Source organism: Electrona antarctica (genome assembly GCF_951216825.1).
Source record: "Electrona antarctica genome assembly, chromosome: 12".
In the NCBI taxonomy this organism is placed as follows: domain Eukaryota; kingdom Metazoa; phylum Chordata; class Actinopteri; order Myctophiformes; family Myctophidae; genus Electrona; species Electrona antarctica.
In genome coordinates this window covers 17,700,169-17,834,324 of record NC_136793.1, presented here as the reverse complement: position 1 = coordinate 17,834,324, position 134,156 = coordinate 17,700,169, and the positions used below count along the sequence as shown (strand labels likewise).

The following is a 134,156-nucleotide window of genomic DNA, read 5'->3' as shown; positions in this document are numbered from 1 at the left end:
GTCCATGGTTCATCAAGTAAGAACACTGTCTTACTGACTAGATAACTCGATGACTTAAATTAACCTTTTTAAATTTGATAACAGTTAGAAAAGAGAACTGGATTAACTTCCTCATTTAGCCTGTTTCAATTCACTAAATTCGAGTTTCTTTGATATTTCTGTCTCATCTGAGTCCCAACAGGACGAGAATGATGCCATTATGTTATGTTATGTTTTATGTCCATAAACATAATGGCATAGTCCTTGGAACATGAACATGAGCCATGTGGAATATCTATAGAATGAGAATCCTTGTCAAGTTAAAGTATTGCATGTGTACTGAATACTTTTATGCTCTTTAGATCATCAATGCTGAACAGTGTCACCAACCAGTGTACTGACAGTTGACCCTGAATACGCTACAGACAGGAAGCTGGCATTGTTTCCGCTTCTTATTTCTGCTGTGCACGCTTCATCTTAGTCCCATCATGGCTTATATCCTGAACGACTGCACTATTGTTTACTCTGACAATGTCACTGCTGGTGTTTCAGTGGATTGTGAACATCGTCAACTTGTTAGCGTACCGGATGACATTCCCAGGGACGTTACATCATTAACACTCCATTTCATGGAACTTAAAGTGCTCCATATGAACGACAACAACCTAACAACACTGACCGACAATATGTTTCAGGGACTGTGCTTGAGTGCACACACACACACACACACACAGTGTTTAAAATGACACTCTTCTACAGAAACAAGCTGTCTGAAGAACAACAACACACCGCACACACTGATTCTAACTTGGACGGAGAGCGCTGCGATTACATACATACACAGTTAAAATAATGCAAACACGACCGCGTCGACACCTGGCGTAGTACAAGCGGGACGAACCGAGGCGCATATATGGATAAGAACAACAACACCAACACTACACGCACACGCGCGCGCTGCAACAACGCGCTGCAACACAAAACAGCTACGTACAGTGTGTATGTGTGTGTGTGTGTGTGTGTGTGTGTGTGTGTGTGTGCGTGCGTGCGCGGGGGGGATTTTGGATCGCCTCGCGATGCAGCGCAAATGGCACAAAACGCTAATAATAATAATACAAAATAAGAACACTACACTAATAACAACAATAATATCAACAGTACAGAGAACAGTACAGTACACATGACTACAGTACAGTACAGAAAGAAAGCTCACATCAGAATATTAATCCATGTAATAATAATAATAATAATAAAAAATAAGAACACAACACTAATAACAACTATAATATCAACAGTACAGAGTACAGTACAGTACATCAGAATATTAATCCATGTAATAATAATAATAATCATCATAATAATAAAAAATAAGAACACAACACTAATAACAACAGTACAGAGAACAGTACAGTACACATGAGTACAGTACAGTACAGTACAAAGACTTACAGTACAGTACAGTAGAGTACAGTACAGTACAGTATACTGTTCCTGCGCCTTGCCATGCTCGCTTTCATACACAAATACACAAAACCAAACAAGGTCACTCAGCCAGCTTGGCAACTTTGCGCTTTCCAAGCAAATGCATAAATGAAAACATCATGGGTTGCCATTGCCTTCTTCCCATTTGCGTATCGCATGGCGCTAGGATGAGCGGGCCGAAGGCCCGCGAAATTCTAGTGCTATACATATGTTCTATGATGTGCTATGACTACATACAATGCAATTATTGTGCTGTCTACATGACATGCTATAAGTCTGTTTCAAATGCTATCTAAGTCTAAAAAGTGCTATCTAAGGGGGTAGGATAAGTGCTATGGGCCATTATGGAGTCTGAAAGGTGGGCTTTTGTGATGGGCCTTCAGCCTTTCACATTGAAATAGACCAATCACTGTTCTCTCAACTGGGTGAGAGGTGTGAGAAAGTGTGGGAGGTGTTTTTCTGGACAAAGACAACACACTGGCCTACATACAATATGTATATATACCGGCCATTACCGTCCTCCTGCTGCCACTCCTGCCAGTGCTGAGTCAGACCACGACAGACACACGCAGACTGCACACCATGGAGTGACCTGTGACCACCACCAAGCAGCTTCAGTTCAACTATCAGACCTTCTGTTGTGAGAAGCCAAGTTATTACAGGTAAGGATGTATGCCTTCTGCCTTCTCCCCATTTCTGATAAACGCATATAGTTGCCTAAGAAGGTTTCTGTACTTTAACGTGACTTTGATTGATGATCGATACTTTATTAGTCAGAAATGTAAAACAGCACAGTACAGTCAAGACATTAAAGCTAAAAGGATATCACAAAAAAAGTCATGGGGACTTGTTTCCCTTGTGGACTTCTATCATGTCTATCCACCAGTTTCCAGTGTCCCAGGAGGCCTTGCGTGAATTATGCAATTAAGGATGTAATCTTTACTTCATTACATCCATTATTATTTGTATTATATTATCTTATGTATTGTTGTGTTTACAGTACTCTGTGGAACAATGTACTATGCACACATGTGTGAGTGAGAGACAAATATCTGCAGTGGTAGATACATAGTACTATGTTTTACTTTAGTATCAATACTGCAATATAGAAATACACTGTTACAAGTAGTCCGTAATTCAACATTTACTGGAGTAAAAGTACAAAAATGGTGAAGGCGAAGATTGAGGGTCTGAACAGAGACATATTAACCCTTTCAAACAACATCAGAGACATAGAGGAGGAGCTGAGAGCTGAACACATCTCATTCCTGCAGAACTACAAGACCACAATGGAAAGAGTCCAGTTCACACTGCAGGCCCCACATCTGGTCTCGGGACCACTGATAGACGAAGCCAAACACCTGGGAAACCTGACCTTCAGAGTCTGGAACAAGATGAAGGACATTGTCTCCTACACTCCCGTCATCCTGGACCCCAACACTGCGGGAAGAAACCTCATCCTATCTGAAGATCTGACCTGCGTGATATTCGGAGAGGCGCCCTGCCTCTCCGAGCTTCCTCCTGACAACCCGGAGAGGTTTGCCCAATGTCCCCTCGTTGTTGGTTCCGAGGGCTTTAACTCAGGGACTCACAGCTGGGACGTTCAGGTTGGGGACAATTTTGGTGCAGACTGGGATGTGGGTTTGTTAGCAGAGTCGTACACAAGGAAGGGAAAAGGAAAGGGTGAACACTATACAATAAGGTTAGAAGAAGGGATCTATACAGCATGGTCCTTACTAAGGAAAACCACTGTTTCATTGAAGCAGGCACCTCAAAGGATCAGAGTCCAGCTGGACTGGAACGAGGGGAAGCTGTCATTCTCTGATCCTGATACTGACACATGCATACACACCTTCACACACACCTTCACTGAAACACTCTTTCCATACATTTTAAGCATTAGTGAAACTGTTCCTTTGGCGATTTTACCAGCGGTGATCAGTGTGACATGATGATGATGATGACGACAGTCTTTAAGGGGGAATATTACTCAGTTTTATAGAATATATGATTGTGTTGTCGCATTAACAGTTTTCAAACCTATGAAATGCCCAGCTTATTTTTTTTGCGCAAGGGACCCCCGTTCCCTAGAAGAGAAGATTAATGGTAAAAAACAATTCAACATAATTTAAAACATGTTTTGTATTTTTCAATCATGTGGATTAAACCTTGATGTGAACTTTGAATTCTTGCCTGGTTTCTGTGTTGTACTGTCTGAGTCACTGAACGTTACATACATAGTTAAATGTTCACAACTAATATATTGTCTATACAGGTTAAAGATGTTTAATTGTAAAATATCATATCATGGGTCAAACTAATTCACTTTGTTATCCTTCTATAAAATCACATTATTATTTTTTTAAATCAAACTAACACTCATTTTCATATAGTGATTGTGCAGGGCATTTCACTTTGATAATATTGGAACATTATGACGTATGCCTACATTTTGGAAATACTATAGCAATTCATAATTCCAGTATATTTTGTATTCAGATATGACTTCATATGACTTCATATGACATTCTGATCTGCCTATAGTGACAGGTAGGACTTTGGTGTCAACTTGACCAAAGGCATAACTTCATAATTTCACCATCAGCCAAATGAATTAATGTGGGCTAGTTGAAAGAGAAAAATCACACCCGTGTGAACTGAGTGGTGTAAGGTCTTATATAGCCTGTCTGACGTAATGAAATCATGTCTGACGTAATGAAATCACACCCGGGTGAACAGGGTGAACATAGCAACCATGCTCATTTTTTCTGCACAGACTAACAAAGCCAGTTGTACGTAATGAAATCACACCCGGGTGAACAGGGTGAACATAGCAACCATGCTCATTTTTTCTGCACTAACAAAGCCAGTTGTAGGAGTGGTTTACACCACTCAAAAAGTGCCTTGATTCAGTGGGATTCAGCACAAAAGCCTCTGCCCGGGCTCTGGACAGGGCCCAAATTAGCCAATATTGATCACACCTGATCACCCCTAGATCTCCATATATGGACAGCTTTTGAATGCTGCTCTCAGGGCAGCTTAAATTATATACATACACCAATGTTAAATTGCTGCCCTGAGCCTGAGGGCAACTTTTGAATTCTGCTCTGAGGGCAGCTTAAATGCTATACATACTGTAAAACCATGTTAATTTGCTGCTCTGAGGGCAGCTTTTGAATGCTGCTCTCAAGGCAGCTCAATTTTAGTGCAGGAACAAAAGCCCCAAAAGTTGACTATACCCCTCCCCGAGGTATAACAAAACGGGACATAGTTTTTTCATATCTTTAGGATGTCCCGTTCATGAAATGGATTGTCCCGAGATTTACTTTTACTGCAAAAGTCTTAAAATGTATCCATGAAGTGACTCACCACATAGGCAATAAAAAACGCCTATCTGAAAGAGAGAGTTCCAAGTAAATCCTCTGTCATTTTTTACCTGCTGTTTGTTTTTACATCATACTTGCACAAATTGTCTACAGGTAGTGTGCCTACATCCCAGAACAATCAGAATGCCAATATTTGGTTCTAATGTGAATCAGCAGCCTTTTATATAAGGCCTTAAATAGGCGGAAATAGCAAAAAGTTTACTTTTCTGACATTCACTTGTAATTTTGGTCCTACTATTTATCAACAAAATGTGACATTGTTTTTTCATATCTTTAAGATGTCCTCTTCATGAAATGGATGGTCAGAAGTTTTACTTTTACTGCAAAAGTCATTAAATCCATCCATGAAGTGATCCCCACTGAAAGAAACGCCTACCCCCCACACACACACACACACACACACACACACACACACACACACACACACACACACACACACACACACACACACACACACACACACACACACACACACACACACACACACACATTATATATTTTTATGTTTACATGGAAATTAGAATGTATTATTTTACTGTCCAATGACACAGGCCAAGTTATTGTGGAACATCCTAGTTGGATATTTCTGATGTGAAATGGCACAAGGGACCCCCACAAAAAGTCCACCCCAAAATGGTGCCCTTTTCTGGGGGTTGGGCACCTTCCCCCTCAGTGCTCTCTGCCCCCAGGATGCCAATATTTGGTTCTATTGTGAATAAGCAACCGTTTATATAAGGCCTTATTGTGACCGCAGGTCGCGTTTACTATGAAATCGTAAATTTTTGTCCGTCAGTCAGTGTAACACTCTAAAGCCCCAATATATGGTGCCCACTGCCCAGGTCTCATAACATCACGTGGCATCGGAGATCCCTGATGTCATAGTAAATACAACCTGATGTCGCAATTAAGCCCATACAGTATATGGAGATCCCTGATGTATCAATATTGGCCAGCAACTCTACATCTGACCTCAAACCGCGCCCGGCAGTCGGGTTAGAGTTCTCAACAGGCCTGAAAATTAAGTCCCAGCTCATGGGCCCTCATCAAACCCTTTACACTCAAGACACTGCCCCCGCTGCCACCCTTAGATCTATATGGAGCTGACCTGTTCTGACATTCCATATGTTGATCTGACCTCATCAAACCCTGTACACTCAAGACATGCTCCATATATGGCCAGTACAGAATTCATTCCATATGTTGATCTTACCCCCCATGCCAAAGCGCCAGCGCTCGCCCAGCAGTCACCCAGGTGGATGCGTGCACGTCACCTCGCCCTTTATGACGCGGTCGCTTCTCACCCTCAGGCGTCTTACTGGTTATAAGTGGATCGATCTATCTATCTATCTATCTATCTATCTATCTATCTATCTATCTATCTATCTATCTAACAGTTTTCTTTTCAAGAGTTACTTCTAAATGTTCTAATCCTGATCTAATACTGTAAAAGGCCTATACAAACTTAATAACAGGAAATATATTTTGATGCCATGTTTTTAGTTTACTCACATTCATGTGGAATCTAAGGATGTTTCTGTCTTGAGCCTATGCCTCAAAACAGCTGGAATGACAAAATATTGTTATATAAGGCAACATTGTTGTATGCTAGATGTATAGGTGTGAGTGAGGCCTAACGTCTTCTATGGTACTACTTATCAATCAGCAGCTTATTCTCAATGTCATCTTGAGCATTGTGGGGGGAACTGACTGACGGGGGCCAAATTGGTTTCCATAAGCTGCTGATTGTTGATTATTCATTAATAATGGCACACACGGGGGCACGGTGGCACAGTTGGTAGTGCTGTCGCCTCACAGCTAGAAGGTCCTGGGTTCGATTCCCGCTCGGGGCGCTGTGGGTGCTGGCGGCGTGTTTCCTCCTCCGCATCATCAGTGCCCATACCCGAGGCGGGGTTGGCGAAAGGGTCTTTCTGTGTGGTGTTTGCATGTTCTCCCCGTGTCCCCTAGGGTAGGTACCCTCACAAAAAACATGCAGTAATCCTGGTCTCTAAACTGCCTCCCCCTGGCCAGCCGGGGTGCCTGATGGAGGGGAAAGGAACTGGTTGGAATAACGTGTTCCTTCCACGCGCTACGTCCAACCAGGGAAACTCCCACTGTCAGGTGTAAAGGAGCAACTTGGACACTCAGGCATGAAGGAAGCATGAGTTCAAGTCCGTTGCTCTCCCCATGTCCCCCATATATGGGGACTAGGTTGGCGGAGAGTGTGTAGAGCCCAGGATCACATTAGATAATTGACACAGAGGTGAAAAATGGGTTACAAAATCGTGGGATAAAACTTATTTAAAAAAAAAAAGAATGGCACACACAAAGCTGTGAATTCTACAGCATTAAACCATACTGCATTTAGGCTATATGGACCTATAGAATACAACATCAATAATGTGTCATTCTTGATGCTTTCAGGTGTAGCGATATTAGGTCCATCTGAGAATAATAGATTCTATATGAATATGAAGTGGCTGGGTAAAAACATATTGTCTCCACCAGGACGAAAGGCATGGCATCTCTATGTTTTTCGCGCTAGGATGAGCGGGCCGAAGGCCCGCGAAATTCTAGTGCTATACATATGTTCTATGATGTGCTATGACTACATACAATGCAATTATTGTGCTGTCTACATGACATGCTATAAGTCTGTTTCAAATGCTATCTAAGTCTAAAAAGTGCTATCTAAGGGGGTAGGATAAGTGCTATGGGCCATTATGGAGTCTGAAAGGTGGGCTTTTGTGATGGGCCTTCAGCCTTTCACATTGAAATAGACCAATCACTGTTCTCTCAACTGGGTGAGAGGTGTGAAAAGTGTGGGAGGTGTTTTTCTGGACAAAGACAACACACTGGCCTACATACAATATGTATATATACCGGCCATTACCGTCCTCCTGCTGCCACTCCTGCCAGTGCTGAGTCAGACCACGACAGACACACGCAGACTGCACACCATGGAGTGACCTGTGACCACCACCAAGCAGCTTCAGTTCAACTATCAGACCTTCTGTTGTGAGAAGCCAAGTTATTACAGGTAAGGATGTATGCCTTCTGCCTTCTCCCCATTTCTGATAAACGCATATAGTTGCCTAAGAAGGTTTCTGTACTTTAACGTGACTTTGATTGATGATCGATACTTTATTAGTCAGAAATGTAAAACAGCACAGTACAGTCAAGACATTAAAGCTAAAAGGATATCACAAAAAAGTCCTGGGGACTTGTTTCCCTTGTGGACTTCTATCATGTCTATCCACCAGTTTCCAGTGTCCCAGGAGGCCTTGCGTGAATTATGCAATTAAGGATGTAATCTTTACTTCATTACATCCATTATTATTTGTATTATATTATCTTATGTATTGTTGTGTTTACAGTACTCTGTGGAACAATGTACTATGCACACATGTGTGAGTGAGAGACAAATATCTGCAGTGGTAGATACATAGTACTATGTTTTACTTTAGTATCAATACTGCAATATAGAAATACACTGTTACAAGTAGTCCGTAATTCAACATTTACTGGAGTAAAAGTACAAAAATGTTGGCTTAAAATTTACTTAAAGCACCAAAAGAAAACGTAGTCATTGGGCAGAATGTCCCATGTTTCAATAGCAGATCTACAAGCTCACAATGCGTTGTTGGCCGAGTTGCACCATGGGAATTATATCATCCCTCCTGACCTAGACTAGACTGTGCTTTATGTGCAAGTCCAGTTTGTGCACCAAAGATCCTCAGAACATGACTAATTTGACTCATGTGTTCAAAGCGCATTTTGCCAATGTATAACATTACAAAACCCCACTCTGCTCTTACTTTTTCAAATTAGAAATGTAAACTTAATGTTGATTTGAATTATGAAGAAGATTTCTCCAACTACTATGTGTATGTGGTTTAGTCTTTCTGCATGGCTCCATCTTGTCTCCATGGTTTGATCTTGTACGAGTCTCCCTCTTTCCCAAAGTGTGGCCTTGGATGGCCGTAGTTTGATAGGTTAGGTTTAGGGATAGTTCTAAATTCAGATGTATCATAACTGATGGGGACTTTACAGATAGTTTAAGGGCCAGTGTTGACTTTCACCTCAATAACATTATTTTGTGTGTGTACACTTTGCAACAGGTCTGTGGTGGTGTGAGCTTCAGATCAAACACAGGAGGACAGATTGTCTTTGCACAGCTACAGGAGGGAATACTGACTCAGACCACTGGAACCTGCTGAATGGACAACAACCACGATTCACAGTGAAAGTAAACTTCAGGGAACATTCTAGAGGAGGTGTTACCACCACTGACTGAATTCCTGTATTAGTTGCTTGTAGCTTCACTCAGAGACTAAATGGCCGCCAAGTCGGATTATTCCTGTTCTGTGTGTCGTGACATCTTTAAAGATCCCGTTCTCCTGTCATGTGGCCACAGCTTCTGTACAGCTTGTTTGCAGCAATGGTGGAGACAGAAGAGAATACAGGAATGTCCAGTTTGTAAGGAAATACATTCAACAGATCATCTACCCCGGAATCTGGCTATGAGGAATCTGTGTGAGGCCTTCACGAGACAGAGAGCTTCAAAACGTAAGAGAACTTCATCAGGGTATGAGGATCTCTGCGGTCTGCATGCTCAACTCAAACTGTTCTGTCTGGAATGTCAAGAGCCAGTGTGTGTTGTGTGTCGAGATTCTGAAGAACACAACAACCACAGTTTCAGACCCATCGATGAAGCTGCTCTGGATCGCAAGGAGGAAGTCCAGAAATCACTGAAGCCTTTACAGGAGAAGCTGGAGGTCTTAGATGAAGTTAAAAAGAAAAGTGAAAGAACAGCAATATACATTAAGGCCCAGTTGCAGTACACAGAGATACAGATTAAGAAACAGTTTAAGAAGCTTCATCAGTTTCTACAAGAGGAAGAGGAGGCTAGGATCACTACACTGAGGGAGGAAGGTCAGCAGAAGAGTCAAATGGTGAAGGCGAAGATTGAGGGTCTGAACAGAGACATATTAACCCTTTCAAACAACATCAGAGACATAGAGGAGGAGCTGAGAGCTGAACACATCTCATTCCTGCAGAACTACAAGACCACAATGGAAAGAGTCCAGTTCACACTGCAGGCCCCACATCTGGTCTCGGGACCACTGATAGACGAAGCCAAACACCTGGGAAACCTGACCTTCAGAGTCTGGAACAAGATGAAGGACATTGTCTCCTACACTCCCGTCATCCTGGACCCCAACACTGCGGGAAGAAACCTCATCCTATCTGAAGATCTGACCTGCGTGATATTCGGAGAGGCGCCCTGCCTCTCCGAGCTTCCTCCTGACAACCCGGAGAGGTTTGCCCAATGTCCCCTCGTTGTTGGTTCCGAGGGCTTTAACTCAGGGACTCACAGCTGGGACGTTCAGGTTGGGGACAATTTTGGTGCAGACTGGGATGTGGGTTTGTTAGCAGAGTCGTACACAAGGAAGGGAAAAGGAAAGGGTGAACACTATACAATAAGGTTAGAAGAAGGGATCTATACAGCATGGTCCTTACTAAGGAAAACCACTGTTTCATTGAAGCAGGCACCTCAAAGGATCAGAGTCCAGCTGGACTGGAACGAGGGGAAGCTGTCATTCTCTGATCCTGATACTGACACATGCATACACACCTTCACACACACCTTCACTGAAACACTCTTTCCATACATTTTAAGCATTAGTGAAACTGTTCCTTTGGCGATTTTACCAGCGGTGATCAGTGTGACATGATGATGATGATGACGACAGTCTTTAAGGGGGAATATTACTCAGTTTTATAGAATATATGATTGTGTTGTCGCATTAACAGTTTTCAAACCTATGAAATGCCCAGCTTATTTTTTTTGCGCAAGGGACCCCCGTTCCCTAGAAGAGAAGATTAATGGTAAAAAACAATTCAACATAATTTAAAACATGTTTTGTATTTTTCAATCATGTGGATTAAACCTTGATGTGAACTTTGAATTCTTGCCTGGTTTCTGTGTTGTACTGTCTGAGTCACTGAACGTTACATAAATAGTTAAATGTTCACAACTAATATATTGTCTATACAGGTTAAAGATGTTTAATTGTAAAATATCATATCATGGGTCAAACTAATTCACTTTGTTATCCTTCTATAAAATCACATTATTATTTTTTTTAAATCAAACTAACACTCATTTTCATATAGTGATTGTGCAGGGCATTTCACTTTGATAATATTGGAACATTATGACGTATGCCTACATTTTGGAAATACTATAGCAATTCATAATTCCAGTATATTTTGTATTCAGATATGACTTCATATGACTTCATATGACATTCTGATCTGCCTATAGTGACAGGTAGGACTTTGGTGTCAACTTGACCAAAGGCATAACTTCATAATTTCACCACCAGCCAAATGAATTAATGTGGGCTAGTTGAAAGAGAAAAATCACACCCGTGTGAACTGAGTGGTGTAATGTCTTATATAGCCTGTCTGACGTAATGAAATCATGTCTGACGTAATGAAATCACACCCGGGTGAACAGGGTGAACATAGCAACCATGCTCATTTTTTCTGCACAGACTAACAAAGCCAGTTGTACGTAATGAAATCACACCCGGGTGAACAGGGTGAACATAGCAACCATGCTCATTTTTTCTGCACTAACAAAGCCAGTTGTAGGAGTGGTTTACACCACTCAAAAAGTGCCTTGATTCAGTGGGATTCAGCACAAAAGCCTCTGCCCGGGCTCTGGACAGGGCCCAAATTAGCCAATATTGATCACACCTGATCACCCCTAGATCTCCATATATGGACAGCTTTTGAATGCTGCTCTCAGGGCAGCTTAAATGATATACATACACCAATGTTAAATTGCTGCCCTGAGCCTGAGGGCAACTTTTGAATTCTGCTCTGAGGGCAGCTTAAATGCTATACATACTGTAAAACCATGTTAATTTGCTGCTCTGAGGGCAGCTTTTGAATGCTGCTCTCATATCAAGGCAGCTCAATTTTAGTGCAGGAACAAAAGCCCCAAAAGTTGACTATACCCCTCCCCGAGGTATAACAAAACGGGACATAGTTTTTTCATATCTTTAGGATGTCCCGTTCATGAAATGGATTGTCCCGAGATTTACTTTTACTGCAAAAGTCTTAAAATGTATCCATGAAGTGACTCACCACATAGGCAATAAAAAACGCCTATCTGAAAGAGAGAGTTCCAAGTAAATCCTCTGTCATTTTTTACCTGCTGTTTGTTTTTACATCATACTTGCACAAATTGTCTACAGGTAGTGTGCCTACATCCCAGAACAATCAGAATGCCAATATTTGGTTCTAATGTGAATCAGCAGCCTTTTATATAAGGCCTTAAATAGGCGGAAATAGCAAAAAGTTTACTTTTCTGACATTCACTTGTAATTTTGGTCCTACTATTTATCAACAAAATGTGACATTGTTTTTTCATATCTTTAAGATGTCCTCTTCATGAAATGGATGGTCAGAAGTTTTACTTTTACTGCAAAAGTCATTAAATCCATCCATGAAGTGATCCCCACTGAAAGAAACGCCTACCCCCCACCACACACACACACACACACACACACACACACACACACACACACACACACACACACACACACACACACACACACACACACACACACACACACACACACATTATATATTTTTATGTTTACATGGAAATTAGAATGTATTATTTTACTGTCCAATGACACAGGCCAAGTTATTGTGGAACATCCTAGTTGGATATTTCTGATGTGAAATGGCACAAGGGACCCCCACAAAAAGTCCACCCCAAAATGGTGCCCTTTTCTGGGGGTTGGGCACCTTCCCCCTCAGTGCTCTCTGCCCCCAGGATGCCAATATTTGGTTCTATTGTGAATAAGCAACCGTTTATATAAGGCCTTATTGTGACCGCAGGTCGCGTTTACTATGAAATCGTACATTTTTGTCCGTCAGTCAGTGTAACACTCTAAAGCCCCAATATATGGTGCCCACTGCCCAGGTCTCATAACATCACGTGGCATCAGAGATCCCTGATGTCATAGTAAATACAACCTGATGTCGCAATTAAGCCCATACAGTATATGGAGATCCCTGATGTATCAATATTGGCCAGCAACTCTACATCTGACCTCAAACCGCGCCCGGCAGTCGGGTTAGAGTTCTCAACAGGCCTGAAAATTAAGTCCCAGCTCATGGGCCCTCATCAAACCCTTTACACTCAAGACACTGCCCCCGCTGCCACCCTTAGATCTATATGGAGCTGACCTGTTCTGACATTCCATATGTTGATCTGACCTCATCAAACCCTGTACACTCAAGACATGCTCCATATATGGCCAGTACAGAATTCATTCCATATGTTGATCTTACCCCCCATGCCAAAGCGCCAGCGCTCGCCCAGCAGTCACCCAGGTGGATGCGTGCACGTCACCTCGCCCTTTATGACGCGGTCGCTTCTCACCCTCAGGCGTCTTACTGGTTATAAGTGGATCGATCTATCTATCTATCTATCTATCTATCTATCTATCTATCTATCTATCTATCTATCTATCTATCTAACAGTTTTCTTTTCAAGAGTTACTTCTAAATGTTCTAATCCTGATCTAATACTGTAAAAGGCCTATACAAACTTAATAACAGGAAATATATTTTGATGCCATGTTTTTAGTTTACTCACATTCATGTGGAATCTAAGGATGTTTCTGTCTTGAGCCTATGCCTCAAAACAGCTGGAATGACAAAATATTGTTATATAAGGCAACATTGTTGTATGCTAGATGTATAGGTGTGAGTGAGGCCTAACGTCTTCTATGGTACTACTTATCAATCAGCAGCTTATTCTCAATGTCATCTTGAGCATTGTGGGGGGAACTGACTGACGGGGGCCAAATTGGTTTCCATAAGCTGCTGATTGTTGATTATTCATTAATAATGGCACACACGGGGGCACGGTGGCACAGTTGGTAGTGCTGTCGCCTCACAGCTAGAAGGTCCTGGGTTCGATTCCCGCTCGGGGCGCTGTGGGTGCTGGCGGCGTGTTTCCTCCTCCGCATCATCAGTGCCCATACCCGAGGCGGGGTTGGCGAAAGGGTCTTTCTGTGTGGTGTTTGCATGTTCTCCCCGTGTCCCCTAGGGTAGGTACCCTCACAAAAAACATGCAGTAATCCTGGTCTCTAAACTGCCTCCCCCTGGCCAGCCGGGGTGCCTGATGGAGGGGAAAGGAACTGGTTGGAATAACGTGTTCCTTCCACGCGCTACGTCCAACCAGGGAAACTCCCACTGTCAGGTGTAAAGGAGCAACTTGGACACTCAGGCATGAAGGAAGCATGAGTTCAAGTCCGTTGCTCTCCCCATGTCCCCCATATATGGGGACTAGGTTGGCGGAGAGTGTGTAGAGCCCAGGATCACATTAGATAATTGACACAGAGGTGAAAAATGGGTTACAAAATCGTGGGATAAAACTTATTTAAAAAAAAAAAGAATGGCACACACAAAGCTGTGAATTCTACAGCATTAAACCATACTGCATTTAGGCTATATGGACCTATAGAATACAACATCAATAATGTGTCATTCTTGATGCTTTCAGGTGTAGCGATATTAGGTCCATCTGAGAATAATAGATTCTATATGAATATGAAGTGGCTGGGTAAAAACATATTGTCTCCACCAGGACGAAAGGCATGGCATCTCTATGTTTTTCGCGCTAGGATGAGCGGGCCGAAGGCCCGCGAAATTCTAGTGCTATACATATGTTCTATGATGTGCTATGACTACATACAATGCAATTATTGTGCTGTCTACATGACATGCTATAAGTCTGTTTCAAATGCTATCTAAGTCTAAAAAGTGCTATCTAAGGGGGTAGGATAAGTGCTATGGGCCATTATGGAGTCTGAAAGGTGGGCTTTTGTGATGGGCCTTCAGCCTTTCACATTGAAATAGACCAATCACTGTTCTCTCAACTGGGTGAGAGGTGTGAAAAGTGTGGGAGGTGTTTTTCTGGACAAAGACAACACACTGGCCTACATACAATATGTATATATACCGGCCATTACCGTCCTCCTGCTGCCACTCCTGCCAGTGCTGAGTCAGACCACGACAGACACACGCAGACTGCACACCATGGAGTGACCTGTGACCACCACCAAGCAGCTTCAGTTCAACTATCAGACCTTCTGTTGTGAGAAGCCAAGTTATTACAGGTAAGGATGTATGCCTTCTGCCTTCTCCCCATTTCTGATAAACGCATATAGTTGCCTAAGAAGGTTTCTGTACTTTAACGTGACTTTGATTGATGATCGATACTTTATTAGTCAGAAATGTAAAACAGCACAGTACAGTCAAGACATTAAAGCTAAAAGGATATCACAAAAAAGTCCTGGGGACTTGTTTCCCTTGTGGACTTCTATCATGTCTATCCACCAGTTTCCAGTGTCCCAGGAGGCCTTGCGTGAATTATGCAATTAAGGATGTAATCTTTACTTCATTACATCCATTATTATTTGTATTATATTATCTTATGTATTGTTGTGTTTACAGTACTCTGTGGAACAATGTACTATGCACACATGTGTGAGTGAGAGACAAATATCTGCAGTGGTAGATACATAGTACTATGTTTTACTTTAGTATCAATACTGCAATATAGAAATACACTGTTACAAGTAGTCCGTAATTCAACATTTACTGGAGTAAAAGTACAAAAATGTTGGCTTAAAATTTACTTAAAGCACCAAAAGAAAACGTAGTCATTGGGCAGAATGTCCCATGTTTCAATAGCAGATCTACAAGCTCACAATGCGTTGTTGGCCGAGTTGCACCATGGGAATTATATCATCCCTCCTGACCTAGACTAGACTGTGCTTTATGTGCAAGTCCAGTTTGTGCACCAAAGATCCTCAGAACATGACTAATTTGACTCATGTGTTCAAAGCGCATTTTGCCAATGTATAACATTACAAAACCCCACTCTGCTCTTACTTTTTCAAATTAGAAATGTAAACTTAATGTTGATTTGAATTATGAAGAAGATTTCTCCAACTACTATGTGTATGTGGTTTAGTCTTTCTGCATGGCTCCATCTTGTCTCCATGGTTTGATCTTGTACGAGTCTCCCTCTTTCCCAAAGTGTGGCCTTGGATGGCCGTAGTTTGATAGGTTAGGTTTAGGGATAGTTCTAAATTCAGATGTATCATAACTGATGGGGACTTTACAGATAGTTTAAGGGCCAGTGTTGACTTTCACCTCAATAACATTATTTTGTGTGTGTACACTTTGCAACAGGTCTGTGGTGGTGTGAGCTTCAGATCAAACACAGGAGGACAGATTGTCTTTGCACAGCTACAGGAGGGAATACTGACTCAGACCACTGGAACCTGCTGAATGGACAACAACCACGATTCACAGTGAAAGTAAACTTCAGGGAACATTCTAGAGGAGGTGTTACCACCACTGACTGAATTCCTGTATTAGTTGCTTGTAGCTTCACTCAGAGACTAAATGGCCGCCAAGTCGGATTATTCCTGTTCTGTGTGTCGTGACATCTTTAAAGATCCCGTTCTCCTGTCATGTGGCCACAGCTTCTGTACAGCTTGTTTGCAGCAATGGTGGAGACAGAAGAGAATACAGGAATGTCCAGTTTGTAAGGAAATACATTCAACAGATCATCTACCCCGGAATCTGGCTATGAGGAATCTGTGTGAGGCCTTCACGAGACAGAGAGCTTCAAAACGTAAGAGAACTTCATCAGGGTATGAGGATCTCTGCGGTCTGCATGCTCAACTCAAACTGTTCTGTCTGGAATGTCAAGAGCCAGTGTGTGTTGTGTGTCGAGATTCTGAAGAACACAACAACCACAGTTTCAGACCCATCGATGAAGCTGCTCTGGATCGCAAGGAGGAAGTCCAGAAATCACTGAAGCCTTTACAGGAGAAGCTGGAGGTCTTAGATGAAGTTAAAAAGAAAAGTGAAAGAACAGCAATATACATTAAGGCCCAGTTGCAGTACACAGAGATACAGATTAAGAAACAGTTTAAGAAGCTTCATCAGTTTCTACAAGAGGAAGAGGAGGCTAGGATCACTACACTGAGGGAGGAAGGTCAGCAGAAGAGTCAAATGGTGAAGGCGAAGATTGAGGGTCTGAACAGAGACATATTAACCCTTTCAAACAACATCAGAGACATAGAGGAGGAGCTGAGAGCTGAACACATCTCATTCCTGCAGAACTACAAGACCACAATGGAAAGAGTCCAGTTCACACTGCAGGCCCCACATCTCGTCTCGGGACCACTGATAGACGAAGCCAAACACCTGGGAAACCTGACCTTCAGAGTCTGGAACAAGATGAAGGACATTGTCTCCTACACTCCCGTCATCCTGGACCCCAACACTGCGGGAAGAAACCTCATCCTATCTGAAGATCTGACCTGCGTGATATTCGGAGAGGCGCCCTGCCTCTCCGAGCTTCCTCCTGACAACCCGGAGAGGTTTGCCCAATGTCCCCTCGTTGTTGGTTCCGAGGGCTTTAACTCAGGGACTCACAGCTGGGACGTTCAGGTTGGGGACAATTTTGGTGCAGACTGGGATGTGGGTTTGTTAGCAGAGTCGTACACAAGGAAGGGAAAAGGAAAGGGTGAACACTATACAATAAGGTTAGAAGAAGGGATCTATACAGCATGGTCCTTACTAAGGAAAACCACTGTTTCATTGAAGCAGGCACCTCAAAGGATCAGAGTCCAGCTGGACTGGAACGAGGGGAAGCTGTCATTCTCTGATCCTGATACTGACACATGCATACACACCTTCACACACACCTTCACTGAAACACTCTTTCCATACATTTTAAGCATTAGTGAAACTGTTCCTTTGGCGATTTTACCAGCGGTGATCAGTGTGACATGATGATGATGATGACGACAGTCTTTAAGGGGGAATATTACTCAGTTTTATAGAATATATGATTGTGTTGTCGCATTAACAGTTTTCAAACCTATGAAATGCCCAGCTTATTTTTTTTGCGCAAGGGACCCCCGTTCCCTAGAAGAGAAGATTAATGGTAAAAAACAATTCAACATAATTTAAAACATGTTTTGTATTTTTCAATCATGTGGATTAAACCTTGATGTGAACTTTGAATTCTTGCCTGGTTTCTGTGTTGTACTGTCTGAGTCACTGAACGTTACATAAATAGTTAAATGTTCACAACTAATATATTGTCTATACAGGTTAAAGATGTTTAATTGTAAAATATCATATCATGGGTCAAACTAATTCACTTTGTTATCCTTCTATAAAATCACATTATTATTTTTTTTAAATCAAACTAACACTCATTTTCATATAGTGATTGTGCAGGGCATTTCACTTTGATAATATTGGAACATTATGACGTATGCCTACATTTTGGAAATACTATAGCAATTCATAATTCCAGTATATTTTGTATTCAGATATGACTTCATATGACTTCATATGACATTCTGATCTGCCTATAGTGACAGGTAGGACTTTGGTGTCAACTTGACCAAAGGCATAACTTCATAATTTCACCACCAGCCAAATGAATTAATGTGGGCTAGTTGAAAGAGAAAAATCACACCCGTGTGAACTGAGTGGTGTAATGTCTTATATAGCCTGTCTGACGTAATGAAATCATGTCTGACGTAATGAAATCACACCCGGGTGAACAGGGTGAACATAGCAACCATGCTCATTTTTTCTGCACAGACTAACAAAGCCAGTTGTACGTAATGAAATCACACCCGGGTGAACAGGGTGAACATAGCAACCATGCTCATTTTTTCTGCACTAACAAAGCCAGTTGTAGGAGTGGTTTACACCACTCAAAAAGTGCCTTGATTCAGTGGGATTCAGCACAAAAGCCTCTGCCCGGGCTCTGGACAGGGCCCAAATTAGCCAATATTGATCACACCTGATCACCCCTAGATCTCCATATATGGACAGCTTTTGAATGCTGCTCTCAGGGCAGCTTAAATGATATACATACACCAATGTTAAATTGCTGCCCTGAGCCTGAGGGCAACTTTTGAATTCTGCTCTGAGGGCAGCTTAAATGCTATACATACTGTAAAACCATGTTAATTTGCTGCTCTGAGGGCAGCTTTTGAATGCTGCTCTCATATCAAGGCAGCTCAATTTTAGTGCAGGAACAAAAGCCCCAAAAGTTGACTATACCCCTCCCCGAGGTATAACAAAACGGGACATAGTTTTTTCATATCTTTAGGATGTCCCGTTCATGAAATGGATTGTCCCGAGATTTACTTTTACTGCAAAAGTCTTAAAATGTATCCATGAAGTGACTCACCACATAGGCAATAAAAAACGCCTATCTGAAAGAGAGAGTTCCAAGTAAATCCTCTGTCATTTTTTACCTGCTGTTTGTTTTTACATCATACTTGCACAAATTGTCTACAGGTAGTGTGCCTACATCCCAGAACAATCAGAATGCCAATATTTGGTTCTAATGTGAATCAGCAGCCTTTTATATAAGGCCTTAAATAGGCGGAAATAGCAAAAAGTTTACTTTTCTGACATTCACTTGTAATTTTGGTCCTACTATTTATCAACAAAATGTGACATTGTTTTTTCATATCTTTAAGATGTCCTCTTCATGAAATGGATGGTCAGAAGTTTTACTTTTACTGCAAAAGTCATTAAATCCATCCATGAAGTGATCCCCACTGAAAGAAACGCCTACCCCCCACCACACACACACACACACACACACACACACACACACACACACACACACACACACACACACACACACACACACACACACACACACACACACACACACACACACACACACACACACACACATTATATATTTTTATGTTTACATGGAAATTAGAATGTATTATTTTACTGTCCAATGACACAGGCCAAGTTATTGTGGAACATCCTAGTTGGATATTTCTGATGTGAAATGGCACAAGGGACCCCCACAAAAAGTCCACCCCAAAATGGTGCCCTTTTCTGGGGGTTGGGCACCTTCCCCCTCAGTGCTCTCTGCCCCCAGGATGCCAATATTTGGTTCTATTGTGAATAAGCAACCGTTTATATAAGGCCTTATTGTGACCGCAGGTCGCGTTTACTATGAAATCGTACATTTTTGTCCGTCAGTCAGTGTAACACTCTAAAGCCCCAATATATGGTGCCCACTGCCCAGGTCTCATAACATCACGTGGCATCGGAGATCCCTGATGTCATAGTAAATACAACCTGATGTCGCAATTAAGCCCATACAGTATATGGAGATCCCTGATGTATCAATATTGGCCAGCAACTCTACATCTGACCTCAAACCGCGCCCGGCAGTCGGGTTAGAGTTCTCAACAGGCCTGAAAATTAAGTCCCAGCTCATGGGCCCTCATCAAACCCTTTACACTCAAGACACTGCCCCCGCTGCCACCCTTAGATCTATATGGAGCTGACCTGTTCTGACATTCCATATGTTGATCTGACCTCATCAAACCCTGTACACTCAAGACATGCTCCATATATGGCCAGTACAGAATTCATTCCATATGTTGATCTTACCCCCCATGCCAAAGCGCCAGCGCTCGCCCAGCAGTCACCCAGGTGGATGCGTGCACGTCACCTCGCCCTTTATGACGCGGTCGCTTCTCACCCTCAGGCGTCTTACTGGTTATAAGTGGATCGATCTATCTATCTATCTATCTATCTATCTATCTATCTATCTATCTATCTATCTATCTATCTATCTATCTATCTAACAGTTTTCTTTTCAAGAGTTACTTCTAAATGTTCTAATCCTGATCTAATACTGTAAAAGGCCTATACAAACTTAATAACAGGAAATATATTTTGATGCCATGTTTTTAGTTTACTCACATTCATGTGGATCTAAGGATGTTTCTGTCTTGAGCCTATGCCTCAAAACAGCTGGAATGACAAAATATTGTTATATAAGGCAACATTGTTGTATGCTAGATGTATAGGTGTGAGTGAGGCCTAACGTCTTCTATGGTACTACTTATCAATCAGCAGCTTATTCTCAATGTCATCTTGAGCATTGTGGGGGGAACTGACTGACGGGGGCCAAATTGGTTTCCATAAGCTGCTGATTGTTGATTATTCATTAATAATGGCACACACGGGGGCACGGTGGCACAGTTGGTAGTGCTGTCGCCTCACAGCTAGAAGGTCCTGGGTTCGATTCCCGCTCGGGGCGCTGTGGGTGCTGGCGGCGTGTTTCCTCCTCCGCATCATCAGTGCCCATACCCGAGGCGGGGTTGGCGAAAGGGTCTTTCTGTGTGGTGTTTGCATGTTCTCCCCGTGTCCCCTAGGGTAGGTACCCTCACAAAAAACATGCAGTAATCCTGGTCTCTAAACTGCCTCCCCCTGGCCAGCCGGGGTGCCTGATGGAGGGGAAAGGAACTGGTTGGAATTACGTGTTCCTTCCACGCGCTACGTCCAACCAGGGAAACTCCCACTGTCAGGTGTAAAGGAGCAACTTGGACACTCAGGCATGAAGGAAGCATGAGTTCAAGTCCGTTGCTCTCCCCATGTCCCCCATATATGGGGACTAGGTTGGCGGAGAGTGTGTAGAGCCCAGGATCACATTAGATAATTGACACAGGGGTGAAAAATGGGTTACAAAATCGTGGGATAAAACTTATTTAAAAAAAAAAAGAATGGCACACACAAAGCTGTGAATTCTACAGCATTAAACCATACTGCATTTAGGCTATATGGACCTATAGAATACAACATCAATAATGTGTCATTCTTGATGCTTTCAGGTGTAGCGATATTAGGTCCACCTGAGAATAATAGATTCTATATGAATATGAAGTGGCTGGGTAAAAACATATTGTCTCCACCAGGACGAAAGGCATGGCATCTCTATGTTTTTCGCGCTAGGATGAGCGGGCCGAAGGCCCGCGAAATTCTAGTGCTATACATATGTTCTATGATGTGCTATGACTACATACAATGCAATTATTGTGCTGTCTACATGACATGCTATAAGTCTGTTTCAAATGCTATCTAAGTCTAAAAAGTGCTATCTAAGGGGGTAGGATAAGTGCTATGGGCCATTATGGAGTCTGAAAGGTGGGCTTTTGTGATGGGCCTTCAGCCTTTCACATTGAAATAGACCAATCACTGTTCTCTCAACTGGGTGAGAGGTGTGAAAAGTGTGGGAGGTGTTTTTCTGGACAAAGACAACACACTGGCCTACATACAATATGTATATATACCGGCCATTACCGTCCTCCTGCTGCCACTCCTGCCAGTGCTGAGTCAGACCACGACAGACACACGCAGACTGCACACCATGGAGTGACCTGTGACCACCACCAAGCAGCTTCAGTTCAACTATCAGACCTTCTGTTGTGAGAAGCCAAGTTATTACAGGTAAGGATGTATGCCTTCTGCCTTCTCCCCATTTCTGATAAACGCATAGAGTTGCCTAAGAAGGTTTCTGTACTTTAACGTGACTTTGATTGATGATCGATACTTTATTAGTCAGAAATGTAAAACAGCACAGTACAGTCAAGACATTAAAGCTAAAAGGATATCACAAAAAAGTCCTGGGGACTTGTTTCCCTTGTGGACTTCTATCATGTCTATCCACCAGTTTCCAGTGTCCCAGGAGGCCTTGCGTGAATTATGCAATTAAGGATGTAATCTTTACTTCATTACATCCATTATTATTTGTATTATATTATCTTATGTATTGTTGTGTTTACAGTACTCTGTGGAACAATGTACTATGCACACATGTGTGAGTGAGAGACAAATATCTGCAGTGGTAGATACATAGTACTATGTTTTACTTTAGTATCAATACTGCAATATAGAAATACACTGTTACAAGTAGTCCGTAATTCAACATTTACTGGAGTAAAAGTACAAAAATGTTGGCTTAAAATTTACTTAAAGCACCAAAAGAAAACGTAGTCATTGGGCAGAATGTCCCATGTTTCAATAGCAGATCTACAAGCTCACAATGCGTTGTTGGCCGAGTTGCACCATGGGAATTATATCATCCCTCCTGACCTAGACTAGACTGTGCTTTATGTGCAAGTCCAGTTTGTGCACCAAAGATCCTCAGAACATGACTAATTTGACTCATGTGTTCAAAGCGCATTTTGCCAATGTATAACATTACAAAACCCCACTCTGCTCTTACTTTTTCAAATTAGAAATGTAAACTTAATGTTGATTTGAATTATGAAGAAGATTTCTCCAACTACTATGTGTATGTGGTTTAGTCTTTCTGCATGGCTCCATCTTGTCTCCATGGTTTGATCTTGTACGAGTCTCCCTCTTTCCCAAAGTGTGGCCTTGGATGGCCGTAGTTTGATAGGTTAGGTTTAGGGATAGTTCTAAATTCAGATGTATCATAACTGATGGGGACTTTACAGATAGTTTAAGGGCCAGTGTTGACTTTCACCTCAATAACATTATTTTGTGTGTGTACACTTTGCAACAGGTCTGTGGTGGTGTGAGCTTCAGATCAAACACAGGAGGACAGATTGTCTTTGCACAGCTACAGGAGGGAATACTGACTCAGACCACTGGAACCTGCTGAATGGACAACAACCACGATTCACAGTGAAAGTAAACTTCAGGGAACATTCTAGAGGAGGTGTTACCACCACTGACTGAATTCCTGTATTAGTTGCTTGTAGCTTCACTCAGAGACTAAATGGCCGCCAAGTCGGATTATTCCTGTTCTGTGTGTCGTGACATCTTTAAAGATCCCGTTCTCCTGTCATGTGGCCACAGCTTCTGTACAGCTTGTTTGCAGCAATGGTGGAGACAGAAGAGAATACAGGAATGTCCAGTTTGTAAGGAAATACATTCAACAGATCATCTACCCCGGAATCTGGCTATGAGGAATCTGTGTGAGGCCTTCACGAGACAGAGAGCTTCAAAACGTAAGAGAACTTCATCAGGGTATGAGGATCTCTGCGGTCTGCATGCTCAACTCAAACTGTTCTGTCTGGAATGTCAAGAGCCAGTGTGTGTTGTGTGTCGAGATTCTGAAGAACACAACAACCACAGTTTCAGACCCATCGATGAAGCTGCTCTGGATCGCAAGGAGGAAGTCCAGAAATCACTGAAGCCTTTACAGGAGAAGCTGGAGGTCTTAGATGAAGTTAAAAAGAAAAGTGAAAGAACAGCAATATACATTAAGGCCCAGTTGCAGTACACAGAGATACAGATTAAGAAACAGTTTAAGAAGCTTCATCAGTTTCTACAAGAGGAAGAGGAGGCTAGGATCACTACACTGAGGGAGGAAGGTCAGCAGAAGAGTCAAATGGTGAAGGCGAAGATTGAGGGTCTGAACAGAGACATATTAACCCTTTCAAACAACATCAGAGACATAGAGGAGGAGCTGAGAGCTGAACACATCTCATTCCTGCAGAACTACAAGACCACAATGGAAAGAGTCCAGTTCACACTGCAGGCCCCACATCTGGTCTCGGGACCACTGATAGACGAAGCCAAACACCTGGGAAACCTGACCTTCAGAGTCTGGAACAAGATGAAGGACATTGTCTCCTACACTCCCGTCATCCTGGACCCCAACACTGCGGGAAGAAACCTCATCCTATCTGAAGATCTGACCTGCGTGATATTCGGAGAGGCGCCCTGCCTCTCCGAGCTTCCTCCTGACAACCCGGAGAGGTTTGCCCAATGTCCCCTCGTTGTTGGTTCCGAGGGCTTTAACTCAGGGACTCACAGCTGGGACGTTCAGGTTGGGGACAATTTTGGTGCAGACTGGGATGTGGGTTTGTTAGCAGAGTCGTACACAAGGAAGGGAAAAGGAAAGGGTGAACACTATACAATAAGGTTAGAAGAAGGGATCTATACAGCATGGTCCTTACTAAGGAAAACCACTGTTTCATTGAAGCAGGCACCTCAAAGGATCAGAGTCCAGCTGGACTGGAACGAGGGGAAGCTGTCATTCTCTGATCCTGATACTGACACATGCATACACACCTTCACACACACCTTCACTGAAACACTCTTTCCATACATTTTAAGCATTAGTGAAACTGTTCCTTTGGCGATTTTACCAGCGGTGATCAGTGTGACATGATGATGATGATGACGACAGTCTTTAAGGGGGAATATTACTCAGTTTTATAGAATATATGATTGTGTTGTCGCATTAACAGTTTTCAAACCTATGAAATGCCCAGCTTATTTTTTTTGCGCAAGGGACCCCCGTTCCCTAGAAGAGAAGATTAATGGTAAAAAACAATTCAACATAATTTAAAACATGTTTTGTATTTTTCAATCATGTGGATTAAACCTTGATGTGAACTTTGAATTCTTGCCTGGTTTCTGTGTTGTACTGTCTGAGTCACTGAACGTTACATAAATAGTTAAATGTTCACAACTAATATATTGTCTATACAGGTTAATTGTAAAATATCATATCATGGGTCAAACTAATTCACTTTGTTATCCTTCTATAAAATCACATTATTATTTGTTTTAAATCAAACTAACACTCATTTTCATATAGTGATTGTGCAGGGCATTTCACTTTGATAATATTGGAACATTATGACGTATGCCTACATTTTGGAAATACTATAGCAATTCATAATTCCAGTATATTTTGTATTCAGATATGACTTCATATGACTTCATATGACATTCTGATCTGCCTATAGTGACAGGTAGGACTTTGGTGTCAACTTGACCAAAGGCATAACTTCATAATTTCACCACCAGCCAAATGAATTAATGTGGGCTAGTTGAAAGAGAAAAATCACACCCGTGTGAACTGAGTGGTGTAAGGTCTTATATAGCCTGTCTGACGTAATGAAATCATGTCTGACGTAATGAAATCACACCCGGGTGAACAGGGTGAACATAGCAACCATGCTCATTTTTTCTGCACAGACTAACAAAGCCAGTTGTACGTAATGAAATCACACCCGGGTGAACAGGGTGAACATAGCAACCATGCTCATTTTTTCTGCACTAACAAAGCCAGTTGTAGGAGTGGTTTACACCACTCAAAAAGTGCCTTGATTCAGTGGGATTCAGCACAAAAGCCTCTGCCCGGGCTCTGGACAGGGCCCAAATTAGCCAATATTGATCACACCTGATCACCCCTAGATCTCCATATATGGACAGCTTTTGAATGCTGCTCTCAGGGCAGCTTAAATGATATACATACACCAATGTTAAATTGCTGCCCTGAGCCTGAGGGCAACTTTTGAATTCTGCTCTGAGGGCAGCTTAAATGCTATACATACTGTAAAACCATGTTAATTTGCTGCTCTGAGGGCAGCTTTTGAATGCTGCTCTCAAGGCAGCTCAATTTTAGTGCAGGAACAAAAGCCCCAAAAGTTGACTATACCCCTCCCCGAGGTATAACAAAACGGGACATAGTTTTTTCATATCTTTAGGATGTCCCGTTCATGAAATGGATTGTCCCGAGATTTACTTTTACTGCAAAAGTCTTAAAATGTATCCATGAAGTGACTCACCACATAGGCAATAAAAAACGCCTATCTGAAAGAGAGAGTTCCAAGTAAATCCTCTGTCATTTTTTACCTGCTGTTTGTTTTTACATCATACTTGCACAAATTGTCTACAGGTAGTGTGCCTACATCCCAGAACAATCAGAATGCCAATATTTGGTTCTAATGTGAATCAGCAGCCTTTTATATAAGGCCTTAAATAGGCGGAAATAGCAAAAAGTTTACTTTTCTGACATTCACTTGTAATTTTGGTCCTACTATTTATCAACAAAATGTGACATTGTTTTTTCATATCTTTAAGATGTCCTCTTCATGAAATGGATGGTCAGAAGTTTTACTTTTACTGCAAAAGTCATTAAATCCATCCATGAAGTGATCCCCACTGAAAGAAACGCCTACCCCCCACCACACACACACACACACACACACACACACACACACACACACACACACACACACACACACACACACACACACACACACACACACACACACACACACACACACATTATATATTTTTATGTTTACATGGAAATTAGAATGTATTATTTTACTGTCCAATGACACAGGCCAAGTTATTGTGGAACATCCTAGTTGGATATTTCTGATGTGAAATGGCACAAGGGACCCCCACAAAAAGTCCACCCCAAAATGGTGCCCTTTTCTGGGGTTTGGGCACCTTCCCCCTCAGTGCTCTCTGCCCCCAGGATGCCAATATTTGGTTCTATTGTGAATAAGCAACCGTTTATATAAGGCCTTATTGTGACCGCAGGTCGCGTTTACTATGAAATCGTACATTTTTGTCCGTCAGTCAGTGTAACACTCTAAAGCCCCAATATATGGTGCCCACTGCCCAGGTCTCATAACATCACGTGGCATCGGAGATCCCTGATGTCATAGTAAATACAACCTGATGTCGCAATTAAGCCCATACAGTATATGGAGATCCCTGATGTATCAATATTGGCCAGCAACTCTACATCTGACCTCAAACCGCGCCCGGCAGTCGGGTTAGAGTTCTCAACAGGCCTGAAAATTAAGTCCCAGCTCATGGGCCCTCATCAAACCCTTTACACTCAAGACACTGCCCCCGCTGCCACCCTTAGATCTATATGGAGCTGACCTGTTCTGACATTCCATATGTTGATCTGACCTCATCAAACCCTGTACACTCAAGACATGCTCCATATATGGCCAGTACAGAATTCATTCCATATGTTGATCTTACCCCCCATGCCAAAGCGCCAGCGCTCGCCCAGCAGTCACCCAGGTGGATGCGTGCACGTCACCTCGCCCTTTATGACGCGGTCGCTTCTCACCCTCAGGCGTCTTACTGGTTATAAGTGGATCGATCTATCTATCTATCTATCTATCTATCTATCTATCTATCTATCTATCTATCTATCTATCTATCTATCTATCTAACAGTTTTCTTTTCAAGAGTTACTTCTAAATGTTCTAATCCTGATCTAATACTGTAAAAGGCCTATACAAACTTAATAACAGGAAATATATTTTGATGCCATGTTTTTAGTTTACTCACATTCATGTGGAATCTAAGGATGTTTCTGTCTTGAGCCTATGCCTCAAAACAGCTGGAATGACAAAATATTGTTATATAAGGCAACATTGTTGTATGCTAGATGTATAGGTGTGAGTGAGGCCTAACGTCTTCTATGGTACTACTTATCAATCAGCAGCTTATTCTCAATGTCATCTTGAGCATTGTGGGGGGAACTGACTGACGGGGGCCAAATTGGTTTCCATAAGCTGCTGATTGTTGATTATTCATTAATAATGGCACACACGGGGGCACGGTGGCACAGTTGGTAGTGCTGTCGCCTCACAGCTAGAAGGTCCTGGGTTCGATTCCCGCTCGGGGCGCTGTGGGTGCTGGCGGCGTGTTTCCTCCTCCGCATCATCAGTGCCCATACCCGAGGCGGGGTTGGCGAAAGGGTCTTTCTGTGTGGTGTTTGCATGTTCTCCCCGTGTCCCCTAGGGTAGGTACCCTCACAAAAAACATGCAGTAATCCTGGTCTCTAAACTGCCTCCCCCTGGCCAGCCGGGGTGCCTGATGGAGGGGAAAGGAACTGGTTGGAATAACGTGTTCCTTCCACGCGCTACGTCCAACCAGGGAAACTCCCACTGTCAGGTGTAAAGGAGCAACTTGGACACTCAGGCATGAAGGAAGCATGAGTTCAAGTCCGTTGCTCTCCCCATGTCCCCCATATATGGGGACTAGGTTGGCGGAGAGTGTGTAGAGCCCAGGATCACATTAGATAATTGACACAGGGGTGAAAAATGGGTTACAAAATCGTGGGATAAAACTTATTTAAAAAAAAAAAGAATGGCACACACAAAGCTGTGAATTCTACAGCATTAAACCATACTGCATTTAGGCTATATGGACCTATAGAATACAACATCAATAATGTGTCATTCTTGATGCTTTCAGGTGTAGCGATATTAGGTCCACCTGAGAATAATAGATTCTATATGAATATGAAGTGGCTGGGTAAAAACATATTGTCTCCACCAGGACGAAAGGCATGGCATCTCTATGTTTTTCGCGCTAGGATGAGCGGGCCGAAGGCCCGCGAAATTCTAGTGCTATACATATGTTCTATGATGTGCTATGACTACATACAATGCAATTATTGTGCTGTCTACATGACATGCTATAAGTCTGTTTCAAATGCTATCTAAGTCTAAAAAGTGCTATCTAAGGGGGTAGGATAAGTGCTATGGGCCATTATGGAGTCTGAAAGGTGGGCTTTTGTGATGGGCCTTCAGCCTTTCACATTGAAATAGACCAATCACTGTTCTCTCAACTGGGTGAGAGGTGTGAAAAGTGTGGGAGGTGTTTTTCTGGACAAAGACAACACACTGGCCTACATACAATATGTATATATACCGGCCATTACCGTCCTCCTGCTGCCACTCCTGCCAGTGCTGAGTCAGACCACGACAGACACACGCAGACTGCACACCATGGAGTGACCTGTGACCACCACCAAGCAGCTTCAGTTCAACTATCAGACCGTCTGTTGTGAGAAGCCAAGTTATTACAGGTAAGGATGTATGCCTTCTGCCTTCTCCCCATTTCTGATAAACGCATATAGTTGCCTAAGAAGGTTTCTGTACTTTAACGTGACTTTGATTGATGATCGATACTTTATTAGTCAGAAATGTAAAACAGCACAGTACAGTCAAGACATTAAAGCTAAAAGGATATCACAAAAAAGTCCTGGGGACTTGTTTCCCTTGTGGACTTCTATCATGTCTATCCACCAGTTTCCAGTGTCCCAGGAGGCCTTGCGTGAATTATGCAATTAAGGATGTAATCTTTACTTCATTACATCCATTATTATTTGTATTATATTATCTTATGTATTGTTGTGTTTACAGTACTCTGTGGAACAATGTACTATGCACACATGTGTGAGTGAGAGACAAATATCTGCAGTGGTAGATACATAGTACTATGTTTTACTTTAGTATCAATACTGCAATATAGAAATACACTGTTACAAGTAGTCCGTAATTCAACATTTACTGGAGTAAAAGTACAAAAATGTTGGCTTAAAATGTACTTAAAGCACCAAAAGAAAACGTAGTCATTGGGCAGAATGTCCCATGTTTCAATAGCAGATCTACAAGCTCACAATGCGTTGTTGGCCGAGTTGCACCATGGGAATTATATCATCCCTCCTGACCTAGACTAGACTGTGCTTTATGTGCAAGTCCAGTTTGTGCACCAAAGATCCTCAGAACATGACTAATTTGACTCATGTGTTCAAAGCGCATTTTGCCAATGTATAACATTACAAAACCCCACTCTGCTCTTACTTTTTCAAATTAGAAATGTAAACTTAATGTTGATTTGAATTATGAAGAAGATTTCTCCAACTACTATGTGTATGTGGTTTAGTCTTTCTGCATGGCTCCATCTTGTCTCCATGGTTTGATCTTGTACGAGTCTCCCTCTTTCCCAAAGTGTGGCCTTGGATGGCCGTAGTTTGATAGGTTAGGTTTAGGGATAGTTCTAAATTCAGATGTATCATAACTGATGGGGACTTTACAGATAGTTTAAGGGCCAGTGTTGACTTTCACCTCAATAACATTATTTTGTGTGTGTACACTTTGCAACAGGTCTGTGGTGGTGTGAGCTTCAGATCAAACACAGGAGGACAGATTGTCTTTGCACAGCTACAGGAGGGAATACTGACTCAGACCACTGGAACCTGCTGAATGGACAACAACCACGATTCACAGTGAAAGTAAACTTCAGGGAACATTCTAGAGGAGGTGTTACCACCACTGACTGAATTCCTGTATTAGTTGCTTGTAGCTTCACTCAGAGACTAAATGGCCGCCAAGTCGGATTATTCCTGTTCTGTGTGTCGTGACATCTTTAAAGATCCCGTTCTCCTGTCATGTGGCCACAGCTTCTGTACAGCTTGTTTGCAGCAATGGTGGAGACAGAAGAGAATACAGGAATGTCCAGTTTGTAAGGAAATACATTCAACAGATCATCTACCCCGGAATCTGGCTATGAGGAATCTGTGTGAGGCCTTCACGAGACAGAGAGCTTCAAAACGTAAGAGAACTTCATCAGGGTATGAGGATCTCTGCGGTCTGCATGCTCAACTCAAACTGTTCTGTCTGGAATGTCAAGAGCCAGTGTGTGTTGTGTGTCGAGATTCTGAAGAACACAACAACCACAGTTTCAGACCCATCGATGAAGCTGCTCTGGATCGCAAGGAGGAAGTCCAGAAATCACTGAAGCCTTTACAGGAGAAGCTGGAGGTCTTAGATGAAGTTAAAAAGAAAAGTGAAAGAACAGCAATATACATTAAGGCCCAGTTGCAGTACACAGAGATACAGATTAAGAAACAGTTTAAGAAGCTTCATCAGTTTCTACAAGAGGAAGAGGAGGCTAGGATCACTACACTGAGGGAGGAAGGTCAGCAGAAGAGTCAAATGGTGAAGGCGAAGATTGAGGGTCTGAACAGAGACATATTAACCCTTTCAAACAACATCAGAGACATAGAGGAGGAGCTGAGAGCTGAACACATCTCATTCCTGCAGAACTACAAGACCACAATGGAAAGAGTCCAGTTCACACTGCAGGCCCCACATCTGGTCTCGGGACCACTGATAGACGAAGCCAAACACCTGGGAAACCTGACCTTCAGAGTCTGGAACAAGATGAAGGACATTGTCTCCTACACTCCCGTCATCCTGGACCCCAACACTGCGGGAAGAAACCTCATCCTATCTGAAGATCTGACCTGCGTGATATTCGGAGAGGCGCCCTGCCTCTCCGAGCTTCCTCCTGACAACCCGGAGAGGTTTGCCCAATGTCCCCTCGTTGTTGGTTCCGAGGGCTTTAACTCAGGGACTCACAGCTGGGACGTTCAGGTTGGGGACAATTTTGGTGCAGACTGGGATGTGGGTTTGTTAGCAGAGTCGTACACAAGGAAGGGAAAAGGAAAGGGTGAACACTATACAATAAGGTTAGAAGAAGGGATCTATACAGCATGGTCCTTACTAAGGAAAACCACTGTTTCATTGAAGCAGGCACCTCAAAGGATCAGAGTCCAGCTGGACTGGAACGAGGGGAAGCTGTCATTCTCTGATCCTGATACTGACACATGCATACACACCTTCACACACACCTTCACTGAAACACTCTTTCCATACATTTTAAGCATTAGTGAAACTGTTCCTTTGGCGATTTTACCAGCGGTGATCAGTGTGACATGATGATGATGATGACGACAGTCTTTAAGGGGGAATATTACTCAGTTTTATAGAATATATGATTGTGTTGTCGCATTAACAGTTTTCAAACCTATGAAATGCCCAGCTTATTTTTTTTGCGCAAGGGACCCCCGTTCCCTAGAAGAGAAGATTAATGGTAAAAAACAATTCAACATAATTTAAAACATGTTTTGTATTTTTCAATCATGTGGATTAAACCTTGATGTGAACTTTGAATTCTTGCCTGGTTTCTGTGTTGTACTGTCTGAGTCACTGAACGTTACATAAATAGTTAAATGTTCACAACTAATATATTGTCTATACAGGTTAAAGATGTTTAATTGTAAAATATCATATCATGGGTCAAACTAATTCACTTTGTTATCCTTCTATAAAATCACATTATTATTATTTTTAAATCAAACTAACACTCATTTTCATATAGTGATTGTGCAGGGCATTTCACTTTGATAATATTGGAACATTATGACGTATGCCTACATTTTGGAAATACTATAGCAATTCATAATTCCAGTATATTTTGTATTCAGATATGACTTCATATGACTTCATATGACATTCTGATCTGCCTATAGTGACAGGTAGGACTTTGGTGTCAACTTGACCAAAGGCATAACTTCATAATTTCACCACCAGCCAAATGAATTAATGTGGGCTAGTTGAAAGAGAAAAATCACACCCGTGTGAACTGAGTGGTGTAAGGTCTTATATAGCCTGTCTGACGTAATGAAATCATGTCTGACGTAATGAAATCACACCCGGGTGAACAGGGTGAACATAGCAACCATGCTCATTTTTTCTGCACAGACTAACAAAGCCAGTTGTACGTAATGAAATCACACCCGGGTGAACAGGGTGAACATAGCAACCATGCTCATTTTTTCTGCACTAACAAAGCCAGTTGTAGGAGTGGTTTACACCACTCAAAAAGTGCCTTGATTCAGTGGGATTCAGCACAAAAGCCTCTGCCCGGGCTCTGGACAGGGCCCAAATTAGCCAATATTGATCACACCTGATCACCCCTAGATCTCCATATATGGACAGCTTTTGAATGCTGCTCTCAGGGCAGCTTAAATGATATACATACACCAATGTTAAATTGCTGCCCTGAGCCTGAGGGCAACTTTTGAATTCTGCTCTGAGGGCAGCTTAAATGCTATACATACTGTAAAACCATGTTAATTTGCTGCTCTGAGGGCAGTTTTTGAATGCTGCTCTCAAGGCAGCTCAATTTTAGTGCAGGAACAAAAGCCCCAAAAGTTGACTATACCCCTCCCCGAGGTATAACAAAACGGGACATCGTTTTTTCATATCTTTAGGATGTCCCGTTCATGAAATGGATTGTCCCGAGATTTACTTTTACTGCAAAAGTCTTAAAATGTATCCATGAAGTGACTCACCACATAGGCAATAAAAAACGCCTATCTGAAAGAGAGAGTTCCAAGTAAATCCTCTGTCATTTTTTACCTGCTGTTTGTTTTTACATCATACTTGCACAAATTGTCTACAGGTAGTGTGCCTACATCCCAGAACAATCAGAATGCCAATATTTGGTTCTAATGTGAATCAGCAGCCTTTTATATAAGGCCTTAAATAGGCGGAAATAGCAAAAAGTTTACTTTTCTGACATTCACTTGTAATTTTGGTCCTACTATTTATCAACAAAATGTGACATTGTTTTTTCATATCTTTAAGATGTCCTCTTCATGAAATGGATGGTCAGAAGTTTTACTTTTACTGCAAAAGTCATTAAATCCATCCATGAAGTGATCCCCACTGAAAGAAACGCCTACCCCCCACCACACACACACACACACACACACACACACACACACACACACACACACACACACACACACACACACACACACACACACACACACACACACACACACACACACATTATATATTTTTATGTTTACATGGAAATTAGAATGTATTATTTTACTGTCCAATGACACAGGCCAAGTTATTGTGGAACATCCTAGTTGGATATTTCTGATGTGAAATGGCACAAGGGACCCCCACAAAAAGTCCACCCCAAAATGGTGCCCTTTTCTGGGGGTTGGGCACCTTCCCCCTCAGTGCTCTCTGCCCCCAGGATGCCAATATTTGGTTCTATTGTGAATAAGCAACCGTTTATATAAGGCCTTATTGTGACCGCAGGTCGCGTTTACTATGAAATCGTACATTTTTGTCCGTCAGTCAGTGTAACACTCTAAAGCCCCAATATATGGTGCCCACTGCCCAGGTCTCATAACATCACGTGGCATCGGAGATCCCTGATGTCATAGTAAATACAACCTGATGTCGCAATTAAGCCCATACAGTATATGGAGATCCCTGATGTATCAATATTGGCCAGCAACTCTACATCTGACCTCAAACCGCGCCCGGCAGTCGGGTTAGAGTTCTCAACAGGCCTGAAAATTAAGTCCCAGCTCATGGGCCCTCATCAAACCCTTTACACTCAAGACACTGCCCCCGCTTCACCCTTAGATCTATATGGAGCTGACCTGTTCTGACATTCCATATGTTGATCTGACCTCATCAAACCCTGTACACTCAAGACATGCTCCATATATGGCCAGTACAGAATTCATTCCATATGTTGATCTTACCCCCCATGCCAAAGCGCCAGCGCTCGCCCAGCAGTCACCCAGGTGGATGCGTGCACGTCACCTCGCCCTTTATGACGCGGTCGCTTCTCACCCTCAGGCGTCTTACTGGTTATAAGTGGATCGATCTATCTATCTATCTATCTATCTATCTAACAGTTTTCTTTTCAAGAGTTACTTCTAAATGTTCTAATCCTGATCTAATACTGTAAAAGGCCTATACAAACTTAATAACAGGAAATATATTTTGATGCCATGTTTTTAGTTTACTCACATTCATGTGGAATCTAAGGATGTTTCTGTCTTGAGCCTATGCCTCAAAACAGCTGGAATGACAAAATATTGTTATATAAGGCAACATTGTTGTATGCTAGATGTATAGGTGTGAGTGAGGCCTAACGTCTTCTATGGTACTACTTATCAATCAGCAGCTTATTCTCAATGTCATCTTGAGCATTGTGGGGGGAACTGACTGACGGGGGCCAAATTGGTTTCCATAAGCTGCTGATTGTTGATTATTCATTAATAATGGCACACACGGGGGCACGGTGGCACAGTTGGTAGTGCTGTCGCCTCACAGCTAGAAGGTCCTGGGTTCGATTCCCGCTCGGGGCGCTGTGGGTGCTGGCGGCGTGTTTCCTCCTCCGCATCATCAGTGCCCATACCCGAGGCGGGGTTGGCGAAAGGGTCTTTCTGTGTGGTGTTTGCATGTTCTCCCCGTGTCCCCTAGGGTAGGTACCCTCACAAAAAACATGCAGTAATCCTGGTCTCTAAACTGCCTCCCCCTGGCCAGCCGGGGTGCCTGATGGAGGGGAAAGGAACTGGTTGGAATAACGTGTTCCTTCCACGCGCTACGTCCAACCAGGGAAACTCCCACTGTCAGGTGTAAAGGAGCAACTTGGACACTCAGGCATGAAGGAAGCATGAGTTCAAGTCCGTTGCTCTCCCCATGTCCCCCATATATGGGGACTAGGTTGGCGGAGAGTGTGTAGAGCCCAGGATCACATTAGATAATTGACACAGGGGTGAAAAATGGGTTACAAAATCGTGGGATAAAACTTATTTAAAAAAAAAAAGAATGGCACACACAAAGCTGTGAATTCTACAGCATTAAACCATACTGCATTTAGGCTATATGGACCTATAGAATACAACATCAATAATGTGTCATTCTTGATGCTTTCAGGTGTAGCGATATTAGGTCCATCTGAGAATAATAGATTCTATATGAATATGAAGTGGCTGGGTAAAAACATATTGTCTCCACCAGGACGAAAGGCATGGCATCTCTATGTTTTTCGCGCTAGGATGAGCGGGCCGAAGGCCCGCGAAATTCTAGTGCTATACATATGTTCTATGATGTGCTATGACTACATACAATGCAATTATTGTGCTGTCTACATGACATGCTATAAGTCTGTTTCAAATGCTATCTAAGTCTAAAAAGTGCTATCTAAGGGGGTAGGATAAGTGCTATGGGCCATTATGGAGTCTGAAAGGTGGGCTTTTGTGATGGGCCTTCAGCCTTTCACATTGAAATAGACCAATCACTGTTCTCTCAACTGGGTGAGAGGTGTGAAAAGTGTGGGAGGTGTTTTTCTGGACAAAGACAACACACTGGCCTACATACAATATGTATATATACCGGCCATTACCGTCCTCCTGCTGCCACTCCTGCCAGTGCTGAGTCAGACCACGACAGACACACGCAGACTGCACACCATGGAGTGACCTGTGACCACCACCAAGCAGCTTCAGTTCAACTATCAGACCTTCTGTTGTGAGAAGCCAAGTTATTACAGGTAAGGATGTATGCCTTCTGCCTTCTCCCCATTTCTGATAAACGCATATAGTTGCCTAAGAAGGTTTCTGTACTTTAACGTGACTTTGATTGATGATCGATACTTTATTAGTCAGAAATGTAAAACAGCACAGTACAGTCAAGACATTAAAGCTAAAAGGATATCACAAAAAAGTCCTGGGGACTTGTTTCCCTTGTGGACTTCTATCATGTCTATCCACCAGTTTCCAGTGTCCCAGGAGGCCTTGCGTGAATTATACAATTAAGGATGTAATCTTTACTTCATTACATCCATTATTATTTGTATTATATTATCTTATGTATTGTTGTGTTTACAGTACTCTGTGGAACAATGTACTATGCACACATGTGTGAGTGAGAGACAAATATCTGCAGTGGTAGATACATAGTACTATGTTTTACTTTAGTATCAATACTGCAATATAGAAATACACTGTTACAAGTAGTCCGTAATTCAACATTTACTGGAGTAAAAGTACAAAAATGTTGGCTTAAAATGTACTTAAAGCACCAAAAGAAAACGTAGTCATTGGGCAGAATGTCCCATGTTTCAATAGCAGATCTACAAGCTCACAATGCGTTGTTGGCCGAGTTGCACCATGGGAATTATATCATCCCTCCTGACCTAGACTAGACTGTGCTTTATGTGCAAGTCCAGTTTGTGCACCAAAGATCCTCAGAACATGACTAATTTGACTCATGTGTTCAAAGCGCATTTTGCCAATGTATAACATTACAAAACCCCACTCTGCTCTTACTTTTTCAAATTAGAAATGTAAACTTAATGTTGATTTGAATTATGAAGAAGATTTCTCCAACTACTATGTGTATGTGGTTTAGTCTTTCTGCATGGCTCCATCTTGTCTCCATGGTTTGATCTTGTACGAGTCTCCCTCTTTCCCAAAGTGTGGCCTTGGATGGCCGTAGTTTGATAGGTTAGGTTTAGGGATAGTTCTAAATTCAGATGTATCATAACTGATGGGGACTTTACAGATAGTTTAAGGGCCAGTGTTGACTTTCACCTCAATAACATTATTTTGTGTGTGTACACTTTGCAACAGGTCTGTGGTGGTGTCTTGGGGGACAGATTGTCTTTGCACAGCTACAGGAGGGAATACTGACTCAGACCACTGGAACCTGCTGAATGGACAACAACCACGATTCACAGTGAAAGTAAACTTCAGGGAACATTCTAGAGGAGGTGTTACCACCACTGACTGAATTCCTGTATTAGTTGCTTGTAGCTTCACTCAGAGACTAAATGGCCGCCAAGTCTGATTATTCCTGTTCTGTGTGTCGTGACATCTTTAAAGATCCCGTTCTCCTGTCATGTGGCCACAGCTTCTGTACAGCTTGTTTGCAGCAATGGTGGAGACAGAAGAGAATACAGGAATGTCCAGTTTGTAAGGAAATACATTCAACAGATCATCTACCCCGGAATCTGGCTATGAGGAATCTGTGTGAGGCCTTCACGAGACAGAGAGCTTCAAAACGTAAGAGAACTTCATCAGGGTATGAGGATCTCTGCGGTCTGCATGCTCAACTCAAACTGTTCTGTCTGGAATGTCAAGAGCCAGTGTGTGTTGTGTGTCGAGATTCTGAAGAACACAACAACCACAGTTTCAGACCCATCGATGAAGCTGCTCTGGATCGCAAGGAGGAAGTCCAGAAATCACTGAAGCCTTTACAGGAGAAGCTGGAGGTCTTAGATGAAGTTAAAAAGAAAAGTGAAAGAACAGCAATATACATTAAGGCCCAGTTGCAGTACACAGAGATACAGATTAAGAAACAGTTTAAGAAGCTTCATCAGTTTCTACAAGAGGAAGAGGAGGCTAGGATCACTACACTGAGGGAGGAAGGTCAGCAGAAGAGTCAAATGGTGAAGGCGAAGATTGAGGGTCTGAACAGAGACATATTAACCCTTTCAAACAACATCAGAGACATAGAGGAGGAGCTGAGAGCTGAACACATCTCATTCCTGCAGAACTACAAGACCACAATGGAAAGAGTCCAGTTCACACTGCAGGCCCCACATCTGGTCTCGGGACCACTGATAGACGAAGCCAAACACCTGGGAAACCTGACCTTCAGAGTCTGGAACAAGATGAAGGACATTGTCTCCTACACTCCCGTCATCCTGGACCCCAACACTGCGGGAAGAAACCTCATCCTATCTGAAGATCTGACCTGCGTGATATTCGGAGAGGCGCCCTGCCTCTCCGAGCTTCCTCCTGACAACCCGGAGAGGTTTGCCCAATGTCCCCTCGTTGTTGGTTCCGAGGGCTTTAACTCAGGGACTCACAGCTGGGACGTTCAGGTTGGGGACAATTTTGGTGCAGACTGGGATGTGGGTTTGTTAGCAGAGTCGTACACAAGGAAGGGAAAAGGAAAGGGTGAACACTATACAATAAGGTTAGAAGAAGGGATCTATACAGCATGGTCCTTACTAAGGAAAACCACTGTTTCATTGAAGCAGGCACCTCAAAGGATCAGAGTCCAGCTGGACTGGAACGAGGGGAAGCTGTCATTCTCTGATCCTGATACTGACACATGCATACACACCTTCACACACACCTTCACTGAAACACTCTTTCCATACATTTTAAGCATTAGTGAAACTGTTCCTTTGGCGATTTTACCAGCGGTGATCAGTGTGACATGATGATGATGATGACGACAGTCTTTAAGGGGGAATATTACTCAGTTTTATAGAATATATGATTGTGTTGTCGCATTAACAGTTTTCAAACCTATGAAATGCCCAGCTTATTTTTTTTGCGCAAGGGACCCCCGTTCCCTAGAAGAGAAGATTAATGGTAAAAAACAATTCAACATAATTTAAAACATGTTTTGTATTTTTCAATCATGTGGATTAAACCTTGATGTGAACTTTGAATTCTTGCCTGGTTTCTGTGTTGTACTGTCTGAGTCACTGAACGTTACATAAATAGTTAAATGTTCACAACTAATATATTGTCTATACAGGTTAAAGATGTTTAATTGTAAAATATCATATCATGGGTCAAACTAATTCACTTTGTTATCCTTCTATAAAATCACATTATTTATTTTTTTAAATCAAACTAACACTCATTTTCATATAGTGATTGTGCAGGGCATTTCACTTTGATAATATTGGAACATTATGACGTATGCCTACATTTTGGAAATACTATAGCAATTCATAATTCCAGTATATTTTGTATTCAGATATGACTTCATATGACTTCATATGACATTCTGATCTGCCTATAGTGACAGGTAGGACTTTGGTGTCAACTTGACCAAAGGCATAACTTCATAATTTCACCACCAGCCAAATGAATTAATGTGGGCTAGTTGAAAGAGAAAAATCACACCCGTGTGAACTGAGTGGTGTAATGTCTTATATAGCCTGTCTGACGTAATGAAATCATGTCTGACGTAATGAAATCACACCCGGGTGAACAGGGTGAACATAGCAACCATGCTCATTTTTTCTGCACAGACTAACAAAGCCAGTTGTACGTAATGAAATCACACCCGGGTGAACAGGGTGAACATAGCAACCATGCTCATTTTTTCTGCACTAACAAAGCCAGTTGTAGGAGTGGTTTACACCACTCAAAAAGTGCCTTGATTCAGTGGGATTCAGCACAAAAGCCTCTGCCCGGGCTCTGGACAGGGCCCAAATTAGCCAATATTGATCACACCTGATCACCCCTAGATCTCCATATATGGACAGCTTTTGAATGCTGCTCTCAGGGCAGCTTAAATGATATACATACACCAATGTTAAATTGCTGCCCTGAGCCTGAGGGCAACTTTTGAATTCTGCTCTGAGGGCAGCTTAAATGCTATACATACTGTAAAACCATGTTAATTTGCTGCTCTGAGGGCAGCTTTTGAATGCTGCTCTCATATCAAGGCAGCTCAATTTTAGTGCAGGAACAAAAGCCCCAAAAGTTGACTATACCCCTCCCCGAGGTATAACAAAACGGGACATAGTTTTTTCATATCTTTAGGATGTCCCGTTCATGAAATGGATTGTCCCGAGATTTACTTTTACTGCAAAAGTCTTAAAATGTATCCATGAAGTGACTCACCACATAGGCAATAAAAAACGCCTATCTGAAAGAGAGAGTTCCAAGTAAATCCTCTGTCATTTTTTACCTGCTGTTTGTTTTTACATCATACTTGCACAAATTGTCTACAGGTAGTGTGCCTACATCCCAGAACAATCAGAATGCCAATATTTGGTTCTAATGTGAATCAGCAGCCTTTTATATAAGGCCTTAAATAGGCGGAAATAGCAAAAAGTTTACTTTTCTGACATTCACTTGTAATTTTGGTCCTACTATTTATCAACAAAATGTGACATTGTTTTTTCATATCTTTAAGATGTCCTCTTCATGAAATGGATGGTCAGAAGTTTTACTTTTACTGCAAAAGTCATTAAATCCATCCATGAAGTGATCCCCACTGAAAGAAACGCCTACCCCCCACCACACACACACACACACACACACACACACACACACACACACACACACACACACACACACACACACACACACACACACACACACACACACACACACACACACACACACACACATTATATATTTTTATGTTTACATGGAAATTAGAATGTATTATTTTACTGTCCAATGACACAGGCCAAGTTATTGTGGAACATCCTAGTTGGATATTTCTGATGTGAAATGGCACAAGGGACCCCCACAAAAAGTCCACCCCAAAATGGTGCCCTTTTCTGGGGGTTGGGCACCTTCCCCCTCAGTGCTCTCTGCCCCCAGGATGCCAATATTTGGTTCTATTGTGAATAAGCAACCGTTTATATAAGGCCTTATTGTGACCGCAGGTCGCGTTTACTATGAAATCGTACATTTTTGTCCGTCAGTCAGTGTAACACTCTAAAGCCCCAATATATGGTGCCCACTGCCCAGGTCTCATAACATCACGTGGCATCGGAGATCCCTGATGTCATAGTAAATACAACCTGATGTCGCAATTAAGCCCATACAGTATATGGAGATCCCTGATGTATCAATATTGGCCAGCAACTCTACATCTGACCTCAAACCGCGCCCGGCAGTCGGGTTAGAGTTCTCAACAGGCCTGAAAATTAAGTCCCAGCTCATGGGCCCTCATCAAACCCTTTACACTCAAGACACTGCCCCCGCTGCCACCCTTAGATCTATATGGAGCTGACCTGTTCTGACATTCCATATGTTGATCTGACCTCATCAAACCCTGTACACTCAAGACATGCTCCATATATGGCCAGTACAGAATTCATTCCATATGTTGATCTTACCCCCCATGCCAAAGCGCCAGCGCTCGCCCAGCAGTCACCCAGGTGGATGCGTGCACGTCACCTCGCCCTTTATGACGCGGTCGCTTCTCACCCTCAGGCGTCTTACTGGTTATAAGTGGATCGATCTATCTATCTATCTATCTATCTATCTATCTATCTATCTATCTATCTATCTATCTAACAGTTTTCTTTTCAAGAGTTACTTCTAAATGTTCTAATCCTGATCTAATACTGTAAAAGGCCTATACAAACTTAATAACAGGAAATATATTTTGATGCCATGTTTTTAGTTTACTCACATTCATGTGGAATCTAAGGATGTTTCTGTCTTGAGCCTATGCCTCAAAACAGCTGGAATGACAAAATATTGTTATATAAGGCAACATTGTTGTATGCTAGATGTATAGGTGTGAGTGAGGCCTAACGTCTTCTATGGTACTACTTATCAATCAGCAGCTTATTCTCAATGTCATCTTGAGCATTGTGGGGGGAACTGACTGACGGGGGCCAAATTGGTTTCCATAAGCTGCTGATTGTTGATTATTCATTAATAATGGCACACACAGGGGCACGGTGGCACAGTTGGTAGTGCTGTCGCCTCACAGCTAGAAGGTCCTGGGTTCGATTCCCGCTCGGGGCGCTGTGGGTGCTGGCGGCGTGTTTCCTCCTCCGCATCATCAGTGCCCATACCCGAGGCGGGGTTGGCGAAAGGGTCTTTCTGTGTGGTGTTTGCATGTTCTCCCCGTGTCCCCTAGGGTAGGTACCCTCACAAAAAACATGCAGTAATCCTGGTCTCTAAACTGCCTCCCCCTGGCCAGCCGGGGTGCCTGATGGAGGGGAAAGGAACTGGTTGGAATTACGTGTTCCTTCCACGCGCTACGTCCAACCAGGGAAACTCCCACTGTCAGGTGTAAAGGAGCAACTTGGACACTCAGGCATGAAGGAAGCATGAGTTCAAGTCCGTTGCTCTCCCCATGTCCCCCATATATGGGGACTAGGTTGGCGGAGAGTGTGTAGAGCCCAGGATCACATTAGATAATTGACACAGGGGTGAAAAATGGGTTACAAAATCGTGGGATAAAACTTATTTAAAAAAAAAAAGAATGGCACACACAAAGCTGTGAATTCTACAGCATTAAACCATACTGCATTTAGGCTATATGGACCTATAGAATACAACATCAATAATGTGTCATTCTTGATGCTTTCAGGTGTAGCGATATTAGGTCCACCTGAGAATAATAGATTCTATATGAATATGAAGTGGCTGGGTAAAAACATATTGTCTCCACCAGGACGAAAGGCATGGCATCTCTATGTTTTTCGCGCTAGGATGAGCGGGCCGAAGGCCCGCGAAATTCTAGTGCTATACATATGTTCTATGATGTGCTATGACTACATACAATGCAATTATTGTGCTGTCTACATGACATGCTATAAGTCTGTTTCAAATGCTATCTAAGTCTAAAAAGTGCTATCTAAGGGGGTAGGATAAGTGCTATGGGCCATTATGGAGTCTGAAAGGTGGGCTTTTGTGATGGGCCTTCAGCCTTTCACATTGAAATAGACCAATCACTGTTCTCTCAACTGGGTGAGAGGTGTGAAAAGTGTGGGAGGTGTTTTTCTGGACAAAGACAACACACTGGCCTACATACAATATGTATATATACCGGCCATTACCGTCCTCCTGCTGCCACTCCTGCCAGTGCTGAGTCAGACCACGACAGACACACGCAGACTGCACACCATGGAGTGACCTGTGACCACCACCAAGCAGCTTCAGTTCAACTATCAGACCTTCTGTTGTGAGAAGCCAAGTTATTACAGGTAAGGATGTATGCCTTCTGCCTTCTCCCCATTTCTGATAAACGCATAGAGTTGCCTAAGAAGGTTTCTGTACTTTAACGTGACTTTGATTGATGATCGATACTTTATTAGTCAGAAATGTAAAACAGCACAGTACAGTCAAGACATTAAAGCTAAAAGGATATCACAAAAAAGTCCTGGGGACTTGTTTCCCTTGTGGACTTCTATCATGTCTATCCACCAGTTTCCAGTGTCCCAGGAGGCCTTGCGTGAATTATGCAATTAAGGATGTAATCTTTACTTCATTACATCCATTATTATTTGTATTATATTATCTTATGTATTGTTGTGTTTACAGTACTCTGTGGAACAATGTACTATGCACACATGTGTGAGTGAGAGACAAATATCTGCAGTGGTAGATACATAGTACTATGTTTTACTTTAGTATCAATACTGCAATATAGAAATACACTGTTACAAGTAGTCCGTAATTCAACATTTACTGGAGTAAAAGTACAAAAATGTTGGCTTAAAATTTACTTAAAGCACCAAAAGAAAACGTAGTCATTGGGCAGAATGTCCCATGTTTCAATAGCAGATCTACAAGCTCACAATGCGTTGTTGGCCGAGTTGCACCATGGGAATTATATCATCCCTCCTGACCTAGACTAGACTGTGCTTTATGTGCAAGTCCAGTTTGTGCACCAAAGATCCTCAGAACATGACTAATTTGACTCATGTGTTCAAAGCGCATTTTGCCAATGTATAACATTACAAAACCCCACTCTGCTCTTACTTTTTCAAATTAGAAATGTAAACTTAATGTTGATTTGAATTATGAAGAAGATTTCTCCAACTACTATGTGTATGTGGTTTAGTCTTTCTGCATGGCTCCATCTTGTCTCCATGGTTTGATCTTGTACGAGTCTCCCTCTTTCCCAAAGTGTGGCCTTGGATGGCCGTAGTTTGATAGGTTAGGTTTAGGGATAGTTCTAAATTCAGATGTATCATAACTGATGGGGACTTTACAGATAGTTTAAGGGCCAGTGTTGACTTTCACCTCAATAACATTATTTTGTGTGTGTACACTTTGCAACAGGTCTGTGGTGGTGTGAGCTTCAGATCAAACACAGGAGGACAGATTGTCTTTGCACAGCTACAGGAGGGAATACTGACTCAGACCACTGGAACCTGCTGAATGGACAACAACCACGATTCACAGTGAAAGTAAACTTCAGGGAACATTCTAGAGGAGGTGTTACCACCACTGACTGAATTCCTGTATTAGTTGCTTGTAGCTTCACTCAGAGACTAAATGGCCGCCAAGTCGGATTATTCCTGTTCTGTGTGTCGTGACATCTTTAAAGATCCCGTTCTCCTGTCATGTGGCCACAGCTTCTGTACAGCTTGTTTGCAGCAATGGTGGAGACAGAAGAGAATACAGGAATGTCCAGTTTGTAAGGAAATACATTCAACAGATCATCTACCCCGGAATCTGGCTATGAGGAATCTGTGTGAGGCCTTCACGAGACAGAGAGCTTCAAAACGTAAGAGAACTTCATCAGGGTATGAGGATCTCTGCGGTCTGCATGCTCAACTCAAACTGTTCTGTCTGGAATGTCAAGAGCCAGTGTGTGTTGTGTGTCGAGATTCTGAAGAACACAACAACCACAGTTTCAGACCCATCGATGAAGCTGCTCTGGATCGCAAGGAGGAAGTCCAGAAATCACTGAAGCCTTTACAGGAGAAGCTGGAGGTCTTAGATGAAGTTAAAAAGAAAAGTGAAAGAACAGCAATATACATTAAGGCCCAGTTGCAGTACACAGAGATACAGATTAAGAAACAGTTTAAGAAGCTTCATCAGTTTCTACAAGAGGAAGAGGAGGCTAGGATCACTACACTGAGGGAGGAAGGTCAGCAGAAGAGTCAAATGGTGAAGGCGAAGATTGAGGGTCTGAACAGAGACATATTAACCCTTTCAAACAACATCAGAGACATAGAGGAGGAGCTGAGAGCTGAACACATCTCATTCCTGCAGAACTACAAGACCACAATGGAAAGAGTCCAGTTCACACTGCAGGCCCCACATCTGGTCTCGGGACCACTGATAGACGAAGCCAAACACCTGGGAAACCTGACCTTCAGAGTCTGGAACAAGATGAAGGACATTGTCTCCTACACTCCCGTCATCCTGGACCCCAACACTGCGGGAAGAAACCTCATCCTATCTGAAGATCTGACCTGCGTGATATTCGGAGAGGCGCCCTGCCTCTCCGAGCTTCCTCCTGACAACCCGGAGAGGTTTGCCCAATGTCCCCTCGTTGTTGGTTCCGAGGGCTTTAACTCAGGGACTCACAGCTGGGACGTTCAGGTTGGGGACAATTTTGGTGCAGACTGGGATGTGGGTTTGTTAGCAGAGTCGTACACAAGGAAGGGAAAAGGAAAGGGTGAACACTATACAATAAGGTTAGAAGAAGGGATCTATACAGCATGGTCCTTACTAAGGAAAACCACTGTTTCATTGAAGCAGGCACCTCAAAGGATCAGAGTCCAGCTGGACTGGAACGAGGGGAAGCTGTCATTCTCTGATCCTGATACTGACACATGCATACACACCTTCACACACACCTTCACTGAAACACTCTTTCCATACATTTTAAGCATTAGTGAAACTGTTCCTTTGGCGATTTTACCAGCGGTGATCAGTGTGACATGATGATGATGATGACGACAGTCTTTAAGGGGGAATATTACTCAGTTTTATAGAATATATGATTGTGTTGTCGCATTAACAGTTTTCAAACCTATGAAATGCCCAGCTTATTTTTTTTGCGCAAGGGACCCCCGTTCCCTAGAAGAGAAGATTAATGGTAAAAAACAATTCAACATAATTTAAAACATGTTTTGTATTTTTCAATCATGTGGATTAAACCTTGATGTGAACTTTGAATTCTTGCCTGGTTTCTGTGTTGTACTGTCTGAGTCACTGAACGTTACATAAATAGTTAAATGTTCACAACTAATATATTGTCTATACAGGTTAATTGTAAAATATCATATCATGGGTCAAACTAATTCACTTTGTTATCCTTCTATAAAATCACATTATTATTTGTTTTAAATCAAACTAACACTCATTTTCATATAGTGATTGTGCAGGGCATTTCACTTTGATAATATTGGAACATTATGACGTATGCCTACATTTTGGAAATACTATAGCAATTCATAATTCCAGTATATTTTGTATTCAGATATGACTTCATATGACTTCATATGACATTCTGATCTGCCTATAGTGACAGGTAGGACTTTGGTGTCAACTTGACCAAAGGCATAACTTCATAATTTCACCACCAGCCAAATGAATTAATGTGGGCTAGTTGAAAGAGAAAAATCACACCCGTGTGAACTGAGTGGTGTAAGGTCTTATATAGCCTGTCTGACGTAATGAAATCATGTCTGACGTAATGAAATCACACCCGGGTGAACAGGGTGAACATAGCAACCATGCTCATTTTTTCTGCACAGACTAACAAAGCCAGTTGTACGTAATGAAATCACACCCGGGTGAACAGGGTGAACATAGCAACCATGCTCATTTTTTCTGCACTAACAAAGCCAGTTGTAGGAGTGGTTTACACCACTCAAAAAGTGCCTTGATTCAGTGGGATTCAGCACAAAAGCCTCTGCCCGGGCTCTGGACAGGGCCCAAATTAGCCAATATTGATCACACCTGATCACCCCTAGATCTCCATATATGGACAGCTTTTGAATGCTGCTCTCAGGGCAGCTTAAATGATATACATACACCAATGTTAAATTGCTGCCCTGAGCCTGAGGGCAACTTTTGAATTCTGCTCTGAGGGCAGCTTAAATGCTATACATACTGTAAAACCATGTTAATTTGCTGCTCTGAGGGCAGCTTTTGAATGCTGCTCTCAAGGCAGCTCAATTTTAGTGCAGGAACAAAAGCCCCAAAAGTTGACTATACCCCTCCCCGAGGTATAACAAAACGGGACATAGTTTTTTCATATCTTTAGGATGTCCCGTTCATGAAATGGATTGTCCCGAGATTTACTTTTACTGCAAAAGTCTTAAAATGTATCCATGAAGTGACTCACCACATAGGCAATAAAAAACGCCTATCTGAAAGAGAGAGTTCCAAGTAAATCCTCTGTCATTTTTTACCTGCTGTTTGTTTTTACATCATACTTGCACAAATTGTCTACAGGTAGTGTGCCTACATCCCAGAACAATCAGAATGCCAATATTTGGTTCTAATGTGAATCAGCAGCCTTTTATATAAGGCCTTAAATAGGCGGAAATAGCAAAAAGTTTACTTTTCTGACATTCACTTGTAATTTTGGTCCTACTATTTATCAACAAAATGTGACATTGTTTTTTCATATCTTTAAGATGTCCTCTTCATGAAATGGATGGTCAGAAGTTTTACTTTTACTGCAAAAGTCATTAAATCCATCCATGAAGTGATCCCCACTGAAAGAAACGCCTACCCCCCACCACACACACACACACACACACACACACACACACACACACACACACACACACACACACACACACACACACACACACACACACACACACACACACACACACACACACACACACACATTATATATTTTTATGTTTACATGGAAATTAGAATGTATTATTTTACTGTCCAATGACACAGGCCAAGTTATTGTGGAACATCCTAGTTGGATATTTCTGATGTGAAATGGCACAAGGGACCCCCACAAAAAGTCCACCCCAAAATGGTGCCCTTTTCTGGGGTTTGGGCACCTTCCCCCTCAGTGCTCTCTGCCCCCAGGATGCCAATATTTGGTTCTATTGTGAATAAGCAACCGTTTATATAAGGCCTTATTGTGACCGCAGGTCGCGTTTACTATGAAATCGTACATTTTTGTCCGTCAGTCAGTGTAACACTCTAAAGCCCCAATATATGGTGCCCACTGCCCAGGTCTCATAACATCACGTGGCATCGGAGATCCCTGATGTCATAGTAAATACAACCTGATGTCGCAATTAAGCCCATACAGTATATGGAGATCCCTGATGTATCAATATTGGCCAGCAACTCTACATCTGACCTCAAACCGCGCCCGGCAGTCGGGTTAGAGTTCTCAACAGGCCTGAAAATTAAGTCCCAGCTCATGGGCCCTCATCAAACCCTTTACACTCAAGACACTGCCCCCGCTGCCACCCTTAGATCTATATGGAGCTGACCTGTTCTGACATTCCATATGTTGATCTGACCTCATCAAACCCTGTACACTCAAGACATGCTCCATATATGGCCAGTACAGAATTCATTCCATATGTTGATCTTACCCCCCATGCCAAAGCGCCAGCGCTCGCCCAGCAGTCACCCAGGTGGATGCGTGCACGTCACCTCGCCCTTTATGACGCGGTCGCTTCTCACCCTCAGGCGTCTTACTGGTTATAAGTGGATCGATCTATCTATCTATCTATCTATCTATCTATCTATCTATCTATCTATCTATCTATCTATCTATCTATCTATCTATCTAACAGTTTTCTTTTCAAGAGTTACTTCTAAATGTTCTAATCCTGATCTAATACTGTAAAAGGCCTATACAAACTTAATAACAGGAAATATATTTTGATGCCATGTTTTTAGTTTACTCACATTCATGTGGAATCTAAGGATGTTTCTGTCTTGAGCCTATGCCTCAAAACAGCTGGAATGACAAAATATTGTTATATAAGGCAACATTGTTGTATGCTAGATGTATAGGTGTGAGTGAGGCCTAACGTCTTCTATGGTACTACTTATCAATCAGCAGCTTATTCTCAATGTCATCTTGAGCATTGTGGGGGGAACTGACTGACGGGGGCCAAATTGGTTTCCATAAGCTGCTGATTGTTGATTATTCATTAATAATGGCACACACGGGGGCACGGTGGCACAGTTGGTAGTGCTGTCGCCTCACAGCTAGAAGGTCCTGGGTTCGATTCCCGCTCGGGGCGCTGTGGGTGCTGGCGGCGTGTTTCCTCCTCCGCATCATCAGTGCCCATACCCGAGGCGGGGTTGGCGAAAGGGTCTTTCTGTGTGGTGTTTGCATGTTCTCCCCGTGTCCCCTAGGGTAGGTACCCTCACAAAAAACATGCAGTAATCCTGGTCTCTAAACTGCCTCCCCCTGGCCAGCCGGGGTGCCTGATGGAGGGGAAAGGAACTGGTTGGAATAACGTGTTCCTTCCACGCGCTACGTCCAACCAGGGAAACTCCCACTGTCAGGTGTAAAGGAGCAACTTGGACACTCAGGCATGAAGGAAGCATGAGTTCAAGTCCGTTGCTCTCCCCATGTCCCCCATATATGGGGACTAGGTTGGCGGAGAGTGTGTAGAGCCCAGGATCACATTAGATAATTGACACAGGGGTGAAAAATGGGTTACAAAATCGTGGGATAAAACTTATTTAAAAAAAAAAAGAATGGCACACACAAAGCTGTGAATTCTACAGCATTAAACCATACTGCATTTAGGCTATATGGACCTATAGAATACAACATCAATAATGTGTCATTCTTGATGCTTTCAGGTGTAGCGATATTAGGTCCACCTGAGAATAATAGATTCTATATGAATATGAAGTGGCTGGGTAAAAACATATTGTCTCCACCAGGACGAAAGGCATGGCATCTCTATGTTTTTCGCGCTAGGATGAGCGGGCCGAAGGCCCGCGAAATTCTAGTGCTATACATATGTTCTATGATGTGCTATGACTACATACAATGCAATTATTGTGCTGTCTACATGACATGCTATAAGTCTGTTTCAAATGCTATCTAAGTCTAAAAAGTGCTATCTAAGGGGGTAGGATAAGTGCTATGGGCCATTATGGAGTCTGAAAGGTGGGCTTTTGTGATGGGCCTTCAGCCTTTCACATTGAAATAGACCAATCACTGTTCTCTCAACTGGGTGAGAGGTGTGAAAAGTGTGGGAGGTGTTTTTCTGGACAAAGACAACACACTGGCCTACATACAATATGTATATATACCGGCCATTACCGTCCTCCTGCTGCCACTCCTGCCAGTGCTGAGTCAGACCACGACAGACACACGCAGACTGCACACCATGGAGTGACCTGTGACCACCACCAAGCAGCTTCAGTTCAACTATCAGACCTTCTGTTGTGAGAAGCCAAGTTATTACAGGTAAGGATGTATGCCTTCTGCCTTCTCCCCATTTCTGATAAACGCATATAGTTGCCTAAGAAGGTTTCTGTACTTTAACGTGACTTTGATTGATGATCGATACTTTATTAGTCAGAAATGTAAAACAGCACAGTACAGTCAAGACATTAAAGCTAAAAGGATATCACAAAAAAGTCCTGGGGACTTGTTTCCCTTGTGGACTTCTATCATGTCTATCCACCAGTTTCCAGTGTCCCAGGAGGCCTTGCGTGAATTATGCAATTAAGGATGTAATCTTTACTTCATTACATCCATTATTATTTGTATTATATTATCTTATGTATTGTTGTGTTTACAGTACTCTGTGGAACAATGTACTATGCACACATGTGTGAGTGAGAGACAAATATCTGCAGTGGTAGATACATAGTACTATGTTTTACTTTAGTATCAATACTGCAATATAGAAATACACTGTTACAAGTAGTCCGTAATTCAACATTTACTGGAGTAAAAGTACAAAAATGTTGGCTTAAAATGTACTTAAAGCACCAAAAGAAAACGTAGTCATTGGGCAGAATGTCCCATGTTTCAATAGCAGATCTACAAGCTCACAATGCGTTGTTGGCCGAGTTGCACCATGGGAATTATATCATCCCTCCTGACCTAGACTAGACTGTGCTTTATGTGCAAGTCCAGTTTGTGCACCAAAGATCCTCAGAACATGACTAATTTGACTCATGTGTTCAAAGCGCATTTTGCCAATGTATAACATTACAAAACCCCACTCTGCTCTTACTTTTTCAAATTAGAAATGTAAACTTAATGTTGATTTGAATTATGAAGAAGATTTCTCCAACTACTATGTGTATGTGGTTTAGTCTTTCTGCATGGCTCCATCTTGTCTCCATGGTTTGATCTTGTACGAGTCTCCCTCTTTCCCAAAGTGTGGCCTTGGATGGCCGTAGTTTGATAGGTTAGGTTTAGGGATAGTTCTAAATTCAGATGTATCATAACTGATGGGGACTTTACAGATAGTTTAAGGGCCAGTGTTGACTTTCACCTCAATAACATTATTTTGTGTGTGTACACTTTGCAACAGGTCTGTGGTGGTGTGAGCTTCAGATCAAACACAGGAGGACAGATTGTCTTTGCACAGCTACAGGAGGGAATACTGACTCAGACCACTGGAACCTGCTGAATGGACAACAACCACGATTCACAGTGAAAGTAAACTTCAGGGAACATTCTAGAGGAGGTGTTACCACCACTGACTGAATTCCTGTATTAGTTGCTTGTAGCTTCACTCAGAGACTAAATGGCCGCCAAGTCGGATTATTCCTGTTCTGTGTGTCGTGACATCTTTAAAGATCCCGTTCTCCTGTCATGTGGCCACAGCTTCTGTACAGCTTGTTTGCAGCAATGGTGGAGACAGAAGAGAATACAGGAATGTCCAGTTTGTAAGGAAATACATTCAACAGATCATCTACCCCGGAATCTGGCTATGAGGAATCTGTGTGAGGCCTTCACGAGACAGAGAGCTTCAAAACGTAAGAGAACTTCATCAGGGTATGAGGATCTCTGCGGTCTGCATGCTCAACTCAAACTGTTCTGTCTGGAATGTCAAGAGCCAGTGTGTGTTGTGTGTCGAGATTCTGAAGAACACAACAACCACAGTTTCAGACCCATCGATGAAGCTGCTCTGGATCGCAAGGAGGAAGTCCAGAAATCACTGAAGCCTTTACAGGAGAAGCTGGAGGTCTTAGATGAAGTTAAAAAGAAAAGTGAAAGAACAGCAATATACATTAAGGCCCAGTTGCAGTACACAGAGATACAGATTAAGAAACAGTTTAAGAAGCTTCATCAGTTTCTACAAGAGGAAGAGGAGGCTAGGATCACTACACTGAGGGAGGAAGGTCAGCAGAAGAGTCAAATGGTGAAGGCGAAGATTGAGGGTCTGAACAGAGACATATTAACCCTTTCAAACAACATCAGAGACATAGAGGAGGAGCTGAGAGCTGAACACATCTCATTCCTGCAGAACTACAAGACCACAATGGAAAGAGTCCAGTTCACACTGCAGGCCCCACATCTGGTCTCGGGACCACTGATAGACGAAGCCAAACACCTGGGAAACCTGACCTTCAGAGTCTGGAACAAGATGAAGGACATTGTCTCCTACACTCCCGTCATCCTGGACCCCAACACTGCGGGAAGAAACCTCATCCTATCTGAAGATCTGACCTGCGTGATATTCGGAGAGGCGCCCTGCCTCTCCGAGCTTCCTCCTGACAACCCGGAGAGGTTTGCCCAATGTCCCCTCGTTGTTGGTTCCGAGGGCTTTAACTCAGGGACTCACAGCTGGGACGTTCAGGTTGGGGACAATTTTGGTGCAGACTGGGATGTGGGTTTGTTAGCAGAGTCGTACACAAGGAAGGGAAAAGGAAAGGGTGAACACTATACAATAAGGTTAGAAGAAGGGATCTATACAGCATGGTCCTTACTAAGGAAAACCACTGTTTCATTGAAGCAGGCACCTCAAAGGATCAGAGTCCAGCTGGACTGGAACGAGGGGAAGCTGTCATTCTCTGATCCTGATACTGACACATGCATACACACCTTCACACACACCTTCACTGAAACACTCTTTCCATACATTTTAAGCATTAGTGAAACTGTTCCTTTGGCGATTTTACCAGCGGTGATCAGTGTGACATGATGATGATGATGACGACAGTCTTTAAGGGGGAATATTACTCAGTTTTATAGAATATATGATTGTGTTGTCGCATTAACAGTTTTCAAACCTATGAAATGCCCAGCTTATTTTTTTTGCGCAAGGGACCCCCGTTCCCTAGAAGAGAAGATTAATGGTAAAAAACAATTCAACATAATTTAAAACATGTTTTGTATTTTTCAATCATGTGGATTAAACCTTGATGTGAACTTTGAATTCTTGCCTGGTTTCTGTGTTGTACTGTCTGAGTCACTGAACGTTACATAAATAGTTAAATGTTCACAACTAATATATTGTCTATACAGGTTAAAGATGTTTAATTGTAAAATATCATATCATGGGTCAAACTAATTCACTTTGTTATCCTTCTATAAAATCACATTATTATTATTTTTAAATCAAACTAACACTCATTTTCATATAGTGATTGTGCAGGGCATTTCACTTTGATAATATTGGAACATTATGACGTATGCCTACATTTTGGAAATACTATAGCAATTCATAATTCCAGTATATTTTGTATTCAGATATGACTTCATATGACTTCATATGACATTCTGATCTGCCTATAGTGACAGGTAGGACTTTGGTGTCAACTTGACCAAAGGCATAACTTCATAATTTCACCACCAGCCAAATGAATTAATGTGGGCTAGTTGAAAGAGAAAAATCACACCCGTGTGAACTGAGTGGTGTAAGGTCTTATATAGCCTGTCTGACGTAATGAAATCATGTCTGACGTAATGAAATCACACCCGGGTGAACAGGGTGAACATAGCAACCATGCTCATTTTTTCTGCACAGACTAACAAAGCCAGTTGTACGTAATGAAATCACACCCGGGTGAACAGGGTGAACATAGCAACCATGCTCATTTTTTCTGCACTAACAAAGCCAGTTGTAGGAGTGGTTTACACCACTCAAAAAGTGCCTTGATTCAGTGGGATTCAGCACAAAAGCCTCTGCCCGGGCTCTGGACAGGGCCCAAATTAGCCAATATTGATCACACCTGATCACCCCTAGATCTCCATATATGGACAGCTTTTGAATGCTGCTCTCAGGGCAGCTTAAATGATATACATACACCAATGTTAAATTGCTGCCCTGAGCCTGAGGGCAACTTTTGAATTCTGCTCTGAGGGCAGCTTAAATGCTATACATACTGTAAAACCATGTTAATTTGCTGCTCTGAGGGCAGCTTTTGAATGCTGCTCTCAAGGCAGCTCAATTTTAGTGCAGGAACAAAAGCCCCAAAAGTTGACTATACCCCTCCCCGAGGTATAACAAAACGGGACATCGTTTTTTCATATCTTTAGGATGTCCCGTTCATGAAATGGATTGTCCCGAGATTTACTTTTACTGCAAAAGTCTTAAAATGTATCCATGAAGTGACTCACCACATAGGCAATAAAAAACGCCTATCTGAAAGAGAGAGTTCCAAGTAAATCCTCTGTCATTTTTTACCTGCTGTTTGTTTTTACATCATACTTGCACAAATTGTCTACAGGTAGTGTGCCTACATCCCAGAACAATCAGAATGCCAATATTTGGTTCTAATGTGAATCAGCAGCCTTTTATATAAGGCCTTAAATAGGCGGAAATAGCAAAAAGTTTACTTTTCTGACATTCACTTGTAATTTTGGTCCTACTATTTATCAACAAAATGTGACATTGTTTTTTCATATCTTTAAGATGTCCTCTTCATGAAATGGATGGTCAGAAGTTTTACTTTTACTGCAAAAGTCATTAAATCCATCCATGAAGTGATCCCCACTGAAAGAAACGCCTACCCCCCACCACACACACACACACACACACACACACACACACACACACACACACACACACACACACACACACACACACACACACACACACACACACACACACACATTATATATTTTTATGTTTACATGGAAATTAGAATGTATTATTTTACTGTCCAATGACACAGGCCAAGTTATTGTGGAACATCCTAGTTGGATATTTCTGATGTGAAATGGCACAAGGGACCCCCACAAAAAGTCCACCCCAAAATGGTGCCCTTTTCTGGGGGTTGGGCACCTTCCCCCTCAGTGCTCTCTGCCCCCAGGATGCCAATATTTGGTTCTATTGTGAATAAGCAACCGTTTATATAAGGCCTTATTGTGACCGCAGGTCGCGTTTACTATGAAATCGTACATTTTTGTCCGTCAGTCAGTGTAACACTCTAAAGCCCCAATATATGGTGCCCACTGCCCAGGTCTCATAACATCACGTGGCATCGGAGATCCCTGATGTCATAGTAAATACAACCTGATGTCGCAATTAAGCCCATACAGTATATGGAGATCCCTGATGTATCAATATTGGCCAGCAACTCTACATCTGACCTCAAACCGCGCCCGGCAGTCGGGTTAGAGTTCTCAACAGGCCTGAAAATTAAGTCCCAGCTCATGGGCCCTCATCAAACCCTTTACACTCAAGACACTGCCCCCGCTTCACCCTTAGATCTATATGGAGCTGACCTGTTCTGACATTCCATATGTTGATCTGACCTCATCAAACCCTGTACACTCAAGACATGCTCCATATATGGCCAGTACAGAATTCATTCCATATGTTGATCTTACCCCCCATGCCAAAGCGCCAGCGCTCGCCCAGCAGTCACCCAGGTGGATGCGTGCACGTCACCTCGCCCTTTATGACGCGGTCGCTTCTCACCCTCAGGCGTCTTACTGGTTATAAGTGGATCGATCTATCTATCTATCTATCTATCTATCTAACAGTTTTCTTTTCAAGAGTTACTTCTAAATGTTCTAATCCTGATCTAATACTGTAAAAGGCCTATACAAACTTAATAACAGGAAATATATTTTGATGCCATGTTTTTAGTTTACTCACATTCATGTGGAATCTAAGGATGTTTCTGTCTTGAGCCTATGCCTCAAAACAGCTGGAATGACAAAATATTGTTATATAAGGCAACATTGTTGTATGCTAGATGTATAGGTGTGAGTGAGGCCTAACGTCTTCTATGGTACTACTTATCAATCAGCAGCTTATTCTCAATGTCATCTTGAGCATTGTGGGGGGAACTGACTGACGGGGGCCAAATTGGTTTCCATAAGCTGCTGATTGTTGATTATTCATTAATAATGGCACACACGGGGGCACGGTGGCACAGTTGGTAGTGCTGTCGCCTCACAGCTAGAAGGTCCTGGGTTCGATTCCCGCTCGGGGCGCTGTGGGTGCTGGCGGCGTGTTTCCTCCTCCGCATCATCAGTGCCCATACCCGAGGCGGGGTTGGCGAAAGGGTCTTTCTGTGTGGTGTTTGCATGTTCTCCCCGTGTCCCCTAGGGTAGGTACCCTCACAAAAAACATGCAGTAATCCTGGTCTCTAAACTGCCTCCCCCTGGCCAGCCGGGGTGCCTGATGGAGGGGAAAGGAACTGGTTGGAATAACGTGTTCCTTCCACGCGCTACGTCCAACCAGGGAAACTCCCACTGTCAGGTGTAAAGGAGCAACTTGGACACTCAGGCATGAAGGAAGCATGAGTTCAAGTCCGTTGCTCTCCCCATGTCCCCCATATATGGGGACTAGGTTGGCGGAGAGTGTGTAGAGCCCAGGATCACATTAGATAATTGACACAGGGGTGAAAAATGGGTTACAAAATCGTGGGATAAAACTTATTTAAAAAAAAAAAGAATGGCACACACAAAGCTGTGAATTCTACAGCATTAAACCATACTGCATTTAGGCTATATGGACCTATAGAATACAACATCAATAATGTGTCATTCTTGATGCTTTCAGGTGTAGCGATATTAGGTCCATCTGAGAATAATAGATTCTATATGAATATGAAGTGGCTGGGTAAAAACATATTGTCTCCACCAGGACGAAAGGCATGGCATCTCTATGTTTTTCGCGCTAGGATGAGCGGGCCGAAGGCCCGCGAAATTCTAGTGCTATACATATGTTCTATGATGTGCTATGACTACATACAATGCAATTATTGTGCTGTCTACATGACATGCTATAAGTCTGTTTCAAATGCTATCTAAGTCTAAAAAGTGCTATCTAAGGGGGTAGGATAAGTGCTATGGGCCATTATGGAGTCTGAAAGGTGGGCTTTTGTGATGGGCCTTCAGCCTTTCACATTGAAATAGACCAATCACTGTTCTCTCAACTGGGTGAGAGGTGTGAAAAGTGTGGGAGGTGTTTTTCTGGACAAAGACAACACACTGGCCTACATACAATATGTATATATACCGGCCATTACCGTCCTCCTGCTGCCACTCCTGCCAGTGCTGAGTCAGACCACGACAGACACACGCAGACTGCACACCATGGAGTGACCTGTGACCACCACCAAGCAGCTTCAGTTCAACTATCAGACCTTCTGTTGTGAGAAGCCAAGTTATTACAGGTAAGGATGTATGCCTTCTGCCTTCTCCCCATTTCTGATAAACGCATATAGTTGCCTAAGAAGGTTTCTGTACTTTAACGTGACTTTGATTGATGATCGATACTTTATTAGTCAGAAATGTAAAACAGCACAGTACAGTCAAGACATTAAAGCTAAAAGGATATCACAAAAAAGTCCTGGGGACTTGTTTCCCTTGTGGACTTCTATCATGTCTATCCACCAGTTTCCAGTGTCCCAGGAGGCCTTGCGTGAATTATGCAATTAAGGATGTAATCTTTACTTCATTACATCCATTATTATTTGTATTATATTATCTTATGTATTGTTGTGTTTACAGTACTCTGTGGAACAATGTACTATGCAGTATGCACACATGTGTGAGTGAGAGACAAATATCTGCAGTGGTAGATACATAGTACTATGTTTTACTTTAGTATCAATACTGCAATATAGAAATACACTGTTACAAGTAGTCCGTAATTCAACATTTACTGGAGTAAAAGTACAAAAATGTTGGCTTAAAATGTACTTAAAGCACCAAAAGAAAACGTAGTCATTGGGCAGAATGTCCCATGTTTCAATAGCAGATCTACAAGCTCACAATGCGTTGTTGGCCGAGTTGCACCATGGGAATTATATCATCCCTCCTGACCTAGACTAGACTGTGCTTTATGTGCAAGTCCAGTTTGTGCACCAAAGATCCTCAGAACATGACTAATTTGACTCATGTGTTCAAAGCGCATTTTGCCAATGTATAACATTACAAAACCCCACTCTGCTCTTACTTTTTCAAATTAGAAATGTAAACTTAATGTTGATTTGAATTATGAAGAAGATTTCTCCAACTACTATGTGTATGTGGTTTAGTCTTTCTGCATGGCTCCATCTTGTCTCCATGGTTTGATCTTGTACGAGTCTCCCTCTTTCCCAAAGTGTGGCCTTGGATGGCCGTAGTTTGATAGGTTAGGTTTAGGGATAGTTCTAAATTCAGATGTATCATAACTGATGGGGACTTTACAGATAGTTTAAGGGCCAGTGTTGACTTTCACCTCAATAACATTATTTTGTGTGTGTACACTTTGCAACAGGTCTGTGGTGGTGTGAGCTTCAGATCAAACACAGGAGGACAGATTGTCTTTGCACAGCTACAGGAGGGAATACTGACTCAGACCACTGGAACCTGCTGAATGGACAACAACCACGATTCACAGTGAAAGTAAACTTCAGGGAACATTCTAGAGGAGGTGTTACCACCACTGACTGAATTCCTGTATTAGTTGCTTGTAGCTTCACTCAGAGACTAAATGGCCGCCAAGTCGGATTATTCCTGTTCTGTGTGTCGTGACATCTTTAAAGATCCCGTTCTCCTGTCATGTGGCCACAGCTTCTGTACAGCTTGTTTGCAGCAATGGTGGAGACAGAAGAGAATACAGGAATGTCCAGTTTGTAAGGAAATACATTCAACAGATCATCTACCCCGGAATCTGGCTATGAGGAATCTGTGTGAGGCCTTCACGAGACAGAGAGCTTCAAAACGTAAGAGAACTTCATCAGGGTATGAGGATCTCTGCGGTCTGCATGCTCAACTCAAACTGTTCTGTCTGGAATGTCAAGAGCCAGTGTGTGTTGTGTGTCGAGATTCTGAAGAACACAACAACCACAGTTTCAGACCCATCGATGAAGCTGCTCTGGATCGCAAGGAGGAAGTCCAGAAATCACTGAAGCCTTTACAGGAGAAGCTGGAGGTCTTAGATGAAGTTAAAAAGAAAAGTGAAAGAACAGCAATATACATTAAGGCCCAGTTGCAGTACACAGAGATACAGATTAAGAAACAGTTTAAGAAGCTTCATCAGTTTCTACAAGAGGAAGAGGAGGCTAGGATCACTACACTGAGGGAGGAAGGTCAGCAGAAGAGTCAAATGGTGAAGGCGAAGATTGAGGGTCTGAACAGAGACATATTAACCCTTTCAAACAACATCAGAGACATAGAGGAGGAGCTGAGAGCTGAACACATCTCATTCCTGCAGAACTACAAGACCACAATGGAAAGAGTCCAGTTCACACTGCAGGCCCCACATCTGGTCTCGGGACCACTGATAGACGAAGCCAAACACCTGGGAAACCTGACCTTCAGAGTCTGGAACAAGATGAAGGACATTGTCTCCTACACTCCCGTCATCCTGGACCCCAACACTGCGGGAAGAAACCTCATCCTATCTGAAGATCTGACCTGCGTGATATTCGGAGAGGCGCCCTGCCTCTCCGAGCTTCCTCCTGACAACCCGGAGAGGTTTGCCCAATGTCCCCTCGTTGTTGGTTCCGAGGGCTTTAACTCAGGGACTCACAGCTGGGACGTTCAGGTTGGGGACAATTTTGGTGCAGACTGGGATGTGGGTTTGTTAGCAGAGTCGTACACAAGGAAGGGAAAAGGAAAGGGTGAACACTATACAATAAGGTTAGAAGAAGGGATCTATACAGCATGGTCCTTACTAAGGAAAACCACTGTTTCATTGAAGCAGGCACCTCAAAGGATCAGAGTCCAGCTGGACTGGAACGAGGGGAAGCTGTCATTCTCTGATCCTGATACTGACACATGCATACACACCTTCACACACACCTTCACTGAAACACTCTTTCCATACATTTTAAGCATTAGTGAAACTGTTCCTTTGGCGATTTTACCAGCGGTGATCAGTGTGACATGATGATGATGATGACGACAGTCTTTAAGGGGGAATATTACTCAGTTTTATAGAATATATGATTGTGTTGTCGCATTAACAGTTTTCAAACCTATGAAATGCCCAGCTTATTTTTTTTGCGCAAGGGACCCCCGTTCCCTAGAAGAGAAGATTAATGGTAAAAAACAATTCAACATAATTTAAAACATGTTTTGTATTTTTCAATCATGTGGATTAAACCTTGATGTGAACTTTGAATTCTTGCCTGGTTTCTGTGTTGTACTGTCTGAGTCACTGAACGTTACATAAATAGTTAAATATTCACAACTAATATATTGTCTATACAGGTTAAAGATGTTTAATTGTAAAATATTATATCATGGGTCAAACTAATTCACTTTGTTATCCTTCTATAAAATCACATTATTATTTTTTTTAAATCAAACTAACACTCATTTTCATATAGTGATTGTGCAGGGCATTTCACTTTGATAATATTGGAACATTATGACGTATGCCTACATTTTGGAAATACTATAGCAATTCATAATTCCAGTATATTTTGTATTCAGATATGACTTCATATGACTTCATATGACATTCTGATCTGCCTATAGTGACAGGTAGGACTTTGGTGTCAACTTGACCAAAGGCATAACTTCATAATTTCACCACCAGCCAAATGAATTAATGTGGGCTAGTTGAAAGAGAAAAATCACACCCGTGTGAACTGAGTGGTGTAAGGTCTTATATAGCCTGTCTGACGTAATGAAATCATGTCTGACGTAATGAAATCACACCCGGGTGAACAGGGTGAACATAGCAACCATGCTCATTTTTTCTGCACAGACTAACAAAGCCAGTTGTACGTAATGAAATCACACCCGGGTGAACAGGGTGAACATAGCAACCATGCTCATTTTTTCTGCACTAACAAAGCCAGTTGTAGGAGTGGTTTACACCACTCAAAAAGTGCCTTGATTCAGTGGGATTCAGCACAAAAGCCTCTGCCCGGGCTCTGGACAGGGCCCAAATTAGCCAATATTGATCACACCTGATCACCCCTAGATCTCCATATATGGACAGCTTTTGAATGCTGCTCTCAGGGCAGCTTAAATGATATACATACACCAATGTTAAATTGCTGCCCTGAGCCTGAGGGCAACTTTTGAATTCTGCTCTGAGGGCAGCTTAAATGCTATACATACTGTAAAACCATGTTAATTTGCTGCTCTGAGGGCAGCTTTTGAATGCTGCTCTCAAGGCAGCTCAATTTTAGTGCAGGAACAAAAGCCCCAAAAGTTGACTATACCCCTCCCCGAGGTATAACAAAACGGGACATAGTTTTTTCATATCTTTAGGATGTCCCGTTCATGAAATGGATTGTCCCGAGATTTACTTTTACTGCAAAAGTCTTAAAATGTATCCATGAAGTGACTCACCACATAGGCAATAAAAAACGCCTATCTGAAAGAGAGAGTTCCAAGTAAATCCTCTGTCATTTTTTACCTGCTGTTTGTTTTTACATCATACTTGCACAAATTGTCTACAGGTAGTGTGCCTACATCCCAGAACAATCAGAATGCCAATATTTGGTTCTAATGTGAATCAGCAGCCTTTTATATAAGGCCTTAAATAGGCGGAAATAGCAAAAAGTTTACTTTTCTGACATTCACTTGTAATTTTGGTCCTACTATTTATCAACAAAATGTGACATTGTTTTTTCATATCTTTAAGATGTCCTCTTCATGAAATGGATGGTCAGAAGTTTTACTTTTACTGCAAAAGTCATTAAATCCATCCATGAAGTGATCCCCACTGAAAGAAACGCCTACCCCCCACCACACACACACACACACACACACACACACACACACACACACACACACACACACACACACACACACACACACACACACACACACACACACACACACACATTATATATTTTTATGTTTACATGGAAATTAGAATGTATTATTTTACTGTCCAATGACACAGGCCAAGTTATTGTGGAACATCCTAGTTGGATATTTCTGATGTGAAATGGCACAAGGGACCCCCACAAAAAGTCCACCCCAAAATGGTGCCCTTTTCTGGGGGTTGGGCACCTTCCCCCTCAGTGCTCTCTGCCCCCAGGATGCCAATATTTGGTTCTATTGTGAATAAGCAACCGTTTATATAAGGCCTTATTGTGACCGCAGGTCGCGTTTACTATGAAATCGTAAATTTTTGTCCGTCAGTCAGTGTAACACTCTAAAGCCCCAATATATGGTGCCCACTGCCCAGGTCTCATAACATCACGTGGCATCGGAGATCCCTGATGTCATAGTAAATACAACCTGATGTCGCAATTAAGCCCATACAGTATATGGAGATCCCTGATGTATCAATATTGGCCAGCAACTCTACATCTGACCTCAAACCGCGCCCGGCAGTCGGGTTAGAGTTCTCAACAGGCCTGAAAATTAAGTCCCAGCTCATGGGCCCTCATCAAACCCTTTACACTCAAGACACTGCCCCCGCTGCCACCCTTAGATCTATATGGAGCTGACCTGTTCTGACATTCCATATGTTGATCTGACCTCATCAAACCCTGTACACTCAAGACATGCTCCATATATGGCCAGTACAGAATTCATTCCATATGTTGATCTTACCCCCCATGCCAAAGCGCCAGCGCTCGCCCAGCAGTCACCCAGGTGGATGCGTGCACGACACCTCGCCCTTTATGACGCGGTCGCTTCTCACCCTCAGGCGTCTTACTGGTTATAAGTGGATCTATCTATCTATCTATCTATCTATCTATCTATCTATCTATCTATCTATCTAACAGTTTTCTTTTCAAGAGTTACTTCTAAATGTTCTAATCCTGATCTAATACTGTAAAAGGCCTATACAAACTTAATAACAGGAAATATATTTTGATGCCATGTTTTTAGTTTACTCACATTCATGTGGAATCTAAGGATGTTTCTGTCTTGAGCCTATGCCTCAAAACAGCTGGAATGACAAAATATTGTTATATAAGGCAACATTGTTGTATGCTAGATGTATAGGTGTGAGTGAGGCCTAACGTCTTCTATGGTACTACTTATCAATCAGCAGCTTATTCTCAATGTCATCTTGAGCATTGTGGGGGGAACTGACTGACGGGGGCCAAATTGGTTTCCATAAGCTGCTGATTGTTGATTATTCATTAATAATGGCACACACGGGGGCACGGTGGCACAGTTGGTAGTGCTGTCGCCTCACAGCTAGAAGGTCCTGGGTTCGATTCCCGCTCGGGGCGCTGTGGGTGCTGGCGGCGTGTTTCCTCCTCCGCATCATCAGTGCCCATACCCGAGGCGGGGTTGGCGAAAGGGTCTTTCTGTGTGGTGTTTGCATGTTCTCCCCGTGTCCCCTAGGGTAGGTACCCTCACAAAAAACATGCAGTAATCCTGGTCTCTAAACTGCCTCCCCCTGGCCAGCCGGGGTGCCTGATGGAGGGGAAAGGAACTGGTTGGAATAACGTGTTCCTTCCACGCGCTACGTCCAACCAGGGAAACTCCCACTGTCAGGTGTAAAGGAGCAACTTGGACACTCAGGCATGAAGGAAGCATGAGTTCAAGTCCGTTGCTCTCCCCATGTCCCCCATATATGGGGACTAGGTTGGCGGAGAGTGTGTAGAGCCCAGGATCACATTAGATAATTGACACAGGGGTGAAAAATGGGTTACAAAATCGTGGGATAAAACTTATTTAAAAAAAAAAAGAATGGCACACACAAAGCTGTGAATTCTACAGCATTAAACCATACTGCATTTAGGCTATATGGACCTATAGAATACAACATCAATAATGTGTCATTCTTGATGCTTTCAGGTATAGCGATATTAGGTCCATCTGAGAATAATAGATTCTATTATGAATATGAAGTGGCTGGGTAAAAACATATTGTCTCCACCAGGACGAAAGGCATGGCATCTCTATGTTTTTCGCGCTAGGATGAGCGGGCCGAAGGCCCGCGAAATTCTAGTGCTATACATATGTTCTATGATGTGCTATGACTACATACAATGCAATTATTGTGCTGTCTACATGACATGCTATAAGTCTGTTTCAAATGCTATCTAAGTCTAAAAAAGTGCTATCTAAGGGGGTAGGATAAGTGCTATGGGCCATTATGGAGTCTGAAAGGTGGGCTTTTGTGATGGGCCTTCAGCCTTTCACATTGAAATAGACCAATCACTGTTCTCTCAACTGGGTGAGAGGTGTGAAAAGTGTGGGAGGTGTTTTTCTGGACAAAGACAACACACTGGCCTACATACAATATGTATATATACCGGCCATTACCGTCCTCCTGCTGCCACTCCTGCCAGTGCTGAGTCAGACCACGACAGACACACGCAGACTGCACACCATGGAGTGACCTGTGACCACCACCAAGCAGCTTCAGTTCAACTATCAGACCTTCTGTTGTGAGAAGCCAAGTTATTACAGGTAAGGATGTATGCCTTCTGCCTTCTCCCCATTTCTGATAAACGCATATAGTTGCCTAAGAAGGTTTCTGTACTTTAACGTGACTTTGATTGATGATCGATACTTTATTAGTCAGAAATGTAAAACAGCACAGTACAGTCAAGACATTAAAGCTAAAAGGATATCACAAAAAAGTCCTGGGGACTTGTTTCCCTTGTGGACTTCTATCATGTCTATCCACCAGTTTCCAGTGTCCCAGGAGGCCTTGCGTGAATTATGCAATTAAGGATGTAATCTTTACTTCATTACATCCATTATTATTTGTATTATATTATCTTATGTATTGTTGTGTTTACAGTACTCTGTGGAACAATGTACTATGCAGTATGCACACATGTGTGAGTGAGAGACAAATATCTGCAGTGGTAGATACATAGTACTATGTTTTACTTTAGTATCAATACTGCAATATAGAAATACACTGTTACAAGTAGTCCGTAATTCAACATTTACTGGAGTAAAAGTACAAAAATGTTGGCTTAAAATGTACTTAAAGCACCAAAAGAAAACGTAGTCATTGGGCAGAATGTCCCATGTTTCAATAGCAGATCTACAAGCTCACAATGCGTTGTTGGCCGAGTTGCACCATGGGAATTATATCATCCCTCCTGACCTAGACTAGACTGTGCTTTATGTGCAAGTCCAGTTTGTGCACCAAAGATCCTCAGAACATGACTAATTTGACTCATGTGTTCAAAGCGCATTTTGCCAATGTATAACATTACAAAACCCCACTCTGCTCTTACTTTTTCAAATTAGAAATGTAAACTTAATGTTGATTTGAATTATGAAGAAGATTTCTCCAACTACTATGTGTATGTGGTTTAGTCTTTCTGCATGGCTCCATCTTGTCTCCATGGTTTGATCTTGTACGAGTCTCCCTCTTTCCCAAAGTGTGGCCTTGGATGGCCGTAGTTTGATAGGTTAGGTTTAGGGATAGTTCTAAATTCAGATGTATCATAACTGATGGGGACTTTACAGATAGTTTAAGGGCCAGTGTTGACTTTCACCTCAATAACATTATTTTGTGTGTGTACACTTTGCAACAGGTCTGTGGTGGTGTGAGCTTCAGATCAAACACAGGAGGACAGATTGTCTTTGCACAGCTACAGGAGGGAATACTGACTCAGACCACTGGAACCTGCTGAATGGACAACAACCACGATTCACAGTGAAAGTAAACTTCAGGGAACATTCTAGAGGAGGTGTTACCACCACTGACTGAATTCCTGTATTAGTTGCTTGTAGCTTCACTCAGAGACTAAATGGCCGCCAAGTCGGATTATTCCTGTTCTGTGTGTCGTGACATCTTTAAAGATCCCGTTCTCCTGTCATGTGGCCACAGCTTCTGTACAGCTTGTTTGCAGCAATGGTGGAGACAGAAGAGAATACAGGAATGTCCAGTTTGTAAGGAAATACATTCAACAGATCATCTACCCCGGAATCTGGCTATGAGGAATCTGTGTGAGGCCTTCACGAGACAGAGAGCTTCAAAACGTAAGAGAACTTCATCAGGGTATGAGGATCTCTGCGGTCTGCATGCTCAACTCAAACTGTTCTGTCTGGAATGTCAAGAGCCAGTGTGTGTTGTGTGTCGAGATTCTGAAGAACACAACAACCACAGTTTCAGACCCATCGATGAAGCTGCTCTGGATCGCAAGGAGGAAGTCCAGAAATCACTGAAGCCTTTACAGGAGAAGCTGGAGGTCTTAGATGAAGTTAAAAAGAAAAGTGAAAGAACAGCAATATACATTAAGGCCCAGTTGCAGTACACAGAGATACAGATTAAGAAACAGTTTAAGAAGCTTCATCAGTTTCTACAAGAGGAAGAGGAGGCTAGGATCACTACACTGAGGGAGGAAGGTCAGCAGAAGAGTCAAATGGTGAAGGCGAAGATTGAGGGTCTGAACAGAGACATATTAACCCTTTCAAACAACATCAGAGACATAGAGGAGGAGCTGAGAGCTGAACACATCTCATTCCTGCAGAACTACAAGACCACAATGGAAAGAGTCCAGTTCACACTGCAGGCCCCACATCTGGTCTCGGGACCACTGATAGACGAAGCCAAACACCTGGGAAACCTGACCTTCAGAGTCTGGAACAAGATGAAGGACATTGTCTCCTACACTCCCGTCATCCTGGACCCCAACACTGCGGGAAGAAACCTCATCCTATCTGAAGATCTGACCTGCGTGATATTCGGAGAGGCGCCCTGCCTCTCCGAGCTTCCTCCTGACAACCCGGAGAGGTTTGCCCAATGTCCCCTCGTTGTTGGTTCCGAGGGCTTTAACTCAGGGACTCACAGCTGGGACGTTCAGGTTGGGGACAATTTTGGTGCAGACTGGGATGTGGGTTTGTTAGCAGAGTCGTACACAAGGAAGGGAAAAGGAAAGGGTGAACACTATACAATAAGGTTAGAAGAAGGGATCTATACAGCATGGTCCTTACTAAGGAAAACCACTGTTTCATTGAAGCAGGCACCTCAAAGGATCAGAGTCCAGCTGGACTGGAACGAGGGGAAGCTGTCATTCTCTGATCCTGATACTGACACATGCATACACACCTTCACACACACCTTCACTGAAACACTCTTTCCATACATTTTAAGCATTAGTGAAACTGTTCCTTTGGCGATTTTACCAGCGGTGATCAGTGTGACATGATGATGATGATGACGACAGTCTTTAAGGGGGAATATTACTCAGTTTTATAGAATATATGATTGTGTTGTCGCATTAACAGTTTTCAAACCTATGAAATGCCCAGCTTATTTTTTTTGCGCAAGGGACCCCCGTTCCCTAGAAGAGAAGATTAATGGTAAAAAACAATTCAACATAATTTAAAACATGTTTTGTATTTTTCAATCATGTGGATTAAACCTTGATGTGAACTTTGAATTCTTGCCTGGTTTCTGTGTTGTACTGTCTGAGTCACTGAACGTTACATAAATAGTTAAATATTCACAACTAATATATTGTCTATACAGGTTAAAGATGTTTAATTGTAAAATATTATATCATGGGTCAAACTAATTCACTTTGTTATCCTTCTATAAAATCACATTATTATTTTTTTTAAATCAAACTAACACTCATTTTCATATAGTGATTGTGCAGGGCATTTCACTTTGATAATATTGGAACATTATGACGTATGCCTACATTTTGGAAATACTATAGCAATTCATAATTCCAGTATATTTTGTATTCAGATATGACTTCATATGACTTCATATGACATTCTGATCTGCCTATAGTGACAGGTAGGACTTTGGTGTCAACTTGACCAAAGGCATAACTTCATAATTTCACCACCAGCCAAATGAATTAATGTGGGCTAGTTGAAAGAGAAAAATCACACCCGTGTGAACTGAGTGGTGTAAGGTCTTATATAGCCTGTCTGACGTAATGAAATCATGTCTGACGTAATGAAATCACACCCGGGTGAACAGGGTGAACATAGCAACCATGCTCATTTTTTCTGCACAGACTAACAAAGCAAATTCTGCTCTGAGGGCAGCTTAAATGCTATACATACTGTAAAACCATGTTAATTTGCTGCTCTGAGGGCAGCTTTTGAATGCTGCTCTCAAGGCAGCTCAATTTTAGTGCAGGAACAAAAGCCCCAAAAGTTGACTATACCCCTCCCCGAGGTATAACAAAACGAGACATAGTTTTTTCATATCTTTAGGATGTCCCGTTCATGAAATGGATTGTCCCGAGATTTACTTTTACTGCAAAAGTCTTAAAATGTATTCATGAAGTGACTCACCACATAGGCAATAAAAAACGCCTATCTGAAAGAGAGAGTTCCAAGTAAATCCTCTGTCATTTTTTACCTGCTGTTTGTTTTTACATCATACTTGCACAAATTGTCTACAGGTAGTGTGCCTACATCCCAGAACAATCAGAATGCCAATATTTGGTTCTAATGTGAATCAGCAGCCTTTTATATAAGGCCTTAAATAGGCGGAAATAGCAAAAAGTTTACTTTTCTGACATTCACTTGTAATTTTGGTCCTACTATTTCCCCACTGAAAGAAACGCCTACCCCCCACCACACACACACACACACACACACACACACACACACACACACACACACACACACACACACACACACACACACACACACACACACACACACACACACACACACACACACACACACATTATATATTTTTATGTTTACATGGAAATTAGAATGTATTATTTTACTGTCCAATGACACAGGCCAAGTTATTGTGGAACATCCTAGTTGGATATTTCTGATGTGAAATGGCACAAGGGACCCCCACAAAAAGTCCACCCCAAAATGGTGCCCTTTTCTGGGGGTTGGGCACCTTCCCCCTCAGTGCTCTCTGCCCCCAGGATGCCAATATTTGGTTCTATTGTGAATAAGCAACCGTTTATATAAGGCCTTATTGTGACCGCAGGTCGCGTTTACTATGAAATCGTACATTTTTGTCCGTCAGTCAGTGTAACACTCTAAAGCCCCAATATATGGTGCCCACTGCCCAGGTCTCATAACATCACGTGGCATCGGAGATCCCTGATGTCATAGTAAATACAACCTGATGTCGCAATTAAGCCCATACAGTATATGGAGATCCCTGATGTATCAATATTGGCCAGCAACTCTACATCTGACCTCAAACCGCGCCCGGCAGTCGGGTTAGAGTTCTCAACAGGCCTGAAAATTAAGTCCCAGCTCATGGGCCCTCATCAAACCCTTTACACTCAAGACACTGCCCCCGCTGCCACCCTTAGATCTATATGGAGCTGACCTGTTCTGACATTCCATATGTTGATCTGACCTCATCAAACCCTGTACACTCAAGACATGCTCCATATATGGCCAGTACAGAATTCATTCCATATGTTGATCTTACCCCCCATGCCAAAGCGCCAGCGCTCGCCCAGCAGTCACCCAGGTGGATGCGTGCACGTCACCTCGCCCTTTATGACGCGGTCGCTTCTCACCCTCAGGCGTCTTACTGGTTATAAGTGGATCGATCTATCTATCTATCTATCTATCTATCTATCTATCTATCTAACAGTTTTCTTTTCAAGAGTTACTTCTAAATGTTCTAATCCTGATCTAATACTGTAAAAGGCCTATACAAACTTAATAACAGGAAATATATTTTGATGCCATGTTTTTAGTTTACTCACATTCATGTGGAATCTAAGGATGTTTCTGTCTTGAGCCTATGCCTCAAAACAGCTGGAATGACAAAATATTGTTATATAAGGCAACATTGTTGTATGCTAGATGTATAGGTGTGAGTGAGGCCTAACGTCTTCTATGGTACTACTTATCAATCAGCAGCTTATTCTCAATGTCATCTTGAGCATTGTGGGGGGAACTGACTGACGGGGGCCAAATTGGTTTCCATAAGCTGCTGATTGTTGATTATTCATTAATAATGGCACACACGGGGGCACGGTGGCACAGTTGGTAGTGCTGTCGCCTCACAGCTAGAAGGTCCTGGGTTCGATTCCCGCTCGGGGCGCTGTGGGTGCTGGCGGCGTGTTTCCTCCTCCGCATCATCAGTGCCCATACCCGAGGCGGGGTTGGCGAAAGGGTCTTTCTGTGTGGTGTTTGCATGTTCTCCCCGTGTCCCCTAGGGTAGGTACCCTCACAAAAAACATGCAGTAATCCTGGTCTCTAAACTGCCTCCCCCTGGCCAGCCGGGGTGCCTGATGGAGGGGAAAGGAACTGGTTGGAATAACGTGTTCCTTCCACGCGCTACGTCCAACCAGGGAAACTCCCACTGTCAGGTGTAAAGGAGCAACTTGGACACTCAGGCATGAAGGAAGCATGAGTTCAAGTCCGTTGCTCTCCCCATGTCCCCCATATATGGGGACTAGGTTGGTGGAGAGTGTGTAGAGCCCAGGATCACATTAGATAATTGACACAGGGGTGAAAAATGGGTTACAAAATCGTGGGATAAAACTTATTTAAAAAAAAAAAAGAATGGCACACACAAAGCTGTGAATTCTACAGCATTAAACCATACTGCATTTAGGCTATATGGACCTATAGAATACAACATCAATAATGTGTCATTCTTGATGCTTTCAGGTGTAGCGATATTAGGTCCATCTGAGAATAATAGATTCTATATGAATATGAAGTGGCTGGGTAAAAACATATTGTCTCCACCAGGACGAAAGGCATGGCATCTCTATGTTTTTCGCGCTAGGATGAGCGGGCCGAAGGCCCGCAAAATTCTAGTGCTATACATATGTTCTATGATGTGCTATGACTACATACAATGCAATTATTGTGCTGTCTACATGACATGCTATAAGTCTGTTTCAAATGCTATCTAAGTCTAAAAAGTGCTATCTAAGGGGGTAGGATAAGTGCTATGGGCCATTATGGAGTCTGAAAGGTGGGCTTTTGTGATGGGCCTTCAGCCTTTCACATTGAAATAGACCAATCACTGTTCTCTCAACTGGGTGAGAGGTGTGAAAAGTGTGGGAGGTGTTTTTCTGGACAAAGACAACACACTGGCCTACATACAATATGTATATATACCGGCCATTACCGTCCTCCTGCTGCCACTCCTGCCAGTGCTGAGTCAGACCACGACAGACACACGCAGACTGCACACCATGGAGTGACCTGTGACCACCACCAAGCAGCTTCAGTTCAACTATCAGACCTTCTGTTGTGAGAAGCCAAGTTATTACAGGTAAGGATGTATGCCTTCTGCCTTCTCCCCATTTCTGATAAACGCATATAGTTGCCTAAGAAGGTTTCTGTACTTTAACGTGACTTTGATTGATGATCGATACTTTATTAGTCAGAAATGTAAAACAGCACAGTACAGTCAAGACATTAAAGCTAAAAGGATATCACAAAAAAGTCCTGGGGACTTGTTTCCCTTGTGGACTTCTATCATGTCTATCCACCAGTTTCCAGTGTCCCAGGAGGCCTTGCGTGAATTATGCAATTAAGGATGTAATCTTTACTTCATTACATCCATTATTATTTGTATTATATTATCTTATGTATTGTTGTGTTTACAGTACTCTGTGGAACAATGTACTATGCACACATGTGTGAGTGAGAGACAAATATCTGCAGTGGTAGATAGATAGTACTATGTTTTACTTCAGTATCAATACTGCAATATAGAAATACACTGTTACAAGTAGTCCGTAATTCAACATTTACTGGAGTAAAAGTACAAAAATGTTGGCTTAAAATGTACTTAAAGCACCAAAAGAAAACGTAGTCATTGGGCAGAATGTCCCATGTTTCAATAGCAGATCTACAAGCTCACAATGTGTTGTTGGCCGAGTTGCACCATGGGAATTATATCATCCCTCCTGACCTAGACTAGACTGTGCTTTATGTGCAAGTCCAGTTTGTGCACCAAAGATCCTCAGAACATGACTAATTTGACTCATGTGTTCAAAGCGCATTTTGCCAATGTATAACATTACAAAACCCCACTCTGCTCTTACTTTTTCAAATTAGAAATGTAAACTTAATGTTGATTTGAAATATGAAGAAGATTTCTCCAACTACTATGTGTATGTGGTTTAGTCTTTCTGCATGGCTCCATCTTGTCTCCATGGTTTGATCTTGTACGAGTTCTAAATTCAGATGTATCATAACTGATGGGGACTTTACAGATAGTTTAAGGGCCAGTGTTGACTTTCACCTCAATAACATTCTTTTGTGTGTGTACACTTTGCAACAGGTCTGTGGTGGTGTGAGCTTCAGATCAAACACAGGAGTACAGATTGTCTTTGCACGGCTACAGGAGGGAATACTGACTCAGACCACTGGAACCTGCTGAATGGACAACAACCACGATTCACAGTGAAAGTAAACTTCAGGGAACATTCTAGAGGAGGTGTTACCACCACTGACTGAATTCCTGTATTAGTTGCTTGTAGATTCACTCAGAGACTAAATGGCCGCCAAGTCGTCTTTTTCAGAAGAGGATTTTTCCTGTTCTGTGTGTCGTGACTCGTGACATCTTTAAAGATCCCGTTCTCCTGTCATGTGGCCACAGCTTCTGTACAGCTTGTTTGCAGCAATGGTGGAGACAGAAGAGAATACAGGAATGTCCAGTTTGTAAGGAAATACATTCAACAGATCATCTACCCCGGAATCTGGCTATGAGGAATCTGTGTGAGGCCTTCACGAGACAGAGAGCTTCAAAACGTAAGAGAACTTCATCAGGGGATCTCTGCGGTCTGCATGCTCAACTCAAACTGTTCTGTCTGGAATGTCAAGAGCCAGTGTGTGTTGTGTGTCGAGATTCTGAAGAACACAACAACCACAGTTTCAGACCCATCGATGAAGCTGCTCTGGATCGCAAGGAGGAAGTCCAGAAATCACTGAAGCCTTTACAGGAGAAGCTGGAGGTCTTAGATAAAGTTAAAAAGAAAAGTGAAAGATATCAAAGCTATATTCGAATATACAATGTGGGGACAAAGCTATATTCGAATATAAAATTGTGGGACACGGGAAGCAGGCAACTGTTGGAGAAAATGTAATAGTGCAATGGCTGACCACTTCCACGTATTCTGGGACTGCCCAATAATACAACGATTCTGGCTAGAAATAGTATCGGACATTAACACAATAATGGGTTTTGAGATTGAATTTGAATTTACAAAGGTTTACCTGTGTAACATACCAGATGACCTTAATACCCCAGATAAATACCTTCTTAAAATATTGCTAGTGGCAGCAAAAAAGGCAATAACCAAGAAGTGGCTGGATAGAAGCCCGCCTAAGAAAGGAGAGTGGACAGCCATTGTACGAAACATATACGAAATGGAAGAACTTACTTTCGCAGTTAGGATATGTACAGAAAAGTTTCACAGATACTGGTTGAAATGGATATTATACATGGGAATAGACATTTTGTAAAGGATCTGTATGAATGAATAAGAGGTGAACACTGTCATTAATCTGTCATTAATAATGTCATTATTGTATCTGTTGTGCTCAAGTTTTTGTTTTATTTGTTTTGTCCACTGTTTACCCTTCGTTTCGTATTTTATTTTATTTTTAGGATTCTCTGTTTTCCCTCTGTTTTCTTTTTCACCTTCCGTCATTGTTTTTCATAATCTTGTACATTGATTTAATTTAAACAACAAAAAGAATGGAATGCCGATGTATAATTATCATGAAACCTGTAACTGGGAGCGAACTGACTAAAACAAACTGAAACTACTCAAAGAGGGTTCCCCTACCCACCTGGAACTGTATGACCCGTAACACAATGAAAGTTAATAATAATTAATGTAACAAATGACTTGTAACAATTACAAAATGTACTGTGATGCCCAATGTGACCCACCTGTTCACCGAAAATTCTAAATAAAAACAAAGTTTCAAAAAAAAGTGAAAGAACAGCAATATACATTAAGGCCCAGTTCCAGTACACAGAGATACAGATTAAGAAACAGTTTAAGAAGCTTCATCAGTTTCTACAAGAGGAAGAGGAGGCTAGGATCACTACACTGAGGGAGGAAGGTCAGCAGAAGAGTCAAATGGTGAAGGCGAAGATTGAGGGTCTGAACAGAGACATATTAACCCTTTCAATCAGAGACATAGAGGAGGAGCTGAGAGCTGAACACATCTCATTCCTGCAGAACTACAAGACCACAATGGAAAGAGTCCAGTTCACACTGCAGGCCCCACATCTGGTCTCGGGACCACTGATAGACGAAGCCAAACACCTGGGAAACCTGACCTTCAGAGTCTGGAACAAGATGAAGGACATTGTCTCCTACACTCCCGTCATCCTGGACCCCAACACTGCGGGAACAAACCTCATCCTATCTGAAGATCTGACCGGCGTGATATTCGCAGAGGCAGGGCAGCTTCCTCCTGACAACCCGGAGAGGTTTGCCCAATGTCCCCTCGTTGTTGGTTCCGAGGGCTTTAACTCAGGGACTCACAGCTGGGACATTCAGGTTGGGGACAATTTTGGTGCAGACTGGGATGTGGGTTTGTTAGCAGAGTCGTACACAAGGAAGGGAAAAGGAAAGGGTGAACACTATACAATAAGGTTAGAAGAAGGGATCTATAAAGCAGGCTCCTTACTAAGGAAAACCACTGTTTCATTGAAGCAGGCACCTCAAAGGATCAGAGTCCAGCTGGACTGGAACGAGGGGAAGCTGTCATTCTCTGATCCTGATACTGACACATGCATACACACCTTCACACACACCTTCACTGAAACACTCTTTCCATACATTTTAAGCATTAGTGAAACTGTTCCTTTGGCGATTTTACCAGCGGTGATCAGTGTGACATGATGATGATGATGACGACAGTCTTTAAGGGGGAATATTACTCAGTTTTATAGAATATATGATTGTGTTGTCGCATTAACAGTTTTCAAACCTATGAAATGCCCAGCTTATTTTTTTTTTGCGCAAGGGACCCCCGTTCCCTAGAAGAGAAGATTAATGGTAAACAACAATTCAACATCATTTAAAACATGTTTTGTATTTTTCAGTCATGTGGATTAAACCTTGATGTGAACTTTGAATTCTTGCCTGGTTTCTGTGTTGTACTGTCTGAGTCACTGAACGTTACATAAATAGTTAAATATTCACAACTAATATATTGACTATACAGGTTAAAGATGTTTAATTGTAAAATATTATATCATGGGTCAAACTAATTCACTTTGTTAATATTGGAACATTATGACGTATGCCTACATTTTGGAAATACTATAGCAATTCATAATTCCAGTATATTTTGTATTCAGATATGACTTCATATGACATTCTGATCTGCCTATAGTGACAGGTAGGACTTTGGTGTCAACTTGACCAAAGGCATAACTTCATAATTTCACCACCAGCCAAATGAATTATTGTGGGCTAGTTGAAAGAGAAAAATCACACCCGTGTGAACTGAGTGGTGTAAGGTCTTATATAGCCTGTCTGACGTAATGAAATCATGTCTGACGTAATGAAATCACACCCGGGTGAACAGGGTGAACATAGCAACCATGCTCATTTTTTCTGCACAGACTAACAAAGCCAGTTGTACGTAATGAAATCACACCCGGGTGAACAGGGTGAACATAGCAACCATGCTCATTTTTTCTGCACTAACAAAGCCAGTTGTAGGAGTGGTTTACACCACTCAAAAAGTGCCTTGATTCAGTGGGATTCAGCACAAAAGCCTCTGCCCGGGCTCTGGACAGGGCCCAAATTAGCCAATATTGATCACACCTGATCACCCCTAGATCTCCATATATGGACAGCTTTTGAATGCTGCTCTCAGGGCAGCTTAAATGATATACATACACCAATGTTAAATTGCTGCCCTGAGCCTGAGGGCAACTTTTGAATTCTGCTCTGAGGGCAGCTTAAATGCTATACATACTGTAAAACCATGTTCATTTGCTGCTCTGAGGGCAGCTTTTGAATGCTGCTCTCAAGGCAGCTCAATTTGTCTGGTGTCCAGGCTAATCTCTATATCTCAAATAAGGGACCTATAGCTTAATGGAAATGCTAAAAGCTTTGTGTTGTTTCAAACAAACACACATACAGTAGACACACGTATGTGACTCAAATACAAAGTACAAAGAAATACACAGAAGTACAGATCTATACATTTATTTGTATTTGTTTAACTTAAGTCCAGAACTCAAGTACTGTAAATGTACTTCATTACTGTCCAACCACTGTTTTTTGTGTGTGTGTGTGTGTGTGTGTGTGTGTGTGTGTGTGTGTGTGTGTGTGTGTGTGTGTGTGTGTGTGTGTGTGTGTGTGTGTGTGTGTGTGTGTGTGTGTGTGTGTGTTCCGTTCCATTGAGTGTGGCTGCGCTCCATGTGTGTGTGTTCCGTTCCATTGAGTGTGGCTGCGCTCCATGTGTGCTGCAGGTTTTGTCTCATTGCCTATGAGGGGGAGACCTCAGCAGTGTAATTATTATTATTATTTAATCACAAGCTGTCAATACTTTTCGTTGGTTCAATATTCACAAAACCCACAGAGTAAAAAAAGGTAAGACGTATAAGCTGCTATTTACACTACTTTTGTGTGATACCATTGTACAAAGTAGGGTATTAAATTATGATTTATAATACATAACATGTAGAAATATGGCGATACGATATCTCTGCCCGACAGCCACGTCGTTAAAAGATGAAGCCATGATGCACTCAGAGCTATTTGACATGACAGTCATGACATAGTGACATCACAGGTCAGTGGTCGATGCTCTCATAGACTTCAAAACTATACTGGACGCCGTGCTCCTCCTGCACGCCTTCTGCTACACCTGCAACCCTGCAACACAAAACACATGACGGACACAGTGTTACTTTTGTCCACTAAAACTATGGCGAAAAATGTTTGTCGACTACCTGTTTTCACTGAGGAAAACAATATAAAAACTAAGCCATGATGACTAAAAGGGTTATAGTGGTTAAAGTGATTTATTAAGACATTTTGTGATTTATTAAGACTTTTTTGGGGGGGAAGAGCCGCAAGGAACCCACTTTGAGAACCGCCGTACGTTTTCTTCCACCAAGTCTCTTCAAAACAGCCGATTGGCTATTTTGGCTGAATGTTCGTCTCCACAATAGGTTCTCAAAGTGGGGTCCTGGGAAATTTGTTTAATACAGCATCACAATCATTTTAACACCTTGATCCATTTTTTTTATACGTTGACCATTCAAAAATAGCAGATATACAAGCTCACTGCGCGTCACTGCGAGCTTGTACATCCATCTGCTATTTCTGAACATTTTGGAAAATTCTTTGGGGAAAAAAATAATATTTTTGATTTATTTTTTTGACAAGGGGGTCCACAGCCAAATACATATCAATTCGGGGGTCCTTGACTCCTTGAGCACTACTGACCCCTTGAGCACTACTGCTCTAGGGGTCATGTGTAAAACTCACCCAGACAGGAGGCGGTATTTGTCCATGCTGATCTCAGGCAGGAAAGTGTCACAGTCAAACTGTTTGTGGACCCGGGTGACAAACAGCCTCCTGGTCCCCGGGCTCTCCATCACTTCCTGGCGGGTGGGCACACATGGCACACACACACACACACACACACACACACACACACACACACACACACACACACACACACACACACACACACACACACACACACACACACACACACACACACACACACACACACACACACACACACACACACACACACACACACACACACACACACACACACAGTTCAACACAGCATGTCTGTCTGTCTGTCTGTCTGTCTGTCTGTCTGTCTGTCTGTCTGTCTGTCTGTCTGTCTGTCTGTCGGTCTGTCTGTCTGTCTGTAGGATTGACTCACACCATATTGTCACTGTCGGGGTTTAAAACTTGTATGTCCAAAACTATTAAACAGAAAAATAAATTGAAAGGTGTCGTGAGCTTGTGGATCGGATATTATTTTGCTACAGTCGGACAACAGTATCGCTACTCTTGTCCGACGAAGTAGGGCATTCATTTACTAAAAAACATAGTAGAAATATTATACATACAAGGTTTCTGCCCGACAAATACATTATGCTCTCACACTCATCCTTGAGCTGGTCTCCATGACAACTGAACTGACAACAAAGGGAAGTGTGTGACAAAGGTTCAAACTTAGTCATCACAGGTGTCCGAGATTCACCGTCATTTATATTTGATAACGTGCAGAAACCTTGTGTATGTCAATTTCTCAACTTTTTTGTAAGTTAATACCGGCGTACTTCATCGGACAAAAATGTCCCGCAAAAATAGACGATCTACAAGCTCAGAATGCGTCACGATGTAGAGCAATGTTTTGCTATTACTGAAAGTCAAAGTGAAAGTGTGTCTGTGGGTTGTATAATCCAGTGTTTCCCAACCTTTTTTGTCCCAGGGCACACTTTTCATAGCCTAAAAATATCAGGGCACACCTAGATATACGGTGTATAGGCCTATCTATATACATATACATACATGTATATAATATATACAGTATATATATAAATTATATATATATATATATATATATATATATTCATGGTTCCAAAAAAATAACTATTTTAGTTATTTTTCGTTAGTACCACAGCCCATAGCCATATAGAACCTCAGACTTTATTGAATAAAAAAACTTTGGGGGATTTAACACTTTGATTGCTACAAGATCTCGACAGGCCTATTTGGATGTTGCTACCGTTTAACATTGCACAAAGGCCTTGTTCGGGGGCCCACAGCAAAATGTTCTCTTATAGCGAGAATCACACGCATACATCAAAAGAAAGCTGAACTTGTCATTTTGATTTTACCATGTTCCATTCTGGAGATATTGACCTTTTTGCAACACCTGCATTTGCCTGGAAGTGGTTATCTTGAACAGCGAGCAGAGTTATGGATGGTTTAAAGTCAGAGACATTGACAGGCAGATATAAAATTGAACCCAATAAATATCCTATACATCCTATACACCGAATGAAAGCCCTGAATGTGTACTTTTACGAGGAAAAGAGTAAACATTGATCCCATGTACAGTTAGACAGTAATTGGTTATTGAATGCAGCTTGTGCCCACCAGATAACTTCAGAGAAGACATGGACGTGAACTCCTCAATATTCACAAAATAAGGCCTATAGCGACATATAAATACTATATACCGTATGAAACAGAAGACTCTCTGCTTTCATAAGAAAAAAACTTCTACTGTAGTAATAATAAAAATCACACCCATGTGAAGTGAGTGGTGCAACTCTGTCCCATATTCTGTTCTCTGCTTATTCAATACAGCTCGCTATATACGGACTGAGGCAGAAAGTCATGTAAACCTTTTATTTACAGTTTGGTCTGTAAACTTCTACTGTAATAATAAAAATCACAACCCTGTGAAGTGAGCATTGCAACTGTTCTGTACTTATTCACTACAGCTCGCTATATACGGACTGAGACAGAAAGTCATGTAAACCTGTTCTCTACAGTTGCACCCAACTGTAGAGAACAGTTGCACCGCTCACTTCACAGGGGTGTGATTTTTATTATTACAGTAGAAGTTTACAGACCAAACTGTAAATAAAAGGTTTACATGACTTTCTGTCTCAGTCCGTATATAGCGAGCTGTAGTGAATAAGTACAGAACAGTTGCAACGCTCACTTCACAGGGGTGTGATTTTTATTATTACAGTAGAAGTTTACAGACCAAACTGTAAATAAAAGGTTTACATGACTTTCTGCCTCAGTCCGTATATAGCGAGCTGTATTGAATAAGCAGAGAACAGAATATGGGACAGAGTTGCACCACTCACTTCACATGGGTGTGATTTTTATTATTACTACAGTAGAAGTTTTTTTCTTATGAAAGCAGAGAGTCTTCTGTTTCATACGGTATATAGTATTTATATGTCGCTATAGGCCTTATTTTGTGAATATTGAGTACGGGTCCATGTCTTCTCTGCAGTTATATCTGGTGGGCGCAATGTGCATCCACCCAGTAACCAATTTATGACAGACTGTACATGGGATCAATGTTTACTCTTTTCCTCGTAAAAGTACACATTCAGGGCTTTCATTCGGTGTATAGGATGTATAGCATATTTATTGTGTTTATTGTTATATCTGCCTGTCAATGTCTGACTATAAACCTTCATAACTCTGCATCCTTTAGATGATGATGATGATTCACTGCTTTCATTGTTTTGATCGCAGTAACATTGGGGGGGGGGGGGGGGGGGTCATGGGCACATTGGGCAGCAAAAGTCTTGATCGTACGGCTATAAAAAGTCCCATTCCACCGTTCGGTTCGAGAACTATAGTATAACGGTGAGACGCGTTGTCATCATGAGCTGATTTTGTTTTTCAAGCTAGTATAGGGAACATGCCTGGGCATGCACGGTTTAGGACGCGGAAAAGTTCGTTATACATTACACCCGGGTCGATTACGTCCCCGACGCGTTCATTGCGGTCTTATCACTACAATTATAATGAATAAAAAAGCGTTACAATCACACGTCTGAGCGATCTCCGATTATGACGGCTCTGCATGGCGATACGTGATCCACCAACGGTAGACTGTCTAATGTCATGGCGGCCCCTCTCGATACTGTAGTTCGTTTGTTAGTTCGTAGTATTGTAGGCTCGGGGATCGTTTGGTCGCTACAGTATGAAGAAGTAAACATGCATCTGTCCATGTGTGTTGCCGATCTGGTGCAGAATCTGCAGATCATGTGTTAGGCAGCGTAACAGCGTTCCGTATGTTTTTTTCCGAGACATGAGCCCCCATCTCGCAAGGCCCTCCTCCTGCAGGAGAAACAGGAGGGGAGGGGGGAATCGAGTATAAAAGCCAATAGGTGGAGGAAAGCCTGGTGAGGCGAGGTTAGGTGAAATTTGATTCTTTTCACACACGGGCTACATCGGCATGGGCGCATCCATTCTACACTGGTTTATACACGTAAAGCGGCCCGCCCTCCTGTTTTCAGGAGGGGAGGGGTTTTTTTTTTTTTGGTTTTTTTTTCTGATCACGTGAGCGGGACTAAGCAGCAATGATAGGGCGATGGTTCTTCATTGTCCGGGTGGGTAAAAAGATGAATGAAAGTGATTGAAACGTATTGATACGTGATCCGCACCCGACGTTTGATTAATTGATAACGTATTGATACGCGATTCGCGTCGGCTGTGTTAATAATACAAAATTAATTCCTTTAAAAAAAATACATTTTGGAGAAAAAATAGCTCATATGCAATGTGAAATGCCACCTAATTCTTAATCTTTTTCCTTGTCTTTATTATGGGCCAACTTGTGAAAGCTGCATGCTTTTATTGTGAAGGGTCTCAGTTCTCACAGCCTGCATATTTCCACGTGCTGAAAATAGCTGATCGACAAGCTCACAACGCGTTGTGAGCTTGTAAATCAGCCATTTTCAGCATGGAACACGTGTACGACGAAGAATAAATCAGGCATCACTGCGCTTCTGTGGAGGGAGGGAGATATATTGTGTTGGCCGAACGAGGCGATCATGTATGGACACTTGGACAGCTATTTTTGGTGGCACATTATGTTTAATCACAACAACGTCACGTTTACTTTACCTCCTCAGTGTTTGGGTCGGGACATGTAGGACTGTATGTGTCTGCTGTCTACGTGCATATGCGCGAAATGTAGCGTCTTCTGGATGCATCTCTTTTGCATTAACATTTCAATGGCCGAGGGTCGTTAGAGTCTATTGTTCCGTCGTTATCGCACGTCTAATGGTTAGACGTGTGACAACAACGACGCAACAATAGGAAGCCTGCAGCCCAGTAGCTATAATATTGCTTTCGGGGGAGGCTTAGTGTTATTTTCGGTAAAATCAGGCGGCACACCTAGACACATCAAACGGCACAGTAAAGTGCCGCGGCACACAGGTTGGGAAACACTGGATAATCAATGGAATGCATCAAGACCTTGTGACTAAATAATAACTCCATTGAATCTGATTGTGACTAAAATAATAACTACATTGGATCCATTGGAACTCCTGAAATTAACAGTTTTGGACATAGAAGGTTTCCAACCAACAGCAACGGACCAACAGTATTCCAATGTCCTTGAAACTGAATCAATAGATCATATTAGCAGATCTTCCTCGTCTAAGGAGCTGTTTCATAGCCAGTGGGACAGAACATACTGTCAGTGAGTTTGTATGTTAATAAACAACGAAGCCCCTTGTAGCGCCTAAACCCCATTATTAGGCGGTACTGGTTGCCAACAGCCAGGATTGAAGTTATGACGGGTGCTCCAGGAAAGTGATGTCCAAACATGTCCATTCAGTTGAAGTATATTTATTAGCTGCCAAAGCCCTATACTTTTACATATAAATAAACAAGTCAAAAGAATATACCGGTAGACAATGAGCCCTCCAAACAGTCTAAAAACTGTTTGCCTTTGCATGTCAGCAACACCTGCACCTGATTAGGGCCAGGGTTAAATACCCCTCCCTGTAACCAAGGCAACCAAGGCCTTGATTGGCAAGTCCTTCAATGACAGCACAGAATAGATGCATGACTCAAATGGCTCTTACACACCCACCCCTAATTGCTACTGGTGTGAAAACAGAGAAATTCAAAACATAAAAAAAACAAAGAGCCATTAAATAACAAAATGACATGAAAACAAAATGCAACATTTTTAAGGCAATAACTCAGACAATATTCATGATTGCAATAACCAAACTCAAATGTTAATCTGTAGGACAAAAGGCATTTTTATTCAAGTCTTTCTGCTTTTATCCTTTTCTTTCTCGAGCTCTGCCACCTTCCTTCCCTCCTCTTTCTTGAGCTGTGCCATTTTCCTTTCTTCCTCTTTCTTTGGCTCTGCCATTTTTCTTTCTTCCTCCTCCTTGAGCTTTTAGCTGGTACCTTCTTGGTGGCAGGCTTGACTTTCTTCTGCACTTCCTTGACAACTGCAGGCTTCTTTGGTGCCACCTTCTTTGGCCTTTTAGCTGCACCAGGTTTCTTTGCTTTCACAGCTTTCTTAGCAGCAGGCTTCTTCGCCTCTTGTGTCCTCCTCGGAGCCTCAGCCTGGTGAGCCTGCTCCTCCTGTGTCTTCAGAGACTCACCACTGTCTCTGACATAATCATGACCAGCAACACAACTCTCAATATCCGAAATCATATCATCATCACCAGGGCAACTTGAACTTTGACCATAGAGCCATCTGTACATTCCATCCTCAATCCATCTGTCCATTTCATCCATAAAACAGTCAAAACTCTGCGTTTTTACTTTGTGCCATTTTGGAAGAGCATTTTCGGCTTCATCATAAGTACTCATGAAGTTGCAATATATATCTTTAGCCTCATTTAAATATTGCTCATCGTTCCACCAGGCAACATCTTTTGGGTTAGACAGCTTGAGCTTGTACCGCTTTGCCCTACTGTCCCTTTGCAAAGTGTCAATATTTTCAATCAAATCTTTGTGAGTCATTTTGACCACAGCCCCATCACCAGACTCAAGTTCAACACCATTGTCATTTGTTGGCTGCTTGTAAGCGCAAGTTTGCGCCTCACCTTTCTCCATGAGGAAAAGGTCAATGGTTCATGTTCAATATGGTTTGTCACAACACATTATTTGCATCGGCGGCCCTGCACCGCTGAAACGTACCACACTTTCTCTTGGTGAAGCGTGCCGTGGATGATCTCTATCTCCACCGTATGGCCGCCCGTTACAGTCAGACTCCGGTCCCGATCCGCTGCTGTGACTGCGGTCCCGTGACCGGTTCGGTCCTATGGTCTGGTGCCGATGATCTGCTGCAGAGCTGGCTGCTGTGCTGTGGCAGCAGTACTGCTAATGCCGAAGTCCCGACTCCCTAAAGCGCCCCTGTAGCTCCGAGTCGATCACCTCCAAACAGCAGAACTTGCTTGCAGCCGATTCTTGCAACACACGCTGAGGCCCGGTCCTGTGCCGTGCTTGCAGCGTGTCCACTCCAAAACTGGCCCCGCTGGTTCTTCGACTTCCCTATCAGTCTACATGGAACCGAGGCAAAGTTTTTAGACTTAAATGTAGCGCCTAAACCCCATTATTAGGCGGTACTGGTTGCCAACAGCCAGGATTGAAGTTATGACGGGTGCTCCAGGAAAGTGATGTCCAAACATGTCCATTCAGTTGAAGTATATTTATTAGCTGCCAAAGCCCTATACTTTTACATATAAATAAACAAGTCAAAAGAATATACCGGTAGACAATGAGCCCTCCAAACACAGTCTAAAAACTGTTTGCCTTTGCATGTCAGCAACACCTGCACCTGATTAGGGCCAGGGTTAAATACCCCTCCCTGTAACCAAGGCAACCAAGGCCTTGATTGGCAAGTCCTTCAATGACAGCACAGAATAGATGCATGACTCAAATGGCTCTTACACCCCTAATTCATCATAAGATGTGACCCGCTAATAGGTTTATATATATCAGTGCTTCTCAACATTATTTTTTAAATGATTATTATTTCTGGGGTCACCTTCTTAACACACCGCAGTTACACGCAAATAATGTTTCTACATCCGGTTCCAGCGGAACCTTCAAAATAAGGGTTTCAGCCTTCATCCACGGCATTTTCCTACCAGAACTGTTCAAGGCAAAGCAGTCACGCAGCTCTGACTTCCTTGTCAACTCAGCGTCATCTCTACACATTAACATTGATAATGTAACAGTACCTTGTAGAGAGAACTGCCTCCTATGACCCAGACCTGGTCGGCTGTGTCTGCCATCTCAGCCGTGTCCAGCAGGCGGAGCGCTGAGCTGAAGTCTGAGGCCAGGTGGTGCGCACCTGGAGGCGCTTCTCTGTGGGGGTTGATTGACAGCTGGTCAGTGCATGAGCCAGTAATGTACTCAAGTACTGCACTCAATTTGAAAATAGTTACTTTGTAGATTTTGATTAATATTACACACTAACCACTTCAAAATAGCAGACCTACAAGTTCACAATGTGTGTAGATCTGCTATTTTCAAAGGATTTCTTTTTATACATTTTGAACTTGTGAAATGGGACATTCTGCACAATGTGTACTTTTACTTTTGGTACTTAAAAGTATATTTTGACGCCAAAATACTTTTGTAATACGGGACTTCTACTACATTGCACTGCAGTAGAGATACTTTCACTTAAGTAAAGAAATGTAGTACTTTTTCCACCACTGGCATGAGTTACAGCTATGTTTAGCTTTGGCCTAATGCAAACCCATCTAGAAATAATGTCAGGTATTTGCTGTGTTCACTGAGGCGTTTTTTAAGGTGCTTAAAGGATAACTTTGTTTTTTAGTTATTTTTCATCTGTACTTTTCAATTGTTGTCCGGGAAGTTCAGCCGGTCCTCGGTAGAGCTCTCGCCTTTGGACCAAGGTTGGTCATAGGTTCGGTCCCGGGCAACTCAGTGTATGAGTAGCACGGCTTGGGTGCAGAAAGTTGTGTGGTCAAGTACTGGGACCTAGGCATGCATGATATAATCTGTAGCATAATCGGAATCGGCCATAAAAATGCCATATTGGTATCGGAACAGTCTCAAAATAATCCTGATTAATTAATCAGTTTTCACCAGCACGAAAAATGTATACATTTATCAAGGAGTTCAATATAAATCAAAAGTTTCTAGTACCCCTAGTCTTGAACAAAAGTCAAATCGAATATGATGTAAAATCTTAAGTAAAAATGATTTTTACTAAAAAATCATTCAGTTGTGAGAACAGACACTTGGAAAAGAGTATATGCTATTTATTGTTTGATTGAATACTTTATTGACAGGCTTTGGGCCAAGCCCCTAGGGCCTAGGCTTGTTTCCATTGTGGTCCTCTGTATAATTTCGGAATCTGTCAGAATCCGTATCGGCAGATATGACCCTGCAAATAATCGGAGATCGGATATCGGTCAGAATTCCATAATCGTGCACCCCTATACTGGGAGATGGAGCCCCACACCTACCATCAGCTCTAGCACATTGTAATAGGGATAGACTACAGATTTATCGGCTGATACCGACAATAATCCCCTCCGACCTACTTACTTATTGTTAATCGCAATAATTTGTATGACAATAAATCGTCAAGTAAAATGTAATGATGGTGATTCGTGACTGCCCCATTCATACAGTACATACTTGAGTTCTCTGCTGAGGACGATGTTGATCCTTCCGCTGAGAGGTCTGTTCTTCTCCGGGATGGAGAACCACGTCTTTCTGCCCATTATCACCACGTTCTGTTTACCTAGAACAGTGGTTCCCAAACATTTTAGCCCGTGACCCAAAAGAGAAATTAGACATTCCCCGTGACCCAAATTAGTGAAAATAGCAAATTGGCTACAAAAAAAAGGGAAAAAAAGAGTGAGCGGCACCCACAGCCAGAATACTAGAGGAAGTGACAACAACGATCTGGTAACACCCACCTATAGAACAAACATGGGTAAATTCTCCTTCTATAATACAGCACCGCCACCCAAATGTGGATCACTGGCTTCTTTTAAAACAGGCCTCACTTCTCCATTGGAAAGGTGGTCACCCATTCATATAGTGTTTTATATTTGTGATGATATTGTACAGTATTTTAAATACATAGGACCTCAATGGAAACATGCCCACAGGGCTTTTGGGGGTTATCCTTTTAGAGTAGACCAAGTGTTTGACCGTACTTGAACTATTTGCATTTCTATTTAATACAGTATTCAATCAATGAAAAATACACACTTAACCACTTCAAACGTGGCCTCCCTATTTTCGACATGTCAGTATAATACCTCAGTAATGAACAATGTCGCTGTCGGGTGGACAAAACCATTCCTTTTTTTAAAAACAGTGAAAATCTTGTAGATTGTACATGAAGTGAACCAAAAACGTCAGTTACCTTCAGCAGATGGGGTTGATGTCATCTTCCGGAAATGTTTGAATTCATTACTGTAATAAAATAAAGAACAACAAAAAAAGTTAATTCAAGACTTGGTCAGTAACAAGGTGACACATTATTTACTAATGTTTCTTTTTTATTTTAATTGATTTCACTAGACATATTATATTACATCTTTTAGACGACTATAGCAAATTAAAAGACTGCACATTTCAAAATGTACACAATACGTTGTGTAGTGTGTGTGTGTGTGTGTGTGTTTTTTTTTTCCAGGGGTCCTTGAGGGGGCTCCCCAGCAGCATTTTTACTCGAGTCGTGACCCATAAAAATTGGTCCGTGACGCGTGACACACATGGGAAAATTCTGTCTTTCAAGGGACGGCAGGCAATATAATAGCCTGTCTCTTTAATTCTCTCATTGCACCATCTTGTGCAACAAACATAATGGACTGTGGACTCTGAACACAACCCAGCAGACATGGCTTTAGTTTTTGTTGCTGTCAGATGGAAAGTTAAAACATGTGTGAAAATCTACAACTGACAACGTGTCACAATGCTTGTACATCGTCTATGTTCAATACTTTTGTATGACGAAGAATGGCATTTCATTTATGAAAAACATTAAAAGTTGAAATATGAAGTAATTAGGTTTCTGCCCAACAGCAATGATAGTTTAGTCACTTTAGTGCATGGTTAATGTATGCTGTCTAATCCTACCAGTTTCTCAAAGTGTGGCCCAGGGACCCCAGGGGCCCTTGGAGGCGCCTTCATGACTGATAGTTCATCTTGTTGTTACACATGTAGGCTACTACAAGTAAATGCAACTACAGAACATACAAGAATGTCTATTTGGGTCAGTTCCATCTTATATTAACAATGGTAGACAGACAGCAATACCCACAGTATGCTAGACAAGACAGACAGACAGACAGACAGACAGACAGACATGCAGTGTTGAAATGTGTGTGTGTGTGTGTGTGTGTGTGTGTGTGTGTGTGTGTGTGTGTGTGTGTGTGTGTGTGTGTGTGTGTGTGTGTGTGTGTGTGTGTGTGTGTATGTGTGTGTGTGTGTGTCTCATGTGTGCCCACCCGACAGACAGGCAGACAGACAGACAGACAGACAGACAGACAGACAGACAGACAGACAGACAGACAGACAGACAGACAGACAGACAGACAGACAGACAGACAGACAGACAGACAGACAGACAGCATTCTGGACCAAATGACAGATTTGATATGAGATCAAATCATGCCACAAAATAAAAAGGTTCTTTAGATATGAGTTAATCACTGCTTTAAATAAAAACATAATTTGAGAATCGCTATCTATCCCTTACTTCCTGTGTGTGTGTGTGTGTGTGTGTGTGTGTGTGTGTGTGTGTGTGTGTGTGTGTGTGTGTGTGTGTGTGTGTGTGTGTGTGTGTGTGTGTGTGTGCGTTGATAGCTTGTAGATCTGTTCTCTTTTGTTGCTGTTGTCGCGAGATGCCGACGTACCTGAGTCGTATGGGATGCCAGGGTAAATTACCGTTGTTTCCGATGCCCATGTTAGGACACACGGCCACAATGGCGTTCAGGACACGAGACATTATTTTATAACTTATAATTAAACTCAATTAAATGTCATCAAAATAATAAAATGTGCCAGATTTGTTACTTGGCGAAAATAAACACCAGGCTGGTTCAATGCTGCCGCCAAATAAGCCGACGAGAGGAAGTGAGTAGTGACACAACCAAGGGGCCAGCGAGGCTATTCAACGTTGAAGCTCTGGGTCCTAGTGGTAGGAGGAGGGACTACAGGCGGACCCGTGGATTCATGACCGGGAAACCCCGTGCAGCTGGGCTTTAACGTTGAGCGCTCGGTTGCCCTACGTCACTCAGGACCTCAAAGTTGAGGTCCTGGGAGGGACTTCCAGCAGTCTTCCGGGTGCTTCAAAACACAACCCAGCAGACATGGCTTTAGTTTTTGTTGCTGTCAGATGGAAAGTTAAAACATGTGTGAAAATCTACAACTGACAACGTGTCACAATGCTTGTACATCGTCTATGTTCAATACTTTTGTATGACGAAGAATGGCATTTAATTTATGAAAAACATTAAAAGTTGAAATATGAAGTAATTAGGTTTCTGCCCAACAGCAATGATAGTTTAGTCACTTTAGTGCATGGTTAATGTATGCTGTCTAATCCTACCAGTTTCTCAAAGTGTGGCCCAGGGACCCCAGGGGCCCTTGGAGGCGCCTTCATGACTGATAGTTCATCTTGTTGTTACACATGTAGGCTACTACAAGTAAATGCAACTACAGAACATACAAGAATGTCTATTTGGGTCAGTTCCATCTTATATTAACAATGGTAGACAGACAGCAATACCCACAGTATGCTAGACAGACAGACAGACAGACAGACAGACAGACAGACAGACAGACAGACAGACAGACAGACAGACAGACAGACAGACAGACATGCAGTGTTGAAATGTGTGTGTGTGTGTGTGTGTGTGTGTGTGTGTGTGTGTGTGTGTGTGTGTGTGTGTGTGTGTGTGTCTCATGTGTGCCCACCCGACAGACAGACAGGCAGACAGACAGACAGACAGACAGACAGACAGACAGACAGACAGACAGCATTCTGGACCAAATGACAGATTTGATATGAGATCAAATCATGCCCCAAAATAAAAAGGTTCTTTAGATATGAGTTAATCACTGCTTTAAATAAAAACATAATTTGAGAATCGCTATCTATCCCTTACTTCCTGTGTGTGTGTGTGTGTGTGTGTGTGTGTGTGTGTGTGTGTGTGTGTGTGTGTGTGTGTGTGTGTGTGTGTGTGTGTGTGTGTGTGTGCGTTGATAGCTTGTAGATCTGTTCTCTTTTGTTGCTGTTGTCGCGAGATGCCGACGTACCTGAGTCGTATGGGATGCCAGGGTAAATTACCGTTGTTTCCGATGCCCATGTTAGGACACACGGCCACAATGGCGTTCAGGACACGAGACATTATTTTATAACTTATAATTAAACTCAATTAAATGTCATCAAAATAATAAAATGTGCCAGATTTGTTACTTGGCGAAAATAAACACCAGGCTGGTTCAATGCTGCCGCCAAATAAGCCGACGAGAGGAAGTGAGTAGTGACACAACCAAGGGGCCAGCGAGGCTATTCAACGTTGAAGCTCTGGGTCCTAGTGGTAGGAGGAGGGACTACAGGCGGACCCGTGGATTCATGACCGGGAAACCCCGTGCAGCTGGGCTTTAACGTTGAGCGCTCGGTTGCCCTACGTCACTCAGGACCTCAAAGTTGAGGTCCGGGGAGGGACTTCCGGCAGTCTTCCGGGTGCTTCAAAACGCCACTGAGCAACTTCCACTCAAGGGGCCAGTGAGGCTATTCAACGTTGAAGCTCTGGGTCCTAGTGGTAGGAGGAGGGACTACAGGCGGACCCGTGGATTCATGACCGGGAAACCCCGTGCAGCTGGGCTTTAACGTTGAGCGCTCGGTTGCCCTACGTCACTCAGGACCTCAAAGTTGAGGTCCGGGGAGGGACTTCCGGCAGTCTTCCGGGTGCTTCAAAACGCCACTGAGCAACTTCCACTGACATGAATAGCTGGGGGGGCGGAGCTTCGCGCCAGTTCAGTCTCTATTATATATATACTCTATGCTTCCACTGACATGAATAGCTGGGGGGGCGGAGCTTCGCGCCAGTTCAGTCTCTATTATATATATAATCTATGGACACAACGGAACTCTACTGGAGGAAAGTCTATGCATCCCATGGCCCGAACGATTGATTGATACAATGCTAAATTTTAAATGTGACATGGCTCTCTATAATGTGACAATGCTGTAGCCTACAGTACCCCTCCCATTTTCCTAAATTGTTTTTTATTATATTCTGACACTTGCTTTGGCAATGTAAACGTTTTAGCATGCCAATAAAGCTCCTTTGAATTGGAAAACCGAATTGAGTAGAGTATAGCCTACAGCCTACTACTTCAATGTTTTTTTTCAGGCCAAGGACCCCAGCTAAATAAATGGTAAATGGTGCATTTATATAGCGCCTTTATCCAAGGCGCTTTACATAGATTGTGCATTACATTCACACACACATTCATACACCGATGGCGACGGAAACCATGCAAGGCACCAACCAGCACATCATAGGAGCAATTAGGGCTTCAGTGTCTTGCTCAAGGACACTTCGACACTAACTCTGGGAGAGCCCGGGTTCGACATCCGGCCACTCTATCCCTGAGCCACCACCGCTGAGAGACAGATGAAGCAAGGCCCCCCACTACATATTGTTTATACAATTGTGTTGCATTGCATTAAAAAAGAAAGAAAAAAGAAAACCATTTTTTTCTTTTTTCCTCTGGCACATTATCTTTCTTATTGATTTTGTTGTTACTGCATGTATCCTACACTTGTTAAGAATTTGTCTCATCCTCACTTTCTCTCATGTGTTTTTAACTGTGTAAATAAAATAAAGTGAAATAACTCAAATTTGAAATGTGTTCACTATTTCCAATATTAACTATCCAGTCAGCATGATATGTCTGGTTGATGACGATGTTCGGAAATCAGGCTCAAATAGAAGTCTGCCAGACTGAGAAGTCTAGTGAAAATCCTCAGTACAGGTCATTGAACTCAAGTGACGACCTGGGAAAATAAAAGTCAAACAATGGACTTTGTGTCCATTTGCTTTATGATACTCGTCAAATAAGTGTCCATCAACTCTCAATGACGATATTAATTTCCCTCAACACACTAGGAGGATGATCGTCACTGGGTTTTAGGAGTCCGGGTAGGTTTCAATATTTTAATTATTTTGGCACAGAAATATTTCCATGGTGCTCTGAAATTAATCTCAGAAACGGCTATTCTTTGATTTTTTTGAATGACATTGATGTCAGATATGCAGAGGATTCAGTGGGGTAAAAAAAAAAGACAACTGAAATTTACACCACAGAGAGATTAATCTTTTCTCTCTATATATATACTGTATGTATATATGTAAGGATCAAGCAGATTTGTTCAAGGTGGATTAATTATGCAGCCTCAGTATAGTATAGTATACATCATGTGTGTCTGAAGATAAAGATAAACCAACTGTGTTGGTTGGTAGCTGTATGTAGTTGTGTAGAAAAAATAAGCATGCATGTATATATATATATATATATATATACATGCATATATATATATATTATCAAAAAAGAGAAAAGCCTTCCAAGGAAGGGACTGCACACTCCGTGAGCTTCGTCAGGTGCTCATAGCACCTGCCGGAGTGTGCAGTCCCTTCCTTGGAAGGTTTTTCTCTTTTTTGATGTCTATGCCTGCTACTGTAACTAGACTTGCACCTCGCACGGGTCTTTTTGGATGTGCAGGAGTCCTCTTTTTTGTCTATATATATATATATATATACATATACATACATACTAGGAGGTACAGTACCAACCATTGATTGATTGATTGATAAATGTAAACATCCTTTTAGTCTTAATGTCTGACCGTAACTTGCTGTTTACATGTATCACTAATTCAATCAATCAATCAATCAATCAATCAATCAATCAATCAATCAATCAATCAATCAATCAATCAAAGGTTGGTACTGTACCTAGTAAGTAAATCCATGGTCCATGGTTCATCAAGTAAGAACACTGTCTTACTGACTGGATAACTCGATGACTTAAATTAACCTTTTTAAATTTGATAACAGTTAGAAAAGAGAACTGGATTAACTTCCTCATTTAGCCTGTTTCAATTCACTAAATTCGAGTTTCTTTGATATTTCTGTCTCATCTGAGTCCCAACAGGACGAGAATGAGGCCATTATGTTATGTTATGTTTTATGTCCATAAACATAATGGCATAGTCCTTGGAACATGAACATGAGCCATGTGGAATATCTATAGAATGAGAATCCTTGTCAAGTTAAAGTATTGCATGTGTACTGAATACTTTTATGCTCTTTAGATCATCAATGCTGAACAGTGTCACCAACCAGTGTACTGACAGTTGACCCTGAATACGCTACAGACAGGAAGCTGGCATTGTTTCCGCTTCTTATTTCTGCTGTGCACGCTTCATCTTAGTCCCATCATGGCTTATATCCTGAACGACTGCACTATTGTTTACTCTGACAATGTCACTGCTGGTGTTTCAGTGGATTGTGAACATCGTCAACTTGTTAGCGTACCGGATGACATTCCCAGGGACGTTACATCATTAACACTCCAGAGAAATGTAATTCGAAAAATAAACAGATTTTTACCATCTGTCAAATCTCAGAGATTTGGAACTGGGTTTTAATTATATAACCCATATAGATGACGGGGCTTTTGTCCATTTCATGGAACTTAAAGTGCTCCATATGAACGACAACAACCTAACAACACTGACCGACAATATGTTTCAGGGACTGTGCTTGGATAAAAAAAACATCCAATTCATCAACCCTGCTGCCTTCCAGTTACTCCCCAGTTTAGAGGCACTAAATCTGGAGTTTAACCATATACATCAAATGACTCAATTCATGAGTTAGTGTCTTTTCAGTCAAAATAACTGCCATCAAACATGTCGTGTGAGCTCAGGGAGTTGAAACTTAATTCAGAGTCAAAAGTTTAGCAATTCAACGGCTGCATTACCACATCTTGAGACAATTGAGCTTTCAGACGGTGAAGGATGGGAGTGGGACATAACAGACAAGTATTTTCTCAGAAATATAAGTAGGCTACTGTGTATTGACAGTGATCAATGTCTCTGTGTTCCGTTCTATGCCTGCTCTCAGGTATGTGTTAACATGGCCGACAACCCTTTCGATTGTGATTGCTCGAATTATGACTTCCAGCAGTGGATGCAGAACAACCGAATGCAGGTGCGTGCAGTTGATGTTCACCGCTACATTTGTGCTTATCCACTGGCTATAAAGGGTACCAGGTTTCTGGACATTGACTATCATTCTTGTTGGGTGGAGGCTATTCATCTGCTACATTTCCTCCACTTTGTGATTGTGCTGCTGACTCTGCTCACATCCTTCACTTATCACTTCCTGAGGTTGCATCCTCTATGCCTACTACCTCTTCCTGGCCGTCCTTCACGACGCCAAGGAAAGAAAGAGGGATCTCCTCTGCGCTACGATGCCTTCATCTCCTACAATGTCCACGATGAGCTCTGGGTTTGCAGAGAAATGCTTCCAGTGCTGGAGGGAGAGCAGTGCTGGAGACTCGATAAAAAAGTTTAGCATCACAACGGCTGCATTACCACATCTTGAGACAATCGACCTGTCAGACTGTTGTGGTGAAGGATGGGAGTGTAGGCTATTTTCTCAGAAATATAAGTACGGTGTATTTTAGTATTTATTCGCAACATTCTACATCTTTTTACTCTATCAGAAAGTCTCTTCAGAGCCTTGATTCAGTACCTGGATCTGGAGTACGTGGATGAGTGGATAAACGGAGGTCTCTTAAACATCGCCTGCAAAACACCTACACTGAGGACACAAAAAGTAACCTATAGCAATATTGGCAACGTAAGTGAACAACTGGCACATTGCACTCAGCTAACCAACCTAGATTTACCATTCAACTACCTGACTGAACTGTCTAAGGATTCAATAAAACAAATGAAGCAACTGAGTCATCTGAACCTCGCCAGTAACCATCTTTCCCAAGTGCCAGATGATGTTAAGAATCTCTCAACGCTTCAAATACTAAACCTTATTGACAATGAATTGAATGACTTAGACTGCTTAGACTTACATTTAATCAGACTCACACACCTTCATCTAGAATAGCGTCACCAAGATGCCAAAAGCCGCGAGCGGCAGGCGTCTCTTCCGGAGGCATTGTCCTGGGCCGTGGGCACGTCTGCCGTCGTTTGCCTCGCAAGCGGAGGCATTGTCCTGGGCCGTGGGCACGTCTGCCGTCGTTTGCCTCGCAAGCGGAGGCATTGTCCTGTGCTGTGGGCACGTCTGCCCAATATGTGTGTTTGAATCGTTTAACAGAGGTAAGGCAGTTCTGCTACTAGACTGTAGTTTGATCTCAGTTAATCATGTCCAGGTATTAATGGTATCCTTTTGTTTGTATCAGGAGAACTCAATCCAGTCTGCCTTGCCTCTGCTGTTTTTGGCCTCTTTATTTTGGTTATGATTTCGTTTCGTTTTGTTTTATTTTGTTTGGTGCAAACCTAGCTCTCATGAATTGATGCCATAAGGCTTGAACATAACGTTATATTGGGCTCTGCCTCAGTTTATAGTAGTGCCAGTAGCTAAGGGTGCTGTAGTTGTAGTCCCGACAGGTGGTGGGTCACGTGGTCCTGTAGGCTGTCTTGGGGTAATAGCTATAGTGCATGATTGTTTAATGTGAGACCAGTGATGTGTGTATAATTGTATTCTCTTCTCTTGCAGTGCTTTATGTGAAGTGTGCGATATTTTGGTGGCGGTGACCTTCCCCCTCACTCCCTCACTCCCTGCCTTCCTCCTGTCAGCAAGGACACCTTGGCACCCCCTGACTACTGGTAGTTTTACGATATTAGGCTCTGCCTTTTTTAGATCCTTTTGATAATGACCTGTGATAATAAAGTCACTTTTAAATAGCATTTTGTATTAAATTACAACATAATTAAATAAATACATTGTCTAAACCTACCCTCTTCTTACAGTCATCTCAAGTCATTTCTCATTTCATTCTGCTATAACTTATCAATAAAACCATATATATTACTTTAAACTGGAACTGCACGTCTCTGCTCCCATTCTTATATCTGCCCAGTGGGCTGTATTGTGTATTATATTCTCTGGGTGAAATTCCCATTGTGGCGTAGTCTGGCTCTGTTTCCGGGCCTTAGTGCCCAGGTTACACATGCTTTCTATGGCATAGGCAGCTCCCGGCTGGATCCGCCGGGAGAATCTACGCAGCTGCGCCACATGAGAAAAATAATTAGAGCGAAAGAGAGAGAGAGGAGTGTGTGACGATCAGAAATCAGCAGAGAGTGATCAACGTTTGCTATACTCTATGACATAGAGTATAGCAAACTCATTTTGGGGCAAGGGCCACATTGCCCACACACACACACACACACACACACACACACACACACACACACACACACACACACACATTCCTGGTACTCAGCTGTTCATTGTTAAGCAATGAATGAAGCTAATTTGAATTAGCCTACCCAGGCTACATTTGAATTGAAATAAGTGGCCATTAACAAAGGTGACACCCCATAGCATGGCCACAGGGTAATCCAATGTATCTGATGTCCATTGTTTCTTTTTTCACGCCTCCCTTTTCAGCAGCTAGACTGGGCAAAATGTGTGTTTGGGTGGGGGGGGGGGGTGCATGATGTGTGTTTGGGGTCGGGGGACTGGGAGAATGGTTGGGATGTGTGTGTTCATGTGTTGAACAAAAGGCCTTTTAGTCGATTCCTGAAAAATGGAAGAGTAGTGTTTAAAATGACACTCTTCTACAGAAACAAGCTGTCTGAAGAACAACAACACACCGCACACACTGATTCTAACTTGGACGGAGAGCGCTGCGATTACATACATACACAGTTAAAATAATGCAAACACGACCGCGTCGACACCTGGCGTGGTACAAGCGGGACGAACCGAGGCGCATATATGGATAAGAACAACAACACCAACACTACACGCACACGCGCGCGCTGCAACAACGCGCTGCAACACAAAACAGCTACGTACAGTGTGTGTGTGTGTGTGTGTGTGTGTGTGTGTGTGTGTGTGTGCGTCCGTGCGTGCGCGGGGGGGATTTTGTATCGCCTCGCGATGCAAAGCAAATGGCACAAAACGCTAATAATAATAATACAAAATAAGAACATTACACTAATAACAACAATAATATCAACAGTACAGAGAACAGTACAGTACACATGACTACAGTACAGTACAGAAAGAAGGCTCACATCAGAATATTAATCCATGTAATAATAATAATAATAATAACAAATAAGAACACAACACTAATAACAACTATAATATCAACAGTACAGAGTACAGTACAGTACATCAGAATATTAATCCATGTAATAATAATAATCATCATAATAATAAAAAATAAGAACACAACACTAATAACAACAGTACAGAGAACAGTACAGTACACATGAGTACAGTACAGTACAAAGACTTACAGTACAGTACAGTACAGTACAGTACAGTACAGTACAGTACAGTACAGTACAGTACAGTACAGTACAGTACAGTACAGTACAGTATACTGTTCCTGCGCCTTGCCATGCTCGCTTTCATACACAAATACACAAAACCAAACAAGGTCACTCAGCCAGCTTTGCAACTTTGCGCTTTCCAAGCAAATGCATAAATGAAAACATCATGGGTTGCCATTGCCTTCTTCCCATTTGCGTATCGCATGGCGCTAGGATGAGCGGGCCGAAGGCCCGCGAAATTCTAGTGCTATACATATGTTCTATGATGTGCTATGACTACATACAATGCAATTATTGTGCTGTCTACATGACATGCTATAAGTCTGTTTCAAATGCTATCTAAGTCTAAAAAGTGCTATCTAAGGGGGTAGGATAAGTGCTATGGGCCATTATGGAGTCTGAAAGGTGGGCTTTTGTGATGGGCCTTCAGCCTTTCACATTGAAATAGACCAATCACTGTTCTCTCAACTGGGTGAGAGGTGTGAGAAAGTGTGGGAGGTGTTTTTCTGGACAAAGACAACACACTGGCCTACATACAATATGTATATATACCGGCCATTACCGTCCTCCTGCTGCCACTCCTGCCAGTGCTGAGTCAGACCACGACAGACACACGCAGACTGCACACCATGGAGTGACCTGTGACCACCACCAAGCAGCTTCAGTTCAACTATCAGACCTTCTGTTGTGAGAAGCCAAGTTATTACAGGTAAGGATGTATGCCTTCTGCCTTCTCCCCATTTCTGATAAACGCATATAGTTGCCTAAGAAGGTTTCTGTACTTTAACTTGACTTTGATTGATGATCGATACTTTATTAGTCAGAAATGTAAAACAGCACAGTACAGTCAAGACATTAAAGCTAAAAGGATATCACAAAAAAGTCCTGGGGACTTGTTTCCCTTGTGGACTTCTATCATGTCTATCCACCAGTTTCCAGTGTCCCAGGAGGCCTTGCGTGAATTATGCAATTAAGGATGTAATCTTTACTTCATTACATCCATTATTATTTGTATTATATTATCTTATGTATTGTTGTGTTTACAGTACTCTGTGGAACAATGTACTATGCACACATGTGTGAGTGAGAGACAAATATCTGCAGTGGTAGATACATAGTACTATGTTTTACTTTAGTATCAATACTGCAATATAGAAATACACTGTTACAAGTAGTCCGTAATTCAACATTTACTGGAGTAAAAGTACAAAAATGTTGGCTTAAAATGTACTTAAAGCACCAAAAGAAAACGTAGTCATTGGGCAGAATGTCCCATGTTTCAATAGCAGATCTACAAGCTCACAATGTGTTGTTGGCCGAGTTGCACCATGGGAATTATATCATCCCTCCTGACCTAGACTAGACTGTGCTTTATGTGCAAGTCCAGTTTGTGCACCAAAGATCCTCAGAACATGACTAATTTGACTCATGTGTTCAAAGCGCATTTTGCCAATGTATAACATTACAAAACCCCACTCTGCTCTTACTTTTTCAAATTAGAAATGTAAACTTAATGTTGATTTGAAATATGAAGAAGATTTCTCCAACTACTATGTGTATGTGGTTTAGTCTTTCTGCATGGCTCCATCTTGTCTCCATGGTTTGATCTTGTACGAGTTCTAAATTCAGATGTATCATAACTGATGGGGACTTTACAGATAGTTTAAGGGCCAGTGTTGACTTTCACCTCAATAACATTCTTTTGTGTGTGTACACTTTGCAACAGGTCTGTGGTGGTGTGAGCTTCAGATCAAACACAGGAGGACAGATTGTCTTTGCACGGCTACAGGAGGGAATACTGACTCAGACCACTGGAACCTGCTGAATGGACAACAACCACGATTCACAGTGAAAGTAAACTTCAGGGAACATTCTAGAGGAGGTGTTACCACCACTGACTGAATTCCTGTATTAGTTGCTTGTAGCTTCACTCAGAGACTAAATGGCCGCCAAGTCGTCTTTTTCAGAAGAGGATTTTTCCTGTTCTGTGTGTCGTGACATCTTTAAAGATCCCGTTCTCCTGTCATGTGGCCACAGCTTCTGTACAGCTTGTTTGCAGCAATGGTGGAGACAGAAGAGAATACAGGAATGTCCAGTTTGTAAGGAAATACATTCAACAGATCATCTACCCCGGAATCTGGCTATGAGGAATCTGTGTGAGGCCTTCACGAGACAGAGAGCTTCAAAACGTAAGAGAACTTCATCAGGGGATCTCTGCGGTCTGCATGCTCAACTCAAACTGTTCTGTCTGGAATGTCAAGAGCCAGTGTGTGTTGTGTGTCGAGATTCTGAAGAACACAACAACCACAGTTTCAGACCCATCGATGAAGCTGCTCTGGATCGCAAGGAGGAAGTCCAGAAATCACTGAAGCCTTTACAGGAGAAGCTGGAGGTCTTAGATAAAGTTAAAAAGAAAAGTGAAAGATATCAAAGCTATATTCGAATATACAATGTGGGGACAAAGCTATATTCGAATATAAAATTGTGGGACACCGGAAGCAGGCAACTGTTGGAGAAAATGTAATAGTGCAATGGCTGACCACTTCCACATATTCTGGGACTGCCCAATAATACAACGATTCTGGCTAGAAATAGTATCGGACATTAACACAATAATGGGTTTTGAGATTGAATTTGAATTTACAAAGGTTTACCTGTGTAACATACCAGATGACCTTAATACCCCAGATAAATACCTTCTTAAAATATTGCTAGTGGCAGCAAAAAAGGCAATAACCAAGAAGTGGCTGGATAGAAGCCCGCCTAAGAAAGGAGAGTGGACAGCCATTGTACGAAACATATACGAAATGGAGGAACTTACTTTCGCAGTTAGGATATGTACAGAAAAGTTTCACAGATACTGGTTGAAATGGATATTATACATGGGAATAGACATTTTGTAAAGGATCTGTATGAATGAATAAGAGGTGAACACTGTCATTAATCTGTCATTAATGATGTCATTATTGTATCTGTTGTGCTCACGTTTTTGTTTTATTTGTTTTGTCCACTGTTTACCCTTCGTTTCGTATTTTATTTTATTTTTAGGATTCTCTGTTTTCCCTCTGTTTTATTTTTCACCTTCCGTCATTGTTTTTCATAATCTTGTACATTGATTTAATTTAAACAACAAAAAGAATGGAATGCCGATGTATAATTATCATGAAACCTGTAACTGGGAGCGAACTGACTAAAACGAACTGAAACTACTCAAAGAGGGTTCCCCTACCCACCTGGAACTGTATGACCCGTAACACAATGAAAGTTAATAATAATTAATGTAACAAATGACTTGTAACAATTACAAAATGTACTGTGATGCCCAATGTGACCCACCTGTTCACCGAAAATTCTAAATAAAAACAAAGTTTCAAAAAAAAGTGAAAGAACAGCAATATACATTAAGGCCCAGTTCCAGTACACAGAGATACAGATTAAGAAACAGTTTAAGAAGCTTCATCAGTTTCTACAAGAGGAAGAGGAGGCTAGGATCACTACACTGAGGGAGGAAGGTCAGCAGAAGAGTCAAATGGTGAAGGCGAAGATTGAGGGTCTGAACAGAGACATATTAACCCTTTCAATCAGAGACATAGAGGAGGAGCTGAGAGCTGAACACATCTCATTCCTGCAGAACTACAAGACCACAATGGAAAGAGTCCAGTTCACACTGCAGGCCCCACATCTGGTCTCGGGACCACTGATAGACGAAGCCAAACACCTGGGAAACCTGACCTTCAGAGTCTGGAACAAGATGAAGGACATTGTCTCCTACACTCCCGTCATCCTGGACCCCAACACTGCGGGAACAAACCTCATCCTATCTGAAGATCTGACCGGCGTGATATTCGCAGAGGCAGGGCAGCTTCCTCCTGACAACCCGGAGAGGTTTGCCCAATGTCCCCTCGTTGTTGGTTCCGAGGGCTTTAACTCAGGGACTCACAGCTGGGACATTCAGGTTGGGGACAATTTTGGTGCAGACTGGGATGTGGGTTTGTTAGCAGAGTCGTACACAAGGAAGGGAAAAGGAAAGGGTGAACACTATACAATAAGGTTAGAAGAAGGGATCTATAAAGCAGGCTCCTTACTAAGGAAAACCACTGTTTCATTGAAGCAGGCACCTCAAAGGATCAGAGTCCAGCTGGACTGGAACGAGGGGAAGCTGTCATTCTCTGATCCTGATACTGACACATGCATACACACCTTCACACACACCTTCACTGAAACACTCTTTCCATACATTTTAAGCATTAGTGAAACTGTTCCTTTGGCGATTTTACCAGCGGTGATCAGTGTGACATGATGATGATGATGACGACAGTCTTTAAGGGGGAATATTACTCAGTTTTATAGAATATATGATTGTGTTGTCGCATTAACAGTTTTCAAACCTATGAAATGCCCAGCTTATTTTTTTTTGCGCAAGGGACCCCCGTTCCCTAGAAGAGAAGATTAATGGTAAAAAACAATTCAACATCATTTAAAACATGTTTTGTATTTTTCAGTCATGTGGATTAAACCTTGATGTGAACTTTGAATTCTTGCCTGGTTTCTGTGTTGTACTGTCTGAGTCACTGAACGTTACATAAATAGTTAAATATTCACAACTAATATATTGACTATACAGGTTAAAGATGTTTAATTGTAAAATATTATATCATGGGTCAAACTAATTCACTTTGTTAATATTGGAACATTATGACGTATGCCTACATTTTGGAAATACTATAGCAATTCATAATTCCAGTATATTTTGTATTCAGATATGACTTCATATGACATTCTGATCTGCCTATAGTGACAGGTAGGACTTTGGTGTCAACTTGACCAAAGGCATAACTTCATAATTTCACCACCAGCCAAATGAATTAATGTGGGCTAGTTGAAAGAGAAAAATCACACCCGTGTGAACTGAGTGGTGTAAGGTCTTATATAGCCTGTCTGACGTAATGAAATCATGTCTGACGTAATGAAATCACACCCGGGTGAACAGGGTGAACATAGCAACCATGCTCATTTTTTCTGCACAGACTAACAAAGCCAGTTGTACGTAATGAAATCACACCCGGGTGAACAGGGTGAACATAGCAACCATGCTCATTTTTTCTGCACAGACTAACAAAGCCAGTTGTACGTAATGAAATCACACCCGGGTGAACAGGGTGAACATAGCAACCATGCTCATTTTTTCTGCACTAACAAAGCCAGTTGTAGGAGTGGTTTACACCACTCAAAAAGTGCCTTGATTCAGTGGGATTCAGCACAAAAGCCTCTGCCCGGGCTCTGGACAGGGCCCAAATTAGCCAATATTGATCACACCTGATCACCCCTAGATCTCCATATATGGACAGCTTTTGAATGCTGCTCTCAGGGCAGCTTAAATGATATACATACACCAATGTTAAATTGCTGCCCTGAGCCTGAGGGCAACTTTTGAATTCTGCTCTGAGGGCAGCTTAAATGCTATACATACTGTAAAACCATGTTCATTTGCTGCTCTGAGGGCAGCTTTTGAATGCTGCTCTCAAGGCAGCTCAATTTGTCTGGTGTCCAGGCTAATCTCTATATCTCAAATAAGGGACCTATAGCTTAATGGAAATGCTAAAAGCTTTGTGTTGTTTCAAACAAACACACATACAGTAGACACACGTATGTGACTCAAATACAAAGTACAAAGAAATACACAGAAGTACAGATCTATACATTTATTTGTATTTGTTTAACTTAAGTCCAGAACTCAAGTACTGTAAATGTACTTCATTACTGTCCAACCACTGTTTTGTGTGTGTGTGTGTGTGTGTGTGTGTGTGTGTGTGTGTGTGTGTGTGTGTGTGTGTGTGTGTTCCGTTCCATTGAGTGTGGCTGCGCTCCATGTGTGTGTGTTCCGTTCCATTGAGTGTGGCTGCGCTCCATGTGTGCTGCAGGTGTTGTCTCATTGCCTATGAGGGGGAGACCTCAGCAGTGTAATTATTATTATTATTTAATCACAAGCTGTCAATACTTTTCGTTGGTTCAATATTCACAAAACCCACAGAGTAAAAAAAGGTAAGACGTATAAGCTGCTATTTACACTACTTTTGTGTGATACCATTGTACAAAGTAGGGCATTAAATTATGATTTATAATACATAACATGTAGAAATATGGCGATACGATATCTCTGCCCGACAGCCACGTCGTTAAAAGATGAAGCCATGATGCACTCAGAGCTATTTGACATGACAGTCATGACATAGTGACATCACAGGTCAGTGGTCGATGCTCTCATAGACTTCAAAACTATACTGGACGCCGTGCTCCTCCTGCACGCCTTCTGCTACACCTGCAACCCTGCAACACAAAACACATGACGGACACAGTGTTACTTTTGTCCACTAAAACTATGGCGAAAAATGTTTGTCGACTACCTGTTTTCACTGAGGAAAACAATATAAAAACTAAGCCATGATGACTAAAAGGGTTATAGTGGTTAAAGTGATTTATTAAGACATTTTGCGATTTATTAAGACTTTTTTTGGGGGGAAGAGCCGCAAGGAACCCACTTTGAGAACCGCCGTACGTTTTCTTCCACCAAGTCTCTTCAAAACAGCCGATTGGCTATTTTGGCTGAATGTTCGTCTCCACAATAGGTTCTCAAAGTGGGGTCCTGGGAAATTTGTTTAATACAGCATCACAATCATTTTAACACCTTGATCCATTTTTTTTATACGTTGACCATTCAAAAATAGCAGATATACAAGCTCACTGCGCGTCACTGCGAGCTTGTACATCCATCTGCTATTTCTGAACATTTTGGAAAATTCTTTGGGGAAAAAAATAATATTTTTGATTTATTTTTTTTACACATAATTTTCAGAAGGGGGTCCACAGCCAAATACATATCAATTCGGGGGTCCTTGACTCCTTGAGCACTACTGACCCCTTGAGCACTACTGCTCTAGGGGTCATGTGTAAAACTCACCCAGACAGGAGGCGGTATTTGTCCATGCTGATCTCAGGCAGGAAAGTGTCACAGTCAAACTGTTTGTGGACCCGGGTGACAAACAGCCTCCTGGTCCCCGGGCTCTCCATCACTTCCTGGAGGGTGGGCGGGTGGGCACACACACACACACACACACACACACACACACACACACACACACACACACACACACACACACACACACACACACACACACACACACACACACACACACACACACACACACACACACACACACACACACACACACACACACACACACACACACACACACACACACACTTCAACACAGCATGTCTGTCTGTCTGTCTGTCTGTCTGTCTGTCTGTCTGTCTGTAGGATTGACTCACACCATATTGTCACTGTCGGGGTTTAAAACTTGTATGTCCAAAACTATTAAACAGAAAAATAAATTGAAAGGTGTCGTGAGCTTGTGGATCGGATATTATTTTGCTACAGTCGGACAACAGTATCGCTACTCTTGTCCGACGAAGTAGGGCATTCATTTACTAAAAAACATAGTAGAAATATTATACATACAAGGTTTCTGCCCGACAAATACATTATGCTCTCACACTCATCCTTGAGCTGGTCTCCATGACGACTGAACTGACAACAAAGGGAAGTGTGTGACAAAGGTTCAAACTTAGTCATCACAGGTGTCCGAGATTCACCGTCATTTATATTTGATAACGTGCAGAAACCTTGTGTATGTCAATTTCTCAACTTTTGTGTAAGTTAATACCGGCGTACTTCATCGGACAAAAATGTCCCGCAAAAATAGACGATCTACAAGCTCAGAATGCGTCGCGATGTAGAGCAATGTTTTGCTATTACTGAAAGTCAAAGTGAAAGTGTGTCTGTGGGTTGTATAATCCAGTGTTTCCCAACCTTTTTTGTCCCAGGGCACACTTTTCATAGCCTAAAAATCTCAGGGCACACCTAGATATACGGTGTATAGGCCTATCTATATACATATACATACATATGTGTATGTATGTGTATATAATATATACAGTATATATATAAATTATATACAGTATATATATATATATATATATATATATATATATATTCATGGTTCCAAAAAATTAACTATTTTAGTTATTTTTCGTTAGTACCACAGCCCATAGCCATATAGAACCTCAGACTTTATTGAATAAAAAAACTTTGGGGGATTTAATAATAAAAAAATAATTCCTTGAGAAAAAATAGCTCATATGCAATGTGAAATGCCACCTAATTCTTAATCTTTTTCCTTGTCTTTATTATGGGCCAACTTGTGAAAGCTGCATGCTTTTATTGTGAAGGGTCTCAGTTCTCACAGCCTGCATATTTCCAAGCTCACAACGCGTTGTGAGCTTGTCGATCAGCTATTTTCAGCATGGAACACGTGTACGACGAAGAATAAATCAGGCATCACTGCGCTTCTGTGGAGGGAGGGAGATATATTGTGTTGGCCGAACGAGGCGATCATGTATGGACACTTGGACAGCTATTTTTGGTGGCACATTATGTTTAATCACAACAACGTCACGTTTACTTTACCTCCTCAGTGTTTGGGTCGGGACATGTAGGACTGTATGTGTCTGCTGTCTACGTGCATATGCGCGAAATGTAGCGTCTTCTGGATGCATCTCTTTTGCATTAACATTTCAATGGCCGAGGGTCGTTACGCCAGGGCTCCACCGGACGCGTTGCGTCTCCGTCGCGTCGCGTCAAAAAACGCACCGCTTCAATTTTAATGCACGCGTCGCGTCTCCGTCAACGCGGGCAGTGGAGCCACCCTTCATTGATTAAAAAGGGAACATTCCCTGACGGTGACGGAGACGCGACGCTGACGCGCCCGGTGGAGCCCGGCCGTTAAAGTCTATTGTTCCGTCGTTATCGCACGTCTAATGGTTAGACGTGTGACAACAACAACGACGCAACAATAGGAAGCCTGCAGCCCAGTAGCTATAATATTGCTTTCGGGGGAGGCTTAGTGTTATTTTCGGTAAAATCAGGCGGCACACCTGGACACATCAAACGGCACAGTAAAGTGCCGCGGCACACAGGTTGGGAAACACTGGATAATCAATGGAATGCATCAAGACCTTGTGACTAAATAATAACTCCATTGAATCTGATTGTGACTAAAATAATAACTACATTGGATCCATTGGAACTCCTGAAATTAACAGTTTTGGACATAGAAGGTTTCCAACCAACAGCAACGGACCAACGGTATTCAAATGTCCTTGAAACTGAATCAATAGATCATATTAGCAGATCTTCCTCGTCTAAGGAGCTGTTTCATAGCCAGTGGGACAGAACATACTGTCAGTGAGTTTGTATGTTAATAAACAATGAAGCCCCTAATTCATCATAAGATGTGACCCGCTAATAGGTTTATATTATATCAGTGCTTCTCAACATTATTTTTTAAATGATTATTATTTCTGGGGTCACCTTCTTAACACACCGCAGTTACACGCAAATAATGTTTCTACATCCGGTTCCAGCGGAACCTTCAAAATAAGGGTTTCAGCCTTCATCCACGGCATTTTCCTACCAGAACTGTTCAAGGCAAAGCAGTCACGCAGCTCTGACTTCCTTGTCAACTCAGCGTCATCTCTACACATTAACATTGATAATGTAACAGTACCTTGTAGAGAGAACTGCCTCCTATGACCCAGACCTGGTCGGCTGTGTCTGCCATCTCAGCCGTGTCCAGCAGGCGGAGCGCTGAGCTGAAGTCTGAGGCCAGGTGGTGCGCACCTGGAGGCGCTTCTCTGTGGGGGTTGATTGACAGCTGGTCAGTGCATGAGCCAGTAATGTACTCAAGTACTGCACTCAATTTGAAAATAGTTACTTTGTAGATTTTGATTAATATTACACACTAACCACTTCAAAATAGCAGACCTACAAGTTCACAATGTGTCAGCATGCAACGCATTGTGATCTTGTAGATCTGCTATTTTCAAAGGATTTCTTTTTATACATTTTGAACTTGTGAAATGGGACATTCTGCACAATGTGTACTTTTACTTTTGGTACTTAAAAGTATATTTTGACGCCAAAATACTTTTGTAATACGGGACTTCTACTACATTGCACTGCAGTAGAGATACTTTCACTTAAGTAAAGAAATGTAGTACTTTTTCCACCACTGGCATGAGTTACAGCTATGTTTAGCTTTGGCCTAATGCAAACCAATCTAGAAATAATGTCAGGTATTTGCTGTGTTCACTGAGGCGTTTTTTAAGGTGCTTAAAGGATAACTTTGTTTTTTAGTTATTTTTCATCTGTACTTTTTCAATTGTTGTCCGGGAAGTTCAGCCGGTCCTCGGTAGAGCTCTCGCCTTTGGACCAAGGTTGGTCATAGGTTCGGTCCCGGGCAACTCAGTGTATGAGTAGCACGGCTTGGGTGCAGAAAGTTGTGTGGTCAAGTACTGGGACCTAGGCATGCATGATATAATCTGTAGCATAATCGGAATCGGCCATATCGGCCATAAAAATGCCATATTGGTATCGGAACAGTCTCAAAATAATCCTGATTAATTAATCAGTTTTCACCAGCACGAAAAATGTATACATTTATCAAGGAGTTCAATATAAATCAAAAGTTTCTAGTACCCCTAGTCTTGAACAAAAGTCAAATCGAATATGATGTAAAATCTTAAGTAAAAATGATTTTTACTAAAAAATCATTCAGTTGTGAGAACAGACACTTGGAAAAGAGTATAGGCTATTTATTGTTTGATTGAATACTTTATTGACAGGCTTTGGGCCAAGCCCCTAGGGCCTAGGCTTGTTTCCATTGTGGTCCTCTGTATAATTTCGGAATCTGTCAGAATCCGTATCGGCAGATATGACCCTGCAAATAATCGGAGATCGGATATCGGTCAGAATTCCATAATCGTGCACCCCTATACTGGGAGATGGAGCCCCACACCTACCATCAGCTCTAGCACATTGTAATAGGGATAGACTACAGCTTTATCGGCTGATACCGACAATAATCCCCTCTGACCTACTTACTTATTGTTAATCGCAATAATTTGTATGACAATAAATCGTCAAGTAAAATGTAATGATGGTGATTCGTGACTGCCCCATTCATACAGTACATACTTGAGTTCTCTGCTGAGGACGATGTTGATCCTTCCGCTGAGAGGTCTGTTCTTCTCCGGGATGGAGAACCACGTCTTTCTGCCCATTATCACCACGTTCTGTTTACCTAGAACAGTGGTTCCCAAACATTTTAGCCCGTGACCCAAAAGAGAAATTAGACATTCCCCCGTGACCCAAATTAGTGAAAATAGCAAATTGGCTACAAAAAAAAGGAAAAAAAAGAGTGAGCGGCACCCACAGCCAGAATACTAGAGGAAGTGACAACAACGATCTGGTAACACCCACCTATAGAACAAACATGGGTAAATTCTCCTTCTATAATACAGCACCGCCACCCAAATGTGGATCACTGGCTTCTTTTAAAACAGGCCTCACTTCTCCATTGGAAAGGTGGTCACCCATTCATATAGTGTTTTATATTTGTGATGATATTGTACAGTATTTTAAATACATAGGACCTCAATGGAAACATGCCCACAGGGCTTTTGGGGGTTATCCTTTTAGAGTAGACCAAGTGTTTGACCGTACTTGAACTATTTGCATTTCTATTTAATACAGTATTCAATCAATGAAAAATACACACTTAACCACTTCAAACGTGGCCTCCCTATTTTCGACATGTCAGTATAATACCTCAGTAATGAACAATGTCGCTGTCGGGTGGACAAAACCATTCCTTTTTTTTAAAAACAGTGAAAATCTTGTAGATTGTACATGAAGTGAACCAAAAACGTCAGTTACCTTCAGCAGATGGGGTTGATGTCATCTTCCGGAAATGTTTGAATTCATTACTGTAATAAAATAAAGAACAACAAAAAAAGTTAATTCAAGACTTGGTCAGTAACAAGGTGACACATTATTTACTAATGTTTCTTTTTTATTTTAATTGATTTCACTAGACATATTATATTACATCTTTTAGACGACTATAGCAAATTAAAAGACTGCACATTTCAAAATGTACACAATACGTTGTGTAGTGTGTGTGTGTGTGTTTTTTTTCCAGGGGTCCTTGAGGGGGCTCCCCAGCAGCATTTTTACTCGAGTCGTGACCCATAAAAATTGGTCCGTGACGCGTGACACACATGGGAAAATTCTGTCTTTCAAGGGACGGCAGGCAATATAATAGCCTGTCTCTTTAATTCTCTCATTGCACCATCTTGTGCAACAAACATAATGGACTGTGGACTCTGAACACAACCCAGCAGACATGGCTTTAGTTTTTGTTGCTGTCAGATGGAAAGTTAAAACATGTGTGAAGATCAACGTGTCACAATGCTTGTACATCGTCTATGTTCAATACTTTTGTATGACGAAGAATGGCATTTCATTTATGAAAAACATTAAAAGTTGAAATATTAAGTAATTAGGTTTCTGCCCAACAGCAATGATAGTTTAGTCACTTTAGTGCATGGTTAATGTATGCTGTCTAATCCTACCGGTTTCTCAAAGTGTGGCCCAGGGACCCCAGGGGCCCTTGGAGGCGCCTTCATGACTGATAGTTCATCTTGTTGTTACACATGTAGGCTACTACAAGTAAATGCAACTACAGAACATACAAGAATGTCTATTTGGGTCAGTTCCATCTTATATTAACAATGGTAGACAGACAGCAATACCCACAGTATGCTAGACAAGACAGACAGACAGACAGACAGACAGACAGACATGCAGTGTTGAAATGTGTGTGTGTGTGTGTGTGTGTGTGTGTGTGTGTGTGTGTGTGTGTGTGTGTGTGTGTGTGTGTGTGTGTGTGTGTGTGTGTGTGTGTGTGTGTGTGTGTGTCATGTGTGCCCACCCGACAGACAGACAGACAGACAGACAGCATTCTGGACCAAATGACAGATTTGATATGAGATCAAATCATGCCCCAAAATAAAAAGGTTCTTTAGATATGAGTTAATCACTGCTTTAAATAAAAAAATAATTTTAGAATCGCTATCTATCCCTTACTTCCTGTGTGTGTGTGTGTGTGTGTGTGTGTGTGTGTGTGTGTGTGTGTGTGTGTGTGTGTGTGTGTGTGTGTGTGTGTGTGTGTGTGTGTGTGTGTGTGTGTGTGTGTGTGTGTGTGTGTGTGTGTGTGTGTGTGTGTGTGTGTGTGTGTGTGTGTGTGTGTGTGTGTGTGTGTGTGCGCGCGCGTTGATAGCTTGTAGATCTGTTCTCTTTTGTTGCTGTTGTCGCGAGATGCCGACGTACCTGAGTCGTATGGGATGCCAGGGTAAATTACCGTTGTTTCCGATGCCCATGTTAGGACACACGGCCACAATGGCGTTCAGGACACGAGACATTATTTTATAACTTACAATTAAACTCAATTAAATGTCATCAAAATAATAAAATGTGCCAGATGTGTTACTTGGCGAAAATAAACACCAGGCTGGTTCAATGCTGCCGCCAAATAAGCCGACGTGAGGAAGTGAGTAGTGACACAACGGAACTCTACTGGAGGAAAGTCTATGCACCCCATGGCCCGAACGGACGACGCGCTGTAATTGGCTAGTTGGTTGTTAGGCGACCGTTGACGTAATGATGCCTGAGTGGAGACGGTTAAACAAAAAAAAAACATATTAACCACTAGAGGGAGATAGAGAGTTTCTATTCTGTACATATAACTTTGTGTTGACCTGACCTCTCTAAAGCTGCTACCTTTAAACACATTTAAAATTCTGAGGCGTTTGTATATTACACTATTTAAATAGCTTTGAGAAGAATGCTGCTATTTGTCCCAAACGTGACTGCAAAAGATTTGCTATTTGTTTCAAAAAGCTTTTGGTTGAATGCTTGCTTGCTTGCTTGATTGATTGATACAATGCTAAAAGGATTGAATCCAAGAATGCACTGTCTTTGTTTCCATTGCCTATGCCGTGTATTTTAAATGTGACATGGCTCTCTATAATGTGACAATGCTGTAGCCTACAGTACCCCTCCAATTGTAGCCTATACATACTTTCCCCATTTTCCTAAATTGTTTTTTATTATATTCTGACACTTGCTTTGGCAATGTAAACGTTTTAGCATGCCAATAAAGCTCCTTTGAATTGGAAAACCGAATTGAGTAGAGTAGCCTACAGCCTACTACTTCAATGTTTTTTTCAGGCCAAGGACCCCTTAGCTAAATAAATGGTAAATGGTGCATTTATATAGCGCCTTTATCCAAGGCACTTTACATAGATTGTGCATTACATTCACACACACATTCATACACCGATGGCGACGGAAACCATGCAAGGCACCAACCAGCACATCATAGGAGCAATTAGGGGTTCAGTGTCTTGCTCAAGGACACTTCGACACTAACTCTGGGAGAGCCCGGGTTCGACATCCGGCCACTCTATCCCTGAGCCACCACCGCTGAGAGACAGATGAAGCAAGGCCCCCCACTACATATTGTTTATACAATTGTGTTGCATTGCATTAAAAAAGAAAGAAAAAAGAAAACCATTTTTTTCTTTTTTCCTCTGGCACATTATCTTTCTTATTGATTTTGTTGTTACTGCATGTATCCTACCCTTGTTAAGAATTTGTCTCATCCTCACTTTCTCTCATGTGTTTTTAACTGTGTAAATAAAATAAACTGAAATAACTCAAATTTGAAATGTGTTCACTATTTCCAATATTAACTATCCAGTCAGCATGATATGTCTGGATGATGACGATGTTCGGAAATCAGGCTCAAATAGAAGTCTGCCAGACTGAGAAGTCTAGTGAAAATCCTCAGTACAGGTCATTGAACTCAAGTGACGACCTGGGAAAATAAAAGTCAAACAATGGACTTTGTGTCCATTTGCTTTATGATACTCGTCAAATAAGTGTCCATCAACTCTCAATGACCCTTATTAATTTCCCTCAACACACTAGGAGGATGATCGTCACTGGGTTTTAGGAGTCCGGGTAGGTTTCAATATTTTAATTATTTTGGCACAGAAATATTTCCATGGTGCTCTGAAATTAATCTCAGAAACGGCTATTCTTTGATTTTTTTGAATGACATTGATGTCAGATATGCAGAGGATTCAGTGGGGTAAAAAAAAAAAGACAACTGAAATTTACACCACAAAGAGATTAATCTTTTCTCTCTATATATATATACTGTATGTATATATGTAAGTATCAAGCAGATTTGTTCAAGGTGGATTAATTATGCAGCCCCACTATAGTATAGTATACATCATGTGTGTCTGAAGATAAAGAAACATCTCTAACAACTGTGTTGGTTGGTAGCTGTATGTAGTTGTGTAGAAAAAATAAGCATGCATGTATATATATATATATATATATATATATATATATATATATATATATATATATATATATACATACATGCATATATATATATATTATCAAAAAAGAGAAAAACCTTCCAAGGAAGGGACTGCACACTCCAGGGAACAGAGACGGACAACTTACTGCATCAACTTATTTATTAGCACGACACGTTTCGCCTTGAGCTTCGTCAGGTGCTCATAGCACCTGCCGGAGTGTGCAGTCCCTTCCTTGGAAGGTTTTTCTCTTTTTTGATGTCTATGGCCTGTTTCGCACGGGTCTTTTTGGATGTGCAGGAGTCCCTTTTTTGTCTCTCTCTATATATATATATATATATATATATATATATATATATATATATATATATACATACATACATACTAGGAGGTACAGTACCAACCATTGATTGATTGATTGATAAATGTAAACATCCTTTTAGTCTTAATGTCTGACCGTAACTTGCTGTTTACATGTATCACTAATTCAATCAATCAATCAATCAATCAATCAATCAATCAATCAATCAATCAATCAATCAATCAAAGGTTGGTACTGTACCTAGTAAGTAAATCCATGGTTCATCAAGTAAGAACACTGTCTTACTGACTGGATAACTCGATGACTTAAATTAACCTTTTTAAATTTGATAACAGTTAGAAAAGAGAACTGGATTAACTTCCGTCCGTCCGTCCGTGTGTCCGTCTGTGAACAGCTAATCTCTGGCACTGTTAACCCGGTCAATGCCACATTTTGCACACACACTCCCTGGATGCCAACGATGAACCTCTGCCCCAGAATTTCCAGAACGGCCTGTTATAGCGCCACCAGGAGGCCGCTTTGTGCAAAACAAGTTTTTGGACAGTACACCTACAGATTTTGTCCAAACATCACACAAATTGGTACACAGTCTCTCTAGAGCCATTCAACAAAACAGGTCTTTCAGATTTCTCAGACTCCATCCTGATTGGCTAAGATTGCCTTCCAAAGTTCGCAGGAGTTCTCAGTTTCAAACAAAATGCTGCAAATCATGAACACATCGTGTGATTTCCGTGCAATTGTGCACGCACATTCCCACTAGGCAGAGGAAGAAATGCCACATGAACATTTTCAACTCAGCCTCATGGTGGCGCTATCACTGGCCGAAAAGTGTTTTTACCTCTAACTGCATGGATCTGTGGATAACTTTGTATGCCAACTCCCTAGAGGCCAAGGAAAAACCTTTGCCCGGAATTTTTCACATCTGCTCTTTATAGCGCCACCAGGAGGCCGACATATGTAAAACACATTTTCTAATATTACTCCTTCAGATTTTATCCACATTTCACGCAAATCAGTACACATGCTCTCCATAGTCATGTGATCAAGACGGGTTTGTTTGATTTCTCATAATCCACCCTCATTGGCTACGATTGGCTTCTAAACTTTTCAGGAGTAGCCCGTGTTGTACAAATCGCCACAACTACTCAACGCAGCGTCCGATTGCGGTGAAACTGTGCATGCATATTCCTACTAGGCTGAGGAAGAAATGCCACTTGACAGTTTTCAAATCAGCCTCATGGTGGCGCTACAACAGACCAAGCCGCGTCTCACACACACACACACACACACACACACACACACACACACACACACACACACACACACACACACACACACACACACACACACACACACGTTTATATATTACTCCTAAACATTTTGCCAAACATCACACACACTGGTGGAGACCTGTGCCCAGAACTTCACTAAATTCGAGTTTCTTTGATATTTCTGTCTCATCTGAGTCCCAACAGGACGAGAATGATGCCATTATGTTATGTTATGTTTTATGTCCATAAACATAATGGCATAGTCCTTGGAACATGAACATGATTCATGTGGAATATCTATAGAATGAGAATCCTTGTCAAGTTAAAGATTAAATAAAGTATTGCATGTGTATCGAATACTTTTATGCTCTTTAGATCATCAATGCTGAACAGTGTCACCAACCAGTGTACTGACAGTTGACCCTGAAGACGCTACAGACAGGAAGCTGGCATTGTTTCCGCTTCTTATTTCTGCTGTGCACGCTTCATCTTAGTCCCATCATGGCTTATATCCTGAACGACTGCACTATTGTTTACTCTGACAATGTCACTGCTGGTGTTTCAGTGGATCGTCAACTTGTTAGCGTACCGGATGACATTCCCAGGGACGTTACATCATTAACACTCCAGAGAAATGTAATTCGAAAAATAAACAGGACAGATTTTTACCATCTGTCAAATCTCAGAGATTTGGAACTGGGTTTTAATTATATAACCCATATAGATGACGGGGCTTTTGTCCATTTCATGGAACTTAAAGTGCTCCATATGAACGACAACAACCTAACAACACTGACCGACAATATGTTTCAGGGACTGTGCTTGGATAAAAAAAACATCCAATTCATCAACCCTGCTGCCTTCCAGTTACTCCCCAGTTTAGAGGCACTAAATCTGGAGTTTAACCATATACATCAAATTACTCAATTCATGAGTTAGTGTCTTTTCAGTCAAAATAACTGCCATCAAACATGTCGTGTGAGCTCAGGGAGTTGTAAGTTAATTCAGAGTCGATAAAAAAGTTTAGCATTACAACGGCTGCATTACCACATCTTGAGACAATCGAGCTTTCAAACGGTGAAGGATGGGAGTGGGACATACCAGACAAGTATTTTCTCAGAAATATAAGTACGGTGTATTGACGGTGATCAATGTCTCTGTGTTCCGTTCTATGCCTGCTCTCAGGTATGTGTTAACATGGCCGACAACCCTTTCGCTTGCGATTGCTCGAATTATGACTTCCAGCAGTGGATGCAGAACAACCGAATGCAGGTGCGTGCAGTTGATGTTCACCGCTACATTTGTGCTTATCCACTGGCTATAAAGGGTACCAGGTTTCTGGACATTGACTATCATTCTTGTTGGGTGGAGGCTATTCATCTGCTACATTTCCTCCACTTTGTGATTGTGCTGCTGACTCTGCTCACATCCTTCACTTATCACTTCCTGAGGTTGCATCCTCTATGCCTACTACCTCTTCCTGGCCGTCCTTCACGACGCCAAGGAAAGAAAGAGGGATCTCCTCTGCGCTACGATGCCTTCATCTCCTACAATGTCCACGATGAGCTCTGGGTTTGCAGAGAAATGCTTCCAGTGCTGGAGGGAGAGCAGTGCTGGAGACTCGATAAAAAAGTTTAGCATCACAACGGCTGCATTACCACATCTTGAGACAATCGACCTGTCAGACTGTTGTGGTGAAGGATGGGAGTGTAGGCTATTTTCTCAGAAATATAAGTACGGTGTATTTTAGTATTTATTCGCAACATTCTACATCTTTTTACTCTATCAGAAAGTCTCTTCATAGTGTAATCAGTGTGACTGACACTGCCTGTGTTTCGTTAGCACCACCCCCTCAGCTCAGCATATTACGTAGCTAGTCAGGCATAGGGTGAAGCTGTGTATTGCCCAGGTTGCCCACTTCCGGCGTCGGTTCAAACGGTCTGGCGTCGCGTCAAGTTTGTGCTCACTTACAGCGTCGAGGTAAGCCGTAGTTTTAATTAATATAGTGCTGTCTAGTTTCTAGGTTGACTTATGTAAACAACCTCTTACTTACGTTTATCTCTTCTCTTGTTAGACGTTGGTGGAGCTCTGACTTAGAGCGGACAGCCGTCATTGTATGCATGTTGGTATACAGGCTGCTAGAAACAAAGGTAGGCTTGCCTCGTACGGCGATAGCACAAACAACCCGTTGAATCTAAGAAATGGTGCGCCAGTTATTTATGTCAATGCTTATCTCGTTGGTAGACGCTGTGAACGAGAGCCCTGCTAGAGTGTGTGTGCGTGGTACACACACGAGCTGGAACGAGAGGCTGCTAGTGTGTGTGTGACATGAGTCTAGAGGTAGGCTTAGCGTCTGTATTGCGACAGCATTACGTCTTTTTATAATGTGTAAAATGTGAGTTCTCATAATGTGTTTATATTACACAGATCATGGTGTGCTGAACGAGCAAACGCACTGTTAAACAACCTGGGATGCCCTGACACCTGTTAACAGGGTATGTGCTAACCTGCATACTAAAACAATACTTTGAATGCACTTTATAGTACTAGTGTAATGCTAATGAGGGCTACGCCCAAATTGTATTCTAAGTACTATGGCAAGCACTTTAGACCCAGGATAAATTGTGAGGCTAATTCAATGTTTGCTCTATTACAGGATCGTGTACTGTCGAACCGCTGTTCTTTTTTACCTTTTATTTTGGTTTTAAATTCTATGCTGCTACATTTTTATTGTTTTAGACTGTACCTGAAATAGCCCATGTGGCTTTAAACGAGTCCTTAATTGTCGTCGTTACCAAACTTGCTTTAATAGGCATCAAAGACAGACATATACTTGGTTAATGGTTATGCTGCAGACTGGCGCTTGATTACTGCCCCTTTTGCTGTGTTTATGGCTTTTAGCCTTTTGATATTGTTTTGCAGTGATCTTTGCTGTGTTTAAAGCGTTTAATGCCTTTTACCTTTGGCTCTGAGTGGTTTCGATTTGCTCATTTGCAGTGTTACCTGTGTGTATGGAACTAATCAAATAAGACATCTCAGTACAGCTATTTACCCAAGTTATGATCTGACTAATTAAGCCTTTTGCAATCTATATTGGTGACATTTGGAAATGTGTTTTGATTAAATGCCAATACTGTGTACGTTTCTAAATAAAGTTCTATGTACATGAGCAACCGACCATCATTATTCACCATTGTTCACTCAACTGAACACTTACCTTTCGGGTCTCCCACCCTGTAATTGGGAGTGGCGTAGTAACTGTGATACTAGGAGTACTGTGTGACTCCATTTGGTTACGATTGGCGTAGCCGGCAGGACCTTTAAATGTTGGTCGGTTGTTGAATGGTACATGGTATTGGTTTAGTAGCAGCATAGTTGGGTTTTTATTTTTTTGAGTTTTAAAGAACAGCGGTTGGCAGTTGAGGCTGCTCCCACGTGAAGTAATCCCCTGGTGGCTCTCCCTGGGACTGCAGTCGCTATGGAGGAAGAGCTCCGGAGACTACGGGAGGAGATGGCTCAGCTTCGAGCTGAAAATCAAAGACTTTCTGTGTCAGAACAACCATCTGACACTGTAAACAATGCACCTACACCCCCACCCCCACAGAGAAGAGAACAGACCGTTTACCTCCCTAGGGAGCGCAAATGCCCCAAATTCTCAGGGTCTTCACTTTCTGGGGCTTTAACTGTGGATGAGTGGGTGGAGGAGGTGGAGGGTTGTTTGAGGGCAAGGCACATGTCCACAATTGACAAAGCATTGTTTGTGTACGACCATTTGGAAGGTACTGCTCGCACTGAAATTAAATTTAGAGATCAAGGGGTAAGGGAGGATTCTGAGCAGATTATTACAATACTACAGGAGGTCTATGGGTGCTCAAAATCCTATGTATCTTTGCAACAAAAATTCTTTGAGAGAAAACAGAAAGAGGGAGAATCATTGCAGGATTTCTCCCACGCTCTTATGACTTTAATGGAAAAAGTGCAATTGTGTAACGCTATGTCCAATTCACAGATTTTGCTGCGAGACCAGTTCTGTGAAAATGTGAGAGACCATATGCTGCGCAGACAACTAAAGACATTGGTGAGGCAAAATGGAGAACTGTCTCTACTTGACATTCGCAAAGAGGCGATCCGATGGGTCGAGGAGGGTCAGCCTTCCAGGGAAAAGTATGTACGCCCCATTCCACAAACTTGTGAAGCTCAGGCCACTGCAACTAGTGAAGCAGTTGGAGTAGGTAAATCGGAATATGAAGAGTTGAAAAACATGTTTGTTAAGCAACAAGCTCAACTGGATTTGATCACACAGACTCTAAATTCTAATGGGGGTGCAGGTAGAGACAGATCGTTCTCCAGGGTTAATAGATACCAGCGTGCCCCTGATGGCCGACCCATATGTCTTAAGTGTGCGCAGCCAGGCCACATCGCTCGTTATTGTACTCAAGACACCCCGCCCTCACAGGCTAGCACTACTGCTGCACAGATTACACCGGCGGGAAACTAGAACCTTCCAGTGTGCAGAGTCAAACGCTGGGAGGGGGGTTTTCCGACTCACATATTGAACACCAAGAGTTAATCCGCAAGTTAATTGGGCCTTGCTCGGTAGTGGTGGTGCCCATGGGCGGAGTGGAGGTTCCTTGTCTGTTGGACACTGGCTCCATGGTTACCACTATTACAGAAAGCTGTTTTCATGAACATTTTGCACACTTGTCTAAACATGAACTGCGCGATTGTAAGTGGCTTGGTCTCAAGGCAGCTAATGGGTTGGACATACCGTATTTGGGCTATATTGAGCTTGATGTAAAAGTGCTTGGCACCTGTCTGCCTAGTATGGGTATATTAATTGTGAAAGACCCACCTGATGGTGTTCTAACCAGTCGAAAGAAAGCCACCCCTGGTATCCTTGGCATGAATATCATTATTGACTGTTACCGTGAACTATTTACACAACATGGCACCAACTTATTCCAGAGCTCTGCTGTACAGTCTGCTGCGGTGGCGTGGAAGCTGGCCTTTCGCCACTGTGAGAAAATAGAGGCTATAGTAAGTTCATCTTCTGCCTTTAAAGTCAGGGTACAAGGCAAACGCCCCATATGTGTTACAGCTGGAACACTGTCAATGGTCCCTGTTACTTGTCCCCAGGTTCCACCTATGGCGTTTTTGCTCGAACCCCTTGGGCCATTGGATGTTGGTCTCCCTGAAGGCTTGCTTGTCTCTCCTGCCCTAGTCCATGCTGAGAAAGGTACCCTCTATGCCCCTGTCACTAATGTAGGTCAGTCTGATGTATGGCTAGTGCCCCGTAGAGTGATAGGAACTGTGCAGGTTGTAGAGGGTAGAGATATTGTAGCGGGTAATACGCCTTGCATAGACCTATCCATCGATGCATCCACCCAAGAATGTACGGCTTATGTTTCAGTACAGTCTGTAGAGATGGACAGTAATGCTTCCATTGACCTTGAACAGCTTGACTTTCCTGGCCTCCTGCCTGAAGATAAGATTGATGCTAAGCGCCTATTGACTAAATACAAGCATGTATTTGCTAAAAGTGAGGGCGATTTAGGATGTACCAACCTCATTACACATGAGATCCCACTCTTAGAGGACGCACCCGTGCGTCAACCTTATCGCCGCATTCCCCCCTCGCAGTATGAGGCAGTCAGGGCACACATTAAACAGTTACTTGAAAGTCAAGTGATCAGAGAGAGTTGCAGCCCGTATTCATCCCCTATTGTGCTGGTGGCTAAGAAGGGAGGGGGCCTACGCATGTGCGTTGACTACAGGCAGCTGAACGCGAAGACCCGGAAAGATGCATATCCACTTCCAAGGATCGAGGAGTCCCTTGATGCCTTAACGGGAGCCAAGTGGTTCTCCACACTAGATCTAGCCAGTGGCTACAACCAAGTGCCGATGGCTGAAGCAGATCGGGCTAAAACTGCATTCTGTACCCCCTTTGGCTTATTTGAGTTTAACCGAATGCCTTTTGGCTTATGTAATGCACCCGGGACTTTTCAGCGCTTAATGGAGCGCATGTTTGGCAACCAGCGTTTCCAATCAGTCTTGCTATATCTTGATGACATCATTGTGTACTCCTCTACTGTACAACAACACTTGGAACGTCTAGAAGTGGTCTTTTCCCGTCTCGATCAACAAGGCCTGAAGGCAAAGCTATCCAAATGCCATTTCTTCCAAAAGAAAGTCAAGTATCTCGGCCATGTTGTCTCTGAACAGGGGGTAGCCACAGACCCAGACAAGTTAGCTGCAGTGCGTGAGTGGAGGCGGCCTTCGCATTTGGCTGAACTAAGATCCTTCCTGGGCTTTGCCTCCTATTATAGAAGGTTTGTGGAAAATTTTGCCAAGCTAGCAGCCCCTCTCCATCACCTGGTGGCGCGGTTGAGTGGACCCAACAAGAAGGGTAAGACGCCTAAAACCCCCTTGGCCACCTTCTGGGACGAACACTGTGAACAGGCATTCATGGCGCTAAGAGAAGGCTTGACTACAGCCCCAGTCCTTGCTTACGCCGACTTTCAGAAGCCCTTCATTCTTGAGACCGACGCCAGCCATGGTGGTTTGGGTGCAGTTCTTTCTCAAGACCATGACGGGAAGCGCAGGCCGATAGCCTTTGCTAGTCGAGGCCTTAAACCAACCGAGAGAAACATGGATAATTACAGCTCCATGAAGCTTGAGTTCCTTGCCCTTAAATGGGCCGTTACAGAAAAATTTAGAGAATACCTATTGGGCAATAAAGTAACTATCTACACAGACAACAACCCCCTCCGACACCTCCAAACCGCTAAGCTGGGAGCACTGGAGCAGCGATGGGCTTCCCAATTGGCTTCCTTTGACTACACCTTGGAATATCGTCCAGGTCGTAGTAATGGCAATGCTGATGCTTTATCGAGACAGTATCTGGACCGGTTCACCCCTGGGGTAGAAGTTCCGGCGGCTTTACACCACTCTCAGCCTGCCTCGCCTGTCTCCCATGAAACTCACATTCGTGAGATGGCTGCCTTGCCTAGTTTGTCACTGCTGGAATTGTCATCACTACAGAAACAAGATCCAGTTATTGGCCCTGTGGAGAAATACTGGCGCGAAGGGCGGAACCCTGGCCGGGAAGAGCGTGAACAGCTGAGCCAAGAGTGCAGAGAGCTGCTTCGCCAGAGGGAAGGGGTGCTGTACAGAAAGATCTACCCTCCAGGTGGGGGTAAAGAACTTCTCCAAATACTATTACCCCAGTGTCTCAGGGAAAAGGTTTTCCAGAGTGTGCACGATGGCCATGGACACCAGGGTGTAGACCGCACCTTACAATTGACACGGGATCGGGGGTACTGGCCAGGTATGTCAAAGGACATTGAAAATTGGTGCCGTAACTGCGGGAGATGCATCCTAGCAAAAGAAGGCCCTAGAGTAAGGGCATACAGGGGAAGCCTCCAGGCATCTCGACCTAATGAGCTACTAGCTATGGATTTCACTCTATTAGAACCAGCCAGTGATGGACGAGAAAATGTCCTAGTGATTACAGATGTTTTTTCCAAGTTCACACAAGCGATCCCAACAAGAGACCAGCGGGCGAGCACGGTGGCAGACATCTTGGTGAAACACTGGTTCCACCTGTTCGGGCCCCCCAGCCGCATTCATTCCGACCAAGGCCGAAACTTTGAAAGCAAGATAATAAGGCAGCTGTGTGACACCTACGGCATCAAAAAAACCAGGACGACCCCATACCATCCTGAGGGAAATGGCCAGTGCGAGCGGTTCAATAGGACGCTCCATGACCTCCTCCGTACTCTACCACCAGAGCAAAAAAGACGCTGGCCTCAGCACCTGTCCCAACTAACCTACTCTTACAATACTACTGCGCATCACACTACTGGTTTGGCTCCCCACTATATCATGTTTGGCCGTGAACCCCAGCTCCCTGTCGATTTTCTCCTTGGAGGTGACGAAGACCCAGGTGAGGAGGCCCCAGAGGAATGGGTACAAAAACATCAAGAGTCCCTAAGGACGGTGTACGACCACGTATGGAAACAACTCCATGCCAAAGCAGAGCAACGGAACAGACAACATAACCAGCAGGTGACTAGTCCTGGTCTAGAAGTGGGCCAGTTCGTGTACAAGAGGAATCACCAGGTGAGAGGGAGGAACAAGATCCAAGACCGTTGGCTATCCTGCCTTTATCGGGTGGTGAACAGACCCCATGAACAGGGAATGGTATATACCGTCGCCCCTGTCCACCAGGAAGGCCCTGCCTTGCGACTACACCGAACAGAGCTGCGGCGTGCACCAGAGAGGTAGGGACCTGATGTCCAACCAGTAAATCTAGTGCCTGTCACTCGGGACCGTACACCTCCAGGTCATGCCATAAGTGACTCGGAGGAATCAATCGTTCTGGTCCTGGAAGATGATGTGAGAAGAGATCCAGGAATACGAACACCAGAACCTGAGGATCAAGGGAGCCCACTGCATCCGGGACAAGACCAGGGAAGTAGCCCGGGATCCTTTGAAGGCTCAGAAGAACATCTATCGCCACCTTCCCCTGGTCTGCGCCGTAGCAGCCGAAGTAATGCTGGTTGCCACCCCAACCCTCACCGGCTGCCATATCGTCAAACAGTATGTCACCAGCACAATGGGGGAGAATAGGGGCCTGCTTCTCAGGGGGCATATCGTCGGGACGCCGATTCAATTTGGGGGGGGCGAATGTAATCAGTGTGACTGACACTGCCTGTGTTTCGTTAGCACCACCCCCTCAGCTCAGCATATTACGTAGCTAGTCAGGCATAGGGTGAAGCTGTGTATTGCCCAGGTTGCCCACTTCCGGCGTCGGTTCAAACGGGACATACCAGACAAGTATTTTCTCAGAAATATAAGTACGGTGTATTGACGGTGATCAATGTCTCTGTGTTCCGTTCTATGCCTGCTCTCAGGTATGTGTTAACATGGCCGACAACCCTTTCGCTTGCGATTGCTCGAATTATGACTTCCAGCAGTGGATGCAGAACAACCGAATGCAGGTGTGTGCAGTTGATGTTCACCGCTACATTTGTGCTTATCCACTGGCTATAAAGGGTACCAGGTTTCTGGACATTGACTATCATTCTTGTTGGGTGGAGGCTATTCATCTGCTACATTTCCTCCACTTTGTGATTGTGCTGCTGACTCTGCTCACATCCTTCACTTATCACTTCCTGAGGTTGCATCCTCTATGCCTACTACCTCTTCCTGGCCGTCCTTCACGACGCCAAGGAAAGAAAGAGGGATCTCCTCTGCGCTACGATGCCTTCATCTCCTACAATGTCCACGATGAGCTCTGGGTTTGCAGAGAAATGCTTCCAGTGCTGGAGGGAGAGCAGTGCTGGAGACTCGATAAAAAAGTTTAGCATCACAACGGCTGCATTACCACATCTTGAGACAATCGACCTGTCAGACTGTTGTGGTGAAGGATGGGAGTGTAGGCTATTTTCTCAGAAATATAAGTACGGTGTATTTTAGTATTTATTCGCAACATTCTACATCTTTTTACTCTATCAGAAAGTCTCTTCATAGTGTAATCAGTGTGACTGACACTGCCTGTGTTTCGTTAGCACCACCCCCTCAGCTCAGCATATTACGTAGCTAGTCAGGCATAGGGTGAAGCTGTGTATTGCCCAGGTTGCCCACTTCCGGCGTCGGTTCAAACGGTCTGGCGTCGCGTCAAGTTTGTGCTCACTTACAGCGTCGAGGTAAGCCGTAGTTTTAATTAATATAGTGCTGTCTAGTTTCTAGGTTGACTTATGTAAACAACCTCTTACTTACGTTTATCTCTTCTCTTGTTAGACGTTGGTGGAGCTCTGACTTAGAGCGGACAGCCGTCATTGTATGCATGTTGGTATACAGGCTGCTAGAAACAAAGGTAGGCTTGCCTCGTACGGCGATAGCACAAACAACCCGTTGAATCTAAGAAATGGTGCGCCAGTTATTTATGTCAATGCTTATCTCGTTGGTAGACGCTGTGAACGAGAGCCCTGCTAGAGTGTGTGTGCGTGGTACACACACGAGCTGGAACGAGAGGCTGCTAGTGTGTGTGTGACATGAGTCTAGAGGTAGGCTTAGCGTCTGTATTGCGACAGCATTACGTCTTTTTATAATGTGTAAAATGTGAGTTCTCATAATGTGTTTATATTACACAGATCATGGTGTGCTGAACGAGCAAACGCACTGTTAAACAACCTGGGATGCCCTGACACCTGTTAACAGGGTATGTGCTAACCTGCATACTAAAACAATACTTTGAATGCACTTTATAGTACTAGTGTAATGCTAATGAGGGCTACGCCCAAATTGTATTCTAAGTACTATGGCAAGCACTTTAGACCCAGGATAAATTGTGAGGCTAATTCAATGTTTGCTCTATTACAGGATCGTGTACTGTCGAACCGCTGTTCTTTTTTACCTTTTATTTTGGTTTTAAATTCTATGCTGCTACATTTTTATTGTTTTAGACTGTACCTGAAATAGCCCATGTGGCTTTAAACGAGTCCTTAATTGTCGTCGTTACCAAACTTGCTTTAATAGGCATCAAAGACAGACATATACTTGGTTAATGGTTATGCTGCAGACTGGCGCTTGATTACTGCCCCTTTTGCTGTGTTTATGGCTTTTAGCCTTTTGATATTGTTTTGCAGTGATCTTTGCTGTGTTTAAAGCGTTTAATGCCTTTTACCTTTGGCTCTGAGTGGTTTCGATTTGCTCATTTGCAGTGTTACCTGTGTGTATGGAACTAATCAAATAAGACATCTCAGTACAGCTATTTACCCAAGTTATGATCTGACTAATTAAGCCTTTTGCAATCTATATTGGTGACATTTGGAAATGTGTTTTGATTAAATGCCAATACTGTGTACGTTTCTAAATAAAGTTCTATGTACATGAGCAACCGACCATCATTATTCACCATTGTTCACTCAACTGAACACTTACCTTTCGGGTCTCCCACCCTGTAATTGGGAGTGGCGTAGTAACTGTGATACTAGGAGTACTGTGTGACTCCATTTGGTTACAATAGCCTTGATTCAGTACCTGGATCTGGAGTACGTGGATGAGTGGATAAACGGAGGTCTCTTAAACATTGCCTGCAAAACACCTACACCGAGGACACAAAAAGTAACCTATAGCAATATTGGCAACGTAAGTGAACAACTGGCACATTGCACTCAGCTAACCAACCTAGATTTACCATTCAACTACCTGACTGAACTGTCTAAGGATTCAATAAAACAAATGAAGCAACTGAGTCATCTGAACCTCGCCAGTAACCATCTTTCCCAAGTGCCAGATGATGTTAAGAATCTCTCAACGCTTCAAATACTAAACCTTATTGACAATGAATTGAATGACTTAGACTGCTTAGACTTACATTTAATCAGACTCACACACCTTCATCTAGAATAGCGTCACCAAGATGACAAAAGCCGCGAGCGGCAGGCGTCTCTTACGGAGGCATTGTCCTGGGCCGTGGGCACGTCTGCCGTCGTTTGCCTCGCAAGCGGAGGCATTGTCCTGTGCTGTGGGCACGTCTGCCCAATATGTGTGTTTGAATCGTTTAACAGAGGTAAGGCAGTTCTGCTACTAGACTGTAGTTTGATCTCAGTTAATCATGTCCAGGTATTAATGGTATCCTTTTGTTTGTATCAGGAGAACTCAATCCAGTCTGCCTTGCCTCTGCTGTTTTTGTCCTCTTTATTTTGGTTATGATTTCGTTTTGTTTTGGTTTATTTTGTTTGGTGCAAACCTAGCTCTCATGAATTGATGCCATAAGGCTTGAACATAACGTTATATTGGGCTCTGCCTCAGTTTATAGTAGTGCCAGTAGCTAAGGGTGCTGTAGTTGTAGTCCCGACAGGTGGTGGGTCACGTGGTCCTGTAGGCTGTCTTGGGGTAATAGCTATAGTGCATGATTGTTTAATGTGAGACCAGTGATGTGTGTATAATTGTATTCTCTTCTCTTGCAGTGCTTTATGTGAAGTGTGCACTCCCTGCCTTCCTCCTGTCAGTAAGGACACCTTGGCACCCCCTGACTACTGGTAGTTTTACGATATTAGGCTCTGCCTTTTTTAGATCCTTTTGATAATGACCTGTGATAATAAAGTCACTTTTAAATAGCATTTTGTATTAAATTACAACATAATTAAATAAATACATTGTCTAAACCTACCCTCTTCTTACAGTCATCTCAAGTCATTTCTCATTTCATTCTGCTATAACTTATCAATAAAACCATATATATTACTTTAAACTGGAACTGCACGTCTCTGCTCCCATTCTTATATCTGCCCAGTGGGCTGTATTGTGTATTATATTCTCTGGGTGAAATTCCCATTGTGGCGTAGTCTGGCTCTGTTTCCGGGCCTTAGTGCCCAGGTTACACATGCTTTCTATGGCATAGGCAGCTCCCGGCTGGATCCGCCGGGAGAATCTACGCAGCTGCGCCACATGAGAAAAATAATTAGAGCGAAAGAGAGAGAGAGGAGTGTGTGTGTGTGTGTGTGACGATCAGAAATCAGCAGAGAGTGATCAACGTTTGCTATACTCTATGACATAGAGTATAGCAAACTCATTTTGGGGCAAGGGCCACATTGCCCACACACACACACACACACACACACACACACACACACACACACACACACACACACACACACACACACACACACACACACACACACACACACACACACACACACATTCCTGGTACTCAGCTGTTCATTGTTAAGCAATGAATGAAGCTAATTTGAATTAGCCTACCCAGGCTACATTTGAATTGAAATAAGTGGTCATTAACAAAGGTGACACCCCATAGCATGGCCACAGGGTAATCCAATGTATCTGATGTCCATTGTTTCTTTTTTCACGCCTCCCTTTTCAGCAGCTAGACTGGGCAAAATGTGTGTTTGGTTGGGGGGGGGGGGGGGGGGGGGGTGCATGATGTGTGTTTGGGGTCGGGGGACTGGGAGAATGGTTGGGATGTGTGTGTTCATGTGTTGAACAAAAGGCCTTTTAGTCGATTCCTGAAAAATGGAAGAGTAGTGTTTAAAATGACACTCTTCTACAGAAACAAGCTGTCTGAAGAACAACAACACACCGCACACACTGATTCTAACTTGGACGGAGAGCGCTGCGATTACATACATACACAGTTAAAATAATGCAAACACGACCGCGTCGACACCTGGCGTGGTACAAGCGGGACGAACCGAGGCGCATATATGGATAAGAACAACAACACCAACACTACACGCACACGCGCGCGCTGCAACAACGCGCTGCAACACAAAACAGCTACGTACAGTGTGTGTGTGTGTGTGTGTGTGTGTGTGTGTGTGTGTGTGTGTGTGTGTGTGCGTGCGTGCGTGCGTGCGTGCGCGGGGGGGATTTTGTATCGCCTCGCGATGCAAAGCAAATGGCACAAAACGCTAATAATAATAATACAAAATAAGAACACTACACTAATAACAACAATAATATCAACAGTACAGAGAACAGTACAGTACACATGACTACAGTACAGTACAGAAAGAAGGCTCACATCAGAATATTAATCCATGTAATAATAATAATAATAATACAAAATAAGAACACAACACTAATAACAACTATAATATCAACAGTACAGAGTACAGTACAGTACATCAGAATATTAATCCATGTAATAATAATAATCATCATAATAATAAAAAATAAGAACACAACACTAATAACAACAGTACAGAGAACAGTACAGTACACATGAGTACAGTACAGTACAGTACAAAGACTTACAGTACAGCACAGTACAGTACAGTACAGTACAGTACAGTACAGTACAGTACAGTACAGTATACTGTTCCTGCGCCTTGCCATGCTCGCTTTCATACACAAATACACAAAACCAAACAAGGTCACTCAGCCAGCTTTGCAACTTTGCGCTTTCCAAGCAAATGCATAAATGAAAACATCATGGGTTGCCATTGCCTTCTTCCCATTTGCGTATCGCATGGCGCTAGGATGAGCGCCATGTGCTATGACTACATATGACTACATACAATGCAATTATTGTGCTGTCTACATGACATGCTATAAGTCTGTTTCAAATGCTATCTAAGTCTAAAAAGTGCTATCTAAGGGGGTAGGATAAGTGCTATGGGCCATTATGGAGTCTGAAAGGTGGGCTTTTGTGATGGGCCTTCAGCCTTTCACATTGAAATAGACCAATCACTGTTCTCTCAACTGGGTGAGAGGTGTGAGAAAGTGTGGGAGGTGTTTTTCTGGACAAAGACAACACACTGGCCTACATACAATATGTATATATACCGGCCATTACCGTCCTCCTGCTGCCAATCCTGCCAGTGCTGAGTCAGACCACGACAGACACACGCAGACTGCACACCATGGAGTGACCTGTGACCACCACCAAGCAGCTTCAGTTCAACTATCAGACCTTCTGTTGTGAGAAGCCAAGTTATTACAGGTAAGGATGTATGCCTTCTGCCTTCTCCCCATTTCTGATAAACGCATATAGTTGCCTAAGAAGGTTTCTGTACTTTAACGTGACTTTGATTGATGATCGATACTTTATTAGTCAGAAATGTAAAACAGCACAGTACAGTCAAGACATTAAAGCTAAAAGGATATCACAAAAAAGTCCTGGGGACTTGTTTCCCTTGTGGACTTCTATCATGTCTATCCACCAGTTTCCAGTGTCCCAGGAGGCCTTGCGTGAATTATGCAATTAAGGATGTAATCTTTACTTCATTACATCCATTATTATTTGTATTATATTATCTTATGTATTGTTGTGTTTACAGTACTCTGTGGAACAATGTACTATGCACACATGTGTGAGTGAGAGACAAATATCTGCAGTGGTAGATACATAGTACTATGTTTTACTTTAGTATCAATACTGCAATATAGAAATACACTGTTACAAGTAGTCCGTAATTCAACATTTACTGGAGTAAAAGTACAAAAATGTTGGCTTAAAATGTACTTAAAGCACCAAAAGAAAACGTAGTCATTGGGCAGAATGTCCCATGTTTCAATAGCAGATCTACAAGCTCACAATGTGTTGTTGGCCGAGTTGCACCATGGGAATTATATCATCCCTCCTGACCTAGACTAGACTGTGCTTTATGTGCAAGTCCAGTTTGTGCACCAAAGATCCTCAGAACATGACTAATTTGACTCATGTGTTCAAAGCGCATTTTGCCAATGTATAACATTACAAAACCCCACTCTGCTCTTACTTTTTCAAATTAGAAATGTAAACTTAATGTTGATTTGAAATATGAAGAAGATTTCTCCAACTACTATGTGTATGTGGTTTAGTCTTTCTGCATGGCTCCATCTTGTCTCCATGGTTTGATCTTGTACGAGTTCTAAATTCAGATGTATCATAACTGATGGGGACTTTACAGATAGTTTAAGGGCCAGTGTTGACTTTCACCTCAATAACATTCTTTTGTGTGTGTACACTTTGCAACAGGTCTGTGGTGGTGTGAGCTTCAGATCAAACACAGGAGGACAGATTGTCTTTGCACGGCTACAGGAGGGAATACTGACTCAGACCACTGGAACCTGCTGAATGGACAACAACCACGATTCACAGTGAAAGTAAACTTCAGGGAACATTCTAGAGGAGGTGTTACCACCACTGACTGAATTCCTGTATTAGTTGCTTGTAGCTTCACTCAGAGACTAAATGGCCGCCAAGTCGTCTTTTTCAGAAGAGGATTTTTCCTGTTCTGTGTGTCGTGACATCTTTAAAGATCCCGTTCTCCTGTCATGTGGCCACAGCTTCTGTACAGCTTGTTTGCAGCAATGGTGGAGACAGAAGAGAATACAGGAATGTCCAGTTTGTAAGGAAATACATTCAACAGATCATCTACCCCGGAATCTGGCTATGAGGAATCTGTGTGAGGCCTTCACGAGACAGAGAGCTTCAAAACGTAAGAGAACTTCATCAGGGGATCTCTGCGGTCTGCATGCTCAACTCAAACTGTTCTGTCTGGAATGTCAAGAGCCAGTGTGTGTTGTGTGTCGAGATTCTGAAGAACACAACAACCACAGTTTCAGACCCATCGATGAAGCTGCTCTGGATCGCAAGGAGGAAGTCCAGAAATCACTGAAGCCTTTACAGGAGAAGCTGGAGGTCTTAGATAAAGTTAAAAAGAAAAGTGAAAGATATCAAAGCTATATTCGAATATACAATGTGGGGACAAAGCTATATTCGAATATAAAATTGTGGGACACCGGAAGCAGGCAACTGTTGGAGAAAATGTAATAGTGCAATGGCTGACCACTTCCACGTATTCTGGGACTGCCCAATAATACAACGATTCTGGCTAGAAATAGTATCGGACATTAACACAATAATGGGTTTTGAGATTGAATTTGAATTTACAAAGGTTTACCTGTGTAACATACCAGATGACCTTAATACCCCAGATAAATACCTTCTTAAAATATTGCTAGTGGCAGCAAAAAAGGCAATAACCAAGAAGTGGCTGGATAGAAGCCCGCCTAAGAAAGGAGAGTGGACAGCCATTGTACGAAACATATACGAAATGGAGGAACTTACTTTCGCAGTTAGGATATGTACAGAAAAGTTTCACAGATACTGGTTGAAATGGATATTATACATGGGAATAGACATTTTGTAAAAGATCTGTATGAATGAATAAGAGGTGAACACTGTCATTAATCTGTCATTAATGATGTCATTATTGTATCTGTTGTGCTCAAGTTTTTGTTTTATTTGTTTTGTCCACTGTTTACCCTTCGTTTCATATTTTATTTTATTTTTAGGATTCTCTGTTTTCCCTCTTTCTCCTTTCTTTTTCACCTTCCGTCATTGTTTTTCATAATCTTGTACATTGATTTAATTTAAACAACAAAAAGAATGGAATGCCGATGTATAATTATCATGAAACCTGTAACTGGGAGCGAACTGACTAAAACGAACTGAAACTACTCAAAGAGGGTTCCCCTACCCACCTGGAACTGTATGACCCGTAACACAATGAAAGTTAATAATAATTAATGTAACAAATGACTTGTAACAATTACAAAATGTACTGTGATGCCCAATGTGACCCACCTGTTCACCGAAAATTCTAAATAAAAACAAAGTTTCAAAAAAAAAGTGAAAGAACAGCAATATACATTAAGGCCCAGTTCCAGTACACAGAGATACAGATTAAGAAACAGTTTAAGAAGCTTCATCAGTTTCTACAAGAGGAAGAGGAGGCTAGGATCACTACACTGAGGGAGGAAGGTCAGCAGAAGAGTCAAATGGTGAAGGCGAAGATTGAGGGTCTGAACAGAGACATATTAACCCTTTCAATCAGAGACATAGAGGAGGAGCTGAGAGCTGAACACATCTCATTCCTGCAGAACTACAAGACCACAATGGAAAGAGTCCAGTTCACACTGCAGGCCCCACATCTGGTCTCGGGACCACTGATAGACGAAGCCAAACACCTGGGAAACCTGACCTTCAGAGTCTGGAACAAGATGAAGGACATTGTCTCCTACACTCCCGTCATCCTGGACCCCAACACTGCGGGAACAAACCAAACCTCACCTCTGAAGATCTGACCGGCGTGATATTCGCAGAGGCAGGGCAGCTTCCTCCTGACAACCCGGAGAGGTTTGCCCAATGTCCCCTCGTTGTTGGTTCCGAGGGCTTTAACTCAGGGACTCACAGCTGGGACGTTCAGGTTGGGGACAATTTTGGTGCAGACTGGGATGTGGGTTTGTTAGCAGAGTCGTACACAAGGAAGGGAAAAGGAAAGGGTGAACACTATACAATAAGGTTAGAAGAAGGGATCTATAAAGCAGGTTCCTTACTAAGGAAAACCACTGTTTCATTGAAGCAGGCACCTCAAAGGATCAGAGTCCAGCTGGACTGGAACGAGGGGAAGCTGTCATTCTCTGATCCTGATACTGACACATGCATACACACCTTCACACACACCTTCACTGAAACACTCTTTCCATACATTTTAAGCATTAGTGAAACTGTTCCTTTGGCGATTTTACCAGCGGTGATCAGTGTGACATGATGATGATGATGACGACAGTCTTTAAGGGGGAATATTACTCAGTTTTATAGAATATATGATTGTGTTGTCGCATTAACAGTTTTCAAACCTATGAAATGCCCAGCTTATTTTTTTTTGCGCAAGGGACCCCCGTTCCCTAGAAGAGAAGATTAATGGTAAAAAACAATTCAACATCATTTAAAACATGTTTTGTATTTTTCAGTCATGTGGATTAAACCTTGATGTGAACTTTGAATTCTTGCCTGGTTTCTGTGTTGTACTGTCTGAGTCACTGAACGTTACATAAATAGTTAAATATTCACAACTAATATATTGACTATACAGGTTAAAGATGTTTAATTGTAAAATATTATATCATGGGTCAAACTAATTCACTTTGTTAATATTGGAACATTATGACGTATGCCTACATTTTGGAAATACTATAGCAATTCATAATTCCAGTATATTTTGTATTCAGATATGACTTCATATGACATTCTGATCTGCCTATAGTGACAGGTAGGACTTTGGTGTCAACTTGACCAAAGGCATAACTTCATAATTTCACCACCAGCCAAATGAATTAATGTGGGCTAGTTGAAAGAGAAAAATCACACCCGTGTGAACTGAGTGGTGTAAGGTCTTATATAGCCTGTCTGACGTAATGAAATCATGTCTGACGTAATGAAATCACACCCGGGTGAACAGGTTGAACATAGCAACCATGCTCATTTTTTCTGCACAGACTAACAAAGCCAGTTGTACGTAATGAAATCACACCCGGGTGAACAGGGTGAACATAGCAACCATGCTCATTTTTTCTGCACTAACAAAGCCAGTTGTAGGAGTGGTTTACACCACTCAAAAAGTGCCTTGATTCAGTGGGATTCAGCACAAAAGCCTCTGCCCGGGCTCTGGACAGGGCCCAAATTAGCCAATATTGATCACACCTGATCACCCCTAGATCTCCATATATGGACAGCTTTTGAATGCTGCTCTCAGGGCAGCTTAAATGATATACATACACCAATGTTAAATTGCTGCCCTGAGCCTGAGGGCAACTTTTGAATTCTGCTCTGAGGGCAGCTTAAATGCTATACATACTGTAAAACCATGTTCATTTGCTGCTCTGAGGGCAGCTTTTGAATGCTGCTCTCAAGGCAGCTCAATTTGTCTGGTGTCCAGGCTAATCTCTATATCTCAAATAAGGGACCTATAGCTTAATGGAAATGCTAAAAGCTTTGTGTTGTTTCAAACAAACACACATACAGTAGACACACGTATGTGACTCAAATACAAAGTACAAAGAAATACAAAGTACAGATCTATACATTTATGAAGAATGCTGCTATTTGTCCCAAACGTGACTGCAAAAGATTTGCTATTTGTTT

At 42.4% G+C, this 134,156-nt stretch overlaps 12 protein-coding genes and 2 long non-coding RNA genes across 14 annotated transcripts; 12 read left to right on the top strand and 2 right to left on the bottom strand.

Moving 5' to 3' along the window:
- Nucleotides 1-9,181: 9,181 nt before the first annotated feature.
- Nucleotides 9,182-10,582, top strand: LOC306934303 (nuclear factor 7, ovary-like; the record flags this gene model as incomplete). The annotated part of the gene is made up of 1 exon (XM_079516874.1): nt 9,182-10,582. The coding sequence occupies one exon, from the start codon at nt 9,182-9,184 to the stop codon at nt 10,580-10,582; it is 1,401 nt and encodes a 466-aa protein (XP_079373000.1).
- Nucleotides 10,583-16,355: 5,773 nt separating this feature from the next.
- On the top strand, nt 16,356-17,756 carry LOC306934302 (nuclear factor 7, ovary-like; the record flags this gene model as incomplete). Its single annotated transcript, XM_079516873.1, has 1 exon — nt 16,356-17,756. The coding sequence occupies one exon, from the start codon at nt 16,356-16,358 to the stop codon at nt 17,754-17,756; it is 1,401 nt and encodes a 466-aa protein (XP_079372999.1).
- Nucleotides 17,757-23,556: 5,800 nt separating this feature from the next.
- On the top strand, nt 23,557-24,957 carry LOC306934301 (nuclear factor 7, ovary-like; the record flags this gene model as incomplete). Its single annotated transcript, XM_079516872.1, has 1 exon — nt 23,557-24,957. The coding sequence occupies one exon, from the start codon at nt 23,557-23,559 to the stop codon at nt 24,955-24,957; it is 1,401 nt and encodes a 466-aa protein (XP_079372998.1).
- Nucleotides 24,958-30,727: 5,770 nt separating this feature from the next.
- LOC306934300 (nuclear factor 7, ovary-like) lies at nt 30,728-32,128 on the top strand (the record flags this gene model as incomplete). Its single annotated transcript, XM_079516871.1, has 1 exon — nt 30,728-32,128. One exon carries the CDS (start codon nt 30,728-30,730, stop codon nt 32,126-32,128), a length of 1,401 nt encoding a protein of 466 aa, XP_079372997.1.
- A 5,719-nt stretch (nt 32,129-37,847) lies between these two features.
- Nucleotides 37,848-39,248, top strand: LOC306934299 (nuclear factor 7, ovary-like; the record flags this gene model as incomplete). Its single annotated transcript, XM_079516870.1, has 1 exon — nt 37,848-39,248. One exon carries the CDS (start codon nt 37,848-37,850, stop codon nt 39,246-39,248), a length of 1,401 nt encoding a protein of 466 aa, XP_079372996.1.
- A 5,779-nt stretch (nt 39,249-45,027) lies between these two features.
- LOC306934298 (nuclear factor 7, ovary-like) lies at nt 45,028-46,428 on the top strand (the record flags this gene model as incomplete). The annotated part of the gene is made up of 1 exon (XM_079516869.1): nt 45,028-46,428. The coding sequence occupies one exon, from the start codon at nt 45,028-45,030 to the stop codon at nt 46,426-46,428; it is 1,401 nt and encodes a 466-aa protein (XP_079372995.1).
- Nucleotides 46,429-52,214: 5,786 nt separating this feature from the next.
- On the top strand, nt 52,215-53,615 carry LOC306934297 (nuclear factor 7, ovary-like; the record flags this gene model as incomplete). The annotated part of the gene is made up of 1 exon (XM_079516868.1): nt 52,215-53,615. The coding sequence occupies one exon, from the start codon at nt 52,215-52,217 to the stop codon at nt 53,613-53,615; it is 1,401 nt and encodes a 466-aa protein (XP_079372994.1).
- A 5,736-nt stretch (nt 53,616-59,351) lies between these two features.
- Nucleotides 59,352-60,752, top strand: LOC306934295 (nuclear factor 7, ovary-like; the record flags this gene model as incomplete). Its single annotated transcript, XM_079516866.1, has 1 exon — nt 59,352-60,752. One exon carries the CDS (start codon nt 59,352-59,354, stop codon nt 60,750-60,752), a length of 1,401 nt encoding a protein of 466 aa, XP_079372992.1.
- A 5,761-nt stretch (nt 60,753-66,513) lies between these two features.
- LOC306934294 (nuclear factor 7, ovary-like) lies at nt 66,514-67,914 on the top strand (the record flags this gene model as incomplete). Its single annotated transcript, XM_079516865.1, has 1 exon — nt 66,514-67,914. The coding sequence occupies one exon, from the start codon at nt 66,514-66,516 to the stop codon at nt 67,912-67,914; it is 1,401 nt and encodes a 466-aa protein (XP_079372991.1).
- Nucleotides 67,915-77,042: 9,128 nt separating this feature from the next.
- LOC306934618 (dihydrofolate reductase-like) lies at nt 77,043-89,255 on the bottom strand. The gene is made up of 6 exons (XM_079517265.1): nt 89,073-89,255; nt 87,578-87,627; nt 86,839-86,944; nt 85,404-85,530; nt 78,163-78,278; nt 77,043-77,544 (listed from the first exon to the last, which is right to left on the bottom strand). The coding sequence occupies exons 1-6, from the start codon at nt 89,162-89,164 to the stop codon at nt 77,463-77,465; spliced, it is 573 nt and encodes a 190-aa protein (XP_079373391.1). The 5' UTR covers nt 89,165-89,255; the 3' UTR covers nt 77,043-77,462.
- Nucleotides 89,256-93,670: 4,415 nt separating this feature from the next.
- Nucleotides 93,671-102,065, top strand: LOC306934293 (nuclear factor 7, ovary-like; the record flags this gene model as incomplete). Its single annotated transcript, XM_079516864.1, has 5 exons — nt 93,671-93,763; nt 94,359-94,445; nt 95,359-95,575; nt 99,492-99,619; nt 101,172-102,065. 5 exons carry the CDS (start codon nt 93,671-93,673, stop codon nt 102,063-102,065), a joined length of 1,419 nt encoding a protein of 472 aa, XP_079372990.1.
- A 1,566-nt stretch (nt 102,066-103,631) lies between these two features.
- LOC306933845 (dihydrofolate reductase-like) lies at nt 103,632-111,258 on the bottom strand. The gene is made up of 6 exons (XM_079516180.1): nt 111,057-111,258; nt 109,602-109,651; nt 108,861-108,966; nt 107,392-107,518; nt 104,724-104,839; nt 103,632-104,092 (listed from the first exon to the last, which is right to left on the bottom strand). The coding sequence occupies exons 1-6, from the start codon at nt 111,146-111,148 to the stop codon at nt 104,011-104,013; spliced, it is 573 nt and encodes a 190-aa protein (XP_079372306.1). The 5' UTR covers nt 111,149-111,258; the 3' UTR covers nt 103,632-104,010.
- A 5,342-nt stretch (nt 111,259-116,600) lies between these two features.
- LOC306933946 lies at nt 116,601-117,875 on the top strand. The gene is made up of 5 exons (XR_013791272.1): nt 116,601-116,692; nt 116,787-116,862; nt 116,957-117,052; nt 117,140-117,207; nt 117,369-117,875. It is a non-coding gene; the product is annotated as an uncharacterized lncRNA (long non-coding RNA).
- Nucleotides 117,876-124,330: 6,455 nt separating this feature from the next.
- On the top strand, nt 124,331-125,591 carry LOC306933414. The gene is made up of 5 exons (XR_013791224.1): nt 124,331-124,422; nt 124,517-124,592; nt 124,687-124,782; nt 124,870-124,937; nt 125,099-125,591. It is a non-coding gene; the product is annotated as an uncharacterized lncRNA (long non-coding RNA).
- The last annotated feature ends 8,565 nt before the right edge of the window (nt 125,592-134,156 follow it).

Excerpts from the sequence above, each read along its gene's own strand:
- LOC306933845 (XM_079516180.1), bottom strand. The coding sequence starts at position 111,148 with ATGTCTCGTGTCCTGAACGCCATTGTGGCCGTGTGTCCTAACATGGGC. Across the intron at positions 109,652-111,056 it reads TGGCATCCCATACGACTCAG|TAATGAATTCAAACATTTCC; the intron begins GTACGTCGGCAT and ends ATTTTATTACAG. Across the intron at positions 104,840-107,391 it reads GAGGCAGTTCTCTCTACAAG|GAAGTGATGGAGAGCCCGGG; the intron begins GTACTGTTACAT and ends CCCACCCTCCAG.
- LOC306934618 (XM_079517265.1), bottom strand. The coding sequence starts at position 89,164 with ATGTCTCGTGTCCTGAACGCCATTGTGGCCGTGTGTCCTAACATGGGC. Across the intron at positions 85,531-86,838 it reads GTCCTCAGCAGAGAACTCAA|AGAAGCGCCTCCAGGTGCGC; the intron begins GTATGTACTGTA and ends CAACCCCCACAG. Across the intron at positions 77,545-78,162 it reads AAATACCGCCTCCTGTCTGG|GGTTGCAGGTGTAGCAGAAG; the intron begins GTGAGTTTTACA and ends TTTGTGTTGCAG.